The sequence below is a fragment of the Equus asinus genome, chromosome 2 (assembly GCF_041296235.1).
Source record: "Equus asinus isolate D_3611 breed Donkey chromosome 2, EquAss-T2T_v2, whole genome shotgun sequence".
Taxonomy (NCBI): domain Eukaryota; kingdom Metazoa; phylum Chordata; class Mammalia; order Perissodactyla; family Equidae; genus Equus; species Equus asinus.
In genome coordinates this window covers 131,501,897-131,643,763 of record NC_091791.1, presented here as the reverse complement: position 1 = coordinate 131,643,763, position 141,867 = coordinate 131,501,897, and the positions used below count along the sequence as shown (strand labels likewise).

General features: G+C 51.0%; 2 protein-coding genes across 2 annotated transcripts in view; one reads left to right on the top strand and one right to left on the bottom strand.

Moving 5' to 3' along the window:
- FEM1B (fem-1 homolog B) overlaps positions 1-14,279 on the top strand; it is a 17,124-nt gene extending 2,845 nt beyond the window's left edge. The window contains exon 2 of the mRNA XM_044764642.2: positions 8,041-14,279. Coding sequence (XP_044620577.1) covers positions 8,041-9,676 — 1,636 coding nt within the window. The 3' untranslated portion in view covers positions 9,677-14,279. The remainder of the gene's footprint in view (positions 1-8,040) is intronic.
- A 5,901-nt stretch (positions 14,280-20,180) lies between these two features.
- On the bottom strand, positions 20,181-137,177 carry ITGA11 (integrin subunit alpha 11). Its single transcript, XM_070499218.1, has 30 exons — positions 136,992-137,177; positions 108,572-108,683; positions 83,470-83,570; positions 79,241-79,332; positions 76,546-76,660; positions 73,750-73,877; positions 72,456-72,604; positions 67,564-67,708; positions 66,914-67,079; positions 65,481-65,551; positions 56,194-56,338; positions 52,515-52,663; positions 49,232-49,372; positions 48,753-48,956; positions 47,968-48,098; positions 44,977-45,143; positions 43,482-43,624; positions 41,894-42,004; positions 39,421-39,506; positions 38,404-38,611; positions 34,566-34,664; positions 33,032-33,108; positions 31,096-31,185; positions 30,194-30,284; positions 28,739-28,852; positions 28,461-28,547; positions 26,973-27,083; positions 26,770-26,865; positions 23,269-23,382; positions 20,181-22,599 (listed from the first exon to the last, which is right to left on the bottom strand). Exons 1-30 carry the CDS (start codon positions 137,041-137,043, stop codon positions 22,528-22,530), a joined length of 3,567 nt encoding a protein of 1,188 aa, XP_070355319.1. The 5' UTR covers positions 137,044-137,177; the 3' UTR covers positions 20,181-22,527.
- Between the last annotated feature and the right edge of the window lie 4,690 nt (positions 137,178-141,867).

The following is a 141,867-nucleotide window of genomic DNA, read 5'->3' as shown; positions in this document are numbered from 1 at the left end:
GTGAAGAAGAGGGGCAGCAGCATGGAGAACCTGCGGGGAGTCTTTCAGGGCAGTTGCAGGAAGCGATCCCAGCCGGGGAAATTGAGAGAGAGAGTGTGGGAACTGGAGAGGGGTGGAGGCCACATTTTGATGATCCTGGTGTAAAATACCGAGTCAGACTGGTGAGACTGTAATTGCAAACACTTGTATCGTTCGTGATTTCCGCTAAGCCTTCTTAACTTTATCTTACTTGTTTATGGATTATGACAATTATGAATTTATTAGCTGCTGTATAATAGTAGTTTAGTATTTATTTTATTTATTAAATGCTTACTATGGGCCTAGCCCTGTGCCACGTTCTGTGGAGGATATAGAAAAAATAAAAGGTTTCTCCTTTTGAGGAGCTTACCGATTAATTAACAGGAGAAGAATTGAAGTTCACGGCCACCTTTCTGCCATTCACACCACTCTGTGAGATTATTTTGCAGTTTATCCCAGTCATTTTGGCATTTCAGAACTAGATAAAGAGAGTGTTATTTGCAAATGTCATGATTTCACTTTGCTCTCATTCCAGACGTTGTGAAAATGTTAGCCTGAGTGAGGTGTTAACAGTAACAGTCAGAAGCTCATTCACCCCATGGGGGCTGGCTTTTGAGAAGTAGTTAGCCAGGCCCCCTTTAGATTCCATTGGCACTTGAGACCCATGGCCAGGTGGGGACTAACAGGTTCTCTGTGTGTGCTGAGGGAGATTAATGTTTCCTGATTTTTAGTCACTTGTGTACCATCTTCACAATTTTTTGCCAAATTGTTCACCACCTATCCTGGTATTTTCCTGATATCTTTTTAACAAAGACTCACTTCTTACCTTCATCCTAAGCGACAGTATCTGTATAATTATGGGTTTGATATGGTACGTTTTGTGTGTCTGTGTGTGTGAGAGAGACATTAAAATAAATAACTTGAAAATTTTTTTTTTTTTTTTAAGATTTTATTTTTTCCTTTTTCTCCCCAAAGCTCCCCGGTACATAGTTGTATATTCCTCATTGTGGGTCCTTCTAGTTGTGGCATGTGGGATGCTGCCTCAGCGTGGTTTGATGTGCAGTGCCATGTCCACGCCCAGGATTCGAACCAACGAAACACTGGGCCGCCTGCAGCGGAGCGCGCGAACTTAACCGCTCGGCCACGGGGCCAGCCCCTGAAAATTTTTTTAAAAGTCTGTTTTGCCTAAAAACTTCTATGATACCTTAGAAAACTAAAGCGGATTCATAACAGAGCCTCAAGGGGGAAGGGGCCACTCACCTAGATTAAGGCCCAAGCTGATATTTGAGTCCTTGTTCATACTTTTAGGAGTAACATTTGAGATTATTTTTCTTATGGCTTAATATATGAAGACCAAAATTGACATAGATGAGTGGACAAGAAGAAAAGTTACATGTTGGGAATGAAAGAAGAACCTTTGGTTAGAGAATGGGAAGCTGTTAAGAATGTTGTAGAAATGGAACAGAACAAAGGGGTGGTGTCGTGTGGCCATGGGATATTGTGCTGGCCTGAGTTCTGAGGGCCTGACTGCTTTGTGCCAGAGTTTGTGGGGAACCCCTGTCCTGGAAGAGGTTTGCTGACATGGATGGAAAGGGGAACAGGACCTCTGGGAATTATGAGGCTTTTTGTTGAGTGTTTTTAAAGTCAGTGCTCGTACTAATAGTTTTAATCCATGTCCAGGTAGAGGAAAGACCTGAGGGGCACATCATCAACTGACTTCATTTAAAAAGTCATTGCCAGTATATATTTCAAGGAACGACATTTGATCTAATAAATAATTTTAAGGACTTTGGTTAAAATAAAGTGCTGATCATTTGTGTTTAATGAATTTTTATTTCCATTTCAAATGCTTGAACCAGACATTGTTATTTCAAATTGAACCAGGAAATAGATGAGCTTAGTTTTATGATCATAAATTATCTTTTATTGTAAAATGTTTGAAAAGGTGACTATCGTATTGTAGTTTCTTGATGTTTAAGATGAAATATATTATTATTATTTTTTTTTTTTTAAGGATTTTATTTTTCCTTTTTTTCCCCAAAGCCCCCCGGTACATAGTTGTATATTTTTAGTTGTGGGTCATTCTAGTTGTGGCATGTGGAATGCCGCCTCAGCACGGCCTGATGAGCGGTGCCATGTCTGTGCCCAGGATCCGAACCGGCGAAATCCTGGGCCGCTGAAGCAGAGCGGGCGAACTTAATCACTCGGCCATGGGGCTGGCCCCAAGATGAAATATATTATTATATGTTGTAATTTTGGACTGATTCTAGAAGGACCATTGTTTTGTAGTGCTTCTTCCATGGCACTAAGTAAATATTGCATTAATTTTATTATATTTTTATTTTCTGTTATAAATGTATTTGGTATTTTGTTTTGAGGCAGTATACACTTATAGCTGAATTTTATGAACAAAGGAATGTCGTTGATGTTAGGATTGTAATTTAATCTTTAGTATTTTTGTTTAGATGTAGAAATCAAAATTTACTAAGGCTAATGTTTATCTGAAGGACTAATCATTTTATAATACATTCTGCAGTGAATTTTGTTGTCATAAACTGTTTAAAAATTTTGACTGCATCAATACAAATAGATGATTGCAACTTTTTTGAGACTCCTGTCACATCACTATATGGAAAAATCGAAATTACTAGGTTATACTAGGAAAAGTATTAAAACTATTATAAAAACCCAGTGAAATATATTCTTGTAATTTAATTTTTACATCATTAATTCTGGGAAGTTTGAGGTCAGAAAAATATTTTAATCACTTTTTGTCTTTTTTTCATCTTTAAAATGGGAGTCATATTAATCTTGTACAGTTATTGTGAGAGTTAATGTATGTGAATGCCTATTTTAATGTAACATTTCATGAGTTTTAGATAGTTTAGGTCCATGTTCCTGGCATACAATAATTTTATATTTTTAGAGAGTGCAAAGGGGGCCACAGCCGTGGTGGAGTGGTTAAGTTCACGCACTCTGCTTCAGTGGCCTGGGGTTCACGGGTTTGGATCCTGGGCGTGGACCTACACACCGCTTATCCAGCCATGCTGTGGCAGCGTCCCATGTAGAAGAACTAGAAGGACTTACAGCTAGGACACACAACTATGTCCTGGGCTTTGGGGAGGAAAAAAAAAAGAGGAAGATTGGCAACAGATGTTAGCTCAGAGCCAATTTTCCTCTCTCTCTCTCTCTCTTTCTCTCTTTCTCTCTCTCTCTCATACACACACACACAGTGTAAGGAAACATTGTGACTATGCAAATGTAACTATATATTAAAGATGTATTACTTTTTTGATAGATTATAGTAATAATCAGTTTGAGGAAATGCTTTTTAAGTTGAAACAAATGTTTGAATAATGACATGTACTATGTTTCATTACATTTGATACATTTTTTAGTTTCTAAAGTGCTTTTGTGTTTGTAATCTCCTGTAAACCTTTAGTTATATATCTGTAAAATGGGCATAATAATAGTATCTACCTCACTGAGTTATTGGGAGAAGGTTATTGTGAGAATGAAGTGAGATATATTGCATATTCAGGACTTAATACAGTGCTTGGCACATGGAAAGTATTTTTTAGCTATTTGTGTTCATTTAAACTGTTTTTCTTTAAATTGATTTGTGCTTTTTTGTTTTTGTTTTGAATTATACCTATTTTTAGCTAAGATATACATCTAGTAAGGTGTATAAAACTTAGGTGTACAATGTGATAAAATTTTAATATGTTTGCATTCATGTAATTACCTTGTAGGTCAATATGAACATTTTTTGTGTGTTTTTTCGTTTTTTGTTTTGGTGAGGAAGATTGGCCCTGAGGTAACATTTGTGCCAGTCCTCCTCTATTTTTTGTATGTGGGATGCCCCCACAGCATGGCTTGATGAGTGGTGTATGTCTGCGCCTGGGATCCGAACCTGTGAATCCCGAACTCCTGAAGTGGAGTGCACTGAACTTAATCACTGTGCCACTGAGCTGGCCAATGAATATGCAGAACATTTTTGTCACTCTAAAAGTTTTCCTTGTGCCCTTTCTCAGTCAGTTCCCCTTTTTTCCCCTCCCAGAAGTAATGATTATACTGACTTCTGTCACCATAGATTAGTTTTGCCTATACTTGAATCTACTATAAATGGAATTGTGTAGTACACTCTTTTCTGTCTGGCCTTTGTATTTCTTTATTTTTTTGGCTGAGGAAGAGTCACCCTGAGCTAACATCCTTGCTAATCTTCCTCTCTTTTTTAGTATGTGGGCTGCCAGGACAGCATGGCTGCTAACAAAGTGGTGTATTTCTGCGTCTGGGAACCGAACTCCAGGCTGCCAAAGTGGAACGCACCAGACTTAACCACTAGGCCACCGGGGCTGGCCCTCTGGCATTTTTTCCTTAACAGTATCTATGAGATTCACCCACATAGTTGCATGTATCAGTAGTTTATTCCTCATTTTTTTTTTTTTTAATGCTTTGTAGTAAACCCTTGTATGAGTATGTGGTGGTTTATCCTGTTGATGGGTATTTTAGTTGTTTCCAGTGTTTGACCATTATGAATAAAGCTACTATGAACATTTTTATATATGTCTTCTGGTGGACATTTGCAGTCATTTCTCTTTGGTATATACCAAGGAGTGGAATTCCTGGGTCGTAGAGTTGGTGTACATTTAACTCTCGTAGTTATTAATGGACAGCTTTCCCAAAGTGGTCGAACCAAATTACGTCCCTACCAGCAATTTCTCCCGGTAGTGAGAATTTGAGTTGCTCCACATACTGACCAACACATAGTATTGTTGTGTCAGTTTTACTAATTTTAGCTCTTCTGGTGGGTGAATATTGATAACTCTTGGTTTTAATTTGCATTTCCCTGGTGAGTAATTATCTTGAACATCTTTTCATAGGTTTTTGGTCATTTGAATATCTTCTTTTGTGAAGTATACTTGTTCATTCTTTTCATTCACTTTTAAATTGGATTGTTGGCCGTTTTCTTATTGATTTGTGGTATACATCTGTTTTCTCCCAGTGAGTGGATTGCCTATTCACTTTCTTCACAATGTCTTTTGATGAATAGAAGTTCTTAATTTATTTTTTGTTTTTTATTTGCTGGGAGAGATTTGCCTTGAGCTAACATCTGTTGCCAAATTTCCTCTCTTTTTTTCCTCTGTCCCCAAAGCCCCAGCACATAGTTGCATATTCTAGTTGTACGTTCTTCTAGTTCTTCTATATGAGCCACTGCCACAGCATGGCTACTGACAGATGAGTGCTGTGGTTCCGCGCCTGGGAACTGAACCCAGGCTGCTGAAGTGGAGTGCGTTGAACTTTAACCACTAGGCCATCAGGGCTGGCTTAGTTCTTAATTTTAATGAAATCTAGTAAATCAATTTTTTTCTTTTATAGTTAGTACTTTTTTTGCATTTTATTTAAGAAATCGTTATCAGCCCAAGGTCATGATGAAGATAGTCTGTTTTATTTTGAAGCTTTTATTGTTTTGCTTTTCATATTACAGGTCTGCTCCTTCTCTAATTTTTGTGCATAGTGTGAGGTAAGAGTCAAGCTTAATTTTTTTCCATACAGATATCTAGTTGCTTCAGCACCAATTATTAAAAAGATCATACTTTCTACCTGAGTTTCACTGAAGCTTTTGTCATAAATCAAATGACTGTGTATGTGTGATGCTATTTCTAGAGTTTATTTTGTTCTATTGATATATTTGTCTATCCTTGTGCCAGTGACACACTATCTTAATTACTGTAGTTTGTCCCCCAACTTTTTTTTTCTTTCAAGGTTATCTTGGTTGGTCTGGGTCCTTTGCATTTTTATATATGTTTTAGAGTTGGCTTCTCAATTTCTACACGTGTGTGGATGCACATGAGCACATATGTGTGCACACACATCTGCTGGGGTTTTGATTTGAATTGCATTGAATCTATAGATCATTTTGAGGGAGAATTGATATCCTAACACTGTCTAGTCTTCTAACTATGAACATGGAATATTTCCCCATTTATTTAGGTCTTCTTTAATTTATCTCAGGAGTGTTTTGTAGTTTTTAATGTAGAGATCTTGTACATTTTTCATTAGATTTGTAACTAGATATTGATACTTTCTAATGCTGTTGTAAATAGTATTTTTTTTGACAGTGAAAGAAAAGGTTTTTGAACTTTGTGTAGAATCCTGACAATAAAAATGTAATAAGTGAATTTTAATTACACTGAATTGTTTGCCTCAGACACAGTTGGCAACCACCAAAACATATCACTGATGTAATGTCTTTTCTTGGTTCATTCTTTAGTTTAAAAAAATTAACTAACAGTTAAATGGCATTTTAGAAAATATCATTTTAAAAAGAAACTTCAGAAGGCTTCTAATTTTTTTTGAGGTATATCTTCCATACAGTAAAATGCACAAATCTTAAGTGTGCAGTTCGATGACTTTTTTCCCTAAATACCCACCCGTGTAGCCACATTCAGAGCAAGATATAGGACATTTCCAGTAACTTTAGGCCTCTTCCCAGTTAATCCTGCACCCTTCCTCCTAGGGAACCCTCATAAGTAACTTACTGAGAAGGTTTTTGTGCCATTATTTGAAACTAAAAAAGTAATTGCTTGAATTATTATAAAGTGGGTCTTTTAGTTACAGCGGAAATGATAGATGGAGTTGTTAAATGGGGTTAAACTCTGAGATTTATGTTATTCCAGAGGGATAGTATTCTTTGTCACTTCATGGGAGATATAATCTGACCTGTGTTATAACATAAGGTTGTATAGTCAGAAGCTCACCAGTGAGGTTTTTGGTATATATACTTAATTGTTCTGGTGAATATTGCTTTTGGTCTTTTTCCTTAACGCTTCCAAGTATACTTATTTTAGTGGTTCTAGCACAGTAGATCTAAGTATCTCCAGCAAAAATCTACTTTTTAGGTCTGATGGTCAGTAATAGGATAAAAAGTTTGGAAATTGAAGGAAAATCGGAAGTGGAAATGTGGGAAAGATTGGCCTCCTAGCAAGAGTCTAATTTTGTGTAAGTAGAGAACCTAGCACATATCAGACATTCACTTGGCAAGTGGTGATATGAAGGCATAAAGTCCAGTCAGACACTGAAGGTCAGGGAAGATGCCTGCTTGGTGTTTGGAAAGTGCTAATTGTTTCCTCCTGATAGTATTTTTCCCCCAATAGTTTAATTGAGGGGCACACATAGATACACAATATACATACGTATATACGCATGCATATTTTTAAAACTTTTTAATTGGAGTATAATATGTAGAGAAAAATGCACTAATTAAAAGTGTATAAAAGTTTCACAAAGTGAACATATTTATTTAATAAAATCCCCTTTGTGCTTCCTCCCATTCACTGCCTCCCCCCAGAGGTAACCAGTATGCTGACTTCTGACACTACAGCTGGGTATGTGAATGTCGTAACACAGTGTGTACTGTGTTTGGTGGCCTTCTTTTGCGCAGCATCATGTTTATGTGATCCATACATATTGTATGGAGAAGTAATCTTGTCATTCTGATTGCTGTAGTAGAGTAAGTATAATACTTGAGTAGCTTAGATGATCTTGGGGAAAAACTATCTGCTTAAATACTTTTCTTCCTAAAGCAGTTTCTAACAGTTTCACTGTAGGGATTGGGGGAAACTGTGGTCCTTGGGGGGTACTGGGAAGGAGGAACATGCTCTGCTCTTAAGAGCCAGTGCATCAGCTTGGTGGTAAAGAAGTTGCAAACCTCCATACATTTCCTGTGTGTTTCTGAAATTTATTTTCATTTGCTAGTAGAAAGTCGGTGATTCTTTGTTCTTTCTTTAGGTTTATATACTTTACTAATAACAGTAATAGCTAACATTTATTGAACTTATACTAGGTGTAAATACTATGCAAAGTGCTTTACTTAAATCGCCTGATTTTATTTTCACCAAAACTAATGTTTTATTATGTTCTATAGATTGAAATTTCGGTTAGTGCAAATGAATGCATTCTTTAAACTTATGCTAGGGCATCTGGCCTCCGTTTTCTAACTGTTTGTTCTTTCATGAATAGGTATGTCATTGATGGGGCCACCGCTCTTTGGTGTGCAGCAGGAGCAGGACATTTTGAAGTTGTTAAACTTCTAGTCAGTCATGGAGCCAACGTGAACCACACCACAGTAACCAACTCGACCCCTCTGCGGGCAGCGTGCTTTGATGGCAGACTGGACATTGTGAAATACTTGGTTGAGAATAACGCCAACATCAGCATTGCCAACAAGTATGACAACACCTGCCTAATGATTGCAGCATATAAGGGACACACTGACGTGGTCAGATACCTTTTAGAACAACGTGCCGATCCCAATGCTAAAGCACATTGTGGAGCCACAGCCTTGCACTTTGCAGCCGAAGCTGGGCACATAGATATTGTGAAAGAGCTGATAAAATGGCGTGCTGCTATAGTAGTGAACGGCCATGGGATGACGCCATTAAAAGTAGCTGCCGAAAGCTGTAAAGCTGATGTTGTGGAACTGTTGCTCTCTCACGCTGATTGTGACCGGAGAAGTCGAATTGAAGCTTTGGAACTCTTGGGTGCCTCCTTTGCAAATGACCGTGAGAACTATGACATCATGAAGACATACCACTATTTATATTTAGCCATGTTGGAGAGGTTTCAAGATGGTGATAACATTCTTGAGAAAGAGGTACTCCCACCAATCCATGCTTATGGGAATAGAACTGAATGTAGAAATCCTCAGGAACTGGAATCCATTCGGCAAGACAGAGATGCTCTTCATATGGAAGGCCTTATAGTTCGGGAACGGATTTTGGGTGCTGATAATATTGATGTTTCCCATCCCATCATTTACAGGGGAGCTGTCTATGCGGATAACATGGAATTCGAACAGTGTATCAAGTTGTGGCTTCACGCCCTGCACCTCAGACAGAAAGGTAACAGGAATACCCACAAGGATCTTCTTCGATTTGCTCAAGTTTTCTCACAGATGATACATTTGAATGAAACCGTGAAGGCCCCAGACATAGAATGTGTTTTGAGATGCAGTGTTTTGGAAATAGAACAAAGTATGAACAGAGTAAAAAATATTCCAGATGCGGATGTCCACAATGCTATGGACAATTATGAATGTAATCTCTATACCTTTTTGTATTTAGTGTGCATCTCCACCAAAACACAGTGCAGTGAAGAAGATCAGTGCAAAATTAACAAGCAGATCTACAACCTGATTCACCTTGATCCCAGAACTCGTGAAGGTTTCACCTTGCTACATCTAGCTGTCAACTCGAATACCCCGGTTGATGATTTCCACACCAATGACGTCTGCAGCTTTCCCAATGCGCTTGTCACAAAGCTCCTGCTGGACTGTGGTGCTGAGGTGAATGCTGTGGACAATGAGGGGAACAGCGCCCTTCATATTATCGTTCAGTACAACAGGCCCATCAGTGATTTTTTGACCTTGCACTCTATCATCATTAGCCTAGTTGAAGCTGGCGCTCACACTGACATGACAAATAAACAGAATAAGACTCCGCTAGACAAAAGTACAACTGGGGTATCTGAAATACTACTAAAAACGCAAATGAAGATGAGTCTCAAGTGCCTGGCTGCCCGAGCAGTTCGGGCTAATGACATTAACTACCAAGACCAGATCCCCAGAACTCTTGAAGAGTTTGTTGGATTTCATTAAGTGACTGGATATGTAAAATCGTTTAATGTGGTGCTAAAAAGTAAAGGACTTTAATCACAGACAATAGAATTATGTGTTCATAAATTCTACTTTTCTTTCCACTACCTTTCCTCCCTCCCCATCCTTAGTTCTGTAATTGGTCTTCTTGCTTCATATGGTAATTGATTTCAAATACACTTTAAACAAAGCCACATTGTTCAGGTGTAACTATAATCTAAGGTGTTCGGATACTGGTCCCTTAACTATTTTCCTTTCTTTTTTTTGAGGAATGCTTATAAAATGTTTTGTTTATGTAACAGGGACATTTATGATTTGAAGTTAATAATGTTTTAAAAAATTGCCTACGAAAGTATTTCTCTTAAGCCTGTGTCAGCGTGTTCTCCGTGCAGCGTGTTCTCCTTGCAGCAGTTTTGAGGATTTTGTGAAGAAAAACAACTAAAAAGGGACGTTGAGAGTAATGGGATCCCCGGGTGTTCTGCACATGCCAAACTGCTGCAGGTCATGTTCACTCTTGCATTATTTATGTGCAGTGATGCCACACGTTATGACATCAGGAGGATTTAAAAATAGAGCTACAGATTTACCTGAAAAATGGGCTAATTTAATACTAGTCACAAATTGATAAAGTGAAATCCATTGAAATTGTTGCATTATGCTGGGTGGTATATACACAATAGTAATGGTCTGAAAGCAACTTTTCAGAGAATATCAATGGACTATTTGCTGTTAGGCTTGACTGCTAAAAGTCTTTGCAGTCTCTGTTTTAATGTAATTTATCTAAATTGCAGCAGTCTGCATTTGAGTCAGCTCACAGAAAATTATGAATGCTGTGTTTTCTTAGGAAACAAATTGTCACAGTATAGTTACACATTCTAATTTTTGTTCTCGTTTCCCTTTCCTTCTGTGTGGTATCTTAAAATTTGGAAACTACTTTTCCAGAGGTCATTATTTGTGCCTCCCTAATAAGGTGTTAGTGACAGATGAAAAGGAACCAGGATGTTTTTCACTTTCTTTTCTTAGTTCGTGATAAGAAAAATCACTAGTGTGGTATGGGAAATGAAATGTTTTTGATGATGAAAATAATTCTCAATGCCACTTTGAAAGGTATTTCTGAGAGCTGCATATTTTTCAACCACGAAAATATCACTTATTCCTACAGGCTGTACAGAGGCCTTTATGTTTGTTTTGTTTTAATGGCAATATTTTAACTGTCAGATAAAGCATTCTGTGATTATCTTTTAAGCATCACAGAAATTCAAGTAAAGGGTACACACATTTCTATTGATGTTAAAAATGATAAAGTAAAATTAGCTATATCTGTATTTTTCTCTCTAGTGCCAAATGAATGCCTTAGCTACTCATAGTGCATGGTACTGTAAGTGAAGACCTGCAGCTTTTTTTTCTTCAATGAAAAGCATTATAATGATGTAGTAACATCAGATATAAACTAAAAAAAAACTTGTAAGGTTTCAGTTAACACTTTATGTATGGATATTGCTTTGTGAAGTATAAGAGAAAGGTTGCAGTTGGATCAGTATAAAACATAATGACCAAGCCAAAATCAGCACCTAGGGCCTTAAATAAAATAGCGATGCCCCACAAAATGAAGTACTTTGAAGGGTGGGAGGGAATGGAAGGAGGAACTTTAAAAACTTCTTCCCCCAAGAATGCAAGATTCTTTAACAGCTACTGTAGGTATTATACTTTGTGTGTCTTCTTGCTTTTGTTAGGAATGTTTTGATGGTAAATTTTGTCTGGTAATATATTTTTGTTTTCCTAACCTGAGATTTTTACAAGGAACATTTTTAGGTTGGTTTAAAGGGAGGTATTTGAATGAGCCCTAATTTGAAATTGCTGGCCTTGATCCTCCTGGTGTGAATCAAGGAAATACTGTACCTTGCCCTTGGCAGCTCATGGCCTGAAAGAGAAAATGCTCGTCCTCAAGGTGAGTGAATCACGCCCTTCCCACAGCTCAGATCAAAGCCTGTATTTTTCAGACTTCAAGGCCTGCTGATGTGAGAGTCTGAGGAATGGCTATGATACTGGGGATTCAGTTGCTTCCATTATTAATGAATATGATTTTTGAACACCAAAACTTAAAATACCAGATAATGTTGCATGTTTTAAAACCCATTTCATCCCTTTGGCTACCCAGGACCGGCACTATTTTAGATGTTACTTATTTATAAAATGAGGATAATGATTATATGTACATATTCAGATATCAAAATTCAATGACAGTGTTTTTGAGAAGGGGGATGGAGACAGTAGAACTGCTGATTGAAATGCTGACAGAGCTGGAGAAAGAATTTGAAGATAGTGGAGTAAACTATGAACTCTATGAACTCTGCTAATGGTAACAGGTTTTTGGGGTTTTTTTGCTGTAGTATAGTGGTTCATTGTGTGTTATATTGCTAAGGATCTCGTTTTGTCTTGTAAAATAAATCCAAATATGTATTGTGAAACACCTGTATAAAACCATTCTTGAAACAAGTGATCCACATGCCTGTTCTTTTATTTGTTTTTGGTAGAATTATTTTAAAATATGTTCAGCCAAGCCCTTCCCAAGCTTAAGTTTTTTGTTTTTTTTAAGGAAAATAAATAGGTAAGAAAGGTGATAGTTCTGTATCTCAGCTCTGAGAACTCTAGGCTGTCTCCCTTTTCCAGCCACTTTTGTCGTTTTATGTTTATTATTGGTAGAATTACGCTTTGGATTGTAAGTTTTCCTTGATAATGTTACGAAGTCAATCAAAACTTGTCTTGCTCAGTAATTGTCAAATTTAGTTGAACTAAAGGCCCAGATGGATGAATATGGCCTGGGCAAACCATGTGAAACTTAAGTGGGTGTATGGTTTTAATAGAGTTGATGAAATTGAACTCTTGACTTTAGGTAACTAACTCAAGGAATGCGCAGCAAATCCATCCTCTCAATTGATAAGAGAGGGGGAAATTTTTGACGTAAGAACTCGGACAAAACCTGCTTTTTTTCAGTCTACCCTGGATCGCTCTAGTAGGCCGCAGTCCAGCTACCTTAAGGTTCTTTGCTGTGGGAATTTGAAGGGCTTTATTTCATTATAATAATAGTTGATTAATAACTGGTAATTATGAGAAACTTAGGTAGGTATGATAGCATTGTTTGAAGTAAAATATGATTTTGGGGCAGCAGCTCCGTAAGTATCAGCTCTGCATTTGGCAAGTGTTTTTGAAAATGAAAATCTCAAGGGAACAACACCCTGTCACCACTCTCCACTGCAGCTGAGGCAGCTACTTTATGAATAAGACCATTTTGGATTATTTAAGCAGGAGCCTTTTTTTGGAATGGGGCAGGGTGAGGAGTGAGTTGCTGGACCTTGAATTACAGTTTGCTGGTTTGAGAAGCAGCCAGTGATTGAACTAGTGAGTTAAATGGATAAAAGTATAAAGGACTTGTTTTTTTTATGGTAGCTTTTCTGTAAAAAGCTTAAATGCTCCTTTCCAGGCTAATCAGATGTATCAATGTACAAATAACTATTCTCTTTTCCTCCCTGACTATACCATAACATTAAAATGGGTTAAAGGAAACTCTGCCTTTTGCTCTATGAAAAGTTAGTAGTCCATAATATTTTAAGCTGTGTGTTCATTCCTATTCTGAAAATGCACAGCTCTGCTCTGGACACCCTCTCTGGAAAGTAGAAAGCTTCTAACCGGGTATGGCACATTGCAGGGCTTTCTCATACATTTCTGGCAGACTTGCCTAAATCTTCAGATGGGATGAGTTGTACAGCATCCCCTCCCCCAAATATGGGATCTGAAATAATTACTATTCTGATAATAGTGGTAGATATATTAATTTTTAAAACTGTAAAGTAAATGTCTCTAGTCCCTGGTTTGTCGTGTGCTCATTTGTGTTAATGTGTAGGGAAGGGATATGGACTTGATGGTTATGGGGAGTGTATCTTGATGTGTGTGCAGGGGTGAGTATTGCTGAATTATTAGCAGCTTTTCATTTGGGGGCGAGTCATGTGAGAGTGGCCTAATCAGAAAAATGAAGGAGCGAAGATGCAAGCTTTGCCGGGTGGTGAAGCGAACAAGGGTTTGTATCTATTTTTCAATCAGGTGTATAAAATCTGTGCATGGCTTTTTTTGTTGTTGCTTAGTAATTGGTAGAGGAGAAAAGATGAGGGGAAAAACCTCAACTTTGCTAACCAGTCTTTTCAGAGGTACATAGTTGAGGAGTAAAATCTGAGTGGCCTAACATGTTGAAAAGATCCTATCCTTTATAATATTCACCCCATCCTGCGATCCTCCATGTAGAGGAACTACATTGTTGTATTCTAGTAATTCACTGTGATTTATAACAAGCCAGTGATGTCATTCTAGTGTGCACTTTCGTCAAACCATTTACGTGACTTTAATGAACATAGTAAACTTGCTGACTGCACCAGAGGTCTATTAGTGATTTATATATTGCATGACATTTTCTACTTCAGTTTGACATGTAGAATCATTTTTAATTTCGTGGCAATTGACAGTCCTAATAGCCCAGCTAATTCGAAACTAACAATATTGCTGTGTAAAAGGAAAAAATGGTGTTTGTGTTCAGTAAATGTTTGAAAAAAAACTACCTTGAAGTTTGTGTCTTTATTGTTCAGTGTGCCTTAGTTGAGATGATCTTTTGTTGAGTTCATTTTAAAAAGTTGTCAAAGTTATACTTGTGCATGGGGAAAAAATTCAGCTAGTAAAGAAAAATTCAAATAGTGAAGAAAAAGTTCCCTTCCCATCTCTCCCTGCCTCCCGCCAGGACTCTTCAGAAGGTGGTCATGTTACTATTTTTGGAGTAGCTTCCCAGAATTTTTCTGTGCATATATGTATTTTTTCTCCTTTTCATTTTTTAAAGATGCAAATGGACTTTTACCTTTTCTACACTATTCTTCATTTTGTCTTTTTCATTGAATATATCTTAGACATTTTTTCAATGTGGTATATGTTGCCTTTTTTTAAAACAATTCCATAGCATTTAATTCTATGGATGGACTTCAAATATATTTAACCAGACCTTATGGCAGGACTTTTAGGTTTTCAGTTTCTTGATATTCCAAATAATGCTCGGTGAACATCCTTACATACTATATTCATGGAACAAATTCATTCCTCGCACTAGAACTTCCAGTTTAGTGACTCAGGATTTAAAATCTTGCTAGAGGTTATCCAGTTGCCTTCCATCTCCTGACACCATTATTGACATCTGATATTTCCTAATCTCTTAGTTTTTGCCAAGCTGATTGATGGAAAATAGTATTTCATGGTTTTGATTTGTATTCCTTTATTATGAATGAGGTCGACACTTTCATCTATTTGCTGACCTTTAGAATTTCTTTTGTTTGCTTTCGGGTTGTGGTCTTTTGCTTACTACTTGTTAGAAATGCTTTGAGAGTTTAAGCAAATTTTCTCTGTCTTATGTCAGTTTGTAGTTTGTTTTTTGTCTTTAAATATCGTACTTTTTGTATCTGCTGAGTTTTGTTTCTTTCTTGTAAAGCTGTCTCCATTCCAAGATCATAAATCTTTTTTACCCATGTTTTCTCCTCGTGCTTTTGTGGCTTTTCTCTCCCACTTCTCTTTTCCTTCCTCTTCCTTTTTTTCTCCTCCTCCTCTTCTTCGATTTAAATCTTTTATCTTCCTGGAAGTTATTTTGATGTAAGAATCCAGCTAGCCAAAGACTCCCTTAATTATTTTCTAATGATTTTGAATAATAAACTAGATTCCCATAATGTAATTGCATCTTTTTCTGGGTTCTCTGTTCTGTTCTGTTGATCTGGCATTGTGGAGCTCTGGGGAATATTGTCTAGGCTCTATCGCTTATTAGTTCTGTGACCTTGGCTCTATCACTTATTAGCTCTGTGACTGGGCAAGTTTTCTATCCAAGCCTCAGTTTCTATAAATTGAGACAATAGTATTATCTAATTTGGACTGTAATGAGTAAATAAGAGAATTAAAATGTTTAAGATAGTGCCTGACACATAATGAAGTGCCTGGTAAATGTTAAGTAGTTGTAGGGCGAATATTTTCATCTGTGTTTTTTGGGCCGTAGATCATTGTTTTCATTATTGTATGTTTATTTTTCCAGATGAACTTTGGTGTCATTTTATCTTATCGAAAGATTATTTTCTGTAGCATTGAATTAATAGATTAATTTGGGGAGACTTGGCATCTCTGAAGTCGGAGCCTTTTTATCCAAAAGGAAGATATTCTCATTTAGTGAAGTTTTATGTCTCTGTCCAGAGATTTTTAAAGTTTTTTTAAATGAAGTTCTTGCAAATATCTTTCTTTTATTATCATTTGGTTTTTTGTTTGTTTATATTGTAGATAGTAGCTTTGCTTCCATTATATATACTTCTAAATTTTTTTTTTGTTTTTTTAAAAAAGATTTTATTTTTTTCCTTTTTCTCTCCAAAGCCCCCCGGTACATAGTTGTATATTCTTTGTTGTGGGTCCTTCTAGTTGTGGCATGTGGGACGCCGCCTCAGCGGGTTTGATGAGCAGTGCCATGTCTGCGCCCAGGATTTGAACCAATGAAACACCCGGCCGCCTGCAGCGGAGCGCGCGAACCTAACCACTCGGCCATGGGGCCAGCCTCTATACTTCTAAATGTTAATGCTTTTCACATAGGCATTTTAATGGATTTGCTTTTTTTAAAAAAATAATTTTTCAGTTCTTTATTTTGGATGTCCCAGATACACTAATCATCATTTACAAGTAATGATAATTTTGCCCTCTCATATCCGGTATTCATACCTCATATTTCTTTCTTTTACCCAATCACATTGGTTAACATTACCAGAAGAGTATAAATATAGTGGTGTTGGAGCACATCCTTGGCACATGTTTATTTTCAAATTTAGATTTAGGGAGCCACTCCAGTGCCTTTATAGAGATGTGAAAAATCATTTAGTGCAACTCTCTCACTTTATAGTTGAGGATCCAGGCCTAGAAAGAAGTGACTTGTCCATCCAAGGTCACACGAGGACTAAGTGTCAGAGCCCGGGGTAGACTCTCATGCCGGTACCAGAGAAGCTCATCTTAGCATCTCTGCCTGATCTGTGCCTGACAGCAATGACCAGCTGGACTGCAGAAATCATTCAAATTCGAACTCATTTTTTCCCCCGTGTTTCAAGTAATGTCTGCTGTATTAAAGTAACAGATGGGGTAGGCCCGGTGGTGCAGCGGTTAAGTGCGCACATTCCGCTTCGGCGGCCTGGGGTTGCCAGTTCAGATCTCGGGTGCAGACATGGCACCGCTTGGCAAGCCATGCTGTGGTAGGCGTCCCACATATGAAGTAGAGGAAGATGGGCATGGATGTTAGCTCAGGGCCAGCCTTCCTCAGCAAAAAGAGGAGGATTGGCAGCTGATGTTAGCTCAGGGCTAATCTTCCTCCGAAAAAAAAAAAAGTAACAGATGACCAGACTAAGGAAAATACTGGCAGTAATATATTTCATCAGATACGTGATCTAGAAAATTTTGGTATGAGATCAAATTTCAGGTGGTTCAGAAAATCTTAGCTTGTTGGCAAGCTTAGACAAAATTGTATTTTCTAATTTGCCTGTGCTTTGTAAATTTGGTGTGCTCAGTCCATTCCAAGAGCAGGACTCAGGTTTGCTCCTGCCTCAACCGATGGAAACAAACTCTTAGAAATTAGCATTTATTGAGCACTTATTGTGTGTCAGGCACTATACCAGGGATATGCATACAAAAATAAGAAAGATGGTCCCTGCTTTTGATAAGCCTTTCATCCAGCTAGATGTCCCTATTTGAAATCTGATTTTCTATTTTTCCTCATTTTTATTTTTATTCCCCAAACAAAAGTTTATGTTACTTTTTGACTCTGGCTTGGGCCACCTTCTGAAAACATTTCAGAAAACATCATTTGAGTGGCTACTTGTCATTTTTTTCATGTAGAACCAGGGAGAAAGAACAAAGAACATGCAAGACTGGTTAGAGAGGATCAGTCCATGAGGGAGTGTGCCCCCTCCTTTTTTAAAAGAAGATTTTTCTGCTCAGATGCTACTTTGAGCTGAATTTGCTAGGTACATTTTAACGTGTATCTTATTGAAGAGTTTCCGAGCCCAGGTACCAGGCCTCTAACCCTCTTTTCACGCTAAACCAGCAAAGTTCTTCTGTTCCTGTTTCAGTTTCTGTTTTGGAACATGCTGTCCTACTTTAGTGTGGTGTCAAAGTTAATAGAATAAACAGTGACACAAAAGCACTCTGAAGATTTTAATGTGGTCGATTAAGCTTGACTGCCCTTTGAGAGGAGGCTGGTTGATGTTAATACTAATATCAGGGTAATTTGGGGGATTTATTGTTAATCATAAGAAGTAGTGTGGAATAAAGTGTTGGCACTACCTTCAGTTGAAGGTAAAAACAAAGGCCAGTGTGGTGTTGAATGAAAATGGAAGCATGAACTACTAATGGCTGTATGAAGTCAAGTCACGCAGGGCACATCTGCTGGTAGAGAGACCTGGCCACTTCTTGCGTGGGGCGAGGCGTGGTTGCAGTGAGTCATTGTGCCAGAAAAGGGTAATGATTAAGCCAGCTGTCTGTATTACAGGCTGCTTGGCTCTTGGGGCTTGAAGCCAGGGAGACTGACTCAAGTCTAGAGTCTTATCTTGGGAGAGTTCTGACACTAACAGCTCTTGAATACTGATGGAGGTAGCAACTTGTCTTTTAAAGCCCTCTAGGAAAGGTGAGTTCTCCCAGAAGCTCTGCCACATTTCCCCAGGCAGTTGTCCCCGCCTCTGTTGTGCTCATGTTAGCACTTTGCCCCTTCCACCTGATAGGTGTCTTGTTAAGAAATACCATCTTCCAGAACAAGAGGAAACCCCAGAAACCCCACTGTTTGCACTGGAAGAACACCCTTTGGGGGTTTTTGCTGATGACTGCTGCCACCAAGATAGGCCCAAGGACAGCTGAGAAAGGCTGCACTGTTTAAGAACCTGACTTTGAAGTTTAGAGAATAACAGAAGATTATAACTCTAGCTTGCTGGTTCTCTTAGTTTAATGTGATTAGAATTACCTCGTAGAAGTCAGATCTGTGAGGCCTGGGATGGAACTTAGTCTATGGTTCTGATGGAACCAGCTCTGGGACCCCACTTGGAGAAGCTCAGCTCTGGATAGCTAATGTCCTTTAAGAGGCAGAATTCAGCTTCCAAGCTTGCATGCCCACACCACATAATGCCAGAAAGAAGTGGCACTCTTGCATGGATTTCTCCTTTCCAGCTCTCAGCTGTCTGGAACTGAGGGACACCATAATTGATGTCCACTTCCCGCAGAATCCTGTACACAAGGGCCTGAGGTCTCTCGAATCTACCCCATGTCTGCCCTTTGGCTTTGGTATCTTCTCTGAGGGCCTGGCCCCATCCCATATGGGGTCTCACCGTGTTAGAATCCACGCAGGACATCTTGCACATCTCATTTCACAACTCGTCGTTGGAGATCTTTCTCCTCTACTAGACAGTGAGCCTAGAACTTAAGAGACATTGACAATCCATGGACCAAATTCTAAAACCACCTTTTGTTGGTAATTTGGTTACAAGAGTCAGACCTTGTGCACCTGTTGGCTGCAGACTTGCTTAAGCATCATGGGAACAACTGGAAGTCAAAGCAGCACATTTAGAGCAGTGTCTAGGATGGGCCAATAATGCTTTTAAAAAACCGAACCATTTTTAAGTTGATTACACTTCATATTAACATTCTTGAGTTCAGTCCTTAGCTCCATCATAAATAATTGTTCTTAACTCTCAGAGAGAACATTTTTAATAACATCCATTTGTAAACCACAATGTGAGTTTTAATGTTGATATGAGGTTGCATTTTGGGCTGCTTGCCATTAAATGACAAAACTGTTTCAGAGACTGCTGCTCATCTCCCTTCCTAGACAACAGCAAGGTGCCCAACTCCTCCAAGAGCCCCCTTGGAGGGTGAAGCTGGGTGAGATCTCCTGCAGCAAATCTTACTCTGGATACTCGCTGGAAGGACAGAGTCTTCCAGACTCCAGGCCGGAGCTGAGTGAACTTGAACAACAGCACACTTCCATTACTCCTCACAGAAGCTCCCTATGCATGTTCACCCCTTGTTGGTTTTCTGGCCTATATCCATTCACCTCCCTGTTGACCTCAACTGTCACATTACAGTCACCAGGGGAACTCCGAAACAAAAAGGATGTCCTAGCCCCCTTCCAACCAATTAAATCTGAATCCCTGAGGTGGGGCCCTTGCATAGGTGTCTTTTAAAGCTCCCAGGTGATTCTAGTGTGCAGCCAGGCCTGGCAAACATTGCTCTAGCATGAGGCTTTACCCTCTATAGAATGCATCTTCTCTGCTTGCCCCACCAGGCACTCTTAAGGCCAGTCTCGGACAGTTACACCCCAGAGCAAATAAATTCAGAAAGAGAGGATTGGTAAGAGAAAGAGAGACACAATGCAAGGGCTGAAGGCCTCGAGGATACAAGACTCCCATCTCCCCCACCTTTTGACCAGTTAGTTGTTCTTGGTACAGGGCTGGGGGAGGGCACGGAGGGGCTGTGGAGTGCCGGGGTAAAGGCTGCCTCTGAGTCCAGAGGTGCAATTTGGCGACCTCTGTGCTGCATCTGACCTGCAGACACATTTTGTTTGGCCTGCAGTGTGGTTGCACATGTCAGTTTTAAAAAATGTGAATGCCAATCTCTAAAAGTAAGATCTCACATAGAGGCATTCTCTCAGGGTTGATGGCGTTCGACAGAGGACTCGGTGTGAAGCCAAACGGCGCACTTTTGAGTGTGGGCTCCGTGGTTCTCCATCAGCCGGCTTACTCCGTTCATGAAGGCAATGGCTCGAAGTAGGATTTTCACACGTTTCCTTCTGATTTGGTTTCACCATTTGAGCAAAAATATTCCTGTAAAGAGTTACTTTGTATCAATTCTTCTGCTCTTTCACTAAGCTCTTCTGAGCCTGGGCTAGGAGGAAGGTCTGGCTTGAGAGAGAGCAGTCCTGGGATTAGTCTTGATTTTGCTGTGGAACCTAGGGCTATCTCTTAACTTCTTTGATTCTGAGTGTCCTCATCTATAGGGCAACAAGATCAAATAATTTCTAAGGTTCTGCTTCTGGCTTCCTGGGATTCCAGTGGCACAAAAATAGAGTGGAGACAATCTAGTTTAAGAGCAGCCTGTGTGTCAAAGTGAAGAAACTTGCAGTCAGGCTGTGGGAAGATCAGCACTGAAATGCTCGCCTGGAGAAGTCTGGGAGGCCTGAGAGGAAGGACCTGGAACTAAGGGGTAGAAGCTACAGTGACATGTGGGTTTCAACCATCCAAACTGGCCAAAGAGGGAATGAGTGGCGTTGGGAGGGAGGGAGTGCTGCCTCACTGGGGACATCCATCCAAGGCCAGGCGGCCACTTGGAGGGGATGTTGTAGGGAGAAGATGGTGGACAAGTCCCTTCCCACCCTTTAGAGATGCTAGGAAGGACGCAGAGAGCCTGACATCCACCTCCTCTCCTTTAGGGAAAGAGTGCTCGTTAGGAATGCTGTCCCCACAGAATGGGATGTCGGCGCCTTGGTTGTTTTTAAACACTGTATTTAAAAAAAACTTCTTAAAAATATTTACGACAGTAAAGGTCGTTCTATGTAACAGGGGGACAGATGCCTTTGATGTGTTCCCCTTTCATTTCTACCTCAAAACAAGGTTAAGGCATAAATTACTCGGCTGGGCACCAGGTGTGCCTCTTGTCCTCGGGCCTCCATCATTGTGGTACCACTTGTCCCATAGGCCGGGGGATCAGATGTTTGCCACCTAGGTTGCACAGGCTTGGGGGTTCCTGCACCGGCTTTATTCAGTGCGTTCCAGAGAGGACCCCTCAGCAGTGCCGGCGGAGCCCTTCTGTGCGCGGGTGGGCGGAGGCTGTGTGTGTGTAGCGAGGTGGGGGACGCAGGGAGGGAAGGCTCCCCACCCTTACCCCTGCTGCCCCGCCTGCAGCCAGGCCAGCGCGTTGGGCAGGCCGGCTGAGCGGGAAGATGAGGAGGGAATGCGCAGCCCCAGGGATTGCGTCATCCACAGGCCTCCGCGAGGTACCTAAGAACAGAAGTGCCGGAGGGGCGGCAGCCGAGGGGAGGGGCAGGGCCTGGGGAGTGTGAGTGCCGGTCCGTGGGAACGCAAGGGGGTGGAGAGTCCATCGGCTTCCATCTCCGGGAGAGTGCCCCGTATCCTGGGTCCCCGTTGCTCGTCAGTCATAGTCTCCAGGTCCCAGGTCCCAGAGTCTCTCTTCATCCCTGGCCAGCAGCTGTCACCACTAAGCCGTTGGGCTTGGGCTCATTCATGGGAAGCTCCGGGGACCTATCTTCTGTTCTGGGGAAGGAGGGCATGACTCGGGAGCCATTGGCAGTGAGGGGGTGGAAGGACAGTGCGGAATTCGATCTGCTGTCCCGCTGGGTCCTTTTGGATCTAGAGGCCTGGAGTGTGCAGAGTGGGTTTGCAGTTTGCAGTCTCCTCTCTAGATTTCTTCTGTGGATGGGAATGATTAGGAATTCCTAGCACCTTAGTGGTGGGGCAGCTAATGCCCCCATAGAGCCTGGGGGAGGCTGTGGGTTGTGCCTTGGGGAGGGAAGGGGGCGTCCCTTTAAGTCCCTAGGGATCTGTTTTGGAGGTGTCTTGGTCTCCGGTAGGGCAGTCCCTCTTAAAACTGGCGTGAGTTCCAGAGGGAGCAGGTTCCTCTCTCAGGAGATGAGGTCAAGTGCAAAGCGAGCTGGCGTCCTCTCCGCCCCAGCTCGGTGGGGCCACCGGCCTGGGCCTGTACACCACCTGGATGGGTGTCTTGGCCCCCATCGACTCGCAGCCTCCTCAGGAGCCTCACTCCAGCACTTTGGGGGTGGAGTCCAGGCTGGGCTCCCTCCTACGCTTGGCACTTTTAAAAAAGCCGAGCTGTGGGGAGGCAAAGGCAGAAGCCTCAGGGGTGGGTGGGGTGGACAAGTCCTGTCTCCCTCCCTGCTTGTCCTCCACTAAGCCTCCTCAGGCTCTTTCCTGCCGAAGGCTTCCGGGAATACCCCAGCTCCTGCTGAGAACCGCCCACCCCATCTCCCAACTACCCTGTGGGCCTCACAGTGGCCATTTGAGTTGGTGAGGGGACCCTGGAATGGGGTGGATGGAGCCCCGGGGCAGGAGACAGGAAGTCATGCTGTGTGACCCTGCCCCAGTCAACATTCCTCTCTGGGCCTCCCTCACTGTATCTGTAACAGGAGGAGGCTGAGACAGAGAAGGGCTCTAGGGGGTTTGTTAACAGACTGACTTTGCTGGAGAAATTTTGTGGTTGTCTGTACTTTTTTTCTGATAAGAAGAACCCTAGCTTTCCTCAGGTTCTCAAAGGGACTCACAAGAGGGTTGGAGCCATAGGTTGAGTGCCCTCTGGTGGCCCTAGCCAATCTGCCTGCCGTGGTGAGGGCAGCAGGCAGGTTCTGGGGAAGAGGCTGGGTGGGTACCCTCTCCCATGGGGAGGAGAATGTGGGGACTGGCCATAGAGTCTAGAGGCTGGAGCCCCAGGCTTGGGCAACAATCCAGGATGTCCCCCCCACCCCCATCCCAGGGTGCCCTCACCTTCCATAGCGCCAGGACCAGCAGGGCCAGCAGCAGGAGGCCCCCCAGTGTGCTGCCGACAATGATCCAGATGGGGATCTGCGAGTCTTCTTGCTTGGAGATCTCAAACGTGATCTGCAGGGGGAGAGGTGGGGCGAGGTCAACAGCACTGCTGTTCTGGGTGGGGGGGGGGCAGGGCTGGAGGGCAGTATAGAGCTAGAACTTAATGGGAGAGCTGCCTGCCCTCCCTCTGGGAGATGCTGCAGGGATGGGTGGCAGCCAGCCCACAGGGGTCTCAGAGCTCCAGGTTCGGCACAGTGGACACCAGAGTTAAGTGACCCAGAAGGTCCCACCTCCTCTTTGAGACACTTTCTGCCTTTGGCCTCAGGCCGCTCTGGTCTGCTCTCCCTGGATCCTCCTCCTACCACGTGGGCTCCTCTTTCTTGTCTTTGCTGCCTCCTCACCATCTCCCAAACTTCTAAACCTTGGTGTGTCCCCTGGTTCCGTCCTTGGACCTCTTCGTTATCTGCAGTCACTCCCTGGTGAGCTCAGGGCCGCCAACCCAGTAGGCACAGTGGGCACAGCACCCAGGGCCCATAGCGCTTTTAGGGGCCCATGAAAATGTCCTAATTTCTTTTAAAATTAGAAGAAAAAAACAAATATAATCTTGTCTGGATCCTATTTGTCTTTATATGAACATAGTCATAAAATAATAATTAAAATTTTTTGATGGAGGAAGGGGCCCTGAGGGAAAAGCCTCCGGGGCCGTGAAAGCCCCTTGCAGCCCTGGGTGAACCCACGCTGTCTAGGGCTTTAACCACCCACGTGCTGACCACTCCGTGTATCTTCCTTCTGCCTGAACTCTCCACTGAACTCCAGACTCGTATCCGACCGTCTGCTTGGCCCGCCTGCCGTCTTTACCAGGTACCGGAACAAACTCTTGATCCCACTACTCACCGTCAGACCTGTTCCTTCAGTGTCTCTCCCATCAAAGCAAAGGGCAGCATCGTCCTTTCTTGCTGTTGTTCGGGTCAGAAACCTTGTATTTGTCACTGACTTACTTGCACACCCACGCGCACTCCAGCACCGTCTGGAGATTGCGATAGTCGCCTAACTGCTCCCTGCTTCTGCCTCGCCCCCAGCAGTCTGTTCTCTGCATGGCAGACAGCAGAAGGCAGCTGCTCAGAGCCCCCGTGTCTTCACATCTCACTCGGTGTGAAGAAGAGAGTCCTTGCCCCGGCCTGCAAGGCTCTACACTCTGGCCCTGCGGACCACGCTGACCTCATCTCCTGCTCTCTCCCTTGCTGCCTAGTCCAGCGCTCCAGCCACCTGGCCTCCAACACACCAAATCCACACCCTTGGCATTGCTCTTCCCTCTGCCTGCAAGGCTTTCCCACAGACCCCATGTGACACCCCTGTATGGAACTCGGTTTCCCCAACTGTAAAATGGGGCCAGCCCTCCTGCTCTGCTGTCCCCCTGGGATGGATGAGAGGCTTCGAGGGGGACAGAGTGAGTCCCTAGTCAGGCGAGAAGTGCGATCACTGCTCACAAGCACCCCGCCCCCCACTGCAGCCCTAGCACCCCCTTCCTTTGAGCCCCCACAGCCCTCGCCTGTACCACCAACTTTGATTTCATTAAGCAGGGTCTTGTTACATTAGAAAAACAATAGTCCGCATGCTCTCCATCTGAGCATGGCTTTACTGGGGAGGCTTTTCCGATCTCCCGGTATAAAACAGCAGTCGCCATCCTTATGCACCTGTGTTTTTCTGGGCAGAACTTATCAACTCTTGACATTGTGTATTTTTATGTTTATTGCTGTCATCCTGCCTAGAATGTCAGCTCTAGGAGAGCAGGGGCTCTATCTGTCGTGTCCACTGCTCTGTCCTCAGGGCCTGGAGCAGTCCTGGGACAGAGGAGGAGCTCAGTCTGCATGCTGAATGACTGAATGAGCCCCTGCAACAGCAGGGTGGAGCCCTGGCTTGGCCACCGACTCACTGCTCAACTTGAGGCAAGTCACTCTGCCTCTTCTGCCTTCTCTCACACAGCCTCAGTTTCCACATCCCTCACAGTACTGTGAGCAGGCAGCAAGATAGCCCATGCAGGGTCTGTTACAGTGCCCGGTACAAAATTAGGGCTCAAAAAGTGGCAGGTCCCTTATATGTTCTCTTTCCTCCCTGAAGGCTGGGACCTTGCTTGGCCTTCCCACTCTGGCACCGAGCGCAGAGCCAAGCTGGCAGGGCCTACCTTTGGGTAGCTGGATTCTAAAAGAGAAGTGAGGCATCCAGAGAGTCTAAGAGGGACTGTTTGGGGAGAGGTGGGAGTGGGAGGAGAAAGAGAATTCACTTAAAACACACAACCTAGTGTGGAGAGAGGGGTAATTTGTGTTGGGGGCGGGGGGCGCCTGTACCACGCCTCTTCTCCCTTGGTTGCCTGGAAAATTCCAGCATCTCTCTTAATATTCAGTTCAGGTGGACTGACATCCCTCACTCTGACCAACCCCTGTGCTCACCCCCAGATTGCACCCATGCTTTATTGTCCTCGTCCCCTGGTCTGCCTGATTCATCTCTGTACCCCTGGAGGGCCTGAGTCATAGGAGGAGCACTTGACAAAGGCTGAATGAATGAGCAAATAAAACTGCTCCTTAGGTGGGTCCCCCAGTGCTGCTTCTGGGCTCCGTACCTGCTACCCCTCTGCCTGCATACCCCGACCCTGCTGGTGATGGGCATTGGGGTGTTTTATTAAGGTCTGGCTTCCTGACCATGCCTATTTTGCTCTCCAGCGCCTCCTGGGTGGGGCTGGGGCTTAACCCCGCCTCTGACACTGGAAAACCCCCTGGAGCCCCGCTGCGGTTCAGGGATGTGGCCAGTGGAGGGCAGCAGTGGCCCATGCCCCTCTGCCTGTGGAAAGAGGACTGGGCTTTTCTTCAAGACTCAAGTTCTCTTTTCCCAGGAGAGCAGTCCACAGAGCCTCACCCCTCTCCTGGACCCTGATTCAATCCTGTCTGGCCTGCAACAGTCTGGTTTTACCCAGTTCAGAAAGAGTCCCAGGACTAAGACATCTCATACCATTGGTCTTCACAGATTCAGTTCACGCCAGACTTCTAGAGCACACGTCACGTGCATATCATTAGATTTGAGGTGCGAATGGATGGGAAGGAGGGGGTGGGATGGTCCTTCTAGGCTGCCAGCTGCCCACGGGCCACCCTGAGGCAAGCTGGCCTGGGCTCCAGTTTCAGTTTCCTCTAGTGCAAAATACACAGGCTCCCCGCCTTTCTCTGCCTCCACTGGGCTGCTGTGGTGCAGAGGTGAATATCTTCTTCCAGCCTTCTCCCTGCTTTTGCCCCTTGTGGCCTATGTGTCTTGCTTTGTCCCGCTCTGCTGCTGCCCTAACCTCTGGCAGCTCTGCCCATTGCTCCGCTGCAGGAGCAGACACGGGCAGAGGGTGCAGGGAACTCAGGGCAAGGGCAACCCCTTCCTGAGCCGGCCTGGCCCAGCCCACGTCTGCAGGGCCCCGGGGCTCACCTGGCGACTGGGGTCCTCCTCGCGGAAGATGAAAGGACTGTGGAACTGCCTCTGCAAGCCGGCATTGACTGCAATCCTCATCAACCTGTACTTGAGCTGTAGAAGCAGAGGCCTCATCGAAGCTGGCCCTCCCCAGGTGGGAGGCTCCCGGCACCCCCTCCTCCCACTTCTTCCTTCCAGTCTCGCCCAGGTGCTTTACTTACTGCCTTTAGGGACCTCAACCACAGGTTCCCCAGCAGACGGAAATTGATTTCCTGGTTGGGGGCCAGCCTCACGTCGCAGTTGATGGAGACTACGTCAGAGTTGCTGTGATTCTGAAAGAGAAGGTGGGTCTGGGGCTGAGCAGCCGGGCTCTGGGGGAGCAGGGGAGGCAGCTAGCCTAGCCATGACCTGAGAGTGTGAGCAGAGCCCTGGGCCACCAGAGAGAGGGCTCGGGGCACTGCTTGGCCAAGTGGGGTTTGCTCCTAGGGGAGCAGGGGCAGAGGACAGGGGACGAGGAGGGGAGGGGCTGTGGGGTACAGGGGCTGGGGCTGCCAGGGGATGGCGGGAGGACAAAGTAAGGATGGCATTTCTGAGGCTCCATTTGAAGTTGTGCATAATTGGGTATATTCCAGGAACAGAACTCTGGTTCAACATTAGGGAACCTATAAATGTCATCACCACACAAACAGATTATAGGAAAAAGTTATGATTATTGCAACAGATGCAGAAAAAGCATTTTAGGGAATTCAACTTCTGTTTATGATTAAAAACTCCCAGGGAACTTCCTGAATCTGAATAAAGGGTGTTTATAAAAAACTTTTGGCAAGTATCATATTTAAGAATGAAAAATTAAAAACAGTTCCTTTCAAATCATCAAGACCAGACTGTCATCACTTCTATTTCCCATTACGTGGGGGTCCTAGCCGGAGCAGTGAGAGGAGAAAAACAACTTATAAGGACTGAATGGTAAAGCTAAAGCTATTATTATTTCACATGATACCATCTTAATAGAAACCCCAAACAAAGCAGCAGGCAAAGAATTAGAATGTATTAGGTGACAGTTATTTGTGTCCCTCTCTTGCAGCCACGTCTTCCCCACCCGAGTCCTCAGTAGAGTGCCTGCACTCAAAGCATGCTTGGTGCGAGGCCCTGGTTTGGGGAAATAAGACTAAAACAGCTAAAAGTTTCGTCTGGGTAAGGGATCGTGGAAACATGCTCAGAAGTTGGTATCTGGGCACAGGGGCACCTGGAGAACATAAACCCGGAGACGGGCAGGTGTCTTGGGGATGTGGTCAGTATCTCCAGGACAAGCCCTGTGTGTTCAGGGTCCCCATGGTGCTGCGCCGTCCAGCTCCTTCCCCTTCCCTCTGCTTATCTGTGGCCCTTCTAGGCTCAAGGGCAAGTCCACTGTCCCTGTCCTTTTATGTCCCAGGTTGTCTGCTCCTGCTGTCACTCTTTTGACATGGATCCCAGCTTGTTCTCTGGCTTCTTCGGCACTCACTCTTGTGTCGCCTGCGAGATGGTGAGCTCACTAAAGGCAAGAAGTATCTTTTCCTCATTCTGCTTCTTCTTGGTTTGAGGCTGGGCACACGCAGGTGCTCAGCGAGCTCTTAGTGACAAGCTATTGGATAAGGAGAGAAAGGGCCCCGGGGCTCAGCCGGCACTCCTCTTCCCCCTCCCCCACGGCTCTTGGCGTGTGGGCCACTCACCAGCTGTGGGGCACGACTCAAGTCTTCGTCTGTCGGGGCTCGCCGGTACTCTGTGCTGTTCCCCTGGATGTTACAGGACGTGTTCACCTACATGAGGGACACACACGACCAGCCTCACAACCAGCGTTGGCAGACTCAGCACCCTAGGGATGTTCTTTTCACCTCTTCCCAGAGGAGGCCCAGCTGGCCCTGGTCCTGGGAGAAGGCACTGAGGTCTGAGGACTTGGGGACACTCTTTCTGGTCCCCTCCCCTAAGCCAGCACCCAAGGCCTCGGTACCTGGTCAGTGAGGAAGTCCCCCAGCATCAGCAGGCGGTTGCCGCCCCTGGTGGCGATGGGAACGGTAATCTTCATCATCACCCCGTGGATGGGGAACAAGCCCAAGTTCTGGATCTGTGCCCGGAGAGGGGAGGCGTCAGGGCACACAGCAGCAGCTGGGGTGGAGGACGAGGTCCACAGGGACCAGCCAGCCCCCGGGGGCCGCGATCCCCACAGCTGGGCCTGGGAAACAGGCCCCTTCAAGCCCCCTGGCGTTTTCTCTGTAGAAGCTCTACAGCTCTGCCAAAGCCCGGCCTGGGGGCTGCGCGGATGGACATGTGCGATGGCGCTGAAGCGGGGCGGGCTCCCACAGGCTGAGGACAAGTCAGTGGTGGCGTGAGGCTGGAGAGCAAGGGTCACTTCCGTTTCCAGCCTCTCTTGGCTGTGGGAACTTTGTAGCCTGGTGCTGGTGGCCACCCTGGGCAGAGGCCGGGGATGGAGATGGCACCAATTAATTTATTATGAGAGGATCATTAATTAATGAAGGATATAAGTAGTATGTGATAGTTCACATTCCGGCTGTGACACATTCGGTGTCAGAGCAGCAGTGATTACGAGCAGGGCTTTGAATTCAGAAAGGCCAGGAATATAACCCAGGGCTGCCGCCACGTGTGAGCTGTGTGGCCTTGGGCAGGTTGCTAAACCATTCTGGGACAGCCATCCAGGTGTCAATGTGTCTGACTGCAGTTCCCAGCTGTCACTTGCCCCAGCTCTCACACAGTGCTTCAGAGGTGGGCGAGATCGCAGGGCCCGCTGTGGCAGAGACTGCCAACGCGCCTCCCAGTTCTCCTTCTCCCTCCTTCTTTAGTGGCAGGAACCAAGACAGAAAGCCGCAGTGCCCACCCTCCCTCACAGCTGGATCACAGCGTGCTGGACAACGAGAGGTGATGTAAGTGCCAGCACTGCCAAGCAGATCTTCCTTAATGGGAAGCGGCATGCTCGTCCCCTCTTCCTTCTTCTTGCTGCCCGGAATGAGAACATGATGGCTGCAGCTGCAGCCATTTTGGACTATGAGGTGAACTCGAGAGGCTGATAATGGCGCGCTGAGGATGGAGGGACAGACAAATAGAAGGAGACCCAGTCCTGGATGACTGTGAAGCCACCAACTCCTGCCTTCTTATATGGGAGAGAATAAACCCTGGTGTGTTTATACCACTTTTTTTTATATTTTAAAAATTATATTCAGCCACACCTAGTCTTCACTGATACATCCTCCCAGGCCAGCCCTGTAATTTTCCAGATGAGGCCTGAGAGGCCCAGAGAAGGGATGTGGCTTGCCTAAAGTCACACAGTGAGTGGATGGCAGGGTTGAGGCTGAGCCCCAGGCACTAGCAATGAGTCCAAATTCCTCTCCCCCGAGATAGGGGATCCTCATCTCCGGTCCTCCACTCTCCGCCCGGCTCCCTCCAGCCTTACCTTGAAAACACAGGAGAAGGGAGGCCCAATGCCATCATATCTCTCCAGCGAGCTATTGGGCTTGACCTCGTAGTGGCTCAGGCTGCTGCTCCTGCAGGGACAGAGGACAGGGCCGCCGTGAGCTCAGTCAGTGCTGGCTGGAGGGTGAATGAACGACAGGGGTGTGGGCATGTGCCTGCCTCCCCCTAGACCTCTGTGTCCATTGGAAGTGCTGTGTTGGCAAGGATTCTGAGGCTCAGCAGAAATCAATGGCTGAGATGGGTCGTCTGTGTCTGCCTCGTGTTGGGGATGGGCATGAGTCAGAAGAGCCAGTTATTTGCCCCCTGCCCTGGCCTCTCTGCCCAGGGCGTGGCCTCTTTGTGCACGTTCCAGCCTCTAGCAGTGGCTAGGGGTGAGCTCCCCCTGGGAGCTCTCAGAGGAGAGCCCGGGGCCCGGGGCACACCAAGGGGGTGCATGGTGGGAGCAGTGTGCCCTGTGGGAGGAGCATTTTCTCACTGCACTGTTCAGAATTGCTGGTCCAGGGTGGGAATGAAAAGCAGATGGCCTCGTAGTAGCTTTTATTACCATTTTAAAATTCTCTACAGACCATGCCCCCAGTCCCCATGCCCGCACCTGGCTGGATGCGGCCCCCTGCCCCAGCCCTCCCCCTCCACCCCAGCTGGGAGATCCCTGGGGGCCAGGGCTGTCTCCTCCTTCCTCTATTCTGACACCGCCTCCCCTCTGTGGATGAGAGGGTTGCACTCTCTTACCCCTCAGGGACACACTTGGCTCCATCTCATGGTCCCTCAGCCCTGGGCCTGGCCCCTGGGACCTCCGACCCTCTGAGGGCCCCAGAGGTGCCCCATCTTAGGCCTCCCTCCCCGGTGCCTCGCCTCCCTGGGGGTCCCAGGGCCCCTGCCTACCTGGTGAAGAGGATGTCAGCCTCGTACTTGAGGTGGAAGCGCAGGAGTGCCGTGTTGTCCTCCTTGGTGCTCTCCTCCTCGTCACTGTCACTGCAAGGAGAGCCAGGCGGTGTGGTCAGGCAGGAGCGGCCCTCCCTCTACCCAGGTCAGCCAGCTCACGGGCAGGCTCACTGCAGCAGGAGGGACCCGAGTCAGACTGGGAAGGAGCAGCCTGGCTCTTCTAGGGCTGAGGAGCGAGCACCAGGCCAGCCTGGGAGGGAACCGGAGGCATCTCCTAGGAGGGGAGGGGCCGGGAGGCAGGGGACTGGTGACAGTAGCTTTCCTGTCGCCTTCTAGGCACAGCACATCTGGGCTGGTGTGGGGCAGGGAAAGACCGAATGGCAGTTGGGAGGACAGTGCCCTCCTCACTGAGCCTCCTGTCTGTGGACTGGGAAATCCCGGGCTGTGGGTGCGAAGGGTAAAGGCTGGCTGCTCTGCCTTGGGAGGTGGACAAGGAGGGCTCCACAGCAGCGTGGCTTGTCTGTCCTCCATCCGCCCCCAGGGCTGGCCGGGGTGGCGCTGAGGGCGCTTTGCTGCCTTGGAAAGGCCAGAGAGCGAAACTCAGAGACTTTGCAGAAAGTTTCGTCAAATACACTGCCCTTTACATCTGAGCACAGTGAACAACCAGGGCGAATAATTTTGGACATAAAAACATATGATTTCTGCTCGTTACCTACAGTAAGTTTTATTTCCTTTGGAAGCCTGACACCAGGATAGGTGTTTAGTTAGAAAAGGGAGACCAGTATCCCCCTCCTGTACGTGTCTAATTCACAAACACCCACAAACAGCCTAGGGGTGCATGGCACTACTCTGCAAGGGCACTCATCTTCCCGTGAGAACGGGCTGTGTTCTGAGGGCAGGGAGCTGCGTGAGGGTGGCCTGAGGCCCTGACACATCCTATGATCCTGCTCTCAGGTGGAGGGAGAGGTCGCCCAGAGTGCACAGCTTGTGTACCTACAGCCGGGAGGTGAGCTGTGCTGGGCTGTGGATCCCTAGTGCTCCCATGACCGCTGGCTTGCATGCACATGTGTGTGTGTGCATGCGTGTGTGTGCGTGTGTGTGTGTGGGCTGGAATGTCGGTGTTGGGTTTGCTTGCAGTATTTCCTTCTCAGTGTGGAGTTCTCAGGAGGGTTTCTAAGGCTCCAGAGCAGCCAGAATCCTCCCTGCCTCCAATGTGTTCACTGCTGACACACGGTGATTCACGGTGTCAACAGATAGTGAGCCACCTCAGGGGGGCCTGGGAGACACACAGACAGACCCACATAGAGTAAGGCTGTGTGTTGTTGGGAAACTCACTCAACTCTGAGCCTTGTTTTTCTTACCTGTAACTTGGGAGGTGGGGTGAGAAATAACCCCTGCTTTGCCTTTTCTTTTTTGGTGAGGAAGATTGGCCCTGAGCTAACATCTGTGCCAATGTTCCTCCACTTTATATGTAGGATGCCACCATAGCATGGCTTGATGAGTGGTGTGTAGGTCCATGCCCGGGATCTGAACCCATGAACCCTAGGCCGCCAGAGCGGAATGCATGAACTTAACCACTACATCACTGGGCTGGACCCCTGCTTTGCCTTCTTAAGGGGCTGCTGTGAGGACTGACTGAGATATAGTATGTACAGTGATTTCTAACTGCAGGGTTTCTAAGTAACTGCTATATAAAATGCCGTATAAAGTTAGGGGTATTATTTACATCCAGGCCGCCCAAGAATGGACGCTGAGGCAGCACAGTTGGCAGCAGGCTGCCCACGCTGCGGGGTTGGTCAGGGCAGTGAGGGACAGGGCATGGTGGGGGACTCAGTGAGGGAGGGGCAGCTGCTAGCAGCAGAACAGGCCCAGGAGCATCCAGCCCGGGGGGGGGGGGGGGGGGGGGGGGAGGGGGGGGGAGGGGCGAGGCCCTGACCTGCCGGCTGTGAGCTGGATCTCCAGGTGGTGCAGGAAGATGGATTTGCTGAACTCGAAATCTAGACGGAAGGCCACCTGCAAGGAAGAGGTCACTGCAGCAGGGGTGGTGGCGAACTGCATGTCTGGGCGTTGCCCCAACCAGCCCTGGCCCAGCCTCCTGCCCCTGCCTGCTCGCTCGGTGGCCCTGCTGGCTGGGAGTGGGCTGGAGGAAGGGAGGACCAGGTGCCGGAGTAACGTGAGCTGAGTGGGGGCTGCCTCGGGGGACGCAGCCAAAGACAACAGCTCCCCTGGTGGGGTTTCTTGGCTGTGTGGCCAGCGCTCCTCCTGCCTCTTCCTTTTTGTTTTTAACTAAGGCAACTAGAAGAGGACAGCAAGTCCAACTTCAGACTCTTTCTGCAGGGTTTTCGGGGTGGGAGATGATGGCAGGAGGGGAGATGGCCATCACCGTGCCCCACAGGATGTGGGGGCCAGAAGACCACCTCATCCACCCCTTGTTCTTGCATGTGGGGGTGGGGCTGTCTGAGCCTTCCTTGTCCAGCGGCCCTCCCGCCACTCTGATGGGTCCTGAAACTTCCCTGGGCCTTTGCCCGGGAGTGGGGCCTGGGTCCCCTGACTGTGGCCCTGTGACATCTGACCCTTCTCGCAGCTTCTGCCAGACCTCGGGGTGTTACTGGGGCTTTGCTCAGACCCCTGGGCTCTTCCCAGGTCTGGCCCTCATGGAGTTCCCCAAGGAGGCCTCAGGGCCCCATTCTCCCAGGGAGTGGCCAGGGTGGGGTGGGCAAGCTCGTGCTGCTCCCTGGGTCTTCACTCTAGAGCTCCTGGGTTTGTCAGTGCCTCACCCTGAAAACAACAGTCTTGACCTGTATCCTGCTGAGGAGGGTCTTTGACAAGGAGCCATAATCCCCTGCCCCCGGCTCCTCCCCTTCCCCAGCCTTGCAGACCCTGCTCCCCAGCTGGCTTCCACCTCAAACTCCCCTCTATCTGATTCCCACTTTACAAGCAGCTTGGCCTCAGTCAGGTCTTCTCTTGCTCCAGAACCTCCAGTGGCTGCCCACTGCCCCAGGGTGATGGGCACACGCCCCACAATGTGGGGTCTACCTTCCTTTCCCTGCTAATTAGCTTCTCCCATCACACACACCACACTCCCTTCATGTGCACTTCCAAGCACATGGCAGTGCCCAAGAAATGTTTGTTTTTCTCCCCATCTCTCCCCATGCACGGCATGATGGCAGAGCTCAGACATTTAAAAACTTGTTAGGATAAATGACAGTGGGATTGGCCAAGAGGTGATGGGAAAGGGGTGGGGGGAGTGACAGGACCCCCCAGAGGTGAAGGGGCCTCTCTTGGGCGGGCTGGCTCATTAGGTCATTTGAATGTCATTCATGGGAGAAAAATCTAATATTCTTAAAAGCCGCTGTCAGGTCTCTCTGTCCTTCCCAGTCATCCCCTCTGCTTACTTCCATTTCTCTTGCCTCCCTGGTGCCTCCCAGTACCCTCCCTGGTCCCACCCCGGAACAGCCCCCAGCCTCAACCTTGGCCTTGGCCCGGAAGAAGGGGTAGCTGACATTGCAGACTTTCTTGTGGAGTCTCCTCTCCTCATTCACGCACTCGATGCTGCCGTCCGAGTCGTCCTGGGGGCGGGTGGGGATGCCACAGACAGCAGTCAGGAGGGGCCTGAGACCAGGCCTAGGACCACTTCCCCCCAAGCCCGGGTGGAAGCTGCAGCCCAGGCCAGTGGGTCTGGGACACGGGGCCCTGGAGGCTGGGGTGTGGCTTGGTTCTGGGGCGGAAGCATGGTGGGCATAGTGTAGCCTGTGGACGCACTCATCGCGGCCTCGTTGGAAAGTGGCAGGTGCTCATGTGTGTGCTTTGTCATTCCCCCTGTATCGCGCCCGGACGCAGACTTATCATCCCGCTTACAGGTGCGACACTGAGGCCCAGAGGCTGCAGTGAGGAGCTCAGCCCGCTGGAGAGCGGCCGGGCTGGGCTCTGAAGGCTCTGCAGTCTGGCTGTCCTGCCTCCCTCTGGCCCTTTGATTGAGGCACGTCTTCTGCCAGAGGGATTGGAAAGGATCCTTTTGAGCCATGAAATGAGGCTTCAGGGTCTTGCATGACTTTGTAACCCAGAATAATGGTGGGCAGGTTGTGGGCTGACCTCCTGGCGGGGCCATGGGGGTCTTTCTGAGACTCTATTCCACCTCCCCCAGGGCGGGGCTGTGTCTGTGCCTCCCAGGAGCTCCCCCGGAGCCTCTGCTGCCACAGGCTTTCCCCGCAGCGCTTTCTCTCTTTTCTTTTTCCATGGCTCCGCCCCTTTCAAGCCCTCCCACCACTGTTTGGTTCAGGGCTCTCAACAGCAGGTCACTCTCTGGCTGGTGGCTATTCAGAAAGAGGTGGCAGCGTCTAGGGGGAAATGCCACCAGGCTTCCCTAGCCTGTCTGAGCTGGGGCCCTGCTGGGCTAGCACAGGTGTCCCCTCAGCTCAGGTCCAGCAGGAAGGGACTCTCACGCGGTGCTCTGGCTGACGCTGGTTGGCCCTGAACTCATTTGCATGGGTCTCACTTTGCTCCTCTGTTAAATGGGGACGATAGTACCTGCCTCGTATGTTATGAGGACTAAATGATACAGTGCATGTAAACGCAGTGCCTGGTTCAAGGCCCAGAATAGTGTCATCATGCAATATGGCAGCTATCATTATGACAGCCAGCCGTGGGGGTCCAGTGGTTAAGACTTGGCGCCCTCGCCATCGCTGCCTGGGTTTGTTTCCAGGCCAGAGGACCACACTGCCTGTCTGTCAGCTGTCACACTGTGGTGGCTGTGTGGTGTTATGTTGCTGAAAGCTATGCCACCTGTATTTCACATGCCAGCAGGGTCGCCCATGGTGGACAGGTTTCAGTGGAGCTTCCAGACTAAGACAGACTAGGAAGAAGGACCTGGCCACCTGCTTCTGAAAAAACTGGCCCTGAAAACCCTGTGAATAGCAGCGGAGCACTCTCTGATACAGCGCAGAAAGACTGGGCAGGGCTCTGCTCTGCTGTACACGGGGTCGCTAGGAGTCGGAATAGAATCAATGGCACTAACAACAAATCATTATAATGATTATTTGTATCTGCCTTGGGCACCGCCTGGGCACATGCCTGTGTGTATCTCTGGTACGCATTTGCATGTGGATGTAAAGGCACGTCTGTGTAGACTCTGTGCGTGTGGGCCTGCATGTCGGTGCACGTGTGTGCATGCACCCAGTGGCATGTATACAGAGCATGTGCCTTTCCTCGGCTGTATCTGTAGGTTTGTATGGTTTTGCCTGTGTGTGGTCAGACTGACACGTTTGTCTGTCGCTGGGAGGATGTGTCCTCCACTAGAGCTCCCCTTGGCCGGATGGTAGGGCGGGGGAGACGGGTCGGGAGCGCTGACTGCAGCTGTGAGCAGCTCCCGGGCTTGAATGCATGGGTGGCGTTTGTGAAGGAGCCGGGCTGCAGGCTAGGCCTACACGCCACCTGCCATGTGTGGACCCGGCACTGTACAGAAGGTGCTCCCCACTTCTCTTTGCCTCCGCTCAGCTCCCAAAGCCCTTCTGTGCCACAGAAACAAAACTCCGTGATTCCTCCCCGCTAGGGTTATGAACAGGCACAGGATTGTAAGGGCTGGGCCAGGGAAGCGGGAAGAGGTGGAGGAAGGTTTGGGGCTCAGTTTCCCTAAATACCCCGAATCCAGACAGAAAATCTATCAGCAGGAGAGGACTTTGAAAGACCATCACATGGGCCCCTCATCTTCCCTCCGGGCCATGGAGCAGGAGCGGTGTTGGAGCCCAGCCCCGGGCCTGCCAGAGGGACTAAGTGTGGCCATGCACAGGCCTTCATTCAGGCGGCACCTTGAGGTCTGTTTGAGGACACTGAGAGCCCCCGGAGGGGGAGGGAGGGAGGACACAGAGACCAGGTCTCCCCTGACTTTCCTGGGGTGGCCTCCCTCCAGTCAGCTTCCCCGCCTGGCTAAGGGAAGTGCTCGTGTGTGTGTGTGTGTGTGTGTGTGTGTGTGTGTGTGTGTGTGCGCCTATGGCTGGGGAGGGCCCGTTCTGCACTGGGGCAGCGGGTGCTGGGGGTGGTTCTGCGGTGGAGGTGAGGACAGAAGGGCCGACATCTGTCCCGGCCTGCACCCTGGGCTCCACATTGACACTCAGATGTGTGAGGACGGAGTCTGTGTCTGAGGGGACCTGGGACCCCCCCAGCACCACACAGGACAGCGATGTCCTGGGTTTATTCAATAAACATGTCTTGAGGGACTTGTATGTGCCCAGCCCTGGCCCGAGCCCGGGACAGACTTGGCTAAGACAGCACTTGCCCCCCGGAGTTCAGTGCCACAGGGCAGCCCTCAGACTCTGCGGACTTCCTCGGAGCATGCACAGGGCTGTGCCAGAGGGCTGTGTGGGGCTGCCGGGCCCCGTGTGGCCTGTTGGGGCTTCAAGAGGGTATCCAAGAGAGCATGACAAGAGGACGATGCTCTGTCAGGAAGTGCAGGCTCAGGAGCCAGCTGCTGGGCAGAATCCCGCTCTGCCACTTACCAGCTCTATGCTCCACACAGCCCCTCTCTGTGCCTCAGTTCCCTTCTCTGTAAAATGGGGATATCACCACCACCATCCCCAGTACTACCACCACCTCGCAGGGTGGTTGTGAGGGATAATGCATGCAAGAGCTGAGCACAGTGCCCGGACACTGTAAGTGGTCACCAAGAAAGAACAGCGGAGGGAGGGAGTTCCAGGCAGGGGACTGTGGTGGGCAGGGCCTCGGTGTGGAGGAGCAGCTGTGCTGGGGAACAGCGGCAGCTGGTAGGAATGAGGGTGGGGGTGGGAGAAGGGGCAGGTGGAGGGTGGGGAAGCTGGAAGGCCTTGAATGCCACACTAAGGAGCTGGGAATTTGTTGTGAAAGCAGCTAGCAATGATTGGAAGTTTGAAAGTGGGAGTAACCTGTCCTGATTCTTGTTAGAAGGACCCTTTCGAGAAAGCCTGGAGGATGAACTGTAGGCAGAGGGTGTGTATGTGCTGGTGTGCATGCACGTGGCGGGGGGTGTGTGCGCACGTGAGCATGCCCCTATATAGGGCCAAGGACACAGGCTGACAGACATTCCTCCCCACATTCTGAAGGGCTCAGACTCCCCTCCCCCGTGGTTGTCAGCCCTGGCTGCCCACTGACATCACCTGGGCAGCTTGAAAAGCACACAGATCCAGCCCTGCCCCAGACCTATTAGACTCTCCAGAGAAGTGTGGACATAGGTATCTTTAAGCTCCCAGGTGATTCTGATATGCAGGCCCCCTGCCTGGACCCCCCCTTTCCTGCCTCTGCCCTTCACCTCAGGCAGGACTGGCAGGGTCGAGGTCTTACCTTCTGGATCAAGCTGGCAAACTGCAGGTTTGCTGACTGTGAAATATTTAGGACTGTGCTATAGGCATTCTCGCCCTTGTTCTCCAGCGTGGCCTCCACCGCCACCCGTCGGCGCGTGTTCTCTATGATGAAAACCGTGGTGTCGAAGGACAGTGTGTATGCGGAGCAGTCCTGGGCGGGCTTCCTCAACACCCTCTGACAGTACTCCCTGTGGGAAAGAGACCACCAGGGATTACTCAGATGGAATGGGAATGCAGCGTAGACCTCATGACTCATGGATCACCTCTCTATTCAGCATGTTTCCCTTTTGGCTTTGGCTGCCAGGAAGCTCAGAGCTAAATGTAGAGACAATCCTGATTATTAGCTTAGAATATTTTCTTCTTCATCCTTCTATAAGGTTTGAATGTGCTACTTCTATTTATTGTATGTGTCATGGTACATATGTCTTCTATCTAAATCATCTCATGGTTGGATAAAAGTTGAGCATAAATTACTTGAAAATATATTACATAAATTTAAAATAGGATATTGCTCATTATTTTTCTTTGCATCCTAGTTTGTTTCTTCCAGGGGACTGGGGACACACTGCTCATCCTCTGCTAGTCTCCTTAGCATCGAGCCCAAGCACTCAGTCGATGGACCCTAGAGATCACCTAGTCTAGAGGTTGGGGGATGAGCACCCAGAATTCTGCATCTCTGGTCTCCACCTTTTATCTGTTTTGTAGTCTGGGTGCTAAAGAAAAGATTCTCTTCTCTAAACAAAGTTTGAGGAGCTTGAGGATTACACTATTCATTTTACGGAGGAGGTAACTGAGGCCCAGGACGGGGAAGGGACTTGTCTGAGTTCACACAGGAGCTGGAGGCAGAGCTTGGGCTAGACCCTGCCTCCACGTGCAGTGCTGCACCCACGCTGTCTGCGTGAAGGATGTGCAGAAAATCATCCAGGCCCTGGGGCCCCAGATGCACCAGCAGGGAAGGGAAAGGTCTCATAGTTGGGGCGCGGAGGAGCTGACTCACATGGCTGTGGGCAGGTCACTGCGGGCATCCAGCAGGAGGTCGGGGACACAGTGCTCGTCCTCATTGCAGCCATTCCAGAAGGGCACCTGGACCAGGGAGAGCCAGCGGTGGGCGGCTGGATAGGGACACACAGCCTCCAGCACCCTCCTTGCTGCGGGCCACCCCTCACGCCCCAGCACACCAGTTCTGCTCTCTACTGCACTAGACACGGGTTTTCTCTTTGCCCTCTTCACAGACGCCACACTGCTTGTCCTCTTCTTTCACATAGTTACTCCTTTCTTTAAAACATGGCTCAAAACTCAACTCTTCCTGGGTCCCGTTCAGTTCTTAACTGAGCTGATAGCACAGAACACCGCACTCACCCAGCAGAGCGGTTCCAGCCAACACTTACTGATCATTGACTGTGGGAGTGGGCAAGGTGGTTGGTACTGGGGATGTGGGATGAGGAAGACACAGCTTCTGCTCCCAGCTCATGGGGAAGACTGGCATGTGAATAAATAATTGCAATGTGAAACGTGGAAAAAAAAAAAAAAAAGAAATCTGTATGAGGAATAGAAGAGGCAGAAGGGAGGTAACAGTTATTTTGGCCTGTAGATGGTCAGAGAAGGCTTCAGGAAAGTGACAGTAGGTGAGAGTTCTGAAGGATGACCAAGTTAGCTAGATGGACCATGAGGAGTGGGAAGCCAGGGAGGAAGGACAAGCTTGTGCAAAGGTCCTGAGGCATGAAGCAGTGTGGTGAGTTTGGGAAATGACAGGTAGTTTAGTGTTGCTGTAGTAAGCGGTGGAGGAGATGGAGGGATGGGCAGGGGCTAGTTCTTACAGGGCCTTGGGGTCATGCCTTGCAACGATAGGAATCATCGTCTACTTTTGGCAGGGAAATGTCCTGCCAGACTCGTATATTGAAAGCTGCTGTGAGTGGATAGACTGGAAGGGTCAAGACCAGAGGCAGGGAGACCATTAAGAAGGCTGCTGCAATGTCCATGTAAGTGATGATGATGGTGTCAGTGTGGTAGTGGGTGTGGAGAGGAGAAAACAGGTCAGGGACCTGAGAGGTGGGACCCATAGGACCTGGAGTTTGTCAGGGTTAAGGGAGAAAAAGGGCCCAGAATGCTGGCAGAGTTTCCTTTTCAGTGTCTGGAAGGACAGCCACGCCGTTTACTCATCCATGGAGGGGTTGAGTGGAGGAGTTCCGTTTTGGGGCACCTTGAGTTTGAAGCATCTGTGGCTCATCCAGGGCGAAATGCTCAGCAGGCAGTTGGGTATATTCAAGTCTAGAGCTGAGGGGCACAGCTGTCCGTACCAGGAACACAGCCCAAACCCAGGTGAGGGGAAGCGGGTGTCACAGAGGCCATGTATGTCTTAGATTCATTAACTTTTCCCGAAGGTGAGCTCCCTAGCCCTCGCTCAGATCCGTGTGCTCTGATATCAGACATGTTTCAATCCAGCCCGCCCCTCAGCTTGCCCATTGCCCGGTGGGTGTGCAGCTGTCTCTTGACCTGCATTTTAAGACAGCCTCTCCTAGGCATCTGTGTTGCATGATCAGGAGGAGAGGGGAGGTGTGAAGGTGGAGGGTGGGGCGGTGGAGTGTGGGAGGTCTGGGCCGGGGGATGCTGGAGGTGCATGAGAGCAGACGGGACTTTCAGAAGCCTTGCTGTTGACTATACAGCCCTTTTATGTTGGGGAAATACAAATAAGAATGTGAATAATTTTGAAATTATTTGCAGGCTGGATTCTATATAATTCTCAGAGACTGGACCTCACAGGTCATGGTCTTAAGGGCATTGTGGTATATTTTAAAGTTATTTCCTAAATGCTCAGGGTTCAGTTATTAGATATTTCATTTGACACACTTTGCCTGCTCTCCTAGCACAGCTCAGGCAGAACTGATAACTGCCTCACGTTACCTTTGAGCGCACTTTAGGTGGAGCTGCAGGTACAGGAGCACCTGAATATTAGACACCAGAAAACTCTGATGTCCCTACAGTCAGAGATTAGAAAATATAGTTGAGGGGTAGGGCCAGAGCCAAGGCTGAGGCCAAAATTACTTATTTTTGGAACACTTAGGAGTGGGCTGGGAGGACTGTCTGTTAGTCAGTCATTCAACAAACCGCAGACCAGGCTGTGAGTGGTTGAGTCACTCTCTCCAGCCTCCAGTGCCCTCATCTGTAAATGAGGGAGGTGGGCGATGGAGAGCTAAGGGTCCTTCTGGTCCTGTGATTCTCCAGGGCCCACTCAGTGCTCACCCCATGCTGGGGCTACGGGGAAGCTTGAACAGAAGGCCTGGGCCTTACCCTGGAGAAACTGTTCAGCACAGGTCACAAGGGAGGAGCGAAGGAGCCCCGTGTGGGTTTGCCAGGCAGGAGGTGGGAAGGCGTGCTGGGGGCAGAACTCCTTGGTACCTGTCACACTCTGGGTCCGGGCTGGGGTGGGGGGGGGGGCGGGGCATGGGCCGGAGTTGTGCACTGGGAGGTACCGAGACTCTGAGGGTAGTGGGCCAGCCGTCGTCCAGCATGGGGCCGTGGTCGGGGTCCTCCAGGGAATACTCGACTGAGAAGGTCACTGGCTTCACGTAGTCAGCGGTGTCCTGTGTGGCGAGGAGATGAGGACAGGGGTGAGGGTGGAGGAGCATCCATCTCTGGGCCAGGACCACTGAGAGAGAACTTCCCCTTCCCTAAGTCGGGAGGGCAGCTGCCCTGTTGGCCCTCAGGATCGGTTGGGAATAGAGCAGCTGCCCTGGGCGGATGGAGATTCCCAGTGGGGTCCGTGGCTGAAGACTGTGCCTTGTGGAGAGGGGCCCTGGGCTCGGCATTTGCCAGCCCAGATGCCTGCATGTTTCACTAATCTGCGGGTCATCCTCAATGCCAGGCACCAGTCACCCAACACCTCGGCCTCCAGGAAGCCAGGCAGTGCCCCATCCCCACAACCTGTCTGGACCTGTTACTACAACTTCTCACTGGCATTGAATCCGATTATGTGTCAGTCTTTCTCCCTCAGAAGCCTCTTGGCACAGTCGCAGCCCTGTGACAGGGCTTCACAAATGTGTTAAATCAGTGAATGAACAAATGAGTGAACAGAACGGGGGCGATGCAGGTTGGTCCCACGTATAGATGGGAAAGAAGGGGATGCTTAGAGCTGCCCTAGGCTCTCCCCCGTGCACCCCACATCCTGACACGAGCGGCTCCTTTGCATTAAGGCAGTGGCTCTCAAACTTGAGCTTGCATCCGAATCCCAGGGGGCCTGTTAACAGGCTGAGCCCCAACCGCAGTTTCTGACTCAGGGCTTCTGGGAAGGGGCCTGTGAACATGCATTTCTAACAAGTCCCCTGGTGATGGGGATGCTGCTGGTCCGGAGAACTGCACTTTGAGAACCACTGCACAAACATGTCAGAGGGGACAGTGTATTAACAGACACGAGGACTTCTCCTATCTGCTTGCTTTTCTGACCTTTGGCCCTTGAACTCCTGGGGTCAGGCGGGCTCTGAGTGCCCCCTGCTTGTGTCTCTGAGGCTGGAGCTGTGGCCTGGGTATTTGAAGCTTCTGGAGGAGACAGATTTCTCTTCCACCTCCTTATCTGTAACATGGGGCACGCCCTGGGTCCCCCTCTCTGCCAGGCTGGCCTCTCTCTGTCCCTCCTCCCAGCTTGTCTACACTACTGGCTCGCCCTCCCTGGTCTTCATTGTTAGCCAGTGCCTGGGAACTGCCTTTCGAGCCATGGCCTCCGCTGGCTGACCCCTATCTCTGCTAGATCCCGCCAAGCCCTCCTCAGATTTCAGCCCCTGCTAAAGAAATGGCGGGCATCTGAGAGCTGATGAAGAGGGGATCTTGGAGGAGGGTATGATGAGGTGGTAGCTAGTGTGTCCCAGTGGCCTTTTCTCTGGGGCATGAGTACGGGGTGGCTGAGGTCCAGGACACTGCCCCCTGGCTGGGCTGTCTGAGGTCTGCTGGGGGCTCAGAACCAGCCTGGCACCAGCTGAGTCCTCTGCCTCTCCCTCCTCCAGCTCTGTGTCCCCTTCCCGCAGGAGCTCCGGCTCTGCTGGTGGCGCTGCTGGGCGTCAGGCTCACCAGCACATGGAAGTTGATCCGATCACAGTGTTCCTGGCCGGAGAGGAGCAGGACAGCCTTGTTGGTGTATCGGTCCCCGCCCTCATCCAGGTGGGCCCGCGGCGTGTACCGCCTCTCGTCCATGGTGGCATTGTACCTGATGCCTGCAAGAGGCAGAGGGCAAGACCAATAAGGTGGAGCCACATTTCTACCCGAGACAGTTTGCCTCTCTTTTAAAATAGCCTCTCGAAAAGCAGCCTCCTTCAGGAAGCCCTCCAGGCTGTCCAGGGAAGAGCTGCTCCCCTGCCGTCATGAGGCCCAGTGTGGGTGGGAAACTCCCATGCAGAAAGTGAGGGATGGACTGAGAAAGGGGAAAAGGAGGGAACTGCAGAGAAGAGGGAGGCAGAAGGAGGAGACAGCAAGATGGGCCGACAGCAAAGGGACAGAGAAAGAGGAAGAAATGGAGGGGAAGGTGAACCCAGTAGATGAGGAGAGGAGATAGGATGAGGGGTCAGGGCAGTGCCCCTGTTTGAACTCCTTCTGGATGAATACACCTCTCCACCTCTCCCTTGCCCTTCCCAGGTCTCGCCCTCAGCTCTGGGGTCCCGTCAGGTCTGGGTCAGAGCCTGGACAGGTGGCAGTTCCCATCACACTAGGGAGGCCTAGCCAGGCCCTTCCCACCAGCTCCTCAAACCTCACACTCTGTTCTAGGGCTTAAGGCCTGCAGCCTCCTCCCCTTCTCTTGCTTAATCCAGGAAAGGCTCAGTCCATTCTCCTGTACCCTAGCTAGCCCTCTGGGTGCGCCAGTTCTTGCATCTTTCTCCTTTCACAGATAGAAGTTGAAAGAAGAGCACAGCCACCCAGGCCCGCCTTTGCTCTCATCTTCCCCCTGGGAGACCATTCCTTCTTCGTCTGGTGGGTCCTGCTCCTTGGCTGAGAAGCTCTCCGCAGTCCCCATTTCCTGCACGGCCCAGCCCAGACGGGAGCCTGCAGCTCTCACTTCCGGGGGCTGCCTGGGCCCAGGGCTGCTGTGAGCAGATGTCTGACCCCAGCCTTGGCTGGAAATGATGGGCCCTCAGAAAGAAACTGCCCTGCCAAAGACTCACGCCCACTCTGCTACTGGGGTCTTCATCGGCCTGGGTTCCCACTCCCCGGCTTGGCGCTGACTCTTCCTCTGCATTCAGGCTGACTTCATGGCTTCCTCACCCCAGTTTGCTTCACAGCATCCTGTCCCCTGTTCTGACCCAAACTCTGTATCCGACTATTTCCTTCTTTGCTGGCCTCTCCCTTGCTCGGCACTGCTGCTCACTGCCCTCCTCGCCCTGGCATGACATCCCCTCCCTGGCCCTTTAGGGCAGAGGAATTAGAGCATCGAATGGGCATCTAGCAGTCATCAAAGGTGGCTCTCGGTGTGACCTTAAAACCCATTTCAGCCAAAGCCCAGGTTTTGAAACAGAGCAATCACAAAATCCACCAGGGAGACGGAGCTGGGAGAGTGGGGAGGGGCCTGGTTTACCAACTGTTGCCGTTTGGAAATTGGGCGCCAGGAAGACAGGTGTGAAGCAGAGGAAGGCGGCCAGGCAGGTGGCGTCTCTGCCGTTGCGTTTGCAATCCCTGTGGAAGATATTGATCTTGGACGGCTCAAAGTGGAGGCTGGCATTGATCTGAACCACGGGGCGGGACCTGGAGAAGAAGGGTGAGTAGCTGGGGTGGGGTGGGCCACAGGCTGCCCTGCTGTGCCTCAGGGGGAAAGGTGGAGAGCCAGATGGGAATGGCATCTGCAAGACCACCACTGGGGGGTGGGGGAGGGGGGGAGCAAAGAAGGGCTCCAGATGTCAAAGGATTGGGCAAAAAAGGGCAGAGGTGCTGAGGGGTGGGCTCAGCAACCTCATCGCCCCTCAAAGGAGCCCTTCATCACTTTCCCAGGGGCCACACTTGCTGCAGACCATACTGACTTCCTTTTGCCTCCTCATCACTTTTAGAGCAGTGGTTCCCAAGCCTGGATGTACATTAGAATAATCTGAACAGCTTCAAAAAAATCCTGATGCTCAAGTTGCATTCCAAGTCCAAGTAAGTCAGAACCGGCGTCCACATGTCTTAGAGCAGTGCTTCTCCGATTTTAATACGGTTGCACATCTCCTGGGGATCTGTTAAAATGCAGATCCTGATCCAACAGGTTGGCACAGATTCTGCATTTCTAGCTCTTGGGTGATGCTGATGCTGCTGGTCTGTGGACCACACTTTGAAGAGCAAGGTGTTCCAGCTGCCCAGGTGATTCTAATGTGCAGCCAACACAGCGAACCTACTCACTGTCCGGGAGACTGCCTACCCGTCCACCCAGACTTCCTGGTCCAGGCAGCCAAAGAAATGCAAATTTACTCTTCTGTTGGTGGAAGTCAAACATAACTAGGGAAGGAGACACATTGCCTCTCCAAACCATGCATTTATGAGATGAAACAAGTGTAGTGTGTTTTAGGTGCTTCAGAGTATTAGCATGATTATTAACTTTCCTTAGTATCAGGGGGATGGATGGCGCCTCCTCTGAGCTGTGGAGGGAAAAGGGTGCATTTGAGTCTTGGCTTTGTCGGTCCTCATGGGACCTTGGGCAGGTCACCTGATCTCTCTGATGTGGATTGTGAGGATCAAAGCAGTGAGTGAGAAGGCCCTTTGATGGTGCAGAGTGCTGTGTAAACATAATAGCTTGCATCACTGGTTCTCAAACTTGCCTGCCCAATAGGAACGCCTGGGGAGTCTGTAAAAATTACTGCTGCCTGGGCCCCTGCCCCAGAAATTCTGCTTTAAGTGGTCTGGATAAAGCCGGGGCAATGAGAGGTGATCCTAATGGGCAGTCACGTTTCAGATCCATGGGGCTGGACCAGAAAATCTCCCCAGAAGGCTCCAGCCCACAATTTCATCACCACTCAGGTAGCACAGAGGTTTAGGCCTCAAAAGCTAGAGGTTGGCCCAATCCTTTCTGCGAGACTGATTCTCTTGGTGTGTGTGTGCGTGCTCTCCTGTGTACATATCTTCTTTCCTGTAAAGGACTTAGTTTATGTGTCACCCTAAGGACCCACTAGGCGATGTCTACTCCCCACCCTGGATCTTGGTCACCAATCTTGCTTCCTTGCTGGAACCAACACAGCGAATACCTTTACCACCCAACCTGCTGTTGCTGCTGCCACCAGCACCAAAGACCTAAGAGCCCCGCACAGTGCAGAGCTTCAGAGAGGCCAGCGCACCCTGCAGTGGCTGGGCGGCCCTGCAGAGACCTTCCTCAGCGCAGCCAGAGGGGCAGGAGACACCACCTGGAGGTGTGGGGCAGCTGAAGCTTTGGCCATGGCAAACGGGGGGCATGAGAAGCCTGCGGATACACTGCTGCCCCTCCCACCCCTACGACGGGCTGCTGCAACAGCAGAGGCAGTGTCTGCCTTTCTGGAGATACTGTGAGCAAGGAGCTGCACTGACTGTGGGACCGCGGCTGGTTCAGCAAGCCTCCGCTCGGATCTGCTCTCCCTCCCTCTCCAGCCTCCTTCGGCCTTCACTTCTTCTTCTGGGTTGAAGCTGGTGCCCAGAGCACTGATGCCTAAGCTTCAGCCTCAGACTCTGTTTTCTCGGGACCCTGGACTAAGACGGTTCCCTCTTGGATTCTAGTGTTCTTGAGAACCAAGAGCCTACCCTCTCCTTCTTTATCTCCCCAGGGAGCCGCACGATATCTCTGTTTAATGCTTTCTTTGAGTTGTATGAAAAATGTGATGGTGTTTATATAAAATTTTATGTGGGCGGAAAAAGGTTGGGAGGAAATATGCCAAAATGTTTTAATGTTAAGGTGATGAAACTCTGGGCAACTTGTTTCTTTATTTTCCAAATTTTCTTTAAGTTATCTTACTTATAATGAAAAATCTCATCAACATATATGAAAAAAACACAAATTAAAAATTTTTTTGGCTCAAAATGTAGCTAAGACATCATAGGGTAAAATGCATGGACTTTTAGAAAGCTTTGTTTTTTTAAGCTGTAGACTATTGCCAGAGAGAGACCCTGGATGCAGATATATGGCAAACATCTGTGGGGTGGTGCAGAAATAAGGTCCTGAGAAAGGAAACAAGAAGTCAGAAAGGCTTTGGAGGACGGAAATCTCTGTTACATTAACTTTCTTTCACGCTAGGGGACAAGGGAGATCCTCCCAGCTGATAACAATACCCTCAGCCTGACCCTGGAAGGAGCTTGAAAAGCTCAAGTGGAAGATATGCCCAAGTACCCGGAACTTTTAGGACAAATTCTAAGAAGGGCTTTTTGACATTAAATTGCTCTAAAATCCTAGAACTCCATTGAGAAGAGGGATTTGAACTTCAAAAATCATACAGCAATTCCATAAAAAGGAGATGGGATCAGAACACGGTGAGTTTGGCCGACAGTGATGAAAGACAAGGGACAAAGATCCTGATACATATCTGTAACCGTCATGACCCTCAGGAGAGCCCAAGAGTCAAGAAAAGGGGGAACCAACCACAAAATCACAGCATTGCCAAGGGCGCCCACCGCCAGGTCGACAAGCCCGTCCTCGTTGAGGTCCAATTGCCCATGGACGCTGCAGCCAAAATACTGGAGGCCCGGAGCCAGCTCTGAGGCAGTGATTCTCTGCAGAGAGTGAAAAAGGAAAAGCTGGAGAGAGCCTATCAGAACCTTCAGGGAACTTCCCTAGCCCAAAGCTATGGCCTCTCCTGGTCTGTTAGGGCACCTGAAATTCTTACCACTAAGTCATCCTTTTGGATTAAGATCTTGTGTCTTAGGAGAGTTCCCCATTAGGTGTAAATGCAGATGACCTGCAGGTAACCCATCGGCATCGCTATCCATGGTATATTAGACTGTTTTACTACGAAAATATGGACGCAAAAACGATGACCCTGAGGGGATGGGAACTGGGTCACTTTTGGGGTGAGCAAGGTTTCCAGCATGAAGCATTTCCAGAGGAGAGCAAGCCCAAGCAGGAGTTCTCCATTTGCAGGCAACTGCACGAACACAAATGGAGGGGCAGTGAGATTTGGGTCCCTGGGGTTTTGTTGTTGTTGGGGAGATAGAGTTAAGCAAGGAGAGGTTGCTCAAAGGGGTGATGGGAAGATCCTGAAGACAAATGCACCCATTTCACAATTTCGACCTGAGGCACGTAGAGCTAGGACACACTGGAATCCTTTCCTGTACGAGGAGCAGAAGAAAATCCTGGACCGCAGGGCTGAGCATGAGCTATTAGGACGTCCAGTCCTAGCTCCATCCATTTTCCAGGGGGAGCGTTACCTGCTTCGGCGTCTTTAGGATGCTACCTCGGAAGCCGTGGAAGATGTAGATGGCTCCCCTGTGGTTGTCCTCCAGAGGGGCTCCCACCACCACGTCATTGTAGGAATCCTGATTGAGGTCCTGAACCGAGGCGATCGAGGACCCGAATCGGGCATTCTGGTAACTCTGGGAATCCTTCAACGTTCCGTTATAAACAAACCGGTTCTGCAACACCAGGGGTGGGAACAGGCTGGGGGGACTTGGCAAGGGCCCTCAGGGTCACCATCCCCTCTGGCCTGTAGTGTCCTCTTTCCACCCCATTTTCCCCAGCCTCCCCTCTCTGTTACATAAGCCCAGCCACACAGGAGGTTCTTCTTCCTGGCCTGGCTCAGCAGGTCAGTGGGCGCTGACCCCTCTCGTGACCCAGCTTCCCTCGTGAATACCGGGTGGAGGCCGGGTCAGGTGCCCCAGCAAGGGCGCCCAGCGCCAAGCACCCGTACCTGTCTCAGGTTGTAGACGTACACCCTGCCCCGCTCTCGGCCCTCGCTGAAGTACATGGGCGCGCCGACCAGCAGGACGTCTGTCATGCCGTTGCCATCGATATCCACGGAGGTGATCTCGCTCCCGTAGTAAGAGCCTATCTGCGGCACGGGGATGGGGAGAGGGGAGTGGGCCGCGCTGCTGGGAGCCCTCGCCTCACTCCCAGGGATGGAGGGAAACTGAGGGCAGCCTCTGACTCAGAATTTTCGTGAACAAATGAGAAGGGTGGCTTCCTTCTCACCCCCACCAACAGAGTGGACTCACCTGTTTTCAGTTTATTCTAACTTATCCCTTCTGTTATCCATCCCGCCCACACACGTCTTTCTTTCCATTACTTAATTTTATTTGTTCTGTTTGTGATACATTATAATGGCAAAAAACAAGCATAAAAATGTATAAAGAAGAAGTATGTCACCCATAGTCTAACATCCAACCATAGCTGCCACGAATGTTTTAGAGTATTTTCTTCATCTGTTTTCTCTAGGGTGTGGGGCTTGTTGTGTGTGTGTAGTTTTGTTTTCACAATCTGGGATAATACTATACATATAGCTTATATACTGATTTTTTAATAAAACAATGGATCATGAACATTTTCTCCATGACGTGTTATATATATTTTTTACAAAACGATCATTGGTGATTCTATAATATTCCATTTTATGCATGTGCCAAATGTGTTTCTTCTATTGGTGGATGTTTAGCTCGTTTCAATTTTGAATGTTCCAAATCCCTGTGGGATTGGCACCTGGGACGGTGACCTAGGATTTCTTTTCAGTATTCGAGCATTCACTGTGTTCCTCTCCCACCTTGGGCACCATCCACCCACTCAGTCAGAAACCTGAGGCTCCTCTGGCCCAGGCCTCCACCTTGCCCACCTGAGGCCTCCCAGCAAGTCCTGCCTGGTGTATGCCAGACATGTCCTGAATCCACCTACTTTCTTCTCTGCAGCTTATTCCTCGGGGGGGGGCTCCTTCCAAAGGGGCCCCTGCCTCCAGGCCAGCCCCTCCAAGCCACCCCTATGGGCAGCCAGAGTGACCTCTAGCAGCTGACCATGCTGCTCCCTTGCCTTCTGGAAAAAGTCCACACTCTTCATTATGACCCTGCTGGACTGGCCTCCGTCCCTCCCTCATCTCTGGCTCCCACGTTCTGTCTCACACCCCCGCTTCTGACATCCCAGTGATGTTTCTCCTCCACAGGCCCCAGGCCCTGGCTGGGTTCCAGGCTTCCCTCTGCAAGTACTCTGGTCTGCACCGCTCCCCACCCCCAGATAATGTCCACCTGCCCTTCCCCACGCCACTCCCTGCAGGGGATGTCCCTCCTGATGCCTCCCAAGCTGTGTACTCTTCCCACCAGCACCTGCTTCCTCCATGGGGTGCCTCATGAGAGTGGGCACTGTGCGTGTTGTGTTCTCTCCAGGCCTGGGTGTGTGCCTGGCACACAGGAGGGACTCAACAAATGTGCATTGGACCAGTGGGCCCCTTAGGAACGGGGAGGAGCCTTTCCGGCCACCAGGCCTGGTGGGATTCCTTTACAGCCCCAGGGCCACCTCCCGAGAGATCACCGCCCTCACTTCACAGGCAAGGAGCTGAAGCTCAGAGAACTTGAGCCACTGGCCCAAGGTCAGAAGGCTAGTCACACCCAAGCTGGCTTGGAACTTGGGTCCCGACACCCGAGCCCGTGATCCACCCACCCAGGCAGCCCTTGGCTGAGGACGCTTCCAGAGGAGATCTATCCTCAAGCATTAAAAGCTTTTAACTGAGGAGAAAGATAAAAATACAGAAGAGAGAAAGAGGAAATCACAAGCACAGGGTCGGGGAGGGAAGAGAGGTGCCTACATAAAGTAATTAAGAGGCAGACAGAGCAAATAAGGGAAGAGGGAGGGGATGTTTGTGTAAATCTGTGGCCTCAGCTGTGTGTGTCACGGCGATTTGGAATCCACTTAATTTAGCTGCCTGCAGCACTGTGGTTTCTCATTCAGATGTTGGAGGCGGAACCGGGCAGTAAAAATGCGATAAATTCATCAGCAAATTCCCTCCAGCTCTCAAGGTCTAGCCTTGGATTCCTGGAAGAGCCTGCCGGGTGGAGTGTGGGTGGGCAGGATGGAGGCTGGGGGACAGAGCAGCACCCGGGTCCACCGGTGCCTTTGAGACAGGACGAGGAACGGTGCAACGATGGCTTCCTGCAGCTAGAGGGGTTTAGGTTAGACCTAGTGAGGAGCCCATCCTCATGGTGACAGGCCAAGGGCAGCAGAAGAGGCAGGAGACAGGGCTGTTCCCAGGCTCTGGAGAAGTGAGGGCAAGCTGGGAAGGACAGTACGGGCCTGCACAGGGCCCTGCTCAGGCCCAGGGTGCCACGGATGCTGGATGCTGCCAGGCAGGGGGTGCCGAGGCCTGGTTTGGGGGTTGCTGGGGCTTGCCAGGAGGTAGCATAATGCAGACAGCACCACCAAGAGTCCTGGATTCTGAGCTTGACCCAGCCATGCATCCACCATATAACCTTGGAAAAGCTACGCTGCTTCTCGGGACTCCAGTTTTCCTGGGCTATTGAAATGACTTGGATCAGAACCCTGTTTTTCCATCTTTTCACCACCAGTGACTTATCACAGTTTTCCAGTCTCCATTCATGACCCTCCAACACGAGACTCTTAGCAACAGAGTCTGGTTGCCCACCACATCCCGGGCGGGGCAGCGGCATCAGCAGCTGTACGGATCTGCACTGGTACTACTTCAGGAGAAGGAAAGAAGCTGGCGTCTTGGTGAACCCATGGGGCCTCACTGTGGGTGGATGCACAGCTCCTCCCACTTCCAGCAGCAAGAGGGTGGCTTGAGGAACATGATTGCCCCTTCAGGAGGCCTGGGGGCCCTGGCAGCCCAGGCTGGGCAGCCAGAGCCCAGGTGCTCCCTCCAGCTCTTAACTCTAGCCCTGACCCAGAGAGAAGCTGGCGGTGACGGGCAGAGCCGGGCAAATGCGGCAGAGGCAAGAGGTCCATGAAACGCAGGCAGCACATTCTCCCAGGTTCTCCTTGCTGTAGCTGGGACCAGGGCCTGGCTTTCTGGGGACAGGACAGTCCAGCTCCAAGGCTGGTGTGAAGGAGGCATGTGCCCCGCAACCAGGAAGGATGTTTGTGGTCTGGGGACAGTCCTACTAAGAGGGAAGAGACGAGCTTCAGAGAACCCTCCAGCCCACCCTTCCCCTCTCTGTCCTGCCTCCTCAGCCCCCACCCCCGGCCCCCACCTCCCTTACCTGCTCACCCCGCAGGGCCTGGTGGATGGTGAGACTCCGATTGTTGTGCATGGTGAACAAGATGGCTTTGCCCGTGTGGTTGAACCGTGGGGCTCCGGCCACGTACACCCGCCCCTGCCTGGAGGACACGACCGACGTGACTGTGTACCCTGCCACAGGAGGAAACAGGCTGGTCTCTGGCCTCGAGTCCTCAGCAGGCCTTGAGAGGGACTGGCACATGGCTCAGCTGAGCCCAAGGCTGGGCCGGTGCAGGGAGTGTGTTCAGAGCAGGCCGAGCTTATTGGAAAATGCAGAGCCGTGATTCCCAGGCACAGCTGAGGAGGCCTGGGAGAGGAGGGCTCAGGAGAGGCCTGTGGAGGGCGTGGAGCTCACTGCACCCCACCCGCTGCCGGAGGGAATGAAAGAAGCCAGTGGGACCACTAAAAGTCACTGCTGACCGGGAACGTACACATCCCCTCCTTCACATGACGGTGGAGTACAGGGAGCAGGGAGCAGGGCGAGCCCTAGCCACACTTCACTCAACCTTTGTTCTGATCCCCAGGAACTGTCTCTCTCAGGACCAACCAGCGCCCTCTTCATTCCCACAAACTCCTGCTAAGTGGTTCATGAAAACTAGCGTTGGCTGTGCAGGTGTAAGGAACTGCTCCACTCTGTGCATCCCCGCGGAGGCTCAGGGATTCTTGCAGCCCCACAGCTTTGCAGACTCAAAGGAGGGAGCTCCTGGGCTCCCCTCAGTCCACACATACACCATGTAAAAGAGGCAGAAATGGATGCCCACGGGCTCCTTCTGGAAAGGCCACCAGTCCGTGTTCTTGGCTGGCTTGGCCCGATCACGGTGAATCTGGAGCTGTGCATATGCAGCACCTTCCGGCGACTCTACTGAAAGGGGGCCCGGCAGATGTGCAAAGCTGAGACTCCCACTTTCTGCCAGATGATTTGGATACTGGATCCTAGCTTTTAGATGGGTGTCCGGCCTTGTTGGCAGTTCCTCGGTTGTTTCTGGGGAATAGATGTCTCCTTCCACCATGCATGCATGTCTCTGCGTGGGTGCCCGCGTGCATGTGTGTGGGGAACACTGTCACTCGGGTCCCACCGGTTGCTTCCAGAGTGGCTGCAGGATGCGTGGACGAGCATCTGGCTGATTTGGTGGCCAGAAGCATGGGTGCAGTAGGCCGGGCTACTTGAGTTCCAGATACATCATTTTTGACTCTTGGAGGTGAATTCTGGGAAGTGGGGCTTGAAAGGTCGGTAAGGCCAGGATATCGCATGTAGGTGGCTAACGTGGCCGTGTACTTAGCACAACCATAAATACACGAGGGGAGGGTGGGATAAGCCTTGAGGTGTGGAACAAAGAATTCTTCTGAGCTGAGCCCTCAGTGGTGCTACTGACAGTGTTCTCCACTGACCCTGGACTTTTAGGCTTCCCCGGAAGGAGGGACCATGGTGGTGGCGAGGCCTGAGGGCCTAACGTCCTGGGGGCCTGTGTGGGCTGACTCTCAAAGCTCCCAGCAGCACTGAGAACTTCCTGCTTCCCATAGTCTGTTGGTTGTGGGTTCAGTTCCCATGTGGTTCTTGGTCCAGCAAAAGCTGGACCAGCCTCCCCGAAGGCCTGCCAAGAGGTCCCGTGGCCAGAAGTCCATACAGCTTCCTCAGTGTGGAGGCGGAGAGCCTGGCCTCCCAGCCTCCTTCCCCTAAACCATTCCTTTCCCTCGGGGCACGTAGGGGGGACTCTTCCAGAGATCCCAGACACTGCCCTCACTGGATGAGCCCCAGAGAGAGGAGGAGGAGAGAAGGCACTCCCTCAGGACCCCCACCCAAGGCACTGACTGTGGTTAAGGGAAGACAGCTGGGCCTCCTGAGGGTCCTTCAGCCTGGCTCTACCCCACCAGCGTCTTCTGGGAGGAGGAGGACGGCTCTGCTGGGCTGGGGAAGGGAGGTGGCGTTCATCCTGCTGCCCCCTCCTCAGATACCCTCACTATCTCCCTACTGCCAACAAGAAAATGCTCAACCCTCCTAACCTGGCTTTCGAGGCCTCCTGCTGCAGCCGGCCCTCCCCCGCCTTCCCCTTCCTGTCCCCCCTGCTCCCCTCCGCTCCAGCCACACCGTCTGCCTCCTGGGTCCTGAACTCGCCTAGCACTTCCCGCCCCGCCCTCTTTTGCTTGGACCTTTGTGGCTTATTCAAATCTTTTCCTGCTTTGGAGAGCTGGTGTAGGCCCAGCTCCTGCACCACGGGTGCCAGAATGTGCCAGGCTGAGGCGCCACAACCACCCACAGCATGCCTCCCACTTGCTTGGGGCCCTGGGCCCTGATGTTATTTATCTGCCTGTTATTTAATGCTTCGTGACACCTGCGTCGTACGCCCGCACTTGGTGTCCTCACTTTCGGCACTATGAGGAGCACGAGATACCACGACTGATTTGAAGTAAAGGGTGCAAGCCTTTGTTCTTCTGACATCTTTCCTAGTGTTTGAGCATTTGCCAAGCCAAGGCATCCACTCACTCCCTCCTTTTTATTTATTTGGGCTCTGACCTCACTTGTGTACTGATTTTTCTTTCTCTCTAACTAGCTGGGAAGCAGATTGAGGGCGGGGGCTGTGTCCTGGTTTCCACTGCACTCTGACAGCATCGACCACAGGTGCTCTGTACGCAGGCCGGGTCTAATATCAACAGAATTCAGTGGAACCCAGGCCCTAGGGCCAGGTACTGTTGAGGAACTTCTAGGGATCTAGAAGCTTCTAGATCCTCTAGATTTTCTGGCACAGTCCAGATTCTGGCATCCTGCCCTGTTGTTAGCTGAGGGTCCCAAGGTTGGGGATGGAAAATGGAGTAACCACAGTGTGGGTAGCATCACAGGCCGTGAGAGTAGCTGAGGGGCAAAGTGGGGATGGGAGGGAGCACTAGGGAGAGGATGGACGTGCGGACAGATACTGCCCACTCTGGATGGCCCAGGTCCACAGCGGACTGGGGTCAGAGGAGGCATTAATGACGAGTGACTTCACAGACGGTAGATGTGGTTCTGAAATTCAGAAAGATCCAGAGCCAGTGGGAGCCCTGGACGTTCACTCCCTGCTGTCCTTGGCTCTGGCTCAGCCCTTTCTGAAAGGACCCAGCTGTGGTGGGTGGGCCTTGGTGTGGACGGCTGGGGCCCTGCTTTCTGGAACTGGAGGGCACTGGGGTCAGCGGGTTAAGGGCTCAGTGCTGGGACGTCAGTGATTGGTGCTCCTCTTTGGAGAATGTCCACTTCCAGAGTGCTAATGGGCAGTCACTTTGGCTTTGATGGTGAATAGTAAGGCATAAGCACGAGTGTAGGTTTCCCCTCGACCTGCATTTTGCCTTGGAAGGTAGGTTCAGAGTGCTGAAACCCTAGTCAGGGCAGAAAGCTTTAAAGACATGCCAATAGCTTGCCCAGTGTCTTAGAAGCATCGACTGAAACACGTTGGAGGTACAGGTGTGCTGCTTGTCATTTATTTACCTGTTTGCCGAGAGCCTGTTCCGGTTCCAGAGCTGTGGTGCTGGGGGTGGTGGATGCCAGGCTGAAGAGGCAGCGGCCCCTGCCCCGGGCTTGAATCAGCACAGAAGATGCACAGCCAGGCCCCTCGCCTCGTGTGTGGGTGGGCTCTGGGGCCCCCGGGGCCCCTCCCCACCCCCTGCCCATCAGCGCCCTCGGCTCTGGCTCTTACCCAGATATGCTCCGTGGTTCTTGAGCTCCTCGGGGAACTCCTTCAGGTACGACTCGCGCAGAGGAATGACCTTCCCGCTACTGGTCTCCTTTAGCACAGCTCCGTTCCAGTCATAGGCGCCAACGGCTCCCAGCAGAATCCCGTCCTGTCATTGGGGAGGGGACACACGTCAGCTAGAGTTCCCGGGCGCCCCTCACCGGGAAGGCTGTACCGTGAAGAATCTGCCAGCCACCGTGGGCACCTTCTCCTGGGCTCATTATTTAGCAGCCTAACTTCCAGCCAGGATTCTCGGCTTTTGAATGAGCCGAGGACCTTCTTGCCCCATCCCATCTTTAGCACAAAATGGGTTAAGCTGATCCCAAGGATAGGACCTTAGGAAAAAAGAAATGTTCTAGAAACAAACTCCAAATCCAGGACCAAACCTCCATTCCTCTTTGGGCTTCAAAACCCCTCTAGGAAATCTCTTGTCACTATACCTCCCTTCTGAGACTCTCTTGAGCTGTGTCCCTGCCCTTGGCCTCCTTCCACATTCCCCAGCAGTGTCTGAGTTGCTTCCCTGTGTATAAATCCTACGTCTTCATTTCTTCAGTAAAAATTCAGTGAATGCCTACGTTGTGCCAGACACTTGCTTGGTGCTGAGAATATCATCCCTGACCTCATGGAGCTCAAAAATGCTCAATAGATATGCAAATAAATATAACAGTTGCAAACTGATAAATGTGATGAGGGAAAACCATAGTAAGGTTTAATTTAGATTGAGATGAGGGTCAGGAAAGGCCTTTTTGAGTAAGATAAGGGTCAAGAAAAGCTTAGTCAGACACCTGAAAGCTGGGTAGGGTCAGAAAATAGAAGAGTTGGTGTGACTTTGGGCAAATTTCTCTCTCTCTCTCTCTGTCAGGAGACAGCTTGTGTAAAGGCCCTGAGGCTGGAGAGAGTTTAGAGCCTTTGGTTTCAAGGGACTGAAAGCTGTTTGATGGGGCTGGAGCATTGAGTAAGAGGGGGCAGAGTGGCTCAAGATGAGGCTGGACAGATAAGCCAGGGCCACATCCATGACAGCCAACCCCCAGAGGACAGGGGCTTGTCTTTAGTTGCAGGGTAAGCGGCTGCTGCAATGCTTGGGCAGGAAGACCGGAAGCTCTGGCTCTCTGAGGGGGAGTCTCCATGTTACTGACTCCAGGGCCATTTTCCAAGGACCGGGTCACTCACTCTCTGGGCTGTACCTGCACCTTGTCCCCCTCCACACCCCCAGACAATTCACATAACTAGTGTGCACAGGCGGACAAACAGTAAGCACCTAGAAGAGGAAGAGGAGTGACCAGGGACGATGCCGGGCCGAGGAGGGTGGTGAGAGCAGGGAGGGCCGCCTTCCTGGGTTACCGTGGGGGCTCCGGGCTGGGCTGGGGCAGACTGTTAAAGCATGGGCTGGTGAAGTCCCCTCTCTCCCACTGAGCGTCCCTAAGCATGGCTGGTTGGTGGGATCTGAGGTTCCCCTGCCATGTGGGGCCCAAGGCACTCAATCTCCCCTCACCCCCAAAACCACGGTGCCAGGAGAGAGCATGACTGTGGCCTCGGGACCCTCAGAGCCGTCCCTAAACGCAGAGGCAGGGCCCCGGGCGCTAGTGTCACTCATGGCGGCGGAGGGCGAGATTATGGACCTGAACCTAAGCCTCCTTTGCTCACTTCCAAGGTGTCAATTTAAAGAGTAAAGCTGAGCTTATCAAAGGGTTAAAATTCTTTTTTTTAAAAAGATTTTATTTATTTTTTCCTTTTTCTCCCCAAAGCCCCCCGGTACATAGCTGTATATTCTTCGTTGTGGGTCCTTATAGTTGTGGCATGTGGGACGCTGCCTCAGAGTGGCTCGATGAGCAGTGCCATGGCCGTGCCCAGGATTCGAACCAATGAAACACTGGGCCGCCTGCAGCGGAGCGTGCGAACTTAACCACTCGGCCACGGGGCCAGCCCCTTGATCTATATCAAAGGGTTAAAATTCTGATGTCCTAGAGGCAGAACTGACTGTTCACACTGTGTCTTTATGACTATCAATGAGCTGGTCTTGGGAGAGTCTGATGTGCTTGGTTGTGTCTAATGCCGCACTTTCTAATCAGCTTTCTCCCTCCCACTGGGTGCGCGCCTCAGCCTGGAGAGCCTGACAATGCACCTGGGCCGGGATCGGAGCCAGGGCCTCAAAGACTCTGCCCACACAGCCACCGCCAACATTCCTCGCACTTGGGGTGTCCTCCATTCTTGGCGGACTTTCTCATCCAGTCACCCATTTGTGTGAGACCAGTAGGACAGATGTTCATTATCTGCGCTTGACAAATGAGAATCCGAGGTTCAGAGAGGGAAGGGGACCTGCTCAAGGTCACACAGCAAGTCAGAGGCAGGGCTGGGACTTTGATCAGGGAGACGGGTAGAGGAGAAGGGAAAATACCCATCTTCTGCCCAGAAGCTCCTGGATTCTGCTACAGATTTTCCATCTGAGCCCCTCTCTAGGAGGAGTGCGACGTTTGGGCTTTCCTCTCTCTCTCTTCATTTCCTCCCTCTCTCCGCCTGCTAAGTTCAAGTTTGCAACTGCAGACCAGGCTTCCTTGCTTCCCAGAGAGGCCTTTGAAGATGAATTGTTGGCTTGCAGATGACCGGAAGCCTCTGTGAGGTACTGAGAAGGGCTGGCCCAGGCCAGGTGCCTGGGATCTAGCGGAGGGGGCGCCGAGGCTGACTCACCGGACGTGGGGCTTGTGAATTCCACTCGGGCTTCTGGATTAGGCACAGTGGGCGGGTGATCACTCGTAGGTCTCATCTTATGCCACTGTGTTCTGCCAGCGGCTGCAGGCTTGGGCTTCTAGTGGGAGGCCCTTTCCTGAGAGGGGCCTGTGGGGGCCAGGGAGAGCCCCACTGAGGATGGGGTGCACTGCAAGGAGTGGGCTGGCTGAGGGCACTAGCCGGCTTTTCCCTTCTTGGGGAGCCAGACGTTTTGAGTTTGGAGAAAATCTGGAAGGGGCAGGGCCATAAAAAGGGCCAAAGCCTGGACAGAAGGAGCCAGGCATGCAGGCCAGCTGGAGACAAGCAGCAGGGCATTCCGGGGAAGAGCCGCATGCACCACTCCAGACCTGGTCCTGGCTCCCTGACTTATGCCCCCTTTCCTATGGGGCCCCCCAGGCTCCCACTGGATATTACCAGGGTGTGCCTGGGTGGCCTCACACAGACGGACCCTTGTGCAAGCTGACTTTCCTAGTGCTCTGTGCAGAAATGAGGATGCAGACTTGGCTGTCCTCAGAAGGTCCAAGGCGAAGTCCCTGCCTTCCCGGAGGACGACCTGTACCCGTCCTCACCAGAGTGTTGTGCCCACCATCAGATCCTGCCAGCTAAGGTCCCAGCTGCCCTCTGACCTGGCTTCTGGAGCAGTCTTGCCTTTCCAGCACAGCCGAATGCTCCCTGGGCTTGTGGCCACACACCCCCGAACTCTGTGTTCCCACCAGTCTGTGTCCCCGGCACGGGAAGGAGCAGAGTCTAGGGCCATGGTTCTCAACAGGGGGCGGTTCAGCCCCCCGGGCCATATTTGGCAATGCCTCGAAACAGTTCTGGTTGTCACAGCTGGGGCTGGTGTTGAGGATGCTTTGCCACCTGGTGGGTAGAACTCAGGGATGCTGCTGAACACCTGCAGCGCACAGGACAGCCCCCCAGCGAAGAATCCTCCAGCCCGGAGTGTCACTAGGGCTGAGCGTGAGAGGCCCTGGCCTGCCGGTCAGAGCAGGAATCTGGACTCAGGCATTCCTGAGTTCCAGTCCCACCTCCAGAGCTTCTAGCTGTGTGACCTTGGGCAAGTTTCTCTCCCTCTCACTGAGAGGTTCTTTAGATGTAAATAGTTGTGTCGTGAGAATTAGCCTTTTTAATTCTTAGCGTGCTGCTTGGCAGCCAATAAGGACTGGGTACACAGTAGCTTCTCTCATTCATTAATTCATCCATAAAGCACTTCCGGGGAGGCGGGCATCAAAGAAGAGCGAGAGCTCCAAAAGAGTCAATGCGGCAGCCCGTGAGAAGTGCTCTGATGGAGGACAGGACACTCTATTCTGGGGACCCAGTGGACGGGCTGACCAACTGAGGGGCGGGGTGGGTGCAGAGTGGAATTAGGAAAGGATTTTAAAAAAACTTTACTTGGTTTGTAGTAAGTCTCAAAATGAACACTTCCAGTTCCAAGCCTCAAGATTCAATTCCAGAAATATTTTCCAGACATCTGCTCAAAGACTGAGGTTCAGAGAGGTGAAATGATTTGTCTGAGGCCATACAGCCAGGCAGTGCTTTCCCCTTGCCCAGCTGTAATGGCATTAGAATATCAGATGCCAGCAATTGCTCTTGGCATTGGGGAGGCCGGAGTGTGGAGGCAGGTGGAGGTGGCCGCTGGTGGTCCTGCGTGCTGGCGCGCACGGAGACCACGGAGACGGCACTGAGTCCGTCTCCACCCCTAGGCTCCCCAATGGCTCCCTAGTGCTGCATGTCCATCTTCAGAGAGACCGTAGCGGGGCAAGACCCTGTCCCCAAGAGCCCCTTCTAAGGCAAACACATCATGAAGAGGGTGGAGTATGCTTTAACTAGTTGCTCCATTCTGTCATTAGAAGACTTGTTTTCAATAAGCTCAAAGTGGAGCCTAAGAAGGGATGAGAGCCGCGAGGTGTAGACGTGCTTGGGCAGGAAAGACTGGAAACGGGCCCTCAACCTTTCCGTGGAGAGGAGACCCTCCCCTTGCGCACTGCTGGAAGCCGGTGGCTGGGTGGCGTGGAGGGGGCCTAGGGGGCATGGGGCACACTGGACTTGACTGCTCATTCCAGATCAGAGGCTTGGGTGTCTCTCCTCAGAGGTCCTGGGAATGAGGCCCAGGAGTGCGGCACTGGGCACGAGAATACAGCGGGAGGACATGGCCTTGGGCTTGGGAGGACCCCAATGAAACAGAAATGAATCCTGCCACCAGGCATCAACTTGCAGACAATCAGAACAGCATGCCAGAAGTCCCTGGCTAGCACGTCCTGGCCCCATGGGGTGGGGCCGTGGACAGCCCTGACTGCCTGAGTCCACTATGGGGGCTCAGAGGGGCTTACAGCCTCTAGGTAGCAGCTCCTTATTTCTCCATTATGGATTAGTTTCTTTCATTTTTGATTGAATCAAATATGCAAAAGTAGTTCAAATGCAAAACTCTTAGGAAAGATTACAGCTTTAAGCCTTCAACAGCTGGGAAACTTAGATAACAGCTGATAACCTTAGCTATGCAGTCCACAACCCCAGTGGGCCTGCGGGAAGGGCACGGGCTGACAGGCAGGGGTAGGGCACGCAGCTGGGCTGGAAATAGGGGGCTTCCCTACCTTGGCCTGTTTCAAATGCAGCTGAGGGCTGGTCCCGCCGGATCATCATGCGCAGGTTAAAGGAAAAATGATTTCCCATCTTGGGTTGAGTCACCAAGGATTTTATATAGACGAGATTCACCCTAATAAAACTGCTTCCTTCTATGAACTTTTGGTGTTGGGGAGATTTATGGACGGCAGTGTAGGAGGTCCGGGTGAATTCCTGTGCCGAGCAGTCCCATAGGAGGAGCTCCCCAGCAGCTCCATCCGTCACCAGCGGGCATCAAGCATCAATTATTTATAGTCTTCTTCCTTCTTCCACACCTTCCGCTCGTGGCCCATGGGGATTATAGACTCTTAGCGTCTACCCCCTTTGGAAGGTATGGGTTCCTTCTGCAAGCTTTCTGGCAGATTCATGCAGCTTCTTCTTGATTACCCAGCCAACAGGGAGTTTAGCACCTCAGCAGGCAGCCAGCACTTGTAGAAGCCACTCCAGCTATTAGTGACCTTTGCATCCATTTCCAAATGCTAATGGAACCATTGTCTTAAAAATCCATTCTAGAATTTGACCAGGGATCAAATAGCTGGTCTTCCTGATGGTAATTCCCAGAATGTTCTTTCCCTTTTTTGCAAGTCAAGACTAGAGTTCCCTGGGGTGGCTTCAGCTCCCTGGGTTCCCCAATGGCTCAGATCTTTGGTCATCAGCCTGAGATGCACTTCCTGTGGCCTGAGGCTTTGGGCTCTTTGAGTAGCCAGGTGATGTCTTGGGGTCTCCTCTACTACCCTGGGCTCTGGTCCCTCCTTCCTCTTGTTGCTTTTATCCTCCCTAACTCGAAGGCTAGTTTCCTTGCTAGAGAGATGGCAGCAGACCAGGTGACGAGTCGCTGGGTCTTTCCTCTGCCATTTGAGAACATTCTACTGGGTCCCTCCCCTAGGACCAGAGACCTTTCCTTCTGACATAACTCAACAGGCCCAGGGCTGCTGATGGCTCCTGCAGCATGTTTGCAGGAAGCAGCGGCCTGAGGCCGTCTGTGGAGCATCCTGTGGAGTCCCCCAGGAGATGGACTCACTGGGCTCAGGACCTGCTCTGGCAAAGCTGAAAGGCTGGACCCATGGGCCCCAACCCCCAGAGAGGTCTGACTGACCCTCAGAGCCGCGGAGCTGGACTCCCAGGGACAGGACGGCTGTGGCCAATTATGATGGCATCAGTGGCTGGCGTTGAAAACCTTCCGTGCTCTAAAATAGCAACCCGATGGCCCGTCCCAGCGCCAGACAGCCCACCATCATTGCCCCATTCCTTTGGATTTGGAAAGTTTTTTGTTTTTGTTTTCTTAAGTATTAAAGAGTCTCGGACTCAAACATCATCATCTCTTTAAAAATCCTATCAGATAAAAACTTACAGATGCCTTTCACTTGAAAACAAGACTTGGGGGTATTAGAAGAACTGGGGTCTGTATCTGCAGGATAGGGAGGGGCATGTGGGTCTCTCTAATTAGGCAAATGAAAAAGAGCTGGGCATATTGGAAGGAACTGCATAGGGCAGTGCATGACCTTGACCTAAATAACAAGCAGGGGCTCTCAGCTCCCGGTCTCCCCTCACAGTTGGGGCACCACTTGATCCTGCACGGATTCATCTTGCTCAACACACTGAGCTGCTTGGGCCATTTTCAGAGTTCGGCTCAAATTTCCCTGAATTCCTGCAGCTTATCTTGACCTCCCCGTGCCTTCAGGTTCCCTGATTCCCGGGCACACACATCACAGTGTTAGAAGCAGCAGAGTGAGCTTATCATTTAAGAGTCTTTCTCCCTAACTAGACCATGAGCTGCTGTCAGCGGAAACCTTGATCTCTATCTATTTATATATCCCTAGTGCCCAGTACAGAGCCTGACACACAAGGAGATGCTCAAAAAATGATTGTGGGACGAACGAAGGAGAGATTGGGACATTCATTCTCTCTCACTGTCCCCAACATCAGCGCTGGCCCCCCATGTGTGCTCAGATTTCCCCCAGTGTTGTGCACACCACTTCTTCTGTTGTCCTGCCTGCTGCCACCCGTGGCTGCAGAAATCCTTGTCCTCAGGGGCCTGCCTAAGTGCCAGCCCCTCCCCTGTCTGCCCCCTCCCCTAGGCTGGGCCTTGTCTTCTCTAGGACCCTGAGCACACGCTGCTTTGATTAGCATTAGATGTGTGCATGTGGTTCCCCCACTGAGCACGGGGTCTTCCCAGGGGCTCCATGGATGGGGGGCCTCCTGAAGTTATACCCTCTTACCTACGAGAAGTCTACCATTTCTTTCATCCTACCCCCAAAGCTGAGGACCACTGTGCCAGATTGTCTGCAAATTGACTCCTGGTGGCAAGAATAATTTCTGGTCACATTGGTCTGGAATAACCTTGGTTGCATTTGACAATTGCTTGTTGGATTTAATTAAATTGAGTTTCCTGTTGCATTTTCTAATCAGCCCTGACCCCAGAGTCAGGAGACGGGGCCAGTGCATGACTTGCTTCCTTATCTGGTGTGAATGGATGCCCTCGTCTCTCCTCGTGCCTGGCTCCTTACCCTCAGACTGCGAGCTCCTTGAGGGCAGGCCTCCTGCCTCTCCTGGGATCCAGCACAGAGAAGGCACTGAAAACATTTGCTGGTCTGACCACCTAAAACAGGACAACGATTACCGCCTGCCAACCTTGCAGGGCTGAGCACGAAATAAGGGGCAGGAATCTCCTGGAAAAATTTAAAGTGCTCTGCGCGTGTGACACGACTGTTACTATTGTAGGGCAGTTACATTTCTATCTCGCTGCATTCAAGTGGGCATGAGATGGTCCAGATGCAGTCGAGGAAAAGCTGAGCATGAGTCACGTTTCCGTCCATCTGCCTGCTGCATGTCGTGCCTGTCTCCCCTCCCTGCCAGTTGGGGATTTCTGACTCAGACCCCTTACATTCCACACTCTCTCATGGAGCAGCTGTTTAATGTGTAGGGGACAGCAGGAGACTAATATTTCTCTCACAAATGTCACTTCTGCAGATCACTCAACCTTTCCCTGACTCAGTTTCTTTATCTGGAAACTGGGAACAAGGAATCCTGCCCTAACCACCTCACAGGGCAGCTGGGAGAATTCAGTGGGATAATGAAGGTGATGTATAAGTAGGATGGTCTAAAAGGCCTTTTCTGGAAAATTAGGAGGCAGAAGTACTCCCCCACAGTGCCAGCCCAGGCAGAACACCTAGGACACCTGTCTGTCCAAAGCATGCCCACGGGGCACGTGCTGACACCGGCACAGATGGGCTTTCCCCACGTGGGATTCCCGGCAGGGCTTTCCCTCCCAAACAGTTTATAAGGCTCTGCCCCTCCTGCGGTCCTGTGAGCATTCAGTCCCATCTTGTGAATCAGAACCAGGTGAAGTGCAAGGTGAGTGGCAGCCTGAGGCTCTGGGCCCATGCCGCAGAGCCCCAGACACAACATGTTGCTGTGACGCCATGTGCCACCTTGGCCACCTGCAATGTGAAGCCGAGTCCGCACAGGGAGGGGGCCCAGGAGGGCCATCTGCCGGAGCACATCTGCAACATCTGGACACCCTCCCAACGTCGACAACACGCCGCCCCCCTGCACACACAGGCTGCCCCAGGCACGCATGGGTGCTAGTGGAGTGCGTGCAATTGGTTTGCCTCAGGCTCTGTGCCTGAAAGGGCCCCTGGGGGGAAACGCTCCATCAGCACCCTGCACAGAGAGGTCGCCAGAGGGGTATGTGGGCTTATTATCTGTAGCCCATGCTCTGCTCAAAAGCGCCCGAGACAACTTATTATAAGTTGAAGGCCTTGACTTCCCTCCTCCAGCCATAGAAGATGGGAGGCGGAGAGACCTCAAGCAAGAGAGAAGGGGGAGGAGAGGGCCCGGTAAGGCGGGATGACAAGGCAGAGGCTGGCAAGAGTGAGCACGTGGGAGGCAGCTCTCCACCCACGTACCTCCACCACGTGCGAGGAAAAGCCGGTCTGCGACATCTCCAGCCCAAAGGAGGTTTCGTTCTTGTTGGTGCCTAAAACAGAGGGACAGAAGGATGTCAGCTCCGCACCTGACTGCTGAGTGCCAGACACGCTGCAGCTCAATCCCAGCACCTGTGTCCCAGCGGCCCCTTCAGGGAGGTGACAGGGGCCCAAGTCTGGGTCCAGCCTCGTCTGCCCTCGTGGCTGGTGCCCTACACCGGGAGGAGCCAGGTGGCCGTGCGGGTTTATCATTAGTAGGCCGCTCATGGCTGAAAAGGGCTGGGGACAGCTTCTGTTACAGGGCGGGTATCCTGTACAATAAGACTGTCAAATAGGGGAAAGACCAGGAAAGGTGCGTGGAAAGAAGTAGTCTACATTTTTGGCAAGAACTGGAATTCCCCACTCTGTTCATTCCTATTCTTCACCAGATTTGGTTCCAGATGCCTCTGGATGGTCTCAAACATCAAACTGGCCCTCAGGAGGGGGACTTGTCACCACCACCGATTTGCACGAGAAATCCCATGTGTGCTGAAGGTCCCCCCACAGAGGACCTCTCCAAGCACATCACTGGAACCAAGGTTCTCGTCACCCAAGGCGACTGTTTTGAGGAGAAATACAGTGATTTGGATATTTAAGTTCTACTGTGAGTGTCAAAACTCAGGTCCATACTTTCTATTCCTTTAGCCTGGTTTATGAGGGTGTTTTTGTCTCTTTTTCTGTGTCTGTAGCTTGTCATTCTGATGTGCTGCAGACTGCTCAGGCTTTGGACACCGCCTCTGTCTCTTTCCACAGTCGTCCCATGTGGCAAAGCCCAGGAAGGGAAGGGCCCGCTAGAGCAACACGTGATGCCAGTGAGGTGTGTGCAGCTCAGAGCTGGAGATTAAACCGCAAGGAGAGGGGCCACCCGACGGGGCCCTGCAGAAGGTGCTTCTGGATGGGAGGCAGTGGGGCTCAGGGGTCAAGTGTTTCCGGCTAAGGAGTCAGGCTCAGCCGGGTGCAAACTAGAGCTGCCAGATAAAACACAGGACGCTCAGTAAATGTGAATGCCAGACAAACAACAAATACTTTTTTAGTATAAGTTTGCCACAAACATTGTATTTTATATTTGCTAAATCTGGCAGCCCTCATTCAAACCCCAACTCCTTCCCAAGCTGTGGGAGCTTAGGCAAGGCACTCAGCCCCTTCGCGCTTCAGTTTTCTCAATGGTAAAGAGGAGACTATCAGCAAAACCACCTTCCGGGGCTGTTCAGAAAGCGCGCAGGCTGGCGGCCAGCACGGTGACACGCAGGGGTAGGCACTGATGGTGAGTGAGGCCCCTGTGAACCCAGTCCCCTCTGTGGGGCTGGATTTCGCTCCCTGGGCTTCATCTGATGGGAGCCCAGGAGCATGGACCTCTCTCGGGATGGATCACGCACCTTCCAAGCTGAAGATCCGGTCCCCCAGGGCATCGACAATGTCCTTCAGGGCCGCCTCGTCGGTGACGTTGAAGAAGTGCTTGTCATCTGGGTCACTGGCGATGTATTTGATTTCATTTAGGAAAGTTTCTGGATTGATCCCCCTGCGGTTGTAGTAGCCCAGGACCTGCCAGGGAACAGGGGGCAGGGGCGACAAACCAGGACATTGCACAGACCTCCATGCACGCCCATGACCCCTGACCCTGGGGACCCAGGGCCAGCTGGAGCCACTACTCTGGTAGTCATGAGCATAAGCTAAAGTGCCATTTGCATTTTGAAAAAGTCTCTTGTAAGGGCCAGACCCAGGCCCTGTTCTGAGATGGGGTTCTGGAGGTGGGAGGCGCGTGGGGGTGTTTTCTAGTTTTCTGAGGTTGCAGAACCTCCCTGGCAATGGAGACAAAAAAACCCCACAACTGTTGTGGATAGGCCCGGGCAGTGTGGAAAGAAGATGTTTGACTTGCTCTTTAGCAGAGGATGAAAAAAGGAGAGGCCCCTTTGAGGGCCTGGGTAGCTGCTCATTCCCCAGAAACCCCAGGGGTTTGATGGCAAAGCCTCTAGAAGGCAGCCGGCAGCCCTTGGGCAGGAGCAGGGGGCAGGACGGGCGGACTCACGGCCACAGCATATCTGGTCACGTTGTCCCTCTCGCTTTGCTGGATCACCTTCTCCAGGTCCGGGCTGTCGTGGGACTCCCCATCTGTGATGACAATCATTACCTTCTTGGCCCCTTTCCTTCCGCCCTTCTGGAAAGCCTCTGAGCTGGAACCCGAGCACAAGGGAAGGATCACAAGCAGGAGATGGCTGTGGGGCAGCCCCCGGCGCTCCTCCGGAGGGGCAGCCACAGAAGCCAGGGTCGAGTCCCCCGGGGAACCCACAGGAGCGGAGACCTCAAACCAAAGCAGCAGCTGCATGGAGATGCGCAGACTATCATTCGCCAGCTGCTCAGATGGTCTTGTGTCTGTTTGTCTTTAAAAAGTGACTTTAAAAAGCCCCTCTAGGGTCCTCTCCTTGCTGTTTGGGGCAAGTGGAGGGGACAGGGTAGAGTGGGGAGAGTTCAGGGTCAGATGGAGATCTTTAGAAGACCTAAGTCATCAGTTCAAACACCCAGCTGCACAGGAGAATCTCTTGGGGAGTTAAAAAAAAATGATGTCCAGGCCCTACCTGGACTCACGAAATCAGAATCTCAGGGGTGTGGCCGGGGCATCAGTATTTTTCAAAAGTTCTAATGAACATCAGAGTTGGGAACCACTTCCCCAAGTACTGAAAAGTTGATGTGCCAGAGTAATTCAAACCACACTAATCCAAAAAACGCATGGGGTGAAGCCTGACAAAGTTCTGATTTTTCCCACGAGGACTGCTTTCGTTTTATTTTGGGAACTATTAAATATCAAATTCTGTGACAAATATTCCTCTTTCTTGCTTTTTGTTTTCAGTGCCCAGAGCAGGGGCTTGGCCTGCCTGTTGTACAATCCAGCCAGGGGACCAGAGGCTGGCACGCTGGCCCTTGACGCTATGGAGAGGCTCGTGCAGCTGGCAACCTATGAAGCGTGCAAAACTGCTCTCGAGCCGTCGTTGGCTCTTGGTGCCTCTGCAGCCAACCCTCCCTTAGACTGTGAGGTTCTAAGAAGGACAGACATGATATGGCCCAAGAGTCTGGCCCAGCAGGTAGCATTTCTCAGTAAGGATCTAAAAATAAATGTTACCCTTAAACCCTGCAGCGATTTCTCCCGGGTCTGACCCACAGATCTAACTCTCCAGTGCCAAGTTAAAGCCCATTTCCAGGCCCCAAGGCGTGGGGAACCAAGGTGTCTCAGCTGATGAGCTCACGGGCATGACTTAGATGTTGAGGAATTCACAAAACTTGGAATATGCTAGTTCAGGGCACCTTCGAGCTACCACCTAGGAGAAACAGACCAGCTGCCACTCTCTCAGCAGTTCTGTGCTATATCGGATATGCTGACTTTAAAAAACTCTCTACTTTCAGTACGAACTGTGGGTTGAAGAGGGGCAAAGGCACACTTGACACGACTAGAGCAGATTTTGGGCTGAAGCCGGACCTGTGGAGGGAGAACTCAGCTAGTCCCTCAGAGGAGATTCCAGATGCTTCCATGACCTCATTGGAGGGCCAAGGAACAAAACTCCATGCAAAAAATATGGCAGAGAAAAAATAGGTTTTATTATATATGGAGCCAGGAAAAATTTCAGGATCATATTTCCAAATAGTGGAATAGTGTGAATATCTGCACGAATCTGCAGCGGGGTAAACACTGGCATGAATCATTAGATTTGAAGTCTGATTTCGTATTGCGTGAAAGACTTGGATGTGTTCCTACGTAAACAGATTGTAAGTTCCTTGAGAGCAGTGAGAGCGTTAAACTCACAGCAGCTTCTGTGAACGTGGAAGCCAGAGTGATCCTGTGAGAAGTTAGGTCACATCATGGCTTCTTGCTGCTCAAAACCTGCACTGGCTCCCATTTCTCTCAGGTCCTGACAATGGCCCACCAGACCCTTTGTGACGTGGCCCCGTTATCCCTCTGCGCCCCTCCTCCTGCTCACTCCCCTCCACGCACACCAAACTTCTCCGGATTCCTCACTGATCCTGGAACCACCAGGCACGCTCCTGTCTTAGGGCCTTCATATGAGCTGTGCCCCTCCCTGGAAGGCAGGACCTGCTTGGCCAAATTCCTCACCTCCTTCAACACTCCACTCAAACGCAAGCTCTCGGTGCAAACTTCCCTGACCACTCTAATACTGAGGAAATACCTGCCCTCTTCAATCCACTTGAGTGCCTTTACTATGCTCAATTTTCACCCCATAGCTTTTTTTTTTTTTTTTTTTTGCTGAGGAGGAGTTGCCCTGAGCTAACATCTGTGCCAATCTTCCTCTATTTTGTATGTGGAACACCACCTCAGCATGGTTTGATGAGTGGTGTGTAGAACCATGCCAAGGATCCAAACCTGAAAACCCTGGGCCACTGAAGCGGAATGCGTGAACTTAACCACTACGCCACCGGGCTGGCTCCCGCCATAGCTTTTTATCTCCTTCTAGCATCTATGTTGTTTATTTGCTTATTGTCTGCCTCACCCTCTAGGTTGTCAGCCATTGAGGGCAGGACATTTATCTGTTTTGTTCATGTGTGAGGCACGTAGTAGGTGTTCAATAAAAAGTGTTGAGTAAACTAAGATGAATCACACCATTGTCCCTGCACCCCCCAACCCCCCAAGCCATACATGGCTTCATGTGCACATCTCGTGATAACACTCTCATCCCCAAGAACCTTCAGTGGCCACTCACGCTTGTCTTAGCTACAACATTATCAGCCTCATAGTCTGGATCCAAGCCATCTTTGCAGCTGCCTGGCACACTAACCCTAACACGAACCCCAGGCCACGGCCAGAGCATGAATGTAAATGTCCCTCGACGTCCCCCTTCCTTGGCCCTTACCAGGGCAGAAGGTCTTCTGTGAATGTCTTCTCTCTGCCTCTCCCTGCTGGACTCCTGGGGTCTTCGCAGGACAGGTCAAATGCCACCTGTCTTGGCAGTCCTCCCCGGCCCCTCCCTTGGAGCCTTCTCTCTCTCATCCTTACTGAATTAGGCTGATGCTTATCAGAGCTCCCCTATGGGGTGGGGGCACAGGTTACTGTCTTTGTAACCCGTCAAATCCATGGCCTGGATCTTTGTTACTTTAGTAGGTGCACAGAAAAAAAAGCATTACGAATAGCTTAGTGAGGGGAGAAAAGCTTTCACCTTAAAGAGCACCGGTTGTAATTTGGGACCCAAGCGTGGCAGGCCGGGAAGAGAGGTTTCAACTTCACTTGAGGTGCAGATGCACACCCCAGTGCTGCCCGTGAGGCCCGGATGTTCACACTGCCTGGGGAGTCACACACTTGTAACTGACCTGGGGTGGGTGGGCTGCGGAATGAGCCCTGCTGAGTCAGTTGGCTCCCCACTGAGGAATTGATAGCTCAGTGGGCACTAGCTTCCCGCTGTTGCCCCAGCCATTTCACGAGGGCCTGCAGGGGGGCTCAGGGGCTCACCCCAATGATGACAAAACAGCAAAGTGGCCTGTTTCTCGTGAGGATGAGTAAGAGCCATCCTTACAAGGAGGAAGGCTCATTTAGGAAAAAGGCGTGAGGAGGTTTTATCAGCAAACAGAATAGGTTAGTGGAGCAGTAACTTAGAAAGAGCTGTGAGATGGGAAAAAACAATCTTTTCACCACGTAAAGTCATGTTACTACTAAATCGCTCTTACACTGTGGAATCCTGTTAAACACATTGACTAACCCCGTGTGAGGTGGGATTATAAGGTAATGGGACTGTGGTCTCAATGAACACAACGGAACTCATATTCACAGGTGTAAAATTTATACATCTAAAATCTAAATGCCCTGGATGTAGTCATCACAGGAGTTCAGGCCTCAGCAAAAAAGTGCTCACTGAGGGGCTGGCCCCGTGGCAGAGTGGTTAAGTTTGCATGCTCTGCTTTGGTGGTCCGGGGTTCACTGGTTCGGATCCTGGGTGCAGACCTACACACCACTCATCAAGCCATGCTGCGGAGGCGTCCCACATAGGAGAGCTAGAATAACTTACAACTAAGATACACAACCATGCACTGGGGCTTTGGGGAGAAAAATAAAAAAATAAAGTCACTCACTGATTTCAGAGGGGATGAACACAGCATTCTGAGCAGTGGCCACATTACTGGAATAAGCACGTAGCTGTCTGTGTGGACAACGACTAGAGACAGCATTCACTGTCATCATGAGTGAGTTTTGGGGTGACTTTTAAGGAACCAGCCTCATTACTCTATGATCTCAGAGATTAGATTTAACTGTGTTCTTCACACTTCATTGATGACAACTCTCCACAGGAAGATTCTGCCATCAAAGAACCTACACTTTTTATAGGGTCTCTGTGGCAGGATGTATTTTCCCAAGTTGGCTGTAATGATATCTCCCATCCCAAATGCTCTTCCGCAATGTGACATTGCCGTTCCTCCATCTAGAGGCAGAATCAGATTCTCTTCCCCTTGAATCTGGGCTGGCCATAGTGACTTGTTCGATCAATACAATATGGTAGAAGTTTTTTCTGGGACTTTTGGGGCTAGGTCATAGGCAGTCTTGGAGTTCCCGCGTGGGTCTCTTGGAAAGCTCGCTCTCAGAGTCCAGCTGCCATGACGTGAGAAAACCAAGCCACATGGCCACCTGTGGTCAGCCCCAGGTGAGCTGTCAGTCAACAACCAGCATCAATTGCTGGCCACATGAGTGTGTCATTTTGGATGTCCAGTCCAGTCAGATCCTCAGATGACAACAGCCCTAGCCGACACCAGATTTCAGCCACATGAGAGAACCCAAGAGAGAACTGACCAGCTGAGCCCAACCAATTCTCAGAACTTTCAGGCATTAGTAAATTATTGTCTCAAGGTACTAAATTTGGTGGGGGTTTGTTACACGGCAATATATATCTAGAACGGTATCAGATTTAGAAAATTTAATTTTTTTTTTACCGAGCAAATTCGATGCCGAATGCTGTGCGGGTCTCTGTTCCTCCTCTCTGCTCAATGTGGCTGGCCGCTTCCACTACATCTTTTACGGACCTGTAGTCATTGAGGTGAAATTCATGTACCACGTCTTCTCCGTACTGAACAACTCCAACCTGCAAGTTAGAGGAGAAGGCGACAGAACATCTCGACCCCCGACACTGAGACCTGCGGTGGCCAGGCTCCCTGAGGCATCACTGTCTAGGACAGTTCAGGAGCGAGGAAGGCTCAGGACCTCCCGAGGGAGAGCAACTAGGCTGAGGGCAGCAGGTTCTGAAAGCTCTGGGAACAATGGACGGCTTGGTGAGACGCGTGGGAGGCACTTATCAAGACAGGAGACTGTGATTTAAAGAAAGGCCCGAGAGATTATGTTTGTTACTTAAAAAGACAAAAGCTGAGCATAGAATTGAAGTCTAAAATATTAGGAATGGCTTGGGGGAGGGGCATGACATTGTTCACCAAACTCTGGAACTGAGGTTCCTTAAAACTTGGAAGAGAAGAGGTTCTTTTATCCCCAAGGCTGATAAAATATCGACAATGTTAATAGCCTTGAAAGAAACAAAAAACCTTAAAGACCTACAGTAGAACTAGAATGATAAAATGCGACTGTTGGATGGGCCCACAGAGGTTATTTGGTGCCTTTCTAATGCTGGACTTTCACCCACAATACCTTAAAAGATGGTCTTCCAAGGCTGGGGAAGTCCACCGCTTCACGAAAGCCCACTCCCTTTTTACCAGCCCTAATTGTTACAAAATAATTGCTCAGATTGATTTACAATCTGCCACCTTGTAACTTCTAATCATTGGTCCTCATTTGGCCTGCCAAAACAACAGGGAATAAATCTACCTGCTCTCCAGCCAGGCAGCGTTTCAAATATGTGCTGGCGGCTACGACCCTCTTCCCAGTCTTCTCTCCAAGATCAGTGTGTCTAATTTTCCCCTGTGTCCCGCTCAGCAGGATTCTAGCACCTACTCAATCTTTCCTGCCTTCCTTCTCACTCTCTAGTTGGTCAAACTTTCTCTTAATAGGTAGCATCTATCCCAGAAGACAATGTTTGACCCTCGAGGTGAGGCATCCCCCAAATTGTCCCTCCATGTGCCCAGCAGAGATGAGTGTCCTGGGCTACAGAGCCCTGGTGCTGGCCCTTCCACCTACACTTTCTTAGTGCATGCAAAGATGCTCCCCCACATCCCAGGGCAGTATCTACCATGGGTTAGGGGGGCCATGCTTGGAGGAGGAAAGAGTCCCAGAGATGCTCACCTGGATCTGCCCAGGGCCGATGTAAAACTTTTTCAGGATGTTGATGAGGAAGTGCTGAACCTCTACCCAGGGGTAGATGCTGTTGGAACCATCCAGAACAATGACGATGTCCATGTAGGTCTGGCACCCTGGGAAGTGGGGACATGGTCACAGCTACCCCAGGGCCCAGTGTCTGCAAGTCTCTGATTCTCCGGTTCATTGTCCAAAGGACAATAGAAGGACTCTGTTATATGTATATAATTACATGTGTGTACTTCCCTGGGCTGGGGAGCCATCCTTGGGCTGGACATTTATTTGGGCAACGTGAATGACGAGCCCAAGAATTCCTGGCTCTGCTCCACCTCTCTGTGCTGGCCATGCAAACAAAGCTGAGATGAAGCCTGACCCGCTCGGCTCTCATCACGGACTGACCACGGGCAGCTGGTCAGTGTCTCTGAGGCAGCCAACACTGCTCACATTGGCATCTCTTTATAATTTGTTTTACTGAAACGGGCAGGCTGGACTTAACGACTTTCAGCCCAAATGGAGGGGTTTCACTTTTTAAGGGGGCAGTATGGTGTAACGGCTAGGAATATGGAGCCTGGAGTCATGATGTTTGACTCCTGGCTTTGACCTTGGGCAAGTCACTGGACCTCTCAGCCCCAGTTTTCTCTTCTCTAGAACAGGCATAATGATAGCAGAGGGTTGTCAGGAGGAATCAATGGGGTGATGCTTCCACAGGGCGGAGCACCAAGCCAGTGCTCCAGAAATCTTAGCTGATCCTATTTTTACTTTTTTAAGCAAACCACTTTGTCAATGCGGCAATGACAGACTCAGGTCGAGCTCTCATGCTTTTATTTCTGCTCTGAACATAAAGCTTTCTCTATATTCTTATAACATTAATATGTAATTAAAACGCATAATAAAAATCAATTTTTCAGAGAAATTTTTTCAGAAAAAACCAATGAAACATCGGTACTATAAGAAATGTAAGAAACTTCTTTTAAAATCTAAGTAATTTATTTCTGTTTGTGAACAGTTGGGGTTACTTTGAAATATGCTATGATTTATATTATATTACATTATATTGAAAGTTTGGGCATCTGCTTATGTTTACTAGAGGATTTTCGCACTGCTAGAAAATCTACTTTGCAGCAATAAGGCCGGAGCCTGTTGTGTGTGATCTGTTCCAGGAAGTCCTGCATCGGGAAGGTGCAGACGCTGCAGCCCATGCTCACTAGAGAGAGGAAGGGGGGTGGCTTTGAGCCCAGGTGCCCATCGCAGGCCTTGCGTCTGGGGCAGCATTTAGAAGTGTTTGGGTGATTCGATGCTCAGAGTCACCTCTGCTTTCACAGAAGTTGCATAGATAGTCTTATCCCCGCTGCATGCTCTGTGCAGCATGTGACACCCTGACATGTCTGGGCTGACCGTGCCTGATAGCTTTGTCCTGTTCCAGTGTGGTTCAGCTCCACACTTGAGGACGGAGCACCTGCCACATGCCGGAGCGCCACGTGGGGTGACCAAGACAGAAACTTCTTGATTGGGAGGAATTTCCAATCTAGTGGTAGGGACCAGGTTTCTTTTATTTTTAAGACAGTTTTATTACTGGAATGCACTTATTATTGCTGATTTCTTCCTTACAACTTCAAAGTTTTCTTTTTAAGACATGTCGGGAAGAATTTTGCTTTAGGTCTGTGGTTCCTAAACATGGGTGAACACCCCACTGAAACACACACACACACACACACAGACACCCCGGGGCATATCCCAGACCTGTTGCATTAGAACCTCCACGGGGAGTGCCCTGGAATCTGTGTCCAGTAAGCTCCTGGGCACTGCTGCTGGTCAGTCAGGGGAGGAAGCCTCCCCCACAGGCGGTTCTGGGTGGCTGGGAGGGTCACACCCTGGCCCAGAGGAAAGAGCAGCCCTGGGCGTGGGGCGACTCACCTTGAGCCTCTTCCTGAGCCCCAGCACTGTCCTTCTGTCTGCCATTTTGTGTGAATAAACTCCACACCTCCTCATTGCAATAAGAGGACCACTTTCGAGCCCCTGCTGGACTGATGCTTCCTCCCCCAACTCAGGTACCATCTTTCCATCTCGGACTGGGCCCTGCTGTTTGGAGGGAGGTGCGGGCTAGCTGGAGTGCTAATCCTCTCACCCTCAATCAAACGGGCAGCAGCTGCTTGGGTGATGGTATTCAGCCCAGAGGAAATAGTGAGGCTCGGAGCCAAGCAGCCTGGGCTCGAGGGAGACAAGGTTTCAGCATCATTTCCCCAGATTTTCTTGGCAGGTGGGGAGTGCGTGGGAGGTTTTGTGTTCCGTGAAGTTCCTGGCAAGCTGGGCAGAGCTTCCTGATGTCCAGGAACATGGGTTTGATGGGTCTATTACCAGGGATATTTCTGTTCTCACTGGCCCCCTATCCACAGACAACAGCAAGGCATAACATTAGGGGGCACCATTCACACCATAGTCTAATCGAACGACGTCCCCTGTGCAGTGCACAGCTTGCCTGATATACATGGTGGCCCAGCAAGTTCTTCCCCACTCAGGTGTGTTTGCAGTGAGCCTCGCTGTCTGCCAGGATTGTCTTCCTAACCTCAGCTCATTTCTCCTCCACCATCACTCCGTGTGGGAGGGTGGGCCACAGAGGCCCTGAGACGTGAAGCGAGTGGTCCCAGGTTACCCAGAGAGCTGGAGCAGGGCGGGGTGAGAGTCTAAGTGCTGCCTTGTAGCTGCAGGACAGCGGGGATCAGAGCCCCGAGCCTCCCACAGACTGCTGGCCGCTCAGCCTGAGTCTGCAGATTAGAAGCCACTTACTTTGGAGAGCTGGGGCCACTGTCTTAGAGAACCTGAAGTTGGAGTTGACTCGTGAACACATCCCTGTGGTGTAGTAGGAGCTCCCACACTCGTGAGACCAGAGGGGGCTGCAGGCCTGTAAAGGAAGCACAGTCAGACCCCCAGTCAGTGGGGGGCCTCAGGGTGTGTCCAGGCCCAACAGCCTTCAGTCCAGACCCAACCTCCAAGACCCAAGACAAACACCCAGGGTTTAGAGGGTCTTCTTTGAGTCTAACTGAATTCCCTTTTGCTACAAGGTGTACCAGTTCCCTTGGTTTCAGGTGGAATGGGGAAAAACTAATCTTAGAGTCCTTTGTTCTATTTTCAATGGTGCCATCTTCTATCCTATCTTCTAGGGTTGTGACTCTCCTTCACTCAGTCTGCCCACCCCACCCCCCACACAGGATCTGGGAAAGCCTTTTCATCCAGGGGAGTGGACCTTTCAAGGTAACTAGAATAGCCCCTCTGTCTGAACAGGTCACTGAAGGTCCTTACTGGGATATTTCTAGGACTGGGTCCCAACAACATGCCATGGCTCTTGTTAGAGAAAGAAAAAAGAACACCTCTGCTCTTTCTCTGCTACCAGAAACATTGATATCAACTCCTCATTTAAAGACTGAGTGAAGAGTTCCTCTCAGAGTCAGGGTTATTAAAAATGAAAGCCCAGCTCCATGTCTCCATTTTTGTCCTGCTGCCAGGAAACTCAGGACTAAATTTTGTGTTGTAATTTTCTTTGGTTTGGAAGAATAATTATTCTATTGCCAATACCTTTCTTTAATTAGCTGTCTTTTTTTATACTCAGATTTTAAAGATTTTATTTTATCTGTGTCCTTTGTTGAAGCTGCAGTAAATTATTTTTGGAAGTAGAGGGAGAATAAAGAATGGAAAGGTGAATGATGGATAATGGATGGTTGGGTGGATGGGTAGATGGATGGATGATGGGTGGATCGGTGGATGGGTGGATAGAAAGATGATGGATGGATGGATGGGTGGCTGGATGGATGATGAATGGAGGTAGGAAGGGATGGATGGAAGGATGGATGATTAGATGGGAGGATGAGGGGGTGGATTGATATATTGATGAATGGGTGAATGAATTAAGGGATGGATGGATGGATGAATAGAGGGAAGGATAATTTATTGGGGGATGGATTGATGAGTGAATGAATAAACGGATGAGCAAATGAGTTTAAAAAAAGTTGCTATTTATAAACCAGGGACTTAAACTACCCACATAGACCCCAGAGGGTATGTCACACCATCCCTCTTGGGCCTTCATCCCACTTTGTAAAGTGGGTGAAATCAAATTAGTAGGAACGCAACAAGGAGCCTCAGAGGGAAGGGGGAGTAGCAACAGGCTCCTGACAGGCATGTGTGTGCACAGGGCCAGGGGTCCTGTTTGCCTTGATTGGGGAGGATGGACGGCTATGGGCTGACCACACATCGAGGCACCTCAGGACTTTCCCTGGCAGAGCCACTACATTCTGCTCAAGTCCCAGAGCATCCAAGTCATCTCATTGCCAGGGTGTCTGGCGCTTCACACCCTAGATGTCTCGTCTGTAGACAGAAATGGACTGACGGACAAGAGCCAAGAGTAACACAGCCCTCCCATCTTAAAACAAGTGGTGCATTTTAGTAGGCTTTCTAGGGTAATTTTTCTCTGAAATCCTCTCTCGCAGCTGTTTCTAGGAGCTATCAGCTCCAGAAGGATCCTGTTTTGAACCCCTAGCATCCCCCAAACTCATGGGGGGCCACTTCCACATGGCGGGGAGGAGCAGGCCCTGCAGATCCATCACGCCGGCTGTCACCAGCACTCACTCGCCTGCTGTGCGCAAAGCCTGGGCGGGGTTCAGAGAGCTCCTGCTCGGCCCCTGCTGCCCTTCTGTCCTGACGTCATGTTGACATCACTCACTCGCTTACTGTTACTCCCCTAATCAGGATGTCAGCTCCTGGGGGAGGAGCTCTGACTCCTGACTCCCTGGTGCCCGGCAGTGGGCACAGTACATTGTGAGTGCTCCCAAAAATTGTTGTCTAAATGAATGAATGTCTCTCCCACCTCAGCCCAAATACTCCCTCCTCTTTCTTCATTGCTAAGACCTGTCTCTTCTTTAAAAACAAAACAGAGACCTCCTCTGGGACACCTTCCATCTAATCCCACGCAGTCCGGGTGACCCGTTACCCTACTCTTTCCTCGGTTGTCGCAAACCTGTGTTCACTCATTTATGGCTTCCTTTCAAAGTCTCTTCAGGGGGTGTGGTGTGTCTTTTTTCTTTGATCAAACCTGGAGCAGCGGTTCGACCTCTGCTTTAGAAATTTGTCTCCCTAAAGGAAGGGCGAGGCCCCCCATCGAATTGTCGGCTATCTTTATTTATTCCTGGTCCTTTCATGCTGTCTGCCCCCCTCACCCTGGAGGTATTCGTACCAAACGGCTCAATCTTTCTTGCTGTCTGGACTGTCTCCCCTCAAAAATTTAGGGCACAGCAGGCAGAAGGGCACAGACAGGGAGCTGGCGGAGGAGCTGCTGCCTGGAGCGTGTGTGGACAGGCAGCGTGGAGGGTGGAGGGTGGGTGTGTGTGTAGGGACATGCTCCGTCACCCTGTGCCTCTCCCAGCCTCAAGCAGAGGGTGCGTGGGGCAGGAAGGGCTGAGGCTCAGACAGGGTGGGGGGTGGCTCTTACCAAGAAGCTGTTGTCCTTGGGGTTGGTGGCCAGGCTCAGGCCGAGGCGCATGTTGTCCTTCCGCTCAGACACGTTGGACAGGGTAACCCTTCCTGGGGTGGGAGGGACAAGCTCAGCCTACAGCCCCTCCGGACTGCCCTCGGCCCAGAGCCTGCTGCCGCCGGCTACCAGAAGGGCCTGTGGCAGGGCGGGTGCCAGGCAGAGTCCTCCTGATTCTCCCAGCCCTCTGGGCCCCTCCCTCACCCGTGCATTAGTGCAGCCCTTCACAGTTTACGAAGCCCTTGCCAGACACGGTCTCGTTACTTCCTCACAACTCCTTGTGAAATGAGGAAACCAAGTCTCAGAAAGGCCAAGCAACTTGCCCAGAGTCACACAGTACACACATAACAGAGCCTTCCATCCCCTAGTCTGGAGCTTTCCCTCCTTCAGTCATCTGACTGGACGCCAGCATTCCCCTTGAGTCCCACCCCCCACGTACCAGGGCCCCCCACCTAGGCTGGCTTCTCTGTGCAGTGTCCCCTCCACATTTTCCTTCGAGCCAACCTGTCATCAGCACTTGCCAGCCCCGTGCCCTCCTCTCTCAGGGCCCGCCTCTCTGCTTGTCTGACAAACTGATGCATGACAGCTGATTCTCTCTCACAAGTAATGAATAGCCAACTTAATGAGAACTTCCTGAGGCTTCAAGGTCTTGCCCAAGAATGCCATTCTGTGGTTGGCTGCCAGGAGAGGTACTGAGGGGCAGGATCATAGCAACACGGTCTAGGGAGAGGGTCTGGCAGGTTAGAATTATGGAACAGAGTTACATGGCGAAGGTTTTATGAGATCCTTCCGCCAGGCCACTGAAGGGAAGGAAGGGAGCTTGAATTCCCCAGACGTGTGTGGTGTGTACGAGCGTGTGTGTGCGTGCTCGCACCCGTATGGCCACGTGGTGGGGCAGAGATTAGGGGAAGCGAGTTGGGCATTAGATTGAGCCAAGAACGAGTCCTGACCTGCCGTGTGAGGACCTAGACGTCTCTGCTTGGGGGAGGGGAGGGATCTCTAAAGACCTGGGAGGCCTGGACCAAGAAAGGTCTGCATTTTGCTTGGTGGGCGATGGGAAGCGTGAAGAGCTGGCCTGCCCTTCGGGTCACAGGCCTCCGCAGAGACCAGGACTTCAGGCTCCTGACTGGACGTGGCTGGGCGGGGGCAGCTGTGTTTGCTGCTTGTCCCTTTGGTTCCCTCAGTTGGGAGTGAGTCTCCTTTATGAGACCCAGCCCCTCGCGGCTGTGCTGCAAGTGACTGGGATTGCTTTCTGTCTTGTCTGTCCACAAAAGGCAGAGAGAAAAAAAAGTAATAACCCTGGTGTTTTTATGGTGCCTTATCATTTAAAAAGTACCATCCCCACGTGTCCTCCCAGGATCCCCTCTGGGTCCTGGGAGGCCCGGGAGTCACCATTTCCATTTTACAGATGAGAAAATTGAGGGGCAGAGAGAGGCAGGGACTCCTACTAGACCAGTGAGTGGCAAATGACAGAGGGGGACTGGAACCCAGGCCGTCTGACATCCACCTGAGTTCTCCCGTCTGATGGCAGGCCTGCGGCGGCAGTGGGATGGTAGCGAGGAATCTGGAGAGGAAGCTCCGAGCCCTGACTGGGCACCTCCGCCCCTCGGCGGCTTGGAGAATGCTGCCCCCCACTGATGTAGGGGGCACATCCCGCTCCTCACCCTGCCTCTCTCCTTCTGCCTCGTCTCAGTGACCTAAGTCCTCACTGAAACTGTGCGGGCCCGGAAGCAGAGGGCACGGTAGGGAAGACCCCTGCGTTGGAGTCAGACAGAGTCAGACATACTCAGGTTCGAGTCCGGCTCCGCGGCGTACTGGCTTCCTGCATTTGGGGCAGTCGGTGGCTAACCTCTCCTGGGTTCAGTCTGCCCCTCTGAGAGCCGGAACACTAACACCTTTCTCAGCGGGTCTCTGTGAGGGTCCAGGGGCACAAGCCTGTCTGCACACAGGCCTGCCTTCCAGATCACACCCCTTCCCGCAGCCTCTGCCCTCGGTGGAACCCTGCCTTCATCCAGGTGCTGGGAAGACAGTGCCCGCGGTGGACTCTCCCACACTGAGGTGTGAATGACTGACACCCACTTAGCCTTCCCTGGGGAGAGAGGAAAGAACATCCTTGACTCAGTGTGACTCAGAGCCTGGAAAACCTGGGACTCAGGTTTCCCGGCCTCGAGCTTCCCACCGTGGGGTAAAATGACGGAGAGGCTTCCTGCCGCGCCACTGCCCAAAAACAGGGCTTCCTGCCCAGCACTCCTCTGTCTCCCTTTGCTGCCTGCGGCCTCCCGTATCTGCCTGGTTCAGGGCAGTTTCCCAGGGTCTGCCAGCTTCATGGCAGGGGCTCCTCTCCTTTGGAGGGAAATCGGGACCACACTGGAAACCAGAGCAACAGAGGAAATGAAATGACCAGTTCCTCTGTGTCCCCACCTGGAGCAGGAGCTTCTCTCAGGGGCCCAGGCCCTGAGCCCAGAGCCCACCTCTCCCACCACCCGCCTCACTCCCTCTGCCCCAGCCACATGGCCCGTCTTTCCATCCTCAGAGCAAGCTCATTCCCACCTCAGGGCCTTTGCACTTGCTCACCCACTGCTTAGAATGCCCCACCTGACTCCTTCTCACTGTCAAACCTTCGCTCAAGTGTTACCTGCTCAGACAGGCCTTCCCTGACCCCCTTGCTAAGGTAGAAACCCCACCCCTGCTCAGCTCCTCTTATCACAGCACTCCGGTTGATGGCACAGCATTTATCCCTGCTTTCTAATTTGTCTACTTGCTTACCGTCCCCTCCCAGCAGAGCCCGTGGAGACAGCCCTGCTGTATCCCCAGTAACTAGCACAGTGCTTGACATAGACTGGGTGCTCAGCACAGGTTGGGGGACATATTTGACCTGGAATGGATCCTGAGGTCCTTGAGTTGACCTCCTCTCTTTACATATGAGCAAACCGAGGTTCAGAGAGGGGATGTGAGCTCCCCATGGACACACCATGAGGAAACTGTACAGCTGGAAGGAGAACGCAGCTTGGCCTGTTTCAGAAGCCTGCATTCTCAGGGTGGGGATGACTGGGATTCTTGAGCCGCTGGCCAGGCTCCCGCCTCCCCTAGACTGTTTCCTCACTGGAGTCTGGGCCCCAGCTGAGGTCTGAACTTCCCATCCGTGGCACTGACGCAGCTGTGGACAGTGGGAGCATCCCGGACCACGTGACGGGACAGCTGGCCCGGGTATCTGAGTCCTCGGGCATTCTCTTTGATGTGGGCCTTTTCGTCCATCTTATCTCTTGAAGCTCTGCCATGTCCCCCACCAGGCCCCCGCTTCCCGTCCCCACCTCCCCAGGGAGCCCCACGCTGCTGCTCTAGGGCAGAGGCTCCCCTCCTGGGGGAGGGGCGGCCAGTCCTCCAGGGCAAGGCCTGGGAGTGTGGCTTCTCAGCCCAAATGGAACTTCTCCTTCTTCTGAAATCAAGGCGATGGCCCAGGCGCAAGTGTGTGTGTGTTCGTGGATGCATGCGTGTGCACACACACACAGGTTTTACGAGGGCTTGGAGGGCGTGAGGCAGCTCACGGCATCTCCCCTGGGCCTGAAGGCTCTCCAGAGAGGAACGAAGCCCCGGTTTCAGAAAGGCAGCATGTGTGGTGGTTAAGGGCGGTTGTGGATTGCCTGCACTGGCATCCCCCCCTCGCTGCTTATGAGCTGGGCCACCCCGGCAGGTCCCCTCACCTCCGCAGGCTGGCATTCCCTCCTTTGTTAAGTGCTTGAATCTCATATGGTTGTTGCGAGGATTAAATGAGTCAAAATACCTAAAAAACCAGCGCCTGGCACACGGTGCACATTATATGAAATGGATGAATTTTCGCTATTGTTGTTATTTCAAAATCAGAAAGAAGACAGACAGTGTTTTTCTCCTGCTGGGAGAGGAAACCTTGAGTTGAGGGGCAGTGGATAGGTCAGAAAGCAGTGGCCTGGGACACTGGAGGCCTGGGTTTGAATCCTAGCCGGCCCCTGACAAGCTGTGTGACTATGGGCAAGTCGCTTTCTCTCTCTGACCTCAGTTTTCTCATCTGCGAAATGGGGCAGCGATACCAGCTGGGTCACCTCACTGGACAGCTGTGAGGAGCCAGCGTGACTGCGGGCGTGGATGTGCTTTAGAGCCTGCCCCACCCTGGACAATGGTGGCCTCATCGTGGAGAGGCTAGCAGCCCAAGTTACCCAGGTTGAGCTTGGTGCAGTTGCCCTGGGTCACCGGACACTTGTATACGTCCCCTGTCTTCTGGTGGCCGTTGGTTTCCAATGGAGCGCCCACGACCAGCCTGGGAAGGAAGAGAAGACAAGTAAAGATGCTGAGGGAGGTACTCTCCTGGCAAAGCCTGGAACCTGGAGGGCAGTGTTGAGGGGAAGACGGGGTGGGGAGGGCGGGAGGGAATCCTGGAGGAGGGGCTTTTCTCTCTCTGGGGGAGATGCTGGGCTTTCCGCGTAAAGTCACAGGGCCTGTGGTCTATGGAGGCCGTTGCCAGAATGTGGCAATACGGAGATGAAGACCACAGTGCCCTGCAGCCAGTGGGGTGGAGGCAGTCCTCAGGAGAAGAGGGCAGGGCAGACAACATGGAGGAAGTGAGGCTCGAGCTGGTCTTAATGAGGGACTATGAGTTTGTCCCTGGAGGGAGAGTGGCAATGGTGGTCATTCACGCAGAGAAAGGAGGATTTTGGAGCCAGAGTTTTGGCCATCTGTCACTGCCTGCAGGTGGCCTCATTCCTCACCTTATATGACAGCCTTTCAGCTGGTGACCCAGATAAGGGCATGTTGCTCAGGGTTGTGGTTGTCCCCTGAGCCACTAAGTCTTTGCTCAGAGTGGCACGGCAGCCAGCAGGGCTAAAGAGCGGCCGGGGCAGCTGCCCAGCTGGGGCTTCTGCCCTGAGCCTAGGCCTTTGTGACCTTATTGGGAAAAAGGGATTTTGCAGTTGTGATGAAGGATCTTGAGATGAGATCATCCTGGACTGCCCAGGTGGGCCCTAAATCCAAGACAAGTGTCCTTACAAGAAACACACAAAGGAGAGACCAAGAGAGCAGAGAAAGCTATGTGAAGACGGAGCCAGAGCTGGGAGGGATGCGGCCACAAGCCAAAGAATGCCTGGGGCCACAGGAAGCAGGCGAGGCCAGGAAGGATTCTCTCCCAGATCCTTTAGAGGGAGCTCAGCCCCTGTGGATGCCCTGATTGTGGACATCCGGCCTCCAGAGCCTGAGGGTGTAAATTTCTGTTTCTGTAAGCCATCTACTACGTTGCAGTAATTTGCTATGCAGCCACAGGAAACTAACACATCTTGCTGACACGCATGCATAGAGAGAAATGAGGGCCACTCCTTCTTGACCCGGCAATGCCCTGGCAGTGCCTGGGATGCAGAGCCCGTGGCCCTGGCGGCAAGGGCTGGGGACTCACCTCCCTTGAAGCCAGGGAGAATCCCATCTCAGACTGGCCGGCCCAGGCCCTCTCCCTAGTGCTCCTAAGCCCCCTCCATGCCCCATCTCCAGCCCACCAGAGGGCAGCACCATCAAGGGCAGCCCAGAGCGGCCTGGGGAGGGAGCCGGAACCCAGTGCTGATGAGAAGTGACACCCTGAAAGTGGGCGATGTGTCCCTCTGGTGCCCACCTGCCAGTCAGTGCTGCCCACCTCTGGCATCTCTGGAACCCTCGAGGCTCCGGGTGCCAGTCGCTCTCAGCTGCAACTGCCTCTGCTCAGGCCCTCGTGACTGGAGAACGGAACCCTCCAGGGACAGCTGTGCTGTAAGGGCAGGGGGTGCCACAGCTCACTCAGCCCTGAGGGATCCCAGGCCCTGAGGGGCAGAGAATAGGTGGCAGTGGCACTTGGGGCACAGGCACGAGTGAGACATTGGGAGCGAGGAGATCTTGCTGGAGTCCTGCTCGCCGAGCAGCCTCCCAGCCCTGGCAGTGCAGCCCAAAGAAGAAGCAATCATTGTTTTTCCGATTTAAGATAGTTGAGAGGGCTGGGGCCGGCCCATGGCCGAGTGGTTAAGTTCGCTCGCTTGGCTTTGGTGGCCTGGGGTTCACTGGTTCAGATCCTAGGCGTGGACCTAATGCCACTGGTCAAGACATACTGTGGTGGCATCCCACATAAAAAAATAGAGGAAGACTGGCACAGATGTTAGCTCAGCGACAATCTTCCTCAAATAAAAAGAGGAAGATCGGCAATGGATGTTTGCTCAGGGCCACTCTTCCTCACACACACACACAGACACACACACAAAGGATGGTTGAGAGGGGATGGGCCTGGAGGTTCAGGCTACGCAGGACGTCAGTGGCTTCTTGTGGTCAAATTCCCCCCTGCCCCCGCTGGGTGCTGTCAGGAAAGAGAGGGAGGTCTGAAGTGGGAGTTAACAGAGCTCTGTTTGAAATTAAGTCTGTGAAATAAGAGCTGCAGTTTCTCCCCCGGGAACCAGATAATGACAGATTCTAAATATATCCACTTATTAAGCATGTCTATTTTTGACCAGCAGGAATTAATTGGACCCATAAATTCTATTTGTCTAGACAATGTGATTTTTGGCTACTTAATTCTGCGAGTGATTGTGTAGTCAAGGCTGCTCCATTCTTTCCAGCAAAAAAACCCCCAAAAACAAAAAACAAAAACCGAGAGAGAGAATGAGAGAGAGAGAGAGAGAGAGAGAGAGGTCAGGAAATGAGGTTTGTACTCCAAGCTTGCTTTTCTGGCTGCGCTGGTTTTCAAGGTCACTCTGATATGTGAGCGAGTCTTCCAGAAAGATGCTCCCTCCAGGACACCACTGCCCAATGTGAGTGCTTTCCGGAAAGAGTGCCTTTGAGGAACACTTGCCAGGGTGTTTCTGGGAGAATCAGGCACAGCAGGTTCTAGATTAGGAGAACCATGACCATCTTCCAGACAAGACCATCTCCTCATATGTCTTCCAGAAAACACCCCAGCAGCCTGACAAGATGGACTCCTCACAACTCTGCCCATTTTACAGAGAGGAATTCTGAGTTCTTAATGGCGACGTGGTGGGGCCCCCAACACAGGGTGAGATCTTTGGGCTGAGAATCCAGGGGCCAGGTCTTCATCCCAGTTCTGTTACCAGCTGGCTGTGTGGCCTTGAGGTCACTGAACTTCCCAGATCTTTGTTTTCTTGGCTGTGAAATGGGGTTAACGATTCCTGCACTGCTTACCTCCCAGGGTCACTGTGGGAAGTCACAGATGTCAAAAGGCATCGAGAAACCGAAGGGGCTGTATCTAGATAAGCTATGTACGAAGACTGGTGGCTTCCTAGAAGTCATGTTCTGGCAATGGCCAGCATGTGACTCTCTGCCAGTAAATCTACCAAGTCATTGTGACCCCAAATGTGCTACAAGCCTAGGCTTTGTCCTTTTCAAAGAACCAGGGCTGCCCGCTGTGGCCCCTCTCCATTCTCCCGGACTGGATTTCTCGGGGTGTCTTTGGCCCTTCACTCGGGGGGTCATGGCTTACTGTTTCCCTATTACAGATGCAGAAGCTGAGGCCCTGAGAAGGGAGCTGACCCAGGCCCCACAGTTCGTCTGTGGCCGGGCTGGCACTAGTTTTCCTGGGACAGCTTCCTCTGTGTGGCCCCAAATTTCTTCATCATGAAGTGGGTGCCTGGGTTAGCTCTGTCTGCCGTCCTCGAGTCTCGGCATTACGTGTGCCTGTCGGGCTTGAGGTTTTGAGGAGATGATTCAGTCCCGCTGTGGAGTGCAGGGAAAATGTTTGCATCACCACGGAGACCAGCCAAATTGCTCCTGGGGTCTGGCAGCCCCTGCCACCTCCTGCAGCCTCAGCCTTATATAGCCATCTGCATCCTCAGGGCCTGTTGTGCCTCGCAGGGGCTAGACACCCTATCCCCTCTGGCGTGGGCCCCAGACGGCACGGCAAACCCCAAAGGTCGTGGCGAGCAAGCATCGGGCCCTTTCCATGGGCCGCGTGTCGTGACTCACTGGCTGCGGGCACTAGCATCCTTCCCGCAAGGCATGGGGCGCAGGGCTGCTGTGGATGGGAGCGTTGACAGCATGCTTCAGCCGCAGCCCTGTAGGACCCTTCTAAGCAGGGCCTTGCCAAGGGAGGGGGCTCGCCATGGAGATGGTCACCTGTGGAAGGCAGGACATGGCCCCTTGGGCGCTGGGCCCTTGGCTCCCAGCGGGACCCAGGCTGAGAGAAGGGGCCCCTCGCTCCCTACCTCACACCCTCTCCATCGAGATTCCTACGGGACTCATCCTGACTTCTGCTTATCCTTGGTCCATCCTTCAAGGCAATTTTAGTCTCTGATCCTTTTAAATTGTACTCTGCTATCAGAAAAAAGGGTAACACGTCCTCCCAATATGTGTACATTATACTAGTGTACAACTGTCAGTCTGTATATTAAATATCAGTAATCCTGTTTTTTCAGATAAAATATAACCATAAATAGAACTTGAATCATTTTATTTCTGTCCTCCAGTATACTGTCTCACACATCCCCTGTGGTGTGCACACCCCACTCTGGAGGCCATCCCTTTAAGATCCAGTAGGAATTCCCACCTTCTCCAGGAAGCCCTCGCTGATCACCCCAGGCTTGCCCGCATAAACCAGCAGGGAATCCCTGCCACCTGCTATGGCCAGCGTTTTCGGGCTGTCATTTCTTGAGAGCCTAGACATCCTCGTCTGCCCTGCTGTACCCGCGCAGGCTGGTCTTGAAGCCACCCGTGGACTGGTGGGACCCTCTGTCTGACAGTCTATAGCAGCAGCAGCTTCAGGAGCCTCTGGCTTTGCCTTGGGCCTAAGGGAGCCCCCATTTCAGCGCCTGGAGAGGGGCTGCTGAGAAATGGCGTCTTATCCATGCCTGGCGGCTCAACGCAGTGACCCAGTTTCCGTGGAAAGTCCATGTTGCTTGCCTCCTGGTTTCCATTGCCCTCTTCTCCACAGTCTTCACTTCTGTTTGAGGATCCAGGGACTCTGGCTGCATTCCTGGTTCTAAGGACCAAGCACATACCTCAGGCCAGGCCAGTTTGATCCCCTGGCTGCAGTGATTGACTTAGGGCAGGCAAATGACTTAAGTCACCCCAATCAGCATGAATCTCAGGACTTCTTGGGACTCAGAGACCAAAGTGGTCCCTTTTCTCTGGATGCCATAGTGTGTAGATGCAAGGCCTTGAACTGCTGGCAGCCACCTTGTGATGATAAGGAGTATGAGCTGATACATTGAGAGAGGGAGGATGGAGAGAAGCATCAAGAGAAGGAGCTAAAGTACTGATAACATGGTGAAGCCCTGGATCAAACTAGACCTGAAGCCTGAAGTGCTGCTGGACTTTTCAAATATATAAGCAATAACTACTTTTTACTGTATAAGTCTGTTTGAGTTGAGTTTCCAGGTATTTAAAACATCCTAACTAAAATATGTAAGGCAAGAAAAAAAAGCAAATAGAGCAAATAGTTAAAATTAGCCATAGAAATTCCATATATTCCTATGCTATCAGAAGAACATAGCATCCAGGATCAATGCTCTCATTCAGATTCATGTCCCCCAGCTCAGGCTCCATCAAGGGCAAACACCTACTGCGTGAGTGGTGGGCAGACTTGCTGACAACATGTGTTATTTCTCTTTGGTTGTTTAACTAAGTGTGTAAAACTGTCCCCTGGCCCAGGCTTGTGGGAACAGAAATCCTTTTGATCTGTGTGCATCCCACTTATAGCAGCCACTTGGACAGGGAGCCCTGCACTCTAGATGCTTCTGGTTACCTGGTAACTGGCCTCGCAGACCATCAGGGCTGGGGGGAAACATTGGGCCAAGATCATCATCAGTGAGGCATTGGAGGCTCGGAGCAGGGAAGTTCTGTGTCTGAGGTCTCAGAGCAGACGGTGGCAGAGCTGGGCTGGTGCATGGTATCCTGAATCCCAGGGCAGTGCTCCCCACAAGCCAGGGAGGGTGGAAAGCCTGGAAGTAGGGGCTTGAGGACCTAGGCCCAGCCTGGCCTTTTACTGTCTGTGTCTAGGGAGGCAGGTCTGAGCAGCTTAGCTCCCTAGCAGATGGGGTGAGCAGAGGCCATGGGCACAAAAAGGCCATCAGATGCTGGAGGAAGGAAGGAGGAAAGCTGCAACTGATGGGCCTGCCCCTGGAGGAAGCCCTGAGCCCAGAGGCCAGCACTGACTGCCTAGGAAAGGCAACATGTGGGTTTAATGCCCTCCCTGGCCAACCTCTTTGCCCCTCTCTGCAAGACCTGGACTTCACATCCCAGGAAATCCAGTTACCACTGATTATTCTTTTATTTTAGTGAATAACTTTTGATGCAGTTGAATCGCACTTGATTTTGATTACCAGGACAGCTTTGAGCTGGAAGGGCAGTGAGCATCTGAGGCTCAGAAGGCCGATGTGACAAGCCTGGAAAGAGACATTGGTCTGCTTCAGAGCTAGGACTCCAAGTCCAGTGCTCTTTCCACCACTATGAAGGACCAGGAAGTTCAGAAAGCCCAGCTCTAGGGGCTGGGCAGTGCCCAGCATGGGGAGGGGGCTGCTCTCCCCTAGCCAGCTGGGCCTGTCCCCCAGGGGCCTCTTGCCCCCTCCTCTCTCAGCCCATTCCCTTCTTCTTCTGCTCCTCTCCCCCAGCGCCCCCTCCACTCAAACCCACTCAGGTCCCAGTTCCATTATTTCCTGGCTTCATGGTCCTTTCCTGAAATCAGATAAGGGCATCGAGGGGTGGGGGCGGTGGGGTTCCCCTGGAGGAGCAGAGAACTCAAGGGAACAAAGGAGAGAGTATTCCTTTAGCAAGGTTTTTTCTCTCCCTCTCTCTCCATGGAAAATGGAATCTCCTCCAGCCGGCGTGAGCGCGGTGGCTAATGTGTTCAAGATGGGGCTGGGGAAGTGCTGATCGCAGCAAACCTGAATGCTGTGGGGGAGGGCCCTGGGGCTGAAAGTGGCTCAACACAAGGTTGACATAAGGGAAGTCATATTGTAGAAAAGAGACCATGTTGTAACTTTGCATGACCTCTGACTAACCCAGCTGGATTTGCACCCTCCAGGAGATCCACCTGTTCTGTAGATTTTTTGATCCCTGCTTGTGCATATACCGCCCAGCTGCGCTAAAACGATAACTTCGTTCTTTTGAGTTCCTTAGGAATGTGATGACCCCCCCAAACAGAAAGTCTATGCTGACAGCCATCACCAATGACAACTGAAAGATCTGGTGTGGCAACTCCCAGTCTGTAACACCAGAGGGTCAACATTCCTAACCCCTCCCCTGTAACCCACTGGCCTATATAACTGCTTCAAGATTCTGTGCCCGACTTAAGATGGTCCTTTGGACATTAGTCAGCCATCTTCCCTCTTGCTAGCAAGCTGTAATAAAATGCCCTTTCTCCACCATCATCTTGCCTCTTGACGATCGGCTTTTGTCTTGCGGCAAGCAAATCGCGCCCTTTGTCCGGTAACAGGGCTGCACCGGCTGGAGGTGGCCTGCCCGAGGGAGACGGCACCTGCAGGTCTTCTGTGGGCTGGTTGGAGGGGCTTGTGGTTCTCCGTGACTCACATGCCTGGCAGGCCTGGACTCCTGGGGGCCTGAAAAATGAGGACCCCTCTGCTGTACATCCCTTACTCTCCCTGCCTCCATAAAACTCCCATCGGAGATGGGAATCCTTCATGTGTATTTTAAACAAACATGCATACTGTGATGGGTAATTTTATATGTCAACTAGACTGAGCCATGTGGTGCCCATTTGGTCAAACATTATTTGGGGTGTGTCTGTGAGGGTGTTTTGGGATGAGATGAACACTTAAATCGGCAGACTGAGTAAAGCAGATTGTCCTCCCCAGTGTGGGTGGGCCTCGTCCAATCAGCTGAAGGCCTGAATAGAAGAGAAAGGCTGACCTTCCGCAGAATAAGAGAGCATCCTTCCTAACTGAGTGCCTGCAGACTGAGACACTAGTTTTTTCTTACCTTTGGACTCAAACTGAAATGTCGGCTCTTCCCAGGTCTCCAGCCTGTTGACCTTCAGACTGGAACTACACAGTCAGCTCTCCAGGGTCTCCGAATTGCTGACTCAACCTGTATATTTTGGGACTTGCCAGCCTCCAGGATCACATGAGCCAACTCCTTATAATCAATCAATCAATCAATCCTCTCTCTCTCCATATATATGTACACACACATTCTATTGGTTCTGTTTCTCTGGAGAACCCTGACTATCACATTTACGTGGTGCTTGTTAAGTTCTAAGGGCTTTACATATATTATTTCATGTTGCTGATGATCCACACCATCATTCACTCATTGAATCATAAGCAGTTATTGAGTTCTTACTAATGCACCCAGCACGGGGGGCACGATGTGAACGCGGCATCTCTCTGCCTTCAGGGGGCCTCTAGCCTCATAGAGGAAACAGGAAGCCAACAGCCCACTGCAGCACTGCAGAGGGTCTCCAGGTGGTTCCAGCCCAGTAGTGTCAGCCTCCCCCGGGAGCTTATTAGAAATGCAACATCTTGGGCCCTACCGACAGATGAGAGCTGGAAGAGGGGCCTGGCATCCGTGTGTTACAGGCCCCCAGGGGATGCTGATATGCACTCCCCTTTGAGAAGCACCACCGTCCAGTGTGAGAACTGCTGACGTGGGGGAAGCAGAGGCTCAGGGACCCGCAATCCTCTCTGGGCTCAAAGGGCCAAATCCATGCCAGTGAGGTCAGCCGCTTCACCCCAAGGCTCTGCATTAGCTCCCTGCTGCTCCCCAGCCTGTCCTCACTTTTACCAGCACTGCTGTGAACACTGTGCACAGCCAGGTCATCGTTTAGGGCTCAGCTCCAAAGTCACCTCCCCAAACAGGCCTTTCCTGACCATGCGTCCCTCCATGCCTCACCACCCTGCCTTATCCTCCTCGTGGCCCTTTGCACTCTCCGATGCTGTCTTCTTTATCTACCTTTTAATCATCCTTTTCTCCCAGTAGAATTTGAGCTGCCGAGGAGCTAGGACCCTGTGGGCCAGGTGGGCAGCTCTAGATACCCCAGCACCCAGAGCAGTGCCTGCACTGAATAGGTCCCTAAAATACGGTTGTCGAATGAATTAGCTAATCACACGCCTTAGTGGGACCCCTGGAATCTGGGAGCCTGCAAATGGGGACCACTGACTGCCAGCCCGGGTTGGTCTCCCAACACCTGTGACCTCAGCTGCGGGAGGAGAAGAAGTTCCAGCAGAGGAACCAAGAGACTGCGCACCCTGGCCTGAGACGGGGCTGTTAGCTGCCCTGGGCCGCAGTGTCCCCATCCACCACATGGGGCTGCACGTACCGGGGCTACTTACCACCCAGGACTTTGAGGGCGGTGACACCTGGACCTTGGTGGTGATGAGAACACCTGGGGAGTTACAAGTGCAGGTTCCTGGCGCCTGGCGGTTCTGGTTCAGTCAGTTGGGCCCAGGGCCTGGGGATCTATTTTTAGAAGCCCCCAGCTGCACAGGCAGGATTGGGAGCCCTTGTGTGAAGGATCTGCTGAGGAAGTGGCTCTGAGGCCCTCTGGACGAGGGACAAAGCATGTGAGTCCAGGGAATTTTCCCTCCCTGTGAGGGTCATGACCACAGCAGCCTCCTTGGCTGTCCAGGGATGGTCCTAGATTGGGGTCTTTACAAAATGTGTTTTGTTTCTTTTGGTCACAAGACAACATAAGAAATACCTACTTTAACTGGTTCAAAAAAGTACTCACTTATTTAAAAAGTATTATTGAAAACTCGTTTCGATTATAAAGGTAACACACGCCTGTTGTATGATGCTCATAGAGCAAAACTGCGCAAAGTAAAATGTGCAAGGCTTCTGCCTCCCCTGCTCTGCCCGGCCCTCCACAGGCAACTGCCACCAGCAGCGGGGCTGCAGACGATCGGCTAGGCATTTACGTAGGGAATTTAAAAAACGGAGTCATTCTACATACAAGGGTCTGTAGCGTGCTTTTCTCACCTAATTATTTTATACTTGAACACCCTTCTGTGTCAGTATATATCAATGCCACACTTAGACCTGGTCACTGGGGCCCCCGTTGTGGGTTTTGTTCTGACTCTTCTCTGGCTGGGCCCCCTCCTATGGGGAGAGGAGTCCTAGGGGTGCAGGGGACAGGCCACCTAGAGCCTGTAGCCTCCTCTATGTACCTGGGGTACCAGAATCTCCTGCCCAAACAGCCCAGGACAGGCCTCTTCCCTGGCTCTGTCTTGCTGATGGTGGCTCACACCACCGATGGGGCTAGCCGAGGGGGCTGCTTGCTGGGCATTGTGGACAGAGCTCAGATGGACAGGCTGGGGTGTCCACACATGCAAGGCCCGTCAATTACCAAGAGATAACTGTAGGTGGGAAGAAAAGATGGGGGGCCGTGGGCCAGAGCCTCCATTTACTTTCCAGACCCAGGCCCCTCAGGCATTGGGGCGGGCCTGGTAAAGACAGGTAAGATGGCTCTGCTTCATTCTTTACACGGTTGCACAGTGTTATACTTATCTTTTTAACCATTCTCCTCTTGATGGATATTTAAATTGTTTCATCTTTTTTCCTATTGATAGATGTTTAGGTAATTTAAAAAAATTTTTCCCACTGCACAAGCCTTTTATCAATACTGTATTTGCATCACTTAACAACAAGGATCTTTTGAGAAATGCATTGTTAAGTGATTTTGTCATGCGAACATCACAGAGTGACTTACACAAACCTAGACGGCAGAGCCTCTGACACACCTAGGTCATATGGTGCTAACCTATGGGACCACCATCCTATATGCAGGCTGTTGTTGACCGACATGTCGTTACGCTGCACGTGACCACACAAATGAATGAAAAAGCTGCCATGCGCAAGTAGCTGTGTGTAGCCACGCAGGCTGTGGGGACAGAGCCTGTGTGTTCCTGTGCAGGCTGGCCCTGGGGCCCGCCCCTGCCATCTCGGGCACAGAGCCTGCTGACAAGCATCAGCTCAGATGTTGATTTCACAGGCTTGGCTTTCTGCTTTGTTCCTGGAAACTTCTGGGTCCTCCTCAGCTTACATCCAGACAGCGTTTTTTCCTAAGTTGCAGAAGTACTCCGACGAGAATAGGAAAGAGTGAGGGAAGGTGACCACAAAGGACATTTTCAACCCATTTGAAGGGAAATGAGAAGCTGACCCACTGACTGTGAATGGCCAGCTTGTGCCATTCAGCTCACTGCCCCTCTCCTTCCCACATCCCGAAGCCAGGCTCACGGGCCACTTGTCTTTTCCTCACCACACCTGGCACTCTCCTTCCTGCCTCTGTGCGTGCAGCCCCCTCATCCTGAACTCACACTGGCCCATTCCATCCACCCTTCAGTGCTTCTTCCTCCAGGAAGCCCTCCTTGATCTCTCAGCTGAAAGCTCTCTCTCAATTCCCATGATGCTTTGTTTGTACCTCTCTTGTCCATTTTTTCCTCTCCTTTAGATAATTTGCTTCTAGATAGTAGAGACCCTGGTCCATCTTTAAATCTCCCTCTCAGTGCTGGTCAAAGTACCTTGAACACAGTGAAGGCTCAGTATTTGTTTGTTGAGTGAATAAACAGATGGACAGATGGAAGAGGCTGCTGGTTTTGCAATGACGAGCTGAGTCTTCACTCTGCATCTTGGGGTAGAGCTGAGAGCAGAGCTGGGCTGAGCTCTCCTAGGTCTGCAGATGGACCACCAACCTCGGGGTGCCCGGCCTACCTCTGCCCAGGAAGGCAGCTGTGGTCTGGTGTCCCCCAGAGAGGCTGAGTCCACTTTGTCAAATCTCCCATTATCTTTTCAAAATGTCTGATAAACTCTTGCTTGTTTTTCCAAGTCCTGCTCAGAGGGTTTTTTTCCTCCAGTTTTATAACAATGCTTCCTCTGAAAACGAAACATAAACACAGCAATAGTTCGGGCAGATGTTTCTCAGGGGGATGTAGCGTTGCTTTCTTGGTCTGTGCCAGTCTGACGGTGTCTCGGCAGTTACTTGGCAAGAATGAGAGGGGCCTTGGGATGCCTGCTCTCCGCGCTGGTGGGCCCGCGTCCTTTGGGTCATAATTAGGACGAGGATCCTTTCTGTGTGAGCAGCGCACACACCCAACGGCTCATTTCATCGTTCCTGTGGCTGGGGGGACAGACGAGGAGGGGTATTCCCATTCGACTGGAGAAGAAAGAAGGCCCAGAGAGACTGAGGCACAGCTGGGAGGTCCTTTATTCCAACTGCATCCACTGCTCTTCCCATGAGCCACGTGGACTCAGGTAATGTGGAAAAAGAGGAAAAGGTCCAGAGGCAAAAGGACAGGTATTTTTTTTCGGTCTTGGGCCTGTTGACACGTGTATGGTTAACTCCGATTCACTCCCAGATGGGCAAAGTGACCTGGGGTGAGCCACCTACCCTCTCTGGGCCTCAGTTTCCTCATGTGCAAAATGAGAGGCTTGGACAAGTTTGGTTCAAAGAAACAGCCATTGAGTGCTTTGCGCTGGGCCCTGTGGACTGAGAGATGAATGGAGCGTAGTCCACACCCAAGTCTGACGGGGCTGAGAGACCATGCCCGCCGATTGTGGAGTGGAGGCAATAAGACCAGAGGGGTGCGCAGGTATGGCAGGGGCACCGAGGACGGGCCCTGGCTCGGCCATCTGGGAGGCTTCCTGGAACAGGTGACTCCCGGATGGAGCTTCGCAGGATGACCAGGTGTCACCCAGGTGAAGAGGGGCAGAGGCCCTCAGGGAGGAAGGACAGCCGAGTGCTGATGGCGCTAAGTGTTCATGTGTGTTATTCTAACCCACCTTCCATAGAGAAGGCCGGGCCCGGGATGGACCCGACACGAGGGATAGACAAGTCCCTACCTTCACAGAGCTGGGGTGGAGCAGCTTTGACCCGGCTCAGGCCATTCGTCTCCCTTCTCCCTCCCCACCCACGCCTCCCTGACATTCCAAATCCCCTCCCTTCTCCCCTCACTGGTCCAGAGAACGCTATTTAAAGTGGCCGGAAGTGTAGACTTCGGTCAGATGTCCATGTGGGTTGACAAACATCACACTGTCCCCCTGATCAGGTTACCCCCCCCCACCCGATTTTCAGTGCCTCTCAATTCCTGCCACCGGTCACCCCTTCAGATTCAGGCATCATGGGTCACTCTCAACATAAGCCTGGAGAAGAGTTAGCCTACGAACCCACGAGAGCTCACAGACCTCTGAGAAAGGATAAAGTCAGGGGTTCCAGAACGCAGCTGGGCTTATCTGTGGGTGTTTAAAAATACAGATGGCCAGATCTACAGATTCCGATTTTGTAAGTCTTGGATTGGGCTGAGGAATCTGAATTCTTTTTCTAACTTAACTTTAACTCTTTTTCTAACTTTAATTGAATTTTTAACTCTTTTTTAAATTTAACTTTCACTTTTTAATTCTTTTTGTAACTGTTCTGCCAGCTTTGGGAACCCCTGGATTATATTATCGGGTGATCACCAGGCTTTCAGATAACGGAAGAGAGGTCACGTGGGAATCGGGCACAGGATGCCCAATTGAGAAACAGTTAACAAGCACCGGGCCATGAGTTCATCTACTTTCAAAGTCCTCAGTGTGAACAAATGCATTAACGCAAGCGTGAATGCACGTCTGGGAGGGGTTATGCTGAGTCAGGGGGTGTGCTAGGTGCGTCCTCTGACGTGAACTCACTCAGTCCTCATGACAACTCTGGGAGAGAGATAGCAGTCCCATCTGGAAGCAGCCACACAGAGAAGCTGGGTGACCCACCCAAGTCCCCCAGCCCGCCAAGGCGCAGCTCTTCGGCCTCAGTGTCCCACCCGGTCCTCTCCCCGCCTCTGGGTGCAGGAAAGCAGAGCTCACAGAAGGCAGCCGTGCCTTCCCTCAGGGAGCCCTCGGCTGCATCAGGAATCACTGGCCATGCAGAATCCTTCGAAGCACTTTCCCTCCGGTTCAGAGCTCAGATTGACTTCCCTCCTCTCCCTTCCGGACTGTGGGCAATGGCTGTTCGCACAGCATGGTTCTTACTGTGAGAAGCCATAAAGAAACCGAGGCAGCGGCTCCACTTGAACCACTGGAGGGTGAAGGCTGTCACTGCATTTTTGGAAACGTCCTCCTCCTTGGGTTATGCGAGATCATTCCCTCGGTGGTCGGGGAGAGGCAGAGGGGACTGGACGGCGCAGAGAGGAGCTGGTGTCGCAGGGTGAGCCGCCTGGGGTTGGGCCAGACCGCCGTCCACCACCCACTTGCTCTTTCTCCTGACTTCGCGTTAGCGGGGCCCCTCCAAACTTTGCAGGGGAAAGAAAAGGATGGGGAATCTCAAGACCTCTGCCACACAGGGCCATGGTCCCCAGGCCCTCGATAACAAGAACATCCAGCTTTGAGTTCCCCTGAGATTTAGCTCTGGTCACACCCAGACTTCCAGAGCCATTCTCTCCTCCTTCTGTGGTCCTGTGCCAAGCACGGAAGATGCAAAGATGAATAAAAGGCAAGCCCTGCCCCTGGGCTCACAGCCCCCTTTCCTTCATCACTCTCTCTTAGCTCTTTACTCTTCATTTCATTTCTCCTCTCCTCTCCCCTTTTCCTTATTTCGTTTTCCATGTCTGTTAATTGGCTTTTTCTACAACTCTTTCTCCATGTCTCTCTGCGTTATTGGCTTGGGGTGACTCATGACAGCTAAACCAGGAAAAAATAACTCGAGAGAAAGTGGGGGAAGATTTCAGAATTTAACAGAAAATGAGAGAAACTTTGTCAAGCAGGTCTCGAGTCGATAACAAGTATTTAGCATTGGCCGTGTGCCTGAGTGTTGCAGCTGTGCAGGAAGAGAAGTTGTCAAGAGAAGAAAAGCCATTTGAAAGAGTCTGAAATCCCCAGGAGCCCTTGATTCTTCAGGAAGGAGTTAGGGAAAGTTAGAACGAGGTGTTCTATCCAAGCCTGGAGAAAACGAGGGTAAGGTTAAGTAGCGATTGATCACAGTTCAGATGAGGGAGAAAAAGCAGGAATAGCACATTGATTTGTTTTTATAATTGTATATAACCTTAAAACATGTTTATTCCACTTTGTGGTTTTCAACAGGGAGTTCTGTTTTGCACGTTTTATAGCCTCACTGGAAGCACACGCTGCCTAGAGTTAGCGCCATCCACGCTTCTGTGGGAAGCTGAGATGGTTGAGCGAGGAGCCGTTACCGGGCAGCCTTGCTCCCCCTAGTGTCAGTTAGTGGTAATGCAGATAAAGTTCCACGGAGCAATTAAAAACTACCAGTCTTGAAAATTCAAACCTATGCAATCATAGAAAGCCATTCTCAAGAGAGAGTGAATTTCAGCATTAGTTTCCTCTCCACCTCCTGTGAGCAAGTCCCCCTCCCTCTCATGCCCTGGGCTTAGGAAGGACATTGGAGTCACAGAACCAACAGCCTTGGCGTCAGACCAGGGAGGGGGTGGAAGAGACCACAGGCTGCTGGGGTTGGGGGGCGGCGAGCAAAGACGATGCTGAGTTGGCAAATCCCTCTGGCTTCCATGAACTGCTCGAATTAAATTTATTTTCTTTCTTGGAGGTTAGTAACCAGGAAACTTTCCTTTCAATGTTTCCACTACCAAGATTGTGCGTCTTACCCCCAAAGCATGCAATGGTTGGCTCCCTGCCTCTCGGAGCTCAGCACTGGGGTCCTTCTACGGCCCTGAGGACTGGCCTCAGCTCCGTCTCTGGGTGACCGGTTTGTGTGTGTGTCAGAGTTTACCTGGGCCCTCACTGACATACTCTTCAAGTTCTGGGACGTTCCTGTGTTGATTTGACATTAAAAAAAAAAAAAAAAAAAAAAAGGAGAGGGGGTGAGAGAACAAGGAGAGAAGAGAAAAAAAATCCCGAGATGCCAGGAGCACTGGGAGCCCTTTGCAGGCTGCGTCTCAAATGCTTGCGTCTCAAATGAGAGTTCTCGTGGGGTTCTGGGGCTGACAGGCTCTCCTTGGCTGCTCTCAATGCTGTGTTGTGTTTTTGAGGGCCTCAAGGTGCCCTCAGTTCCTGCCTGTGAGGACCCCTGTCTGGATTCCCACTCCTGCAGCCCTCTCCGGTTCGCTCTCTTTTTGTCCACGTGCTGGCTGCCAGGGTCTGCTGGGTGGCTTGGTCTGGGGCCCTGAGCCAACATTTCCCCAGAGGACAGTTTTTCTCTCTCTCTTTCTCCCTCTCTCTCATGTGTCGGGTGGTTTCATCCTATCCTGGGCTTTGCTTCTGTGGCAATTTATCCTTTAACCAGAATGAGTCATAGTACCGGATTTTATTTGTTCCAAGAGAAAATAGCAGAGGGCATTTATGCACTGCGGTGTCGGGAGCCTGCTCGGGGGGCCTGCGCCAGGAAAAGAGCTTAGGGTGTTCCTCAGAGAGATTCCACATCAACAAATGCTGAGGGTGCCCCAGCCTGACGACCGGCACTGCCTCCGAGGAGGAGAGACAGACTTGGACACAATCTGTCATTCTGTCCAAACAGCAGGTCCTGGGGGTCCTTTTTCTCGAAACCTCTCCGGAACACCACATCCTTTCTTGGGGGATAGGCCAGTGTAGGGACTAACTTATCCAGCATCTGCTCACAGTAGACACTTCACACACTGTCTCCTGGTTCTTCCTCACAAGAACCCTTTGGGGTTCGCATCACCATGCCCATTTTGCAGATGAAGAAACTGTGGTGCAGTGAGTGGATGTGATGGATTCAGGTTCCCAAGGCTTGGCAAGTGGCTGAGCAGGGAAGGGAACCCAGGTTTGCGTGGTTCTGAAGCCTAGACTTTTCCTGCAGTAAGGAGCCACTCTGTGTGCCTTCTCTTATCTGCTGAGGCTGCAGGTCTGCACCCGCCCTGACGCACTGCTAAACCCTGCAGAAATGGCCACAAATGCGAGGCTGGGAAACCCTGGAGCTGGGACGGGAGGGACGTCCAGGCCTGAGGGCATCACCCCCGGGCCTACGCTTGACAGCCAATTTTCATGGATTTATTCCTCATGGATTACCTCTCCAGTCAACCCCGAATTCCACCATCAGTGGGCCTCTGGGTTTAGACTTGGAATATACTGGTGAAAATACAAACTTGTTATCTGGGAAGGTCAGTACAGAAAGGCACTGTAATAGAATGAATGCCTTACCCAAATTAGAATTTAGTTTAGGTAGCTATCACCTAGTTATCTTGAGACAAGGGACCTGGATGGCGGGGGAACTAACCCGCTGGCAGTTTTCACTTAAGTGCCAGGTGGAAATATCACAGGAAGTAGAAAGCAATGGGACTGGGAGTTGGGCCACCTGGGTTTCAGTCCTGGCTCTCCCACTGACTTGCTGTGTGACCTTGGTGTGTGTAGTTTCTTTCTATTTCTGGGCCTCAGTTTCCTCGCCTGTAAAATAAGCAGATTGGGGTAAATAATTTCTAAGACCCCTCTCAGGCAGCGGGAGATGCTGCAGGGGGTCTCATAGCCCTGAAGGCCAGCCCACCATGTTTACTTCATGTCCATCCATGCCTCCTGGGCCTGCTCCCAGACACCTTGTCCCTCCCCACCCGACCTCTGCCTCTATAATGGGAGTCCACTGAGGACCATGGTGGGGGTGACCCTGTCCCGAGGCTAAGGAGATAGCCCTGTTCCCTGGGTCTGCACCAGCGGAAGACACTGCACCTGAAGAGAGGTTTCGGGGAGAGGTGGGCTATCTAGCTGTGTCAGGCAGGTCTATTCCAGCTTTGTCCCCCTTAGGGGCTGAGGGGGCCCATCCCCCGAATGACACCAAGCCTTTGGGAGGAAGTACAGGCTCCTGGCAGGACCTGCACTTTGCCTAGAGTGGAGGATTTGCTTCCAAGCCTGGCTGGTTTCTGGGTCCCCCTCCCCAGTCCCTCAAAGTCCGTATGTAGGGCATCTAATCACACAGACCCCTCAGCATCTGGGCACAAAGGCTTGAGTTAAGTTATTACAAAAGAATCCGAAAGGACCCTTCAAAGAGTTGGGAGGCTGTCTAGGACTCCCTGTGACTTTGGATGAGCCAAGCCACCAAGTCTGTCCTTCCGTTGCTGAGAGGGATGACAGTTATGTTTACGATGCTCCTTTTCCCCCAAGAGAAGCTTCTGTTTCTCATAAGGACACTCCGGCATTTAGGAGAGCGAGGCTCCGGGACGGTTCCCCTAACTTCCTTCTCAGTCTCCCTCTCCACTGGACTCCCTTTCTGGATTTTCTCTCGGCCCCCAGGGCCCTTCCCTCTCACTGCCCTTGTCCCTCTCTGTGTCCAAGCTCTGCTCGCCAGGTAGCGACCCCCGAGGGCAGCACAGCTGGCCAGGTGAGCAGGTGCCGGGAAGCTGGGGCTGGACTCCTCCCTCCCCTCCCCACAAGGGGACACGTGGGGCTGATGAGACTGAGAACACTGGTGGCTTTGTACAGAAGTAGAGAGGGGAGTGGGGGACCGGGACAGGGAGCTCTGGGGGCTGTCGGGCTCCTGCTCCCCAGCGCCCTTGAGGGTGGCTGGCAAAATGCCCCACTTGGCCGAGAGCTGAGGCTGCTCTTCCAGGCGTAAGAGCTTCAGTGACAAATTGGAAACTTGGGGGGCCCAGCTCTCTTTTTTCTCAGCACCAGGAGGCTTCCTGCTCCAGGGGACCAAAGGCTTGGAGATGCCCTCTGCAAACCCTCCACCAGCGCTTCTGGGACATCAAAGGGTCTTAAAAACCAACTGACCTCACGATTCCAATGTATACGCATGAGAGTCATGTGGATTAGATTCCTCTGAAAATACACAAGGGCTTAAAGAGCAGGGGCAGAGAACACTCAGGCCAAGAGGAATTTGTTTTCTCTTTTCCTTTTTGTGTGTCTGTGAATGTTGTTATTGTTGCTAAAACCAAGGCATGTGGAAAACTGTTCAAGATGTACATTGGGGTACAGCCAGCTCTGCCTAGTGGGAGTTCTGAGTTGGGGGTGCGGTGGGCAGAGGGGAAGGGTTAAGAAAATACAGTGGCAGCCCCACGGGGTCTGTGCCCTTGTCCTCCGGCTGTTTACATCAGGGTTCGGCGCCCTTGATGTGCAAGGAGGCTCACAGCCTGGTAAATGGGGGCCAGACCCCGCTGGTGTCTCACGGGGAGACAGCTGTGGGTCCTCTGGGGCAGTGTTGGGACCTGGATTTTGGGCAGGGGCTGGGGAGTGATGTTGCTTCCCACCGACATGTCCCTACCCTCAGTGGAGATGGCGATCCTTAGACGCCCCAGCCTCCCTGCTAGAGTCTCCTGGGAAGCTCTTTGAAACACAGATTCCCTGGCCCCAGTGCAGGCCCAGGAGATGCAGACAAGGTGTGCCACCTCTGCCTTGAGGGCCGGAAGCCAGGGCCCCGCTCCGGAGGCAGGAGGAGCCTGGGGCAGAGGGAGACTCTCCACCAAGCCTCCGTAGACCTGACCTTAGGTTTGGCTGCCCGCTGGCTGCGGGCAGTTCAGTCCTCCATTTCCTGCTTGACAGATTACAAAACACGTTCGAGTTTTGAGTATTCTTTGATCTTGCCTAGTACCCTGAGATGGGCAAGTTTATTCCCACTTTATACCTGAGCAAACAGGGGTGCAGGAGGCTGAGAGAGCTTCTCCTGAGGGCTGCCTCCAAGCGGCAGAGTCTTGGACTTCCAACGCTGGCTCCTGCTCTTCCCCTGAGGTGCCTCCTGGCATGGAGCTGACACCACACGTGCCCCTGGAGTCGCATGGAACAGCTGGCCAGCATTCCCCAAACGACACCGGCCTCGACTGCTTTTCCCACGATCAACATCCACATGGTCTTATGTCCGAATAAACTCTTGGAGTGCTGCCTACAGGACAGGAAACCTGGGGGCCGGGGGAGGAAGCAGGGAGGGGAAGCGACCGAGGAGGCTGTGCAGGGGGTCCACGCAAGGGAGGAAGGAGACTCCTAGAGGCCCTGTGTGCTCCAGCCCTCGGCATGAGGTGCCGTCCCTGGGGCCCCAAGGCCTCTCTGTCTCCCAGCTCAGTTGTGGCCGTACACACGCTCAGGCCAGGCGGCCGCAGCGGGTGTGACCCCGCCAGCCTGCAGCACCAGCTCTCTTCCGTGATACCTCTGGCTGAACTCAGACCAGCAAAAGTCACCAGGAATTAATTCTATCATAGCTTTCTTCTTCTCTAAGAGCGACTTCCAAAACCCCATTCCAATGCCCGTCTCCTCTGAAGCCCTCCCAGAGAGTCCAGGCACAGCGACGACTCCTTCCAGGCTCTGGCTGTGAGCAAGACACTGTGGCGGCTGCTCTCCGGCACGGGGAGATGAAGCTGGTGTCCAGTAGGGTAGAGGGGCCACGGGCCGCAGCCACTCCAACACAAGGTAGGACGCGAGACGTGCCATCAGAGAGAGGGCTTGGGGAAGCTAAGGCCATTTTAGGCTAGGAGAAGGATCCAGAAAGCCTTCATGGAGAAAGTGGCCTTACAAAGATGAACATAATTAACATTGTCTTGTATTGTTTTTTTAATTATTTCAAGGATATCAGTGTTGTCTCCTCAACTGATCTGTAAGTTATTTGAGAGTAAAACCATATCTACTCATACCAAAATTTTGCAGAGTCTAGTAAAATTTCTTAACAGAAGCTTAATAAACAAATATTGGTCAAAATAAATTCTATCTTGGAAAAGCCAGTTGCATTTAATCTTTAATCCTTCATACAACGTAAAGAATCTGGATGCTGTGCATCTTATGTCTGGGCTGGTTGAGAGAGGTTCATATAATTAATTCAGCCTTGCAAAGTATGTTCTTTTGAGCATCTACTAAACGCCAGGGCTTGCACCCTTGATTTCAGGAAGAAAGACAATGAAACAGGCAATTACTATCCAGTTTGATAAATGTTTTCTCAGAGGAAATGGTATCTAAGTTGATAAAAGAATATGAACGAGGACTTTCAATTATAGCTGTTAACAACTGTACACGTGAGACAAAACATATGACAACTATGTGCAGGCACTGGACGGAGGTCACTGCAGAGCTCAGTACTGGACAAGAGGGAAGGACAGGTGCCAACCCCACGTTCACCTGGCTCTCTCTATGAGGGTACTTTCCTTACTGAGCACAGGGAACAGAGTCCAAATAGAGAGTAGCAGTTTTTCTGGGTGGAGGAAACTGATTGGAGCTGGGGCTGCAAAGATGGCTAGAATTTGGTGGGGACATGCAGAAAGGAGACAGCCACAGAGAAAGAGCTCCCAAACCCTGCTGAAAGTTTCCTTCAGGTCCTCAGCTGACTCCTAAGCTGTACATGCACAGAGTGAGACCCTGGAAAATCTATCACAGAACAGCCACTGAGGGCAGAGATTTTAGAGGCCGCTCAGTTCTCGGGAGATGTTGGGGTTCTTGCCCAGTCAGAGTGGAGAAACTTTAATGGATACTGTGGGCTTTCAGTTGAGACCCCAGAAAATCCATGCCCTAGGAGTAAAGACTGCACCCAAGGAATGAGGGCAAAACTAGATGACACCTGTGCAAACCAAGCTCCAAATCAAGCAATGGGAAGATCTAGGTGGTCTCACCAGCATTTTAATCACCTGTCAGAGAAAAGGTAGCCTTCTTTAAAGGGAGGTAACATAATCTAGATTCTCTACAGTGTACCATTCACAGAATTAAAAAAAAAATTAAAGACAAAGAATCAGGAAAAAGTGACTGGTAACCATAAGATAAAATAGTAACTAAAAGCAGACCTAAAGATGACCCAGATATTTAAGGTAGCCAACAAGGACTTCAAAATAACTATGATCAGTGTGTTTAAAAAAAAATAGAGTAAAAGATGGAAAAATGGGAGAAAGATTATTTTAATGGAAGTAGAGTCTATAAAAAAGAATCAAATAGAAATTTAGGAACTGCAAAATCAAATATCTATAATTAAGAATACATTGGATATGTTGAGCTGCACAATGTATCTCATGTTCATACAAACAAAATTCCTGAGAATATATTAATGAATAGAATCCAATATATTTATGAATACATGATGACCAAGTGAAGTTTATCCCAGGAATGCAAATTTGATTTAATACTCAAAAAAATCAATCACTGAGTATAATTAACCATAATAACAGAATAAAGGAGAAGAACCATATAACATCTCAACCTTTGCAGAAAAACTATCTGATAAAATTTAAGATATATTCACACATACATACAAACTCAGAAAACTAGGAATAGAAGAAAACTTCCTTAGCAAGCAAACAAATGAATAAACTGCAGTTAATATCTTATCTAATTATGAAGTTTTGAAAGTTTTCTCTCCAATAAGGGAAAAAAGGAAAGCATGTTCCATATCACAACTTCTATTCAACCTTGTACTGAAAGTCCTGGCCACTGCCATCAGGAAAGAAAAAAAAAGAAAAGCTAGGAAGATTGGAAAATAAGAAATAAAACTGTAATTATTTCAGCTCATCTGCTTGTATATGTAGAAAAGTCAAAAGAATCTATAAGACAACTATTAAAAAATAGTTAAGGAATTTAGCAAAGTTGCTGGATATGATGTAAATATACAAAAATCAATTGCATTTTTCTGTACACTAGCAGAAAAGATTAGAAAATGAAATAAGATCATTCTATTTTAATTAGCATAAAATATCAAATACTAGGAATTAATGTAATAAAAGATCTCTAAGAATTTTATACTAAAAACTTCAAAGCACTATTGAGAGAAAACTTTTTAAAAAACTAAATAAATGGAGGGATATACATGGTCATGGATTGGAAGATTCAGTATTATTAAGGTTTGATTTCTCCCCAGATTTATCTATAAATTCAATACAATCCCAATCACATTTTCGGCAAGTGTGATTAGGGGAAATTGATAGCTGGTTCTAAAATTCATAAGAAAATATAAAGGACCTTGCACAGCCAAAACAATCTTGTCCAAGAAGAACAATTAGGGAGAACTCACACCACCTGACTTCAACACTTACTTTAAAGCTACAGTAACCAAGGCAGCTTTTCACTGGTGAAAACTTAGATAAATAGACAAATGGAATAGAATAGAGGCTAGAAGTAGACCCACAAATATATAGTCACCTGATTTTTGACAAAGATGATACTACAATTCAGTGGGGAAAATAGTCTTTTAACAAATGGTGCCAGATCAATTGGATATCCACACAGAAAAAGAAAAAAGATTTATCTCACACCTCACACAAAAATTAATTTGATATGAATCATTGGCCTAAATGAGGAAGCAAAAATGTGAGACTTCTAGAAGAAAACAGAGGAGAATATCTTCGAGATCCTGGGAGAGGCAAAGATTTCTTAAATGGGACACACAAAAAACACTAACCATAAAACAGATAGATAAATTAGACTTGATTAAAGTTAAGAACTTCTGTTCATAAAAAGACATCATGAAAAGAATGAAAAGGCAAGACACAGACTGGGAGAAGTTCTTTGCAATGCTTCTCATTGACAAAGGATTTGTATGCAGAATATATTTTTAGTCCTATAAATCAATAAGAAAAAGACACAAACACAATTTTTATAATAGGCAAAAGACTCATCAGATCAAAATGTCCAATAAATTTACAAAAAGTTGCTCAACATCATTAGTCATTACAGAAATGCAAATTAAACCCATAATGAGATACCACTATATATCGCCAGAATGGCTAAAATTAAAAAGACTGATAACACCAAGTGTTATTAAGGATGTGGAGCAACTGGAACTCTCTTATCTTACTAGAAAGAGCTTAAATTGGTAAACCACTTTGGAAAAAAATGCTCGGCAGATCCTACTCAAGCTAAACATATATCTACTCTTTAACTCAGCAATTCTACTCCTGAGTATATACTCAATAAAAATAAGTGCTTATGTCCATCAAAAGACAGGCATACAAATGTTAATAGCATCTCTATTTGAAATAGCCCAAAATGGAAAGAATCCAAATATCCATCAATAGCAGAATAAAAAAATTAATTGTGGTATATTGCCACAGTGGAATATTACACATCAGTGAAAAAGCATGGACTATGATACATACAACAATGTGTTAAATCACAAAGACATAATGTTGAGTAAAACAGGTCAGGTACAAATGTGTACCTACTGTATGATATCATTGAGATGAAGTTCAAACCCAGGCAAAACAGATCTATGGCGACGGGAGTCAGAACAGTGGTTACCTGGAGGGGCGCTAACTGGGTGAGGGGCACAAAGGAGATTTCTGGGGAGCTGGATGTTCTATGTCATATTCTGGGAAGTGATTACATAGGCATACACACACATAAAATGTCACTGAGCTGGACACTTAAGATGTCTACACTTTATTGTATCTAAGTTATAGCTCAATAGAAAGATAATTAGTAAGATACTCATTCACACACAAGATATGTATATGAATTAGCCAGATCCGAATGGTGGGGTAGGGTGAATGGGGAGGGTAAGAGAGGACATCACGGGGAGAGAGTACAGCACGTGCAAAGCAGGTCTGGAGAACGGAAAAAGTGAAATAATGCAATTTGGCTAGAGGGTTGGGCACAAGAAAACAAGCAAGGGGAGCGGAAGAAGAGATCAGGAGGGTGGGCAGAGGCAGACGGGGGAGAGGGCAGCGGAGGACACAGCGCGGTGTTCCTGGGGTCCGTTGACTTGGCAAGAGCTCCTAAGAGGGCCCCGCAGAGGCCTATCCTTTCCACTTCAGGAGGGCAGGCCTTGCCTCCTGTCAGCTAGAACCCCACAGAGGTCGGAGAATGGCAGTCACCAGGAAATGTGCACGAGGCATCCCACTGGGGTGAGGAAAATATTCTAGAACTGATGTGTAGTGATGGCTGCACAACTTGCTAAATTCACTTTTAAAAACCATTGAATTGTACACTTGAAATGAGTGAATTATATGATCTGTAAAATACGACCTAATAAGATTACTTTTAAAAATTGGAGGTGGATTCGTCCCTCCTCTTGATCTCCTCCGCCCCAGAGGGCTCCTTGGGATCCTTCTGGCCCTCTCCCTCCACTCGGTCTGGCTCTCACTTCCCTTTGCCCCGCCACTGCCTGTGTTTTAGCTTGTGGGCTCGCGTCCGTCCCCGCAGAGACACCCCGACAGCTCTGCAAGCAGCCAAGACCAGAGACGCTGCCCCCGTCAACGAGACACTGAGGCCCTGGAAGGGGATGGGAGGGGGAACCATTGGTCCAGGGTGCCTGCTGCCTGTGCTGTCACACAACCTGGAGAAGGAGGGCTTGTTCATTCCCATTTCTCAGGTGAGAAGATGGAGGGCCTGCAAAATGGGATGCTTAAGCTTTCATAGTCAGGAGCAGAGCCTATGCAGCCTTGGGCCTGCCAGGACAAGAAGTCAAGTCACTGGAAACGGGGGCGTCCACAGGTGAGGGCCAGCCAGGCGGCCGAGGGAGGGGCCGGCGTGGGGAGTCTGGGGCAGGGGGCGGCGGCCGCGCTCACTCACCACTTCTTGCCGCTGATGTCGTGCTGCTGCACCGTGTAGCCGAAGAAGGCCGTCCTGGAGCCAGGGATGATTCGAGGCTTCCTGGTGTCCATGTTGAAGGTGTCCGTGAACCCTGGGGCAGGGAGAGGAGGAGTGGACAGTCGGGGAGTCAGGTGGGCAGAAGTCCAGGCACCAGCAGTGTGACAGGCCCCCTGGCAGGTCACCTGCCTCAGAGGGTCTTGGCTGCGGGGGCATAGGTTTCCCTGTCCTGGGGGAGCCCCCATATGTGGCTGCCATAGTCCCTACTTGGGGGAGCCCACAGTCTGATGAGAGAGGCCAAGTTCCTGCCTAGGGGAGCCATAGTCTGATAGGGAGACCCAGTCGCAATGGGAAGAGAATTCCCAGTCTCTCGGGGAAGACAGCTCCCTTCCTCCTCCATCACTCCTTCCTCCAGCTTCTGCTGGTCTCCTCTTCTGTGCTCTCCTCTCTCCCTCCTCCCCCTCCTTCTCTCTTCTCTCACCTCTGCCTGCTAAAGAGTCAGGGAATAGACTTTCCACCTCCCTCCAAGCCTGGGGCCCTAGTGGCCACGGCACCGGCACTGCTTCTGAACCAGTCGGCCGAGCTCTGCCTGCCTTCAACAGGGGCCGCTGCTTGGCTGGGGCAGCTGCTGCAAAGCAGAGAGAAAGTCCCACAGCCCTTTTGCCCTGGCCCCAAAGGACTCAGTTTGGCTAACTCCCATGTCAGTGGACTGATTCCACCTGGTGGACAGCCTTGGTGTGAAGCCACATGCTTTCTCCCTTTGGCATTCCGGTGGCAAATCACAAGAAATAATGATTCACATCTGTATGCAGTTTGGGTTTCTGGGTCTCCTTACATCCGCCACCATTTACCCGCCTAGGACCCTGGGAGAATGAGCTAGTGTCATCCACATTTGGCAGAGGGGGACTCAGCCCCAGAGAGGTTAAGAAGCAAGTCCAGGGATACACAGCAGGTCAGCAGCAGCATCTGAACTAGGATCTGGGACGCCTGCTCTGTGACTCCCTCCCTCCAGAAGGCATTTTCAGGCATGTCCAGCCTTGTCACACGTCACTACGAACAGGACCAGCAAACTTGGGACCCATGGGATTTAAGGGGTGGCATGCTACCACGAGCTGGAACTTCAGATGAGTGAAAAGCAATCAGCAGAACAGAACAGAACAGACAGAAGACCATGGTCGCCCCTTTCATGTGTAGGGCACTTTCTAAATGTCAAAGAACGGTCCCATTTATGCTTTCAATCGCTCTCCATGACGGCCCTGTGAGGCGAGCAGCGGAGGGAAAGCCAAGGGTCAGAGAGGCTACCTGACCTGCCAAGTCCCGGAGCCTGTGGAGAGGGACCTGAGTCTGAGGCTCATACCCCTGAACGTCCCACGGGGCACTGACCCCCATTCTGAGTGTTCAGAGGTGATGCCCGGGGCCGCTACCTGAATCAGGCCTACTGGACAGGAACAAGCAGTTTCTTCCACACTTCCTTTCCTGCTTTGCAGATGGATACAGGGGATAAAAGTTCTATCATTAGGGTCACAGAATTAGAGCCCCCAGAGGTAAAACTTTGGAACACCTTAGAGCAGGGATGTTAGATATGTTTTATCTCACCTACCCATGTCAATTGGTTATTTGTGCTGCCTGGAGCACTGAGTTAAGAAAGATTCTGAGGTCAAGTCTGGGCTCAGTGGGCAAGACTAGTGTGATCAATCAGCAGTGCCTGCTTTGGGTACAGGAGAGGACAGTGGCAGCAAGTGGCCATGTAGCTGCCAGTCCTGACTTCACGATTCCTAATCTGCCACATGAATTTGGTGTCATAGCCCTGAGTGGGAGTGGGGAAGAGGAGCGCATTAATCTGTTAGTGCCTTATGTACAAAGCCCAGCCCACAAACGGACGCATTAGCCTGGAAAGCAGCAGCTAGGGTTGGGGAAGAGGCCAGGGTCAGGCGAGCACAGAGGGATGAAGGAGCACAGGACCCTGGCCAGCGAGGGCATGGCACGGAGGAGAGAGAGAGAGATGCCACTGTCACCTGTGCAGAGCTGGGAGGTAGGCAGAGAGGGGTCAAAGAAGTGGAGTTGCAGATGAAACATTCTCTCTCCAGTCTGTCTCAGAGATGAAGACACACACACACACGCGCACACACACTGATGTCATACATGTGTGCATGAACATGCATGCACGCACACACATATGGAAATGTACACACAGGCATGCATGCGTGTGTACACACAAAAACACATGGACACACACCTGCACACACCTGCACAGGCTACACACATTCCCTGATTGTGGGGCAACACTTTCTCTGGCTCCCTGGCGCCCCCTGGAGGTGTCCCCCAGCGGTCCCTGGTCCTCCTCTTCCTGCATCTGACCCGCGCAGGGGAGGTGGCCCTGAACAAGAGGAAGGCCGTCGGGAAATCCAGACCTACCCACCACTCCCCGACCTGCATGGGAGTGAGGGCCAGTGAAGACCAGGCCATCAATTGTGTCTTCAGGGCCCTCCCACCATCAGGGCCTCTTGAGTGAACGTGGCCAGAGGGATCCTTCTGAGATGAGTCAGATCCCATCAGTCCTCAGCTCCACACCCTCCATCAGTTTCCCACCCCCTGCCCCCCCGTCAAAGCCAAACTCCTCACCTGCAAGGCCCCACGTGATCCCACCCCGTCCCCTCTGCCCCTCATCTCCTGTCCTCTGCTGCAGCCACGCTGTCTCAGGCTCCTTCTCTCTCAGCATCTTTGCCCTGGCTGTTCCCTCTGCCTGGAATGCTCTTCCCCTGGTTATCCACATGGCTCACTCCCTCAGATCATGAGAGTCTCTGTTTCAGTGCCATCTTGGCCATCACCAGGCCACCCTGTCCCTCTCTATCTCCCTTATTCTCCATTTTTCCTCAGAGCACTTCTCACAAATATATTACATACTTATCTGTTTATTCTTACGTGGTTGATATTCTATGATATTCTTAAGTTCTCTAAGTGCCACGAGAACCTGCCATGTGCTCACTGCTGTATCCTTAGCGCCTCGAATAAAGATCTAGCTCAGAGGTAGTGGTCGAGAGATATTGCTTGATGGAATTGTTAGAGACCAGATTCATATTTGGCTGGGACGCTGTCTTCCCTCGATGACGAAAAGGAGGAAGAAAAGCATATTGACCAAGCACTGATATATTCCAGGCACTATTCTAGATCTCTAACCATTAGTTTTACATTAAATAGTTAACTCTCACGCCAGCCCTGTGAGACAGATATTACTGCACCTCTGGGAGGGTAAATAATTTGTCCCAAATCACTCAGCTGGGAGACTGGAGCAAGTCCAGGATCAGAGAGCATGGGGCACTGGGGGGATGTGACCCCTGGGAGATTAGCCTTTCAGAAGAAGGGCCCACGGAGGGAGGGAATATTTTTTTCAGGGAAGGGGGTCTCCCCCACCCCCTGCCCTTGGGCCGGCCGCCTCTGTCTTCGGGACAGCTGAGAGACGCAGATGGGAGAGAAGGCAGGCTGCCCCGGGTTCCCTCCCTCCCTTGGGGCTCTGTCTAGGACTAGTCCTGTCTCCCTCAGCACCCCCACCCCTGGCACAGGATTAGTGACATCTGGCCACGGGGAAGAGGACAAAAGCCCTCAGGCCAGGGCACTAAGTTACAAAGTGCTGGTTTCTTCCCCCAGTCGGCATTTGCTTCTGAGCAAACCAAACCAACCAGAGAATGGATTTTCTAAAAGTGATGTCAAGTCCGACATGCTGACCTTGGCTCCCAATGAGATCTCTGGCCGGCTCATCTGATGGCGGGTGGCTTTCAGGATGGAGAATACACTCCTCTCAGAGATTTATGAACCCCAAATACCAACAAAACAAAGCAAAGTTGTTTTTGACAGGAATCAACAGGCTGACTGCAGAGACACTGGGAGCCTGGTTGGGCAGCTTGCCACTTATCTGTCCTTGATATTGATGACAGGGGGGGAAAACCACAATTCCCGGGCTGCTCTCCTGTGGGCTGGGGCCAAGGTTACATCAGCTGCTGCCCTCTTCTCAGAATCTTATCTGTCTTTTAAAAAAGCTTCAGTCCGTCCCAACAAGGCACCAAAGCCATAGCATGGAGCTTCATCATCGCTTGGGGCTCATGGTTCTCCAACACATCACTCCAGGCTGCCGTGGAGGCCCCGCCCTACCACCAGATGGGGCAGTCACAGTCCCAAATGCTGAGGCCACATGTCCAGGGCTTCCGTCAACTCCACAACTCCACAGCTCCCTGGGGAGTGCTCACTCTAGCTTAGGGAGCATCTGCTGAGCATCCACACTGTGCCACTCCACCCTCCGCCCCTCAACTCCCATTTCTCCCCCTCCCATCCCCCCCAGCTGCCAGATAGTTTCCCAGGGATCTTGGGAGAAAGTCCAAAATCTCCATGCGGCCCCAAGGCCCTCCGAGCCCCCCAGCCTCATCTTGTGCGAGTTTTCCTCTGGCTCCCTGCAGTCCAGGCACTAGAGCCCTTTTCTGCTCCCCGGATGTACCTTGCTTCCTCCTGCCTTGGGGCCTTTGTACATGCTGTGTCCTCCGCCTGAGCCTCTCTGATGAACTTCTCCTCATCTTCAAACCTCAGCATAAAGGTCACATTCTTCCCCGCCCCTAGGAAGCTCCCTGACCCCGATTCTAGCAGATCCTGGCTAACGAGATTGTCACCCCTCCTACCTCACTAATAGGTGACCATGATGCCTCTTTTTCTCATCACAGTTAGTAATTATACACGACAGCTGTAAGCATTTGACTACTCCTGTCTCCCCATCAGGACAGCCGCTCCCTGAGGGCAAGATGGGGTCTGTTTACTCTGGATCCAGCACTGAGCGTGGGGCTGGCCCCGAACCCAGATGAGGTGTGAGCAGGGCAAGAAGAGCGTAGGGACCCTACCAGCCTGGGGGCACGGGCGGTGGATAGACGGCGGGGAGTGGAAGTGCTGTGTTGGGAGCAGCGTGGTGGTGGTTAGGGAAGGGAGGCATGGCTGTGCGCTGGGGTGTCAGGAATCTTCTGGAGGCCTGACCCCGGCCTTGAAGGGCGCCATGTAGGAATCGATGAGGTGGCCCAAAGGTGGTAGGCAGGAATTCCTCATATGACCGTGGGGCCAGGGAAGGAGAAGAGACAGCCCGCTGGGGGGAGAGAGCCTGGCCTGTGAGTTCAGGGCGGGCTTATTAGAAGCCTGGCTCCAGCATTCATTCACTAACGGTGACCCTGGCCAGTTACTTCTCCTTTCTGGCTCTCAGTTTACTCATCTATACAAAATGGAAATAATAATACCTACCTTGAAGTGTGGCTGACAAGACTGACTGCAGTAACTAACCTTTGGCAGTGCCTGGTACATGGAAGGCACACAGTACATCTTGGTCAAATTGAACTGAATCAAGATTCCCTGTTCTCTGAGCTGCCTCAGTACCTCTGTCCATGCTGTTTCTGCTGCCCAAAGTGTGGGCCTTCTCAAACGTCAAGACGCAGCTCTAACGACATCTTTGCTACACCGTGGTCCTTCCTCTGGGTTGCTCATAGCTTCTGCTGCTTTCTATTTCGGATCACAGTTGTTTCCACATCTGCCTTGCTTTCTTATCTGGCTCTATACTATTCAGGGCAACATCCCGGAATGCCTTTTTATCTTTGCCCTGAGCCAGGAAGGTGCAGACAGACTTGCCTGATGGATTTCTTACCTTCTAAGAGCCTGTTCTCAGAACCAGCACCTGTTGGCTTCTTCCTGCCTTAGTTTACCTCCTAGCTCTCTGACTTAGGTACTGACAGTCCCCTACCATTTCAATAATAATAATAAAAATTATAGGGTACGTGTACATAGGAAAGCACTGTTCTAAATTCATTTAGTCCTCACAACAGCCTTTTGAAGTAAGTATATTATTATTCTCATTTAACAGGTGAGGAAACTGAGGCACAAAGAAGGCAGATAACCAGCCAAGGTCCCACAGGTAGGAAGTGGCAAGGATGCACTCCGAGGCCTCATTGGTCCTGCCCCATGCTGCCTGCCGCCATCGAGCCTTCCTCCCCCAGCAGCCCCCACCCCTTCAGTCACTTGAGTCCTCACTGTGGTGTCTCACCCAGGCTTGTCCTCCCCGGCACCCCCCCCCAACTTCTTCAAAACTCTCCCCTCCTGGGTGCTGTGCCCTCAGATCCTGCTGGTTAGGGAACTGACAGGTGAACCCCTGATCACCCCGCGGGAGACCAGGCCTGCCAGAAGGATGCAGTCAGAGTCCTAGGGGCCTTGAAAGTCTGCATGAAGCACCTGATTTGAGCTGATAGTGAGAGGAAGACACTCTGCAGACCCCGAGAGCAAACAGCTCTCAGCAGCCTTCCATCTGCCTGGACGCAGGCCTCGGCTCATCCTTGGGCTCTGCTCTGGGCTGCAGACACACCTGTGTAAGCAAGAGCTTTCATTGTCCTTGGCTATGGGAGCCAGGGTGGGGGCGAGGGAGGCTGAAATATTACCCAAACTCTCTGCTTTATCTCCCTCTTCCCAGTTTTACTTGGGCCCCAAGAATCTTCACATCGAAAAGCAAATTACAGATAGGGAGAGGGCGTGGCAGAAAAGACCCTGAGGCTGGCCTGAGCAAAAAGAAAGGGTAAAGTGGACCTCCCACTGCTAAGGGAAGCAAAATAACACCTTCCAAAGGGGGACATAAGTGAGCCTTAGAGGCCTGGCTGGACAGACAACAGACGTGTGGCGGTCCTTGCTCTGCTGTCAGCCATCTTTCCCTTCTGCCCCGAGGCCACTGTTTCACAGACAGGCATCTAAGAAGGCGATGCCAGGTTTGGGGCGTGGCTGGCAAGGCAGTTTACCACTGGGCCAAAGGTGGTGTGGAGCAAACGTGGCATCAGGGAAGGGTAACGTAACAGGGTTTTATTTTTAAGAGCAAGCAAGGATCTTAGAGATCAATAGTCCAGCGGTCTTGAAACTTTGCTTTTCCTGCAGTGAATCCCACCTTTTTTGTACCAAATCTATACATGAAAAGCAGACACAAGAAGTCGAGGTAGGGGTCAGGGGTAGGGGACAAGGAGCAGCCCCCCATCCCCAGTGGCAGTCCTAACACACTTCCTTGGAATCCTAGGGTGTCCTGGAACATAGTTTGAGAACCACTTGCTCAGCTTTAAGATGCTTCCAGTTATAAATGAGAGAACTAAGGCTAGGAGAGGAGTGGGGCTTTGTCTGAGGTCACCAGCTTTTCTTCACGCCCATCCTACTCACCACCACTCCTTCTGTATAACTCTCCTTGATGGTCCTTTAATTCAATAAAAGTCTACTTGGGCCTGTGATGCTCCAGGTTCCATGCTGGGTAGTGGGGACACCAAGTCAGAAAAGACATGACTTGTGGTCTTCAGAGGCTACAGCCACGTGGGTGAGCCAGCAGACATGTTTGCAACTCACCAGAGCCCAAAATGAAACCAAGAGATGGCTGGACCAGGGCAGGGTGACCTGGCTTCTAATCTCAGCTTCCTCACTAACTTGGTCATGCGTCCATGCAGAGTCACTACGCCTCTCTGGGCCTCAGTTTCCCCATCTGTAAAATGAGAGGGTTCAGCTCCCTGCCATGCAAGGCCCAGCCCTACACACGTCAAGAAGTTCTCTTAGGCAAACACACAGCCAGTTTCCAGTTGTCGGCACGCGAGCATCTGTCTTGAGTCTCCACAAACAATTTAGAATTGGAGGCCAGGCGGTGTGGAGGAATGCAAGCTCATCTTAATGTTGGACAAAGCCAAACACATTTAGGAAGGGAACTCTCCAGGCAAAAATGATCCTATTTTGCATTCTCAAACCAAAGGGAAGGATTGAAGAAAATTGTCATCTAATGCTCTGCAGCATCCAGGCGCAGCTCCCTTTGCCCTTGCCTGAACCGTGGAGACCGGGCCCCAGGGCTCTGCTTCCCTGGCTGCAGCTTCTGGGCACGCCCAGATGTCAGAGGGCATGAGGCCTTGGTGAGGGTCCAGGAAATGTGGTCACCTTTCCAAGAAAGCCCAGCCCTGCCCTGGAGCTGGACCGTGCTGCTCAAATCTTAGTGAGGAGATTTGAAGCACGTGGGCAGGGGCTACCACGATTCTCTTCAGACCCCTCTTATTTCAAAAATTGTGGACGCCAGGCTGTGTGCATGGACTCCTCAAGGATATGACTATGTGGCCTTGGAATGACAGAGGTTCCTCTCTCCCTAAGATCTTCTAGGAATGGGAGTGATGACCCCCTTGGAGGGGAGAAATGGCAGGAGGACCACTGCCAACATCAAAGTTCAGAGGATAGACTCCTGACTCTGGACAGCTGGTTCTAAGACTCAGAATAGGGGACATGAGAATATAATGTCCACCGACTGAGAGTTAGGACTGCTGTGGTAAGTGGAACTAGGCTGGGTTCTCTCCCGGGTTCTGCCACTGGCCAAACCTTGAACAAGATGCTTCTCTTCTCTGTGCCTCAGTCTCCCATTATAGACAATGAGGAAGCTGGACCAGGTGGTCTAAAATCCTTTAGAGCCGGGATGTTCTGAGTCTGCGTGCCCCTTCTCCTCTGAATTCATTTCCAAATCCATCTCCCTTCGGAGAGGAGGAGGAGGCAGATGGGCACTGGGGCAGCCCAAGAGGCCAGGCAGGTGGCCATTGCCCCTGCAAGTCCCTATCAGATTGGCTTCAGGGAGTGGGGCCATTCCCTCCCTCCTCTCCAGCACTTGGGGCCAACACGTGTGCCCCTCGGCTTCAAGCCACTCAAAAAGGGAGCTCTAACACCCTCCTGCCCACCCTCCGTGGCTCAGCACTCAGCTGGGCCTGAATGCCAGAAGGGGGGCTGTGATTGGCTGGGAGGGGTCTGGTGATACCAAGCCAGTTCTCACCCTGGGCCCTGATGCCCCCTTGGTGCTTTAGCAAATGAGCCCAAACTTGGTCTCCCCAGGAGAGGGACAAGTCCCTTCTCTTTACTCTTGCAAAATATCCCCGTTTCCCAGCTTCTCTAATCAACTCATCAGCGTCTTAGTTCTTTACAAAGTGACTTCATGTCTCTCTGCTAACTGGTCATTATCCCACTGCCTTTTTCTCTGAAAAAACACTACGAAGTCCATCCTATTTCGTATTCCTTCAGCCACTAACATCACTCGCCAACCTCTGTCCTTCCTTTCCCTCCCCTCTGCTGAAGAAGCACACAGAGCTTTGTCTCGGGTGGAGTCTCATCTCCTTGGCTCCCCAGCCTCGTGCAGGTCAGAACATGGCTCACTGTGGGACCCTGTGTGTGTGTGTGCGTGTGCACACGTGCTTGGGTAGCCCAGCGGTTAGCCAGAGAGGACAGGATGGGGAGAGGTAACAACGGGCAGGAATGATTCTCCCGATGGAGTCCAGAGAAAGGAGAGGGTTTTGGGGATGGAGGTGCGGAAGGACCAGCTGTCTCCCCAGACGGGACAGAGAAGGGGAGGCAGAGGGAATGAGTGCGCAGGCTTCCGTGGAAAGGCGTCACCCCTCCCCGTAGAATGAGTGCACCGCTCATTTCTTACAGGCATCTCTCAGGGACATGACCTCATCTGGGAACTAGTGTGTTCCCAGCTCACCCCGCTGTGCTTCTGGCAGCAAGCTGCTCTGAGCACACCAGCGGCCACATGTCCACCTTCCCCAGGAGGAAGAGCCCGGGTAAATATGTACCTTTATGTCCTCTTGAATGTGAAATGTGTGAAAAAGAACAGAAAGGTTCCTCATGTGTATGAGGAGGAGGGCAGGGCGTCATCAGGAGTTGAGTTCTAGGTTCTGCTTGAGCTCTGAGGTCGAGGAGAGCTTAACGAGGAAAGAGCTTTCATATTCACGATCCTACCAGGTCTTCACGGCGGCCTCCAGCACACCGTCTACACAGAAGGAGCCCTGCCACTCCCGCCTCCAAGCCTTGGCTCTCGGTTTCCTCCAGTATATGCTTCTCTTGCTGTCTGCCCCTTATTCTGCAACCCCTGTCAGCGGGCCCAGTGCCTGTCCTGCCCGCCTGCCAACCTACCCACCAGCCCCCACCCCATCCCACGCCTCTCCCTGACTGTTCTGCCTCCTGACCCACCCTTCCTACCTGGGCTGGAGGGTCCAGAGGACAAGAAGCATCCTGTGTATGCACCTGCATGCTCCCGATGCCTTGTGTTACAAACAGGAAGCACTCAGACATGAAGCAAACACACACACAGAGGGTGGGCTTGGGGCCTCCTTCACTAATGGGAAACGGAGGCTTAGGAAGGTCACCAGCTGTGACCAAGGTCTTCTAGCTGGTGGGGCACGTTGGCAGCAGAGATCCAGCCCCTCCACCCCAGCCTGGGCAGCGCTCTTGTTCCACCCCTACCCTGAACCTCCCACTGGGGTTCAGCTGCCACTCTCGGAGCATCTACCAACTGCGAGGGACAGGCCAGGTGCCACGGTACAGTATTTCATTTAATTCTAACGAGTGATTAACGATTTTTGTCCCCACGAAGCAGGAGAGGAAACGGAGGCTCCAGGACTGACCTGCCCATGGCCCAGCTGCTGGTGCCGAGGTCTCATCCCGTCTGCTTCCCAGGCAACACGTCCTTTACCCCTTGCGAGTGGCCCCATCAAGGCAGGCTGTCTCTGAGAGGGAAGGCAGGGCAGCCGAGAGCTCTCCTTGGAGGGGCTGGACAAGACTCTCTTTTCACGCCTGAAGCTCACCAGCTGGATCAGGGATAGCTCTGTTTGCAAAGCTTTCGTTGGGTTGAAGCATTGCAGACCCTATGCTAACCTGGTCTTTGGAGCCCAAAGGGAGGCTACTTCCACTGAGCCGAGGGGTTCTGTCCCGCCTCACTCCTGCGCTCTGCACAGTGTCTGGAACACAACAGGCTCTCCACAAAGTCAACTGAGCAAACTCATGAAAGAACGAATGAATGAATGAGCATGGAAGAGCTTATCAAATTAACCTGATATTCATCCAAGAAGGACCCAAGCAGGTGGGACACGGGGCTGCCTTCCCTTTAGCCAGGGCCCTCTGTCAATCCACCCTCTGCTCTCTCCAGCCAGGCTCTGCCGTGCCCTCATACACACTGGGTGCCCGAGACCTCAGAGCCCCCTGCCCTGGCCGGCCTACCTCTCCCCTGCTTCAGTCTCCTTGTCTCATCAAAAAACTCTTCTGTTCCCAAAGTAGGCTTACTTTGTGCTAGATAAATGAATGTCAGCTAACGTGAGACGTACACAGCATCCCCTCAACTCTCGGAAGCATGTGTAGCCCTGTGTAAGGAATAATTCTCCAATTCAGAGACGATCAGAGTGGGCTGGGCGGCCTATGGAACAGGGAGGGCCCCATCACCGGGGTGTGTGGAGGAGACCAAATGCCTGCTGAGCAGGTGGGATGCCGGCTGAAATAGGGACATCGCATAAGCTTCCAGAGGGGGGAGATGGAAATAAGGAGCAACTGCTGGCGAGAGCAAGGGCTGCCCTTTTTATTTTTTTAAGAAATCAGAAGGTTGCCAAGATGTTGGTTAAGCAGATGTTAAGCTCATGGAAAACAGGCCTAAAAATCGAAAACAGGAAAGAGCAAGCTGAAATTTGCTGTAATTAACATTGTTTTTGGTCCGAGCCTTGGCTAGCCCTCTCACGCCTTCGAGAACACAGGTATCACCTCCTTTGGGAGTAAGACTCACAGGTTTACGAAACCCAATGTATTTTTCTGTCTTACATCATTTATCCTTTTCTCTAGGTAGGAAAGTGATCAAAATGGACCACTTTCCTTAAGTTTTCAAGAGCTTCTATGAAGGATATAAAAACACCAATATCGATACTACGAATCTCTGTGTTGTAAGTTCATTTAAAGTGCAATAAAGTCTTGATTAACTAAAATACACACATACACACCTACTGTATGGAAAACTGGAGTCGAGGTGTGACCCCACATTTACACCTGTAGGACCTGCTGAGTGTGCTGGGCCCGGGGCTCCCACCTTCCTCCGCTCACCTCAAAAGGCCCAAACTCCTGAGGACCCCGGGTCACAGCCCAGCCCAGCCCAGCCCTGCCCTCTGAGCCCCATGATCAACGTCCAGCTGCCCACAGAGCACTTTCACTTGGAGGTCTCGCAGCATCTCACACTTCACAGGACCAAAAGGGGCCCCGGGGCTTCCCCTCCAAACTGGCTTCTCCAGGGCTCCTCATCTCAGGATTGGCTTTACCACCCACCCCAATGCTCAAGGCAGAAGCTTGGAGAGTGTTCCTGAGGATTTCCCTTCATTTCCCATCAACGAAAGCTATAGGTTCTACCCCTCAAGTCCCCTCAAATGTGTACACACTTCTCTGTTTCCTCCGACACTGCCCAGACCAAGTCATTCTCATGCTTTTGTGCCTGGACTTTTGAAGAGCTGTCTAATTGGCCCCTCAATTCTAACTGTGCTCAGTTCCAAGCTATGCTCTTCACAGCAGCCAGAGAAGTCTTTCAAAAATGCCAATCAGATGTTGGCATTTTCTGGGTTACCAACCTCCAGGGTCTTCCCACTGCATTTACGGTAGATTCCAGACCCTTCCTCAGGGCCCACCAGGCCCTGCAGGATCTGCTTGTTCCTGTGCCACCATCTTCGTCACTTACGACTTCTGGCTACACTGCCTTCCTCTCTGCTCCTCAAACACACCAAGCCTTTTCCACCTCAACGTCTTTGCATGTGCTGTTCCCTTTGCCTGGAACGCTCTTCTCCAAGAGCTTTGCTCAGCCGGCTCCTTCTCAACCTCCAGTTTCCATGTCATGGCCTTGGAGAGATCTTCCCTGACTGTGCTATGGAGAACCCATTATTCTCCCTCGAAGCATCTTCTTTATTTCCTTTACAATCAAGATAATTACAGATGGCTACAAGAGCTATTTGCTTGCTTGGACACTGTCTCCTTTCTCACTGGGTTTAAGTTCCACCGGGGAAGTGCTGTGATGGATCCTGCTCACAAGAGCCGAATGAGTGCCATCTTCCCTTTCAGTGAGATCACACTGGCGGCTAACGTTGACCATGGCGGGAGGATTTACACCACAGTAATTGGCCAATGCTACAGGTAAGGACTTTCCCCACCCCATCCCAAGAGCCAGAACCGGTTGCCAAACATTTACCAGCAGGACACTGGAAGGGACTATATCTGTCTGTCTCCCCACTTTATCCTCAGCATCTAGAACAATGCCCAGCACACAATAGGTGCTCAACATGCATTTGTGAAAAAAGACAGAAAAAAGTACACAGAGGCATTCACGAGCATCATACACTAACCTGCCAAGGAGTTGAAGTGAACCTGATGCTCAGAGCCTCACGGAGGGAGGGCTGTTAGAGCACTGGGTTTGCCTTCAGAAGCCCTGGTTCTAACCCCAGCATGACTTCTAACTGGTTCACAACATTGGGTCAGTTTCTTCCTCTTCCTATTGGTAAAAGGCACACACTGGACTGGATGCTCATTCTCTAGGTCTGCACATAGGATTGAATGAAGCCCCTTTAGGTACACTGTTACCATTTTCTTTACCCCCAATTCCCGGGTCCCTGCACTACACTACACAACTGCAGGGGGTGCTGTTTACATTGTAGTCGATCGAGTTATGCAGTGCACGGCCTGCAGAGCTGTACGTGGCAGCCCTGCCCACTCTGATCCTGGCCACTGGCCTTTCAAAGGGAGCCGAATTGGACATTGAGTCCCTCCCTTTCCTGACATACTAACCAGCTCAAAGAGTTCAGACAGTTTGGTTTTGGTTTTCCAAATCCTAAGATTGTCTCCTGCTTGTCATGGGTGTGTGGATCAAAAGCCTTGTGCATCCCGGGTTAGTCCCAGCCCAGGGAGTGTTGGGGTAAAGCAAGAGCAAGACAAGGCTCAGGATATGCAATTTGTGGCAGGGCTTTCCCTTGGAGGAGAGGAAATAGGACAGTGAGAACCCGGAGAACTGCTGGGCCTGTCTGCCCCTGGTCTTTGAATGTAAACTAAAAAAAGGAATTGTGGGGGCCCTTCCCTTCCAAGCCTGCAGGGCCCGCCCTGCAGTGTACACGCCCACAAAGATCTGAAAAGTTCTCCAGCTGCACAGAGCTCAACAAAGATCCACCAGAACCCAAGTTCAGCTGGATGCCATTGGCTGGGCTTGGTGCGGATGGAGGATACTGGGGAGTGGAGTTCCTTATGGTTTCAAGACTATGCGAAATGTTTACTGCCACTTTCAGGTCTGTAGAAGAGTTAAGGATTCATGATTTCATCTGCTTTTGCTAGGAAATAAAGCCCTGCCTTGTGAAGTGGTGAGCTCCTTGTCACTGGAAGGATACAAGCAGAAGGTGGCCACTTGTCTGGGATGTTCAGGTTCCAAGTTTCCTCCCAAGCAGATACTTATTACTGAGTCCTCTCAAGAGGCCCCTGAGGCCCAGGACCTGTGAATGAGGAGGGGCCCACCATGCATTGGGTCCACCCGGGCTCTAGATGAAGTTGTTTTAAAATAGAGACCCTCTTCTTCCTCATGTTACATGTGGCTTTACAACCAGAGTCGAGGTTCTGGTTCAGGAAATGTTCCCAGAAGCACAGCCTCCAAAAAGCTTTTGGAAAGGTGAAAGTCAAATATTAATTTTAGAAGTGACTGAATGGAAGTCTTAAGAGGGTCCACGGCTCAGTCAAGTTTAGTACTAGAGCCTGAACTTGACCCAGAGGTCCTCGTCCGCAGTCCAAGGCTTTTTCATTACCCCAGGCTTAAAGGGTCCAGTTATCGAGGGAGCAATCCAGCCCCAGGCTGGGGTTTCCACATTGGTAACATCAGGGTTGGCTCAGATTGGTCCCTTTGGGATAAGCCATGGTGGTTTCAGGCAGCCTCTCCTAAAAAAATCAGCAAGGGGTGGCGTAGGTCTAACATTCTATCAGCCGTGAACTCTGCTGTGCACATTAGTCTGTAGTTGTTTTACTGCACAGCAGGCTGAACAGAGGCAGGATCTGAAGAGAGAGTGCCGGCTGGCGTGAATTGCCTGAAGCACTGTTGAGATCCTAGGAGGGGGGGTGTAGGAAGTTGTGCAGGATGGTGTGATGCTACACAGAGGAGGAGAAAGTAAGAGGTAAGGAAGCGAACGGTGCCCACCGCATAAGGGGCAAGGCAGCCTTGTGGAGCGTGGGGGTGCTGCTGTAAGATGAGGTCGAGAAGCCCACAGAACTAGGGCTGTCACTTCGGCAGTGGTCCAGGAGGGCTTCCTGGGAGAAGAGACCTTTCTGGAACTGCAAGGGCCCAGAGAAAGCAGCAATATCCTTTCCGCTTGAACCTACATCCACTACAGACATTTATCAGAGAGAGGCTCGGGAGTTTCCTCTTTCACGGGGACAACAGACTTATTTGGCCTGCCCTCCCCAGTGGTTCTTTGCATCCCCACCACATCTCTCTCCATCCCACCTTCCCACCTCCAGCCAGCCCCAGGTTCAGCAAAGCTTTGATCTGGGGCTTTTGGCCTCTGGTTCCACATAAAAGCTCCCTCTACCCTCGTGAGGGAGGCACCCTGGCCAGACCCCTCTTCCCTGGCCCACCCCCATCAGCCATGGGGACCAGTTGAGTGGGGCTGCTGCCAAGCCAAACAACACCGCAGAAACAACAAGCGACGGGATATTACGCGCTGGGAAAGGGGTCTCCTGGGCCTCCGCCCGGGGTGGGCTGAGCACTGGAGAAAGTGGCCACTCCTGTTGCCTGGACATCTGCCATTCTCTAGACTCCTCCCAGTGAACGCCAAGGGGCGTGGTCCTGGAGGGGGTTCTGACCACACGCCCAAGGAGAGAGCCCGGGCAACCGAGAAATCAGCTGAAAGGCGTCTTGGCCGGCTCATGAAAACTGCCCCTGTCAAACCTAGCCCTGCCATACTTCAGCTCTGGGGGAGCGGGGACTAGGGAGCGCTGTCCTCCTGAGGCTGCCCAGTGTAACCCGGCGTCCCCCAGGGCGGAGTGGTGAGAAGCGTTTAGATGGGACAAGAGAGAACATTAAAACTTGACTACTCGTGTGTTTATTTAGTGGGTATTAAAAAAATGACAAGCAAATCAAAACTTAGATTCCACGGTGCTTATTGCTCAGGACAAGGTTAAGTAAAAAGACGGAGTTGATTTAAAGTCAATTTAAGGAAAATTATTGCGTGAAAGTCATCAAGGTGATACACAGACATGGCCAAAGTCATGTGGGTGGCAGACGCAAAGCAGGAAAGAAGGTGGGCTTTTGGGACCATCAAACCTGGATTTGAACTCCGGCTCTCTTGTTTAGCGCAGTTGCATGACCTTGGGTAAGTCACATAAGCTCTGGGAACTGCCATCTCAGAATCGGCCTGGGTTCCAATCCCAGGCTGTGCCTTTACCACCTTGGTGATCCTGGGTCAGTTACGTAACCACCTGCCTTGGTGTCCTCATGTCTAAGGTGGGGGGACAGCAGCACCCCTCCTACAGGATGAGTGAGATGAGTGCTGAGAGCAAAGCCTGACTCCTAGAAGCCCTCAGCGAACGTGAGCAAGGATTACTGTCACTCCTAATGTTTACTGACACCTCGTCCCTGCTGGATATTTTGTTTGCTAATCAGTATCATTTCTAATTTTTCATACTAATCCTACAAAGTAGGTATTATAATTTCCATGGCACATTCTAAAGAGAGGAAGTGACTTCCCCAAGGTGACACACTTAATAAGTGTCAGGGCTGGTAGTCAAGTGAGTGGAACACATCCCTAATACGAACCTCGTTGGGCTCAGACTCAATCTCTCCACCTGGACAATGGGTTTCATCCTGTCTCCTAAGCCACCAGGGCAGCTTCTGGTCTGGTGGCTCCCAGGGATTGGGCTATAACCTGGGGTCTACCGTTCAGCCTCTGCCATTGCCTCTGGGCACTGCCAGCTCCTTCTTGGGTACTAAATGACACGGCCACGTTGTGCGGTACATGGATGATGTCTGAATCACTACCCTCTTGTGGGGAATGAGGCATTTTAATCTCCTGCCCTCCCGCCCCCTTGTTTCCTGGGAAGTCCCCTTAGATACCCAGGTTTCCACTGGGTATAAACAAGGCCTTTCCCAGTCTCCCCGTGTCCTCTCTAGGTCACGGTAAACAGTGCTGAGGAGATGGGGCCAGCTGGGCCAGCCTGGGCTGCAGCTCTGAATCGATCTGCCCCTTTCAAGACCCTTCTCCCTTCAAGAGCCCCTCTTCCCCCTCAGCTACTCCCCTTGTCCTGCCCATCTGCCACTGCCGCCAGCCTCTTCTTCTAGAAAGCAAGCCTCTAATAGCAAACGGCCTCGGAGGTGTCAGGACGGAGCGCATGCCCACCTAGGGAAGTGGCGCCCTAACAAGGGTGATGGGAGAGAGGCTGTGCACGTCCCACAGGGATTAATTAATGGGATTTCAGGCTGGTGCAGCCCGCTGGGGAGATTTTCACTGGCTCACTCATTCATTCCACAACTGTTTACTACTCGCCGACTCTGGCCGCCACTGCTCTGGACCCTGGGATACCTAAGTGAGCACAACATACAGGAGTCCTGCTCTCACGATTACATTCTGTTGGGGGGAGACAGGCAATAAACAAGCAGATAAATAAAATAGGCAATAATGCTGGATAATGGGAAACACCTCCACGAGACCAAAGCAGGGAAGGGTGTTCATGTAGGGGAGTGCATGCAGGGCGAGGCTAAAATTTAAGTAGGGGTGCCAGGAAGGGCCTCCGTGAGAGGGTGATATTGGAGTAACGGCCTGAAGGAAGAAGTCTCATTGGTGAAGAGCATTCCAGGCAGAAGGAACAGCAAGTGCAAAGCCTACAGCGCCCGGTACGTTTGAAGAACATTCCAGAGACTGCATGGGTGGAGCAAGTGGAGGAGGAGTAGAGGATGAGGTCAGAAAGGCAGGGGAGCCAGATCACAGAAGGCTCTTCCTCAGAGACAGAAGGGGAGCCCTGGAGGGCTTGGAGCAGAGGCGGGACATGACATGATCTGACCTACATTCTAGCAGCCTCCCTCTGGCTGGTGGTGGAAGAGCCTCAAGGGGCAGGGCAGACGCAGGGGGCCCAGTCAGGTGGCTGTTGCCAGAAGCCACAGGAGTCTTTCTGGGTGCCCCCCCCAGCAGCCCCCAGACCACTGCCTGCCTCCTGGTCCTAGTCTTCTGGGCTGAGCAGAGCAGGGCAGACAGAAGGCAAGCCGGAGCTCTCTCACCAAGGATGGAGTGGGACCAGTGGAACTGACAGGCCGCGGCATGAGGGCAGGGACTAGCTCTAAGATGAGCTAAAACACAGCCAGATCCACACTGACAAGAGAGGAAGGAGCAGCGACAATCTCAGCGACAATTTTGACACATTCGGGACACTCAGAGGGGCCTCTTGCTGAGCCTGCCAATGTCTCTGCCCCTGGCTGGCCTCACTGTCAGCAGCAAGCACATTCCACAGCTGACGTTTGGCTTGTGGTCTGGCCTGGCCCTCTCCTTGGTTTTTTCTGCTCTGAAAGGCTTTTAAAATCAGAATCCGGGTTCTCTTTAAGTTTGGGGCATGAATCACCGCTTCTGGGCCTGGAAAGGGGATGGAGGGACCAGAGGCCCTGTGTCGCGGGCACTCCCTCTCACTCAGGCCTCATGCCACTAAGGGGCGTTTATGTGACAGGCTCCTAGTCAAAACATTTCCAGTCGGACTCAATTCCAAGCTCCCAGCCAACATTTCCAGCTGTCTGAGGGCCACCTCCACCTGCCCAAGAGCCCGCAAAGTCGACACGTCCAGAACCCACTCAACTTCACCCTTCTCGAACCTCCCATCTTCTCTCCTCAGGTCAGTGGCGCTGCCCTGTGGCCTCCCAGACCCCTCTCCTTCCCTGGTGACCAGGCCCTGTGCCACTCTGCCTCCCAGCGGTTCACACCTCCTCTTTCATCTCACCACTGTTCCCTCAGGCTCTTGTGTCCTCTCGCCTGGGTCGCTGCATAGCCGTCCTATTGCTCTGGCTCCCAGTTGTTGCCCTGTCACATCCACCTCGCCCCCAGGAGCTTCTTAAAACACAGATTAGAACATGCCACTACCCTCCCTCAAAAGCCTTCAGTGGCTCCTCATCTGCTAGATCCAAATGCCGTAGTTGGCGCTCTGGTCCTCTCTCAATGGCCTCAGTTCCATTCTTGCAGTTCCCATGGCACCTACTCCAGCATCCTGTCGACCAAACACTGGCCGTTTGCCCAGATAGACTCTCTCTCCTTCCTGCAAACCATCTCTTTCTCAGCAGTCAAATCCCAGAGTCCTTTGTCTGGAGCTCTTATAGCCTTTATTACTTCCTCCCTTATATTATAGTTATTTACCCAAGGGTCTCTCTCCTACTAAACCATAACTTCCTTGAAGGACAGGACTTATCTCTTATCTTTTATCCCCAGAGCACCTAGCACAGGGCCTGGCTCGCACTACCTCCTGGGGGTGCAGGTGCAAATAAATTTAAGACAACTATCTTGCCCTTCAATATCTTTCTGTCCACGTGGACAGAGTTCTTACATTCGTTTGACTCATGTTAATTGAGCACCTACTATGTCTGGCACTGTGTGAGAGCTGGGGATGCAGAGATTGATGGAAGATGTGGTCTCTGCTCTCAGTCCAGGGGGGCGAGATGTTCAGGCAGTTGTAACCCTGTGTGGTGGCGAAGTGCAGGGTATCCTGAGGTCACACAAGCGGGGCTCTGAGGTCTGATTGGGGGGTCTGTTAAGGCTTTCAGGGAGAAGTCGTGCCCAAGTGGAGACCTGAAGACTAAGTGGGGGGCAGCCAGGAGAAAGGAGGGGGTAGAATGGGATATAGAGAACAAGATGCATGAAGACCAGAGAGAGCTGGAGTGTTTGAGAAACTGAGATGCTCAGTCACGTGGGGTGCTGTAGGGTGTGCAGGTGCCCGTGCACGTGGTGCTCCTAGAGGTGAAACCAAGCACAGGCCGGGGCCAGCCATTCGGGGTCTGGTTAGTGCTATTAAAGAGTCTGGACTCAATCTACTGGCAGTGGAGAGTCACTGAGGGTTTCAAGCGGGGGAGTCACTACACAACCCAGTCTGTGTTTTTGCCTCATTTTGGCTGCTATTGAGAGAGGTCTGGATGGGTGGGGGCAAGAGGGACAACGACACCTGAGTTTGGGCTGGAGCCTCAGGGAGGTCCCAGAGCCCTTCTGCTCCCAGGCAGCCTCCTCTCTCTCCCTGATGGAGCATCCCTTTCCCACCCAGCCTGGGCTTCGCTTTGCAGGTCCCCATCCTGAGTCAGGCACTTCCCTCACCTGAACACTCTCGACAGCTTTGGGGGGGCCCAGGATTTCAGGGTCAGAATGACCCTAATGGGCTTCGTCTAACCCCTGCTGGACACCTCCACTCCCCCAGCCCCTGGACCGGTCCCTCTGTCTGTGGGCAGTTCTGACTGGGATCCTCAGTCAATCAGTGTCCCTGTGGTCCCTCTTTGGCTTTCCTAGGTCTCCAGCTTGGGACCACACAGGGATCAACAGCTTATGGCTTTGTGGGGACACAGACTGGCAGAGTAAGACCTTCCAACTACCACCCCCCACCCTCAAATTCCGGCTTGCGTTCAGCCTCTCAAATTCTGAGTCCAAGTTGCCTCTCCAGCCCCGCCTGGCTCTGAATCCTGTGCAGCTGCAGGCTGGGGAAGCGGGCTGGAAGAATCGAGATTCAGGAGGACTGGTTAGATCTTGGCTTCACCACTGGGGGCTGTGTGACCCTGAGCAAGTCGTTTCCCTTCCCTGGACAGTGCTTTCTCTTCTGCTTGATTGGGGATTGGGGTTAGAGGACTACAGTGACTCTCAGCCCTGGCTGTGCATTAGAATTATTGGGGAGCTTAAAAAATTCCAATACTGGGCTCCACCGTGGGCAGCAATGATGTGTTCTGGGGTAGGGCCTGGGCAGAGGTTTTGTTTTACACCATCGTTCTCTTGTTCACCCAGGCATGGATTTGCTGATCGTCTGCAATTCCATGATAGACCAAGTGGAGAGGCCGAAATGGGCAGGTAACAGAACCTGAGGAGTGACGCTTTCTGTAGAAGTGCTTGCCTGGCGGGACCACGGCAGCACAGATACCTGCGGGGAGGCCAGCGTTGCAAGGTTTGGCTTCGTGCACTCACCAAGGTGGCTACTCCAGAGCCAAGTGTCAAATGTTTGAAGGTCCTCCAGAAAGGTTCTCAAAGAGGTCTTGGGGCTGTAACTGGAGACAGAAGCGTCTTCTGAATTCCATGGCTTAAAAATCATCCCACAGCCCCGGCTGTGTGCCTTTAGGACTGGCCCATGGACAGCCCTGCCCTCTGTGGAGACCAGCACGTTCATGAGCCCTGTAGTCTGTGTAATCTGCACCTCCGGTTCTCACCGAGTTCCTTGAGGCAGAGCCTGTGTCTTATCTAATTTGGAATCCCCAGAACCTGGAGGTTCCTGGGGTTTCGTGGGTGCTCAGGACATGTTGGCCAAATGGACAAGCAACTCAGTTTCTTAATCTGTAAAGTGGCATCATGGTGCCTTCCTTGCCAAATTACAGACCTGCGGGGAGAACCAGGTGAACAAGGCTGCCTTCATGCTTGTGCAGCCTGTGCGGTTGCTTGGGGCCCCACCCTCAGAAGGGCCCCCACTTGGTTTAATGCTCTGCTGTGGCCATCTTGAAATTCTTCATGATTTTTAAACAAGGAGACTTGCATTTTCATTTTGCACTGTGTCCTGCAGATTATGTGCACATGGTCCTGCATGTGTGGTAAGTGGTGTGTATGTTAAACTCAGAGAAGAGCTCTGTCTGCAAATTATTCATGGCACTCTATGATTGCCACCAATCATGGAATATGAGGGGCTGTGAGCTCCAGGGAAAGAGCAATTCCAGTAGAAGGAGAGGAGATGGATAATGCTCTGTGGCCTTCTTCCTGAGAGGAGGAAGGTGCAATGGTCTGAGGGTATGGGGATGAGCCAGGCTGAAAGGGAGGATGGTGGAGATTGGGGACACCCCCAGAGGTCCACAGAGAATGATTTCAATGATCTTGTCCTACCTGCCTAACACAGATGTAGAAAATCTACCATTAGAACATCATTCCTTTGGCTGAAGCATTGCTTACTCCTTAAGTTCCTCTGATGAGAGTAGCAAATTAGGTTCCTAACCTCATCTTTGGCCAGAAGACCTCCTTGAGTTCCCATGTGATCTTGGGAAAATCATGGGAAATCACTCAACCTTTAAGAGCCTCAGTTTCCCCATCTGTCTAATGGACATGCCACCCTTGGCAGGGCCTCTGGCCTCACCTGGCCTATCCTGAATGATGGAATAAACAATGGAGTGCTTTTTGGGAGCTGTACTCACTCGCCTATTTCATGAATTTTCCATGGCCTCTCCTCTTCCTGAGGCCCAGTCCTCCTGATCTGCAAAGAAACAGACCCTGGAAATCTGCAGGGTCAGGATTTCTGGCAGTCTGGTCCAGCTGGGCGATGCTGCTAGGGCGAGAAAGCCTTCAGCCCCAGCTGCCGAGGCAGGAACCCCTTCCCTGTGTCATCCTGTTTGGAATCCCAGAGCGCGTTACTGTAGCAACTTGCCTAACTCACCCCACATGCCACGTGGAAAAACCTCTGCCCGCTTTAGAGCGGCATCAGCCAAGCCACAGGCTGGCTTCTTCTGCATTACAGGATGAGGCTGCCCATTGTCCACAAGGGTCGGCGCAGGACGCCTCTGACTGCTGATGGAGTAGTGGGCTGAAGGGCTAGACCATGCCAGGCAGGACCCCCTGCCTCAACTATTCCATCTGCTGGGTGGTCCTGGTGCCTGAAGTTCCACCATTAGTCCCTTACTCCTCTGGCTTAGGGCACAGCCCAGTTAAAATGCGAATTGCTCCGGTAGAACACAGGAAGTTGTCATCACTCATTAGTGCTGTTCAGCATGAAGTAACTCGTTAGGCCTGGAGCTCAGAGCGGGTTTTGATTAGGGGAATGGGAGCCGAGGCAGGGAAGGCGGGAGAGGAATGCCCAGCCTGGACCCTGAGGATGGGCAGGAGAGGAAGCCCTGGGGCAGTCACAGTGGCCCAGAGTATTGGGCACTTGGGGACAGGAGGTGAGCTCCTGTTGGCTCTGAGCAGGGGAGGCAAGTGAGGGAGAGAGGCCCCCACATTACGCGGCACCATGTAAGGACCACGGCTCACTGAGCCAGCATCATAAGCGAGGCGTCACTGTCTGGTTGAGTCTGAAGGAGGGCGATGACGCTCCTGGGCCAGTGCCCCTGTCAGGATGGCCATTTGTGCACTGACCTCATTTTCCCTGATGATAACTCCTTCAGCAAGGGCATCTTATTCTCTTTCTATGCCCTCTGGGCCCATTTCCCGAAGAGATATCATGCAGGGATTAAGAGCAGCAGCTTTGGGGTCAGACAAATCCCAATTCTGCCTCTTACTCTATCGGCATGACCTTAGACGAACCATTTCTCACATCTTAGACGAGACGTAAGAAAGTGCTTGACACAGTGCCTGGCATCAGTCAAATAATCCATGATGGGAAGGGTAAACACTGCTGCTGGTACTGGAGGGCTGACTGAGTGGCAGACGCTGCTCTAAGCACTTGATATAAATGAGCCACTGATAGATCGTCTAACATACATCAGCACGTGCGGTCGTTATTCTCCCCATTTTACGAGGACAATGAGGCCCAGAGGGGCTTATCCTGGATCCACCCACGTGGACAGCTGGGTTTCCAGGCCGTGCATGCGATGATGCTTATTGCTGCTCAGTAAGCGTGAGGGTGAAGGATGAAATGAGGGACAGAGGCAGCGAGGGGTTTTGACCACACTGACCTTTTCCTCCAGGTGGGATTTTATTTCCTTGTGACTCAGAGCATAAGTACACAGTATGCAAACCATTCATGGAATTTTGGGGGAGCTTATTTATTTTTGGTGTACAAGATGACCAACTCCAGTCTCTCTCTTCCCCTTTTCCCCTCACTGGTAACAAACTTCTGGGCTTTCAACTAAGAATTCAGTTAGGATTTACATCATGGAGGTTGGGGACGGTCCCCACCTGGACCGTAGCTTTCTAAGCAAGCACTCAGTACTGAGGGTGCCTGGGAGTCTTTGGAGCTCCCAATTATTTGGGTGAAAATAGTTTCAAATGGCTATGAATCCTTGATGGAGCCCACGGTCTGGTGGTGGTGGGGTAGAGGCAGAGATACCAAAATGGCAGAGAGATCATTTTTGAACTGTGTTAGTGCATGTTTAAAGCTTATTTTATAGCTGGGCTGCCTGAGTCAGCCAAAGGCCATCGCTGCCTGGGGGGCATTATGATGGATCCTTTCTCTTTGCAATTGCAGTAGAACAATGTTCAACTTTGACTCACAAAGTAAGATCTTGAAACTATAGTGAGACAATAATCTCCGAAGTCAGGCCTATGGAGAGAAAAGAGGGCTTTTTGAATTCTCCAAACTCCCTTCTATACAGCAAGAGCCAAGCCAGACCAGCTCAGAACACAGTTTTGTCCTAGGTGACAGGGGAGAGCATGAAAGGGAAGTTCCCTGCTGCTGGAGGAAGCTCCCTCTCCTGGAGGGAGAGAAAGAGGCTCCCAGAGGGCAAAACGAAGGCGAGCAGCTGTCTGAGTTCCCCAAGGGCCCACAGCCCTGCGTGGGTGGGCTGAGAACAATGAGAATGGCAAGGAGGTAGACATCCCATCTGCAGGGGTTCACTGTTGGGTAGAGATCGGCATGGTGAACAAGTAGAAAGAAGGTGATATTCCACTCCCATCTCTTTAGGGCCCCCAGGGCCTGTGTGTGGAAGGGTCCAGAAGCTCCTCAGCTGATGGTAGCTGAGAGACTTGGCTGACAAGTTCCCAGGAGGATGGGCAGTTGGGGAGGCAAGGTGACAAACTTCGTCTCTCTCCCTGCTCTTCCAAAGCTGGAGAGCAGGGCTGGGATCTTAGTCTTTGTGCATCTGTGGTGCCTAGAACCGTGCTTCTGCCACACACGGTTTTCCTGTGGCATAGGAGCCCCACCCGCCAGGACACACAAGTGCCACGCTGAGTCGTCTGGTTTCTCTCCTCTCCAACACCCCAAAACACTCACACTCAGACCATATTGACTTTAAGGCAGCCTCTATAGCAAAAAATCCCTGAGTTCCCATTATGATCCAGACTTTGGGCGAGGCCTTTCGGGGCAGGGGCAAGGAAAGTTTAGGTTTATTTAGAGCCTTGGCATTTATGTCTCCTCTGAGCCTCCAGAACCCCAGCACTTCTTCTAGACTTCTCTTATGGACTTGAGTTTGGAAGTTACATCTCTGTGCATCCTTAGACCCCTTACTGAATGGTCAGTACCTTGTGCACTGATAATGTGATGATAAGAAAGATAACTTCCTTGAGTGCTTAATATGTGCCTGGAACTTTCCAGCACTTTATAGACATTTGCTCATTTAATCTTTGGGTAACTCTATAGGTTCTATTATGATCATCCCCATCTTACAGGTAAGAAAACTAAGGCACAGAGCAGGGTTTTTTTTTTGTTTTTTTTTGCTGAGGAAGATTGGCCCTGAGCTAACATCCATGCCCATCTTCCTCTACCTTATATGTGGGATGCCTGCCACAGCATGGCTTGATGAGCAGTACCATGTCCGCATCCAGCATCCGAACTGACGAACCCAGGGCTGCCAAAGCCGAATGTGTGCACTTAACCGCTGTGCCACCGGGCAGGCCCTGGCACAGAGCAGTTTAGTAACTTGCCGAGGGCATAGAGTCCTCGCTGGCGGAGCCCAGACCCATTCCAGGCTGAGACCCCAGGGCCTTCACTCCCATGCTGTCTGATCTCCTTGTGTGTCTTTCTGGGGATGGCAGATAACAGGTGCTCAGTAAAGACTGGCTTTTTAAAGAGCCATTACCCCATCAACCCTTATACAGATGTGTTTAACAGGAAAGTCCTGATCCATGGATCTGCTCTCTCTGAATGTCAGCTATCACTTTGGACTTGTCTACTTTTTTTCTGGCTTTCTTGATAGTTTACCCACCCCATCATCTTGCCCAGCTTGTAGCAGAAGCTCTGGAAAGATGGAGGCTCTGAACTCACAATGGCCTCAATGGGGACTCACTCCCAGCTTGGCCTGTGACAGGTCCCCTGTGCAGCCAAACTGTGCCGTCACCAGTAGGAAAACTTCCTGGTAGTCCTCACATTGAATGCACGTGATGCACACATGAGAGATCAACATCAACCCTGCTCTGGAGCCAAGGGAATAGACTCAACGACCCCTGAGACCCTTCCAATCTTCAGAGTTCAGACTGACGGGAGTCACCTTTGTGGTTTTAAAATATTTGCCTTTCTGAGTTTTAACTAGTCTCAGGAAATAACACTCTGACATATGAACAGTCCTACTTTAAGCTCTGTCCTCATTCTACACACTTCTGCAAGGCCCGGTTCAAATGATATCTCCTCCTCCAGGAAGCCCCCTTTGCTTATCCAAGTGGAACTGCACTTCTCTTGTTTGAACAGCAGCCCTTAGCTTCTCTGTGCTGTTCCCTCCCTAGGGCCTCTGTTTAGCTTTCCCTAGTCTTGCCTTGTTCTCAGCTCCAGGCAGGGCCGGGTTTGCACACGTGCTTGAGCCCCACCCCCAGCTCCTTGCAAACAGATGTTGTTCCAACATTGATTGATATGTTTAATGAATCCCATATTTCAAGAACCCAAACTGACCAGACATAACTCAGGGATGGTTTTCTCCATATAAAGGGAGCTGTGAGTCACAAATCCTGTCCCTGTCCTTCACCCCACTCCCCTACTTCCCCCCCACCTCTGCTTAAGTGACAACAATATTAACAATCATTGCTCCAGTCCTACTGTGCACCCAGCTCTGTGTTAAGGACTTTTCTTACGGTGCCTCACTTAATCATCCAGACAGCTTTATGAACTCAGAACTTCTCCCTCCATTCCACAGAGGAGGAGACACCTTAGAGAGATCGCATAACCTGCCCAAGGTTGTGCAGCTAGTGGGCAGCAGAGCCAGAACTGGAAGCCGGGTCTGATTCCAAAGACGTTGCTCTTAGCTTCCTGAGGTCCAGACTCTCTCTAGCCCCTCAGGCAGCCACTCCATCTCCGGGTCTGACGGGATGGTTCCACCCCTCTGGAGTCACACAGGGGTGCATTCCCTTTTCCTTTGGCTGGATCTCCTATGATTTAAAGATAGTTCCTGTAGTTGTTTCCCCTCCTGTCTAAATGACCTAGAATGGCCTTTGGCTCTTCCTGTAGCTGGGTTCTAGATGTATGCCCGCCTGGTGCAGCTCTTCCCCTGCCCTCCTCAAACCCCCTCACCCCGACGGTTTCATACCTCAACGTTGGTTGTAAACTGTGACTCTAGGATCTGAACTGAAGCCCACCAGCCAGAGGCCCTTTCAACTGCAGACCCTCTCAGAAGCTCCTTTATAGACTGACACGGGGTGCACTTGTTGCCGTGGTACTTTGGACCTGGGTGAGGAGCGCAGGCTACGGGGTCTCCACTAAGGGTGCTTCTCCCACTGCCACCACATCTCACCCCTGCTCCCCGCCCCAGCCCCAGCCTGGAGCCCACGCAGAAGGCCCGGCGGTTAATCCCTTAGGTGGCCCCCGCTGGTCCCCACCGGAGCACTCAGCTGCTCCGAGGAGGGTCCCCGAAAGCTCTCGGGCCTTTAGAACAGCGCTGCTGGCAGCCGCCCCTATGTGGAGGGTCGGGCCGGGGCGCCGGGTGTGGGGAAGCCCGGTCCAGGTGCCCCAGTGCGGAGAGTCCAGGGCTGCCCTCTCATTCCCGGGCGCGTGCCTGGCCAGCCCGAGGTCCCCGCTGCGCCCCGGCACCTGGAGTGCATTAGGCGGCGGCGCGCGCGTCTCGGCGACAGTGGCTTCCCCCGGATTACCGAATCATTGCATAATTGAGCGCGGGCTGGGGGGCGATGCCCCGTCCCTACCCCGAGCGTCAGGTAACGTTTTCGGGGGCCCTGGGCTGCAGAGCTGCACCCCGCTGCCTTTGGCCGGTCCGGGGACTGCTCGCCACCGCCAAGGAGCCGACTGCCCTGGGGGTTCCCTCTGTCCCCCGCCGGAGGGACTCCGGGCGGCTTTCGACTCCGGGGTCTGCCCCAGCCTTCTAGGGCCGCTGCGCCTGGCTCTCCACGCTTCAGGATGCTCTCTCCGCGCCAGGCGGGAGGGCAGCCGAGCGGGGCTGGCTCTGCGCGTCTCTCCCCGTCCCGGCGGTGCGGCAACCCCGGCGTGGCCCTTGGAGGTGGCCAGGCTGTCCAGTGGGGCCACCCGCCCTCGGCGCTTTTCAACTCGAACCTCTTCAACTTTTCCCAAACACACCGAAGTCCCAGCTCCAAGGCGCCTCCGCGCGTCTCCCTCTTTTCCTGAACTTGGCGGAGCCGCTGGACTGCAGCCAGTTCCCGGGAACCCACGTCCCCGAGAGCAGCCAAGGTCCGACTCTGGGCCGCGCAACGCGTCCCTCTCCTGGCAGCTGGGTCCGAGGCCCCGGCGGGCCAAGGCGGGGGGGCGGGGGCTCCCAAGGGCAAGGGGAAGCAAGAGGGGCACGTACCTGGCCACAGGCTGAGCGTCCAGGCCACCAAGAGGCCCCTGGGCAGGTCCATGGCGCGCGGCGCGGCGGCGGGTGCCCGGTGCGGAGCGGCGTCGGGGGCGGCGAGCCAGAGCGGCAGCCTCCTCGGCGCGGCGCCTCGAGCCTGCAGTGCGCGCGGGCGCCCGGCTCCCTGACAGCGCACTCCTTCGGAGGAAGTGGGAGGGCCGCGCGGCGGGGAGGGGCGCCGGACGCCACCCGCTCTGGCTCCGGTCCCGTCTCGGCCCCTCTGCCACCTGGGCAGGCGGCAGGCTGCGGCCTCGACGCCGTCTCCAAATCTCTCCTTCTGCCTCCACCTCACCTCTGCCTTAGGAGAAAACCCCAGAACCGCTCCTGGGAACCCCGTCCCCCGCGCAGCACCTCCCTTTACCCCACCACCACCAAGTTCAGTCTGTTCAGGAAAAGTGGTTTATATGCCATTTCCCAGAGGAAAGAGCCTCGCAAAGCTGAAGGGGTGACCCGGGGACAGCGGCTGTGACTCAGGTCTCCCTTGGCCGAGTGGAGTGGATGTCCCTCCAACGTCCATTCTGAGACATGCCCCTGCCCCCCCCCCCCCCCACACACACACCCTGGAGCTTGGACTGTAAAGGCCACAACGCTTCTTCTGACCCTGGAATAAACGCAGACCCCCCTTCTGCCTCCACTCTCCCACCCACACGCCCGAAACAGCCCAAAGCATCCTGGAGGACCCCAGGCCCACTTTTAGCGTAACAGCGAAGCTCTTCTTTGGGACCCAGCCGCTTTCCTTCCCAGCTCTTCTAACCACAGACAACTAAACTCAACGCACATTTGTTGCACAAGCGTTAAATCAGGCCCTGGACCACAACCTGTGGGTATGGAGGCCAGCCTTTCCCCATGGAAGAGAGCTGAGGCAGAGGGTGGGATGGCCCGTGTGGTGAAAGCTACAGCAGAGGCCCTGCCGCTTGCTCAGGAAAGCCTCCCCTCACCCCTGTCCTCACCAGGTCAGGTCCTCAGATACAGGCGAGCTCTCATTTTTCTTCACTGTACTTAGGAGAGAAACTAGACATCAACTGGTGTAATCATTTGACTGATTTTTTTCTCCTTGTCCAGACTGAAAACACAGTAGAGTTTTCTCTCTGGGAGGGATTGGGAGGACTTCCCAGAGGAAGTGACATTCAGTCTGGGTCCTGGGGGTTTGAGAAGGCCCAGGTTCACGTAAGTATGTGTAGTAGCGGGCATTGTGCCTGCATCCCCAACATTGCTGTCTTCTTGGTAGCCACCCTAGTTTTTATTTAAGTATCCTCACCTCTCCCACTCAGCCACAGACTCTGGGGGAAGATGCTCCCATCCCTGCAGCATGTATGTCCCGGTGCATGTGGTTTAGGCTGAAATCAATCAGTGTATTGCCACCCCCTGGCCATAGTTTAAGAAGGGACAATGTGACAAAGGAAATATGTTTTCTGGGAAACAAGCTTTCCTGCTCTTCTAAAAGAGACCCTAGAATAAACTAACTAATTCTTTCTCTCCTTCCCCAGTGTCCCCTCCCAGGCTGGGACAAAGAATTGGAGAGGCCTGGAAGTTGATAGGGATAGGGGTGGGGAAGAGAGCTCTGGCCTGGGGATGAGGCAGACAGTGGATGACAGAATGGAGAAACCAAGTCCGGGAGGGTCTTGTTGAGGCCCTGAATCAAGCCACCCCTCAGCCTGCTCCCCTCAGGACTTTCAATTGTGTCGCTGAGTCCCCTTTATTGTTTCAGTGAATTTGAGTGAGGATGCTTTGAGCCTAGAGCATCCTAACTGGTAACAGCTATCCCGTGGGCAACAAACCGCTTCCCTGCCTCTCACAAATTTATGCTCTTGCTAGTGGGTTTCCAAATCTGATGCAAGGGAATTGCCTGGAGCACTTATGAAGATTGCAAAGTCCGTGAAGATCAAGGAGTCCCGATGGGCACCGCAGGCACTCTGGCGTGGAGGTGGGCTGAAGACCGCGCTCTGAGACCGCACACTGCTTCCTGAGGGGCTCTCTGCGGTGGGTGCTGCTGCCGGTCCTCAAGTAACACTTCTGCCATTCATTAATTCACACTGTTCTCATCAGGGACATGGGGGTCCTGAAGCCAGTACAATAGTCCCCCCTTATCCGTGATTTCACTTTCCACTATTTCACTTTAAATGGAAAATTCCAGAAATAAACAATTTGTAAGTTTTAAGTTGTGTGCCGCTCTGAGAAGTGCCATGAAATCTCGCACCCTCCCACTCCCTCCTGCCCAGGACGTGAATCGTCCCTTTGTCCAGCATATCCACGCTGTAAATGCTACAGGCCCATTAGTCATTTAGTATCCATCTTGGTTATCAGCATATTGTTACAGTATATTGTTCTATTTTATTATTAGTTATTGTTAATCTCTTACCAGGCCTGATTTATAAATTAAACTTTATCATAGGTATGTATGTATAGGAAAAAGCATAGCATGAATAGAGTTTGGTAGTATCTGTGGTTCCAGGCATCCACTGGAGGTCTTAGAACGTATCCTCTGCAGATTGGGGGGACTACTGTATGTGTGCCTGGGTGTAACCTGGCCGGGGAGAGGTGTGCCCTTACTTATACAGACACTGTGTCCCCATGCTCTGCAAGTGACACAAGAGAAGCCTGCAGTTAAGGAGCTACTGATGGAGCTGAGAAGTCGAGTCATAACCTCATATTTATTGGCATAATCATTATTCATTATTTGTCATTTATTATTTAATGACTATTAAACATTACTTAAGTCACACAAGGCAGCAGTGTATGGGTGACAAATGCATGATCCAGATTCAGTCTGGAGAAGCTCAGAGAATTGGATGAAGGGCTTTATGGAAGCTGGGGTCTGAGTTGAGCAGTAATAATAATGATAATATTAATAATAGTCTTCATCAGCATCATCATTTACATATCCATAGCATATTTATTTACTTATTTTATTGAGATATAATTCACATACCATAAAATCCTCCAGGAAATTCAGCAATTTTTAGTACGTTCACAAGTTTGTGTAACTATTACCACTAATTTTAGAACATTTTTATTACCCCAAAAAGACACTCTGTAATCATTAGCAGCCACTCCCCACCCCCTCACCCGAACCCCCAGCAACCACTAATCTGCTTTCTATCTATATGGATTTGTCTATTCTGGACATTTCATGTAAATGGAACCACATGATAAGAGACGCTTTGTGGCTGGTTTCTATCACATACTGTAACATTTTCAAGGTTCATCCATGCTGTAACATGTATCAGTATTTCATTCCTTTTTATGGCCAAATAACATTCCATTGTATGGATATACCACGTTTTGTTTATCCATTATCAGGGGATGGATATTTGATTGTTTCCACTTTTTGGCTATTATGAATGATGCTACTATTAACATTTGTGTACAAGTTTTTGTGTGAACATATGTTTTCACTTCTCCTGGCTATATACCTAGGAGTGAAATTGCTGGGTCTTATGGTAAAACTCTATGTTTAATCATTTGAGGAATTGCCGGACTGTTTCCGCAGTGGCTGCACCATTTTACATTCCCACCAGCAGTGTATGGGGGCTGTACCTGGTATTTTATTAAGTTTGAAATCCCTTTCACACCTATGATCTCACTTAATACTCACAAGAGTCCTGCAAGGAATTACACTCAGTTTTATAGATAAAGTGATTGTCCTGGTGAGGATTCTTTCACTCGCAAGTAACAGAAACTACACAAACTGACTGAAGCAGAAAAGAGAAGGTACAAGCTTTTGTATCTAGCAAGTGCAAAGGTGATTGCTGCAGGTATGGGTGGATCAAGACTCTCACATGAAACTCTTGTCCTTTTTTCTCTCTGTCTTCTCTTGTTTCCCTTCACTCTGCTCTCCTTTCCTGCAGCCATTGGGATTTCTCTGCCTGCTAGAAAGATGTAGCCAGCAGTCCCAAGCCTATTCTTTATGGATTTGAAAGGGAGAGAGACAGGCTTCCCTCCAGATCCAGCAGGAAGGTCCACGGTTTTGGTTCGTGCCCACTCTTGAACCAAATAGTGTCTGGAGCATATGGGACTATAATTGGTCCACTCTGGAGCACATGCCTAGCTCTGAGGAGTTGGGAAGAGAAGGGCATTGTGACTGACAGCCCTACCAAGACCATGTATCATAGGAGAGGAGTTCCCAAAAGGAAATAGAAAAAAGGGATGACAAAGCATACTGCACAGGCAAGATCCACAGTTGCTAAGTCCACTTTATAAATCTAAACTTACAGCAGCAAGGGATTCACCCAGGATGCCACAGCACCTGTGCGGCAGAACTGGGATGAGAATCCAGGTGTTCTGACGGGAGATTCCGAACTCATGACCACATCACAGCTGGATGGGGAAGTAGGTGTTTCAGGCCTGGACTGCAATGGCGTGGGGAGCCCAGAGAGTTGTGTATGCGGGTCCTCTGTCTCCCAAGCTTCCAGTCTGAGCTCCCTCTTCTGGGGGACCCTGAATTCTCTAGGAAGGAAAGGTGGGGAGAGGTCATCACTTCCAAAGGAACCCAGCAGTGGGGAAGGGCCCTGATGATAGAAGCCTGGTTCAGCTAGGACCAGCACACTCTTCTTCCAGAAAAGTACCTGGGGCTCCCGGATCTGCTTCCATTTTGGAGGGCACCTCTCTCTTTCTACCCTTTCTCTGCATTTTCACCTCTGTGACCTGAGGTGATCAACTGCCCTAGGATTGAAGGGTTTCTTGGGTTGTTGGACTTTCAGTGTCAAAACTGGGACAATCCCTGGCCAACTGGGACAAATTGGTCCCCCTAACTCTGTCTGTCTTGGACCCTCTGCCCCATTTTTTCTCCAACACTCCTCTCCCTGCACCTACCCTCAGGTAGCTCCGTCTC

What these genes read in the sequence shown, in the direction of transcription:
- ITGA11 (XM_070499218.1), bottom strand. Translation starts at nt 137,043, where the DNA reads ATGGACCTGCCCAGGGGCCTCTTGGTGGCCTGGACGCTCAGCCTGTGG. An exon ending in TTGCCAGCTTGATCCAGAAG is followed by an intron (nt 34,665 to 38,403) that starts GTAAGACCTCGA and finishes ACCCGCCCCCAG; the next exon opens with GACGACTCGGACGGCAGCAT. An exon ending in TCTTCCGGGCCAAGGCCAAG is followed by an intron (nt 33,109 to 34,565) that starts GTTGAGGCTGGG and finishes TCTTCCTTGCAG; the next exon opens with GTGGCCTTCCGTCTAGATTT.